The sequence below is a fragment of the Cryptomeria japonica genome, chromosome 3 (genome assembly GCF_030272615.1).
Source record: "Cryptomeria japonica chromosome 3, Sugi_1.0, whole genome shotgun sequence".
In the NCBI taxonomy this organism is placed as follows: domain Eukaryota; kingdom Viridiplantae; phylum Streptophyta; class Pinopsida; order Cupressales; family Cupressaceae; genus Cryptomeria; species Cryptomeria japonica.
This window is the reverse complement of record NC_081407.1, coordinates 14,773,954-14,918,132: the sequence shown is the minus strand read 5'-3', so window position 1 is coordinate 14,918,132 and position 144,179 is coordinate 14,773,954. Positions and strand designations below refer to the sequence as shown.

Here is a 144,179-nt window from a genome sequence, read left to right as displayed (position 1 = left end):
CGATCTATAAAAAAATTGCATTGCGCTCCTCTCAAGGTTAGTGTAGGAAGTTGTTTCGGTACTTAACTTCCTTACAAGTGGTATCAAATCTTGATCACCTTTGATTTCAATTGTGGGTTGTTAGGTTTTTTGAACTAATCTATAATTGAGTAGGAGCTTGTGCGGAAAATACTTTTGATCTCGTTGCAATAATTTCCAGATGGCAAGTTCATCGGGGAGAATTGAGGTGGAAAAAAAATTTGGAAGTAATTTTGACATGTGGAAGCTGAAGATGGAGAATCTGCTAATACATCAAGATCTGTGGGATATTGTTGATGTAAATGTCTTGAGAGCTTTAGATCCTACAGTGGTTGATCAGTATGATGTTATGTACCATAAATCTAATTGTCGAATTAGATTGTGTTTCACAAACTGTTTCAATTAATGTCCATGAAGAGACCTCTACAAAAAACCTATTGAATAGGCTTAGTGAGATGTATCAAGCCAAATTTTTATTTAATCAAATTTTCTTGAGGAAGAAATTATATTCCTTGAGAATGGAATAGGGTGGACAGATTAAAGACCACCTGAAAGCATTCAATATACTGGTGGATCAATTGCATCTACTGGTGTCAAGATGAATGAGGAAGAGAAATGTCAAATCTTGCTTTGTTCTTTACTTGATTTGTGGGATTCCCTTGTTATGGCTATCGGTAGTACTTTTATAGTGGAATCCTTGGTGAAGAGATGTAGAAGAATGTATCCATGTGTTCAACGGAAGCCCTAATTGTTCGTGGAAGACCTAAGAAAAAAGGCAAGAAGAATAAGAAACGTGGAAAATCCAAGTCTTAAGAGAGATCCAAATCTCCTGGAAAGTTCAAATTCATTTGCTAGAATTGTGATAAATTAAGACACTTCCATAAGGATTACAAAGAAGTAAAGAAGAAGAAAAAGAAGAGGTTTGATTCTGATTTTGAGCCCAAGAAGGAAGACGGTGATGTGTTTATTGCACTTCGATCACTCGTATAAATAATGATGCATGGTTAATTGACTCAGGTACATCTTTTCATATGACTCCCAATAGAGATTAGTTTTCATAATATGAAAAATTTAATGGAAGTAAGGTGTACAAGGGTGATGATTGTCATTTAGACATTATTGGCCATGGTAACGTTACAATCAATTTTCCTAATAGTAGAATTAAAGGGATTAGTGGTGTGTTGTGTATCCCTGGACTAGCTCAAAATCTATTATTTGTAAGCAAACTAATAGATGTGGGTGTGTAAGTAGTCTTTTCTTATGCAGCATGCAAAATCTCAGATTTGGCACATTATATAAGATAGATGCATACACTGTTGAGTATAATAGTACTTATGTGAAAAGTAAATCTGTAAATACTTCATTGGAAGAGGCGAAGGTTTTACCTTCAGCAGATGGTCATTGCTTTTGCGTACCTAAGGGTGGTTTTTTCTTCTAAATCAAAGGTACCTATAGACAAGACTATGTTGTGGCACCAAAGACATGGCCACATTGCAAAAAAGGGTCTAAGGACCTTTAAAAAGACAAACCTTGTTGAAGGTTTGAATGATTGTAATATTGATTTTGATTTTTGTGAGCATTGCATTTATAGAAAATAAAATCGCATTTAGTTTTACTTCAATTCTCATAATCTTGCGATGTGTTGGATCTTATTCATTTTGATGTGTTTGGTCTTGTAGATGTTCCTTCCATTGCAAAATACACATATTATATTTCATTTATTGATGATTATAGTAGAAGGATATGGAGATATTTTCTAAAGAGTAAATCCGAAGTTTTCAATTGATTTAAAGAATTTAAATCAATGGTTGAGTTGCAAACTGGGGAGAAATAAAATGTTTGAGGACTAATAATGGTGATGAATTTTTTTCTCATGATTTTGATAGATTATGCAACGATTGTGGCTTTCACTGGCAAAAAAAAAAACTTTGTATTCTCTACAACAAAATGGAGTTGTAGAAACAATGAATAGAACACTGATAGAGATGGATAGGAGTATTTTGACTAGTGTTGGTCTAGAACAAAAACTTTGGGTTGAAGTTGTTGCCACTACTTGCTATCTAATTAACAAGTCTCCTACATCAGCTTTTGTTGATAAAATGCCTATAGAGGAATGGTCGAGTCATAAACCTTTATCAAGCCATCTTAGAGTTTTTGGTTGCAAGACATGTGCACGTGTCAAAGGAAAAGCGAACAAAAATGGAGAACAAGGTTGTGAAAATTATCTTCATCGAATGTACAATTATTGTGTGAAAGGCTACAAGCTTTCGGACCTTGTTGAACAAAAGATAATAAATAGTATAAATGATATTTTTAAGAAACTAAGCCTTCTATTATATTGCAGCTAGAACATACTAAATAATATGTCATTCAATTTCCTTCTACTTTTGAAAGAGTTGAATTGTGGCCCCTAGATAGGCAAAAAGTTGAGCAAGAGCTCCTATAGCTCTAAATCTTCAAAAGAGGAGGAAGAACCTCCAACACAGCTTGTTTGAAAGTCTATAAGACATAGACAACCACCTCAAAGGTATTTGCCTAATGATTGAAGATGTATTTTTACTTTGAATACTAATGTTGATGAACCTCGATATGTAGAAGAGGCATTACGTATTAATGATGCAGAATCCTGAAAATTGCTATTGAAGAAATGCAGCTTTGAAAAAGAATGATACATGAGATCTTGTACCATTGCCTGAAGGATGCAAACTTGTTGATTGCAAATGGATGTTCAAGAAAAATATTGGTTCAGATTCAGGTATTGACAAATATAAAGCAAGATTAGTTGAGAAAGGCTACTCTTAGGTTGAGGGTGTTGATTATGGTGAAATATTCTCTCATGTTGCAAAAATGACATTCATTAAATTTTTATTGTTCATTGTTCTTGCTCATGATTTAAAGGTTGAGAAAATCGATCTGAAAATTGATTTGCTTCATGGTGATTTGGAGGAGGATATTTATATGACATAGCTAGAGAACTATGTGGTAAAAGGTGAAAATAATTTGGTTTGTAAATCGAGAAATCTTTCTATAACCTCAAACAAAATCCTAGAATGTGGTACCAAAAATTTAATACATATGTGTTGAGTTTGGGATTTGAGTGTTCTAAATCAGAGATTGTCGTTTATTAAAAATCAGATGGTGATCATTTCATGTACATTGCATTATATCTTGATGATATGTTATTATTGGGTAAAATGAAAGGTGTGATATCAGAACTAAAGTCCCAACTTGCTGCTAAATTTGAAATGAAAAATCTTGGTGTAGCGAAACTCATTATTGGGATGGAAATTAGAAGAGATAGAGTAGGCCAAAGTAAGTATGTGAATTCGGTTTTACAAAGGTTCAACATGTAGGATTGTAGACCATTATGTGTTCCTTTTACAGTTCGAACAAATATATATTTCAAATTGTTCTACATCCCCATCAGAAATGAAAGACAAGAAAAGTATTTTACCAAACTGCAATTGGAAGTTTGATGTATGTCATGGTCTACACTAGACTAGACATTTCCCAAGCAATGCAAGTTCTCTACAAATATATGTCTAATTCTGGTAAAATTCATTGAGATCCAATTAAAAAGGTCTTCAAATATTTGAAAGGTACCTCAACATATTTTTTGTGTTATCGTGGTAATTTGATAGGAAGCAAATTTTCCCTTGATATTCATGGTTATGTGGATTTAGACTAGCCATTTGCAGCAACAAGGTCAAGGGCAATTGTTGTGGCAGAAAGTGTAGAGGCGACAACACAGGAAGCACCGACCCCATGTAGGACATCCACAAGCGGAGGCAAAATGGACGTAGCAGAGGCTTGCATCCTATGTTGTTGTTATTATGCAATTAATATTCTCATGGTATTTTAATGTATAAAAATAGGATTCACAATTTCATGCATACAAACTAGGAACAAAACCTATTTCACAATGATTACATTAAAAAGAAAATGAACCCAATAGATTCAACCTCAATTCTATTAGGAAGAGGGTTGAATACGGATTGGATTCTATTCCTTTTGATTGAGTTAAAAAATGGACTATGAAAATGTACAACCTTCACAATTACCACCCTTTGAAAGGGTCACAACCCTTCATTATTGCTACCCCTTTGAAAGAGTCACTTCCTTATTTGCTTCCCATTCATGCTTCCTTTGATCCCTTCTTTCTTCTTTCATTTCTTTTCTCCCCAAATGAAGTTCTCTTCTCTCCCTTTTATATCTCATGTTTGAGGGATTCACAACTTTTCATTTCATGCCTTTTGACCATTCATTAAACTTAACTAAGTTTTAATTACACTAAATTTTATTTTTTATTCTTTTATATTTTAATTTATTATTATTTAGTAATAAATCCTATTTCAACAAGGGGGCATTACATAAACCTAGATTCTAGCCCTATTAATGACACATTAAATGCACAAAATCAAAAAAGGCACTAGACACATACTGGCTCGCCTACATCATCTAGCCTCGCATGTCAGCGTACTCACTCGAATTGGTGGTTGTGTGCAAGACCCTGCCATCTCTGTTGCTCCTTCCTCTTGTTCTCTCTACTCTACTCTAGGCGGCTCAAATCATTGAAAGTGATGGATGCAAATGAGTACAAATGACCCCCTAGCTCCTATATATAAGTGTTGGAACTATAATTGGTCATACTAATTTGTCATGCTCTCGCATAACCCTAATGACCTAATCTTGGTCTATTTTTTGCCAAAATAACTAGTGTTTTCTACTTCTTTTTACCTAACTAATCCTTCTCTTCATGTTGAGAGATTGTTTGAACTCCTTTTCTAGATCTTTTTCACCCAATCTCTCGAGGGGTCATACCACCTTCCAAACTTGGGCATGTATCAATTAATATTTATTCTTTGAAACAACCCCATAAATTGCATTGTCTCAAAGAGGGGCAAAATGTAGACACCTAAAATTGTTCTTTAATTAAATAAATATTTATTATTTATGTAATTATATTATCCTAATGTGTTATATTAATTAATTCATTAACTTCTTTCATTGTTGATTAAATAAATATTTTAATTTATTTAATTAATTCACTAAGCTTCTTCTTTCTAATTTAAATAAATATTTATTATTTAGATCCCTCTTTCTTAAATTAAATAAATATTTTTATTTATCTATTTAATCTAGCCACTTTTTCTCTATTAATCAAATAAACAATTTTATTTATTTAATTAATTCATTATCCTCTTCCTTTTAATACTGACCCTCCAACTTGTTCACATGGATCATAATCTAAAATTGTAAGCATGTGGCAATTGTCGACCTCCTCTTCATTCACTTTGTGCTTTCTCCAAAGTCAACTCACCTCTTAATCTCCTCCCTTCATCCTTACCTACCCTCAAATCTTATTGATTCTCGTTCATCTATTTGATCCTAGCCATTCACCTTTTCAAATCTTAATCTAAACCTTTCATTCTTAGGATGATCTCTATAAAAGAGGTTGTCTCCTCTCATTTTCCATAACACATAGTTTGAGCATACCTGCAGTCTACCAAAATCATTCTAGCATACCTCATCACAAGCATACATCATCACAACCACATCCATTCTTCATTGACCTCTTGTGTAAGTGCAACACAAATTTGAGAGTATGCATCATAATGCAAGATCATGGAGAATAGGACAATAGTGGAGACAAGCCTATTGGACATGTGAAATTATACTTTATTTGATTTCATGAGTTGTTGCATGTTTGATAAACTATTCATTGATCTTATGTTGAATTAGTTTGTACATCTAGGGTTTTTGGTTGGCTTTATTAGGGTTTACAAATAGGATCAAATTTAGCATAAACAAATGGAAATGAGAAACAACACAAAGTCCTGTTGGAATCAATGAACACTAAGAGGGCGGGTGAATCAGTGTTCTGCAATTTGTAATTTTATTAACTGATTCTTATACCACCAGATGCAAAAGAATGAAAGTAAAATGCATAAATTCAATACACACAAGCATAAAACCATAACACCGAAATTTTTATGTGGAAACCCAGAAGGAGAAAAACCACAGTGGGATTGAGACCCACAATATTATAATATTGTGATCAAGAGTATAATAATATTACAAGGGGAATGCAGATGCATTCAAGTACACTTCCTAGAGCTCACTATTCAATTACAAAGAAGAGGGCTCTAACCCCCAGAGGACTCATTGTCCTACAAATAATAATTGATTGTCTGAACTAATGCATAGCATCTACAAATGCCAAAATGCAATTTTGGTTAAGCACAAAGAGTCTTCTTCCACTGTCATGTCTCACTGCTCTATTCTACTCTATTCTATGCATACCACAACATAAATCTAAGGATAGCACACGTGAAATTGCGCACCAACACTCATACAATCGTCATACACTCACATCGATCCACAAAATGCTCATACACATTGGTCTAATATATCCACAACACTTGATTATGTCCCCAACATGTCGGCTACAAAAATATTGACAAAATATGAAACGTGTAACAATAAGTCGACTCAGAAACTATTTTTATTTAAACCTTAAAAAAAATGGCGAGTGCAGAGCGAAAAGGAGCGGGAATCCCAAATTTCAAATTGGGAAATGGCGGAATCCCTAGGAACAGCGGATTTCTTGGAGATTGCAGTTTTTCAGGGATTGGAACTGGAGATCAGGCAGGGGGTCAGGCACCTCAAGGGTCAGAAGAGGACAAGGAAAAAGCAAAACCGGGAGAGGACAAAGATTCGAACCCCAGGGACCCACACGACAGAGGTAAAGGAAAAAAATGGTCTTCGCTCTTCGGAGTGAAACCGCTGGTTAAATCTAGGCTCCCAGAAGTAACAAACATTTCAGACCCTGCCTCTGGACAGTTTGTTATTTTTGTTCCAGACAAAGTGGTCGATATGACTGTTTCTGGCGTTTCTATGACATTAGTAGGACGATTCTCTGGCTTTAGGCCTAACATTGATGATGTTAGGAATTTCATAAGGAGAAAATGGCTTGTTAAAGGACAAGTGGAAGTGGCAGCGCTGCCCAGAGGGTTTTTTACCTTCGCTTTCAACTCTGAAGAAGACATGAATAAATCTCTCTGCGAAGGCCCTTGGATGTTTGGCAAGTCATCCCTAGCTCTTCAAAAATGGGCCCTAAATCTCATCCTCGATGAATCCTTCTTTGTTTCTGCGCCAGTCTGGACGTGCCTCCTAGGTCTTCCGTTGGAACACTGGAATGAGGAAGTCTTCAAGGGTATTGTGAAATCCTTCAGAGAACTCTTATCAATCGACCCGATGACGGTGGCTAAATCAAGGTTAGTCTTTGCTCGCATCTGCGTAAATGTTAATCAAATGACAGATATGCCTCAATCCATAGACATCATTTCTAAACTTGGAAAATGGTCCCAAGCTATTGAATATGAATCTCTACCATTTGCTCATTTCCACTGCAAAAAATTGGGGCATTCGGCTAAATCATGTCCGCTCAAGAAAAACAAGGAAAACAAGATTGATAGCAACAACAAGAACAAAAAGACTTGGCAAATGATAAATAAAAAAAGAGACTCATCAACAACTGAGAGTAACCAAAATAAGGATATGATGGAACTTTTGAATGAAGCCAAGAGGAATGGGAGTAGTAGCAACGACCAACAAGATTGTGTTTGCTCCAATGACCAACTAGAGAGAATTAAAGAAGCAGAGCAAGGAACTGAGTTGAACAATAAAAAAAACCCAGAGGACCAAGAGACTGGATCTGTTAGTCAGGAGAAGGAAGACTCCATTCCGGACCAGGAGGCTAGATCAGTGAGTCAGGAGAAGGAAGAGACCATTCCAACCCTATCTCTATCAAAACCGGTTGAGGAAAACTTTTATGAAACTCAAGTCCCTTCTGATACTGACCCTTTATAGCTTTTAACCAATGGAAGCCCGAAGCCCAACCTCTATAAAACCCCTTCTCATAGTGTGGATTTGCTGGATGGGAATCTCTGGATATTCGGATCGAGAGAAGGAAAATCGAACAAGGAGGAATTCAATGGAGGAATCTCAACTAGAAGCAAGAACAAGAAAAAGGCAGATGTTGGAAGTCAGAACAAAAAGCAGGGTAGGCCATCCCTAAAACATCAAAGGGAACAGGAAAGCTGGAAGAACCGTGTTGATGGAACATAGTGTTCCATTGAGTCAGCCCTATCCCCAGTTAAAGTATGAAGATAATATCCTGGAATATTAGAGGGTTGAACGCCCCTCATAAGAAGGATGTGTTACGGAACATCATCAAAGATCATAAACCGGATGTAGTCCTTGTTCAGGAAACCAAGATGTCTAAAGAAAAAGTTGAAAAGATTAGAATTTTTAAAGAAAATGGAGTCATAGGATCAAACTCGGAGGGAGCTTCTGGAGGAACTGCGATTTTTTGGAACCAAAAAACCATTACTGAAAAGGAAATCATCTCTGCTACTAATAGGATCTATGTTCAGCTTGAGAATATTAAGGGCAACTTTGTCTGGGTGTTATCTAATGTCTATGCGCCTAATACCAAATCCAAGAGAGCTAAATATTGGAAAAGCCTTGCAGCTGACAGACTCTAGTTTGCTGATCAAAGCTGGATTATTATGGGAGACTTCAATACCCCACTCAAAGATGAAGAGAAGATGGGAGGTATCCCCTTACAACTTGATGGGAAACAAGACCTCATGGACTTCATTAACGACCAAGCTCTCATTGATGTGAATCTCCAGGGCATCAATTTCACCTGGACCAATAGAAGAACTGGAGTTGATCTGATTCAAGTCAAGCTTGATAGATGTTTAATTTCTCCTAGCTAGCTTTCTAAGTATAATTGTTCCCTTGCCTCTGTTATCAAAATTGGTTCAGACCATTGCCCCATCTCCTTTACTGCCAAATCTTTTTCGGCAAAGAGAAACTTCCCTTTCAGATTTGAAAAAGATTGGCTCTCCCATCCTTCTCTGGAAGCTTGCATTGCTGAATGGTGGAACTCTGAAGTGGAAGGCAAGGCTCTTTTTAGAATTGCCAAAAAGCTCAACATCATAAAAGCCAAAATTAAATCCTGGAACAAAGAGTTTTTTGGGGACATATTCAAGAACAAAATTCAAGTCAAAGCTGAAATAAAGTATGTTCAGGATAGAATCCAAGAGGTGGGGTTGACTGAAGATCTTAGGACGGTTGAAAACGATCTTTTATCTAAATACCAGTCCATCATTTCTAATGAAGAGACTTTCTGGAGACAAAGATCCAGAGCTTTGTTTCTGAAGGAAGGCGATAAAAATACCCGCTTCTTTCACTTAACTGCTCTTAAGCATAGGGCAACCAACAGAATATCCAGACTAAATTGCAATAAAGGCATCTTAACAGAGGACTGTGACATAAGGAAGGAAGCTCTCGAGCATTTCAGTACCCTGCTGGGTGATGTGGATATCCTAGATTTCAGCAAGCAAAACACCCTTTTACAAGCTATCCCTCCTATCCTGTCAGAAGCTGACAACCACCTTTTATCGCGTATCCCCTCTAATCTGGAAATCAAAAAGGTGGTGTTCTCCTTTCAGGGTGATAAATCCCCTGGTCCGGACGGCTTCCCCATGTTTTTCTTCCAAAATTTATGGCACATAGTGGAGGCTGACATATGCAATGGTGTTAAGGAATTCTTTGGCTCTAGAAGACTCCTAAAGGAACTGAACACCACCTTCCTTGTCCTAATCCCAAAGATCCTCGGAGCTAATTCTCTTAACAGGTTTAGACCCATCAGCTTGTGTAACTCTGTCTACAAGATCTTATCTAAGGTTCTAACTTCCAGGTTATTGGAAATTCTACCAAGGATTATATCTGTCCAGCAGAATGGCTTTGTCCCCGGAAGACAGATTTTGGACTCCATCATTTCCGTTCATGAAAACATCCACTCCCTGAAAGTGGCGAATAACCAAGGATTCTTCTTAAAGTTAGACATGGCTAAAGCTTTTGATAGAGTGAACTGGTAGTTTCTCCTTAGGATCATGAAAGTGTTTGGTTTTGGTGACAAAGTTATTCATCTATGCTCTCAACTAATGGAAACTTCCTCCTCTGTTGTTATTGTCAATGGCTCCCCGTCCAGTTTCTTCAAAAGCTCTAGAGTTCTCAGACAGGGGGACCCCATATCCCCTATCATGTTCACTATTCTTGCTGAATGCCTAGGAAGATTCATCCTTAAAAATGTGGAAGATGGCAATCTTAAGGGCCTGAAACCTTCTTCTTCCAATGTTGTCTGCTCTCATGAACAATTCGTTGATGACTCTATCACCATGGGGGAAGCCACCATCATGGAAGCTAAAAATATGAAGATTATTCTGAACACCTATGAATCTGCCTCTGGCCAAAAAATCAACTGGGATAAAAGCTCTCTATTTTTCATCAATACCCTGGTTCAAAGGCAAATAAGGATTGGCAGGATTCTTGGCTGCAACATCTCTGAGTTTCCCTCTACCTATTTGGGGCTTCCTCTGTGTCTCAAGCCTGAGGATTCCTTCTGGAACAAGCTAATTGGCAGAATTAACTTGAAACTTGTTGGCTGGAAAGGGGTTGTCCTAAGTCAAGCAGGAAAAATCACTCTGCTCAAAGCCACTCTCCAAAATCTTCCTGTGTATGCTCTTAGCTTGTTCAAAATCCCCTCAAAGTTTGCGGAAGCCATTGAAAAAATCCAAAAAAAATTCCTTTGGTCGGGAGTGGAAGCTAAAAACAGAATTCCCCTTATTGCCTGGAATAAAATTTGCTCCCCTAAGGCCTCTGGTGGGTTGGGCTTAAGGAACATTGGTTCTATGAATAAAGCTTTATTAGCCAAACAAATATGGAGATTCAAAGGGGAGGAAAGAGAATGGAACTCTATCTGGAAAAACAAATATCTCTATATGCAACCTTCTGAGGAAGAATTCTTTGACAACTCTTTTAATGTTGAAGGATCTGCCATATGGAATGTTGTGAAATCAGCTAAAAGTTGGGCTACTACTGGCAGAACTTGGAACCTTGGAGATGGGAGGAGAATAAGATTTTGGGAAAATAGATGGATCCTAGATAAACCTCTGGAGGAAATCCCAATCCTTAAAGATTGGAAAGATCGATTCAAAAGCAGGGATGGAGAAATGGTAAGAGATTACTGGAGAAATGGGAAATGGATTGACTTTAGCCAGCAGTGTCCGAGACTCAAGTTCCTTCAAATAGCTCTCTCTGCCAAAATCCCTAGAGACAACAAAGATGACAGATTGATATGGAGGGAAACTCTGGATGGAAAATACTCTATTTCCTCTGTTGTGGTTATTCACAATGTCCCAGTGGAAGAAATTCCCATATGGGCTAAAGTCTAGAACAAGAAGTTAGTTCCTAAGGTCAATATCTTCTTCTGGATTTTCATCCAAAATAAGGTATTAACCCTCGACAATCTTCACAAAACAGGTATTATTTTTCCTAACAGGTGTTCTCTTTGTTGTAGGGAAGAAGAGACAGCTTGTCATATTCTCAATCAATGCACCTTTAGCCAAGATATCTGGAAAATCATCCTTTCTAGGTGGAACCTGAGTTGGGTCTTCCCGAACTCTCTTGGTGACACTTGGCTTCAATGGTATTGCCCTAATTCTAATCCTAAAATTGTGGAGACCTGGAAACTTACTCTGCCGATTGTTATCTGGAATATCTGGAAAGAGCGCAACAACAGGATTTTTAGGGATAAAAGGGCTTCTCCTGAAGTGGTTGCAGATAAAAATTTTAGGAGTATCTTTGAAAGCCTCTACTGCACTGATCAAGGACATGCTGCTAAAGATGATTTTAAAGACAGGTGGAACCTTTCTACCACTACTACTAGAAAGGAGACTAGAAGAGAAGGTCTAGTCTGGTGTTTTCCCCCGCAAGGATGGATTAAGGCTAACTTTGATGGGGCCTCTAAAGGGAATCCGGGTAAAGCTGGATATGGGGGCATTGTCAGGAATTTTGCTGGAAGTTGTCTTAAGGCGGTGGCTGGTCCTCTGGGGAATCAAACTAGCCATTTTGTTGAAGCCTCTGCAGCCTTGAATACCTTAATTATAGCCAAAAATCTAAACTATGATAAAATATGGCTTGAGGGAGATTCACTCAATATTATAAAGTGCCTAAAGGGGGAATCGGAGCCTTCCTAGTCTATTGAAAATATCATCATGAAAGCCAGGGAGATCATTGCCAGTTTCAAAGAAATCATTATTCAACATGCCTTCAGAGAGCAAAACAGCATGGCAGATTGCTTAGCGAATACTGGAGTTAACTCTGACTCCCAAATGATTTGGCACGAGGAGGATCTCAATTTAAATATCAAAGAGTTCATTAGAAAGGACCGTTATACGGGGAGAGAAGGACAATTTAATCATGACAAGTAAAAAGCATCATTTATGCCTTGCTGGAAAGGCCATCATTACTTGGCGCCGCGGTAGATCTTCTATTATCTCTAATAAAGTGTTGCACGCTTTGTGGGTTACCCAATTCGAAAACTTGAGCAACATCGGAAAAGAAGGTGATATCTTGCAGAGAAACAGAGCAAACAGCCAGTATTTGAAGATGGGAGGAGACCTAAGGCGGGAAGAACCAGACAATACGTCGACCTGGAAAGCGATGTCAAAAGTCTAGGCGAAATTGGAGAAGGGCTCTCTTACCAGCTTCATGGAGAAACTTGAGGACTATGACAAAGGTAGGGTTAACTTAGCCGTTTCCAAGATTTTTGAAAACTAGTCTAATGGCTCTTTTAAACTTTATGGAGTTAAGTTTAAGCTGGACGCTGGGCTCATTTCCATTGTGACCAGAATGCCCCATTCTGGGCTTAATTTCTTTCGAGACCTTAAGGTCTCCAACAACGCAGTTAACCTGTTCCCGCGAAAAGAGAAAGAGAGAGCTAAAATTGGCAAGGCTACTGGGGGCTACTACGAAGATGCAAACATCAAGAAGTTGTGGGGCTGGGTTCTGAATGCAATTATGGAGTACATCACGGTTGAAGGTCGTTTTTCCAGGGCCCACACCTACCACTTCGTGCTCTTAAACCATTTCAGACACAACAAAAAGGTGTCCCTGCGCTACTACCTCTTTCGGTCCCTCTCCAAGTCCCTCAACAAACACAGGACTAACCCTTCCAGCCCGATTCTCCACTGCAGGCTTCTGCTGCTCATCTATGAGCATTGCAAAACCCTCGCCCTGCTGGAGAATAAGAGGATTTCTGCCTCTCCGGGCAAGAGAAAGATGGAAGAGGGAGAAACTAGCAAGGAGAAGGCGTCCTCCAGCAAAAAAAGGAAAAGTGTCCCTGGGTTGGAAACAGAGGACATTGTTAAGGAAAGCAGCGGAATGGAGACGGACGACTCCAACGGTGAAAATAGCTGGAAAGACGAGGAGCTGGGTAACGAGGAAGAAAGCGGCAACAATGAGCTTGGTCAAGAAAGCCCTACCCTCAGCGAATACCCTGGTAAAGACAACAGCCATCTGATGGAAGAAGCGGAACCTAAGGATAACGAGGAAACCGGAGTGAATTCTAAGAAGGAAATGAACAAAGACTCTGAGAAAGACCTGATTGAGGATAGGGATAGCGAGGACAAGGAAAGTGCTAGTAAAGGGCTTATCCTGGATAACCTCAAGAAGCTCTCTGAGGCCAGAATGGATTTCGATAGATGGACCTACGAGACCCTGAAAAACTTGGATAAGAAAGGGATTAAAACGGATGAAAAGAGGGAGGATGAAAACAGAGAGTAGATTAATTGGAAGCAGGAAATGGAGAATAAGGTAAAATCGCTGGAAGAGGGAAAAGAAGCGATGAAAAATCTGATCGGAGTTATCCCAAGTATCTTCTTTGCTGTCATTAAAAACCTGGAGGACATCGCCAAGGTCGTTGATCATACCTGCACTCCTAAACCGGTTGTGGATCTTGACCTGGAGGAAGAGACCATCCAGACTGGAAGTGGTGATGCTAATCCGGTGGGCGGTACTGCGAAGAGAACCAGGGCCAGTATCAAGAAAGTTGTGGCTGCTTCAGCAAAGGATCCCCCTAACTTCGAAGACAACATCAAAGAGTTGTATGATATCAGCAACACCCTGGCTAAAGCCCTGGAAAAAATCTGAATGTTGGAAGGCCTGCTGGCTTTTTGGGGTTTTCTTCGGTTTTCTGCTGGTTTTTTGTGGTTTCTGTTCTTTTATGTTTCTCGTAGCTTTGTTGTTTAAGTTCTGCTTGTAAAGGGTTTCGGGGCCCCTTCAAAACCTGCTTTTTCCTTAATCAAAAATAATAAGTTGACTCCATCTGATCACCAATTCTCATGTGGACCAAAAAATGCTTCAAATAGGTCATCACAACAACCTCGAACATGACACCAAACAACAAAATCATCCTGGAGATTCCACATAACACGCTACATCAAAATAACCTTTTTCTTCCTAAAATGTCAGTTACTGGATCATCAAACTTGCACAAGAGTCAACACTGAAAGCTAGGATTGGGGACAAAGCAATATCAACCAACAAATAAACTATCTCTTCCACCACAAACAAAAATGTGCACCCAAATCGAGTTCTGCTCAATGTACTCATACTCTGTCGAACACTGTGTTTCGCCTTCCAAACTTAAGCAAAACTAGCTTAGGACTTCTGGTAGAATGAATTTTCATATACCGGATAACACTTCTAATCTGAGTTGCAATCAATGACAACCCCTAAACAATTCTCAAGCACAAATTACTTTCGGGACAATGTCTCTCACCAACAAGTCCAAATATGTCAATCCAATGGGAGCTACAAGTGCAACGATGTTCATCTAAGATAAATCTCCAAGTGGGAGATTGTTGGCATATGGAGAATGATCAGGTTGCTACACTTAAATTTTGGTGACTTTTTCAATTGTGTTTTCCCACTATATCAATTAGTGTTGATACATGAGTGCGAGGGGTTGCAAGAGGGAGGGATACCCCTTGCAAGATCTAGTCCCCTAACTTGTTCGGATTCCAAGGAGCAACGCACCTATGTTGGGATTTTCAAAGACACCCCCCCCCAAAAAAAAAAATATATATATATATATAATTTATCATTGTAAATCTTGACCATTTATCATTAGGTCATAGATATAACAGTGGTTGTTTTGTGCACTTTTGTTTTCACTAGAAGGCAATCCTATTTTATGAGTGCACGGTATTACGGCTAGATATCATATTGTACTTTACTCTTTCTTTGATAATAGAAAATAAGTGGACAGTTGTTTCTCTAGAGGATGTAACCCAAATTGGGTGAGCCACGATATATCTTTGTGTTATTGTGTTTTGTTATTTTTGCCTCTTTTTTTGTGTATTATTTAATATTGTTTATTTCTCCAATCTACCTTAAACCCTAACAAAGGCACCAACATTAATGTGCAAGCACTAAGATACAATGTGTAGGCATCAATCCCATAGTGAAAGCGTTGATGAGCATTACATAAGTGTTGTTCCAAGACCTATAAATTACAATAACACACACTCAAAAATTATCAGTAACAAGGAAATGGGTCCCCCCAAACACAACAAAAAGAAGATGGAGAAATCCTAGAAGACACAAAACATTAAAATAATATATTAATTTGATTACCGTGAGTCACTTACCTTCTTATCCTTGAATTGAGCTTGAAGTGGTGCCACCCTTCTCCACTTGATTTGTTCTTCAAATGCCAGGTTTGAAACAACTTGGTTAGAATAAAGATTGCTCTAGCATAAACTGGGATAACCTTGGAAAATTGAATGGATTTTGGTGATCAATTTTGCAAAAGAATTCAACTCAATGAATTGGATGATTAATTAAGGATCCACTTTATATATTTTTTGTGGCCAAAATGAATAGTTCATATGGATTGAAAAATGGATGGCTAGGATTGCATGAGAAGGTGGAGAAATAGCATTATTACAAATGTCACAATGTGCAAGATTGAGTTAGTGGCATGTACGAGGAAGAGGGCTATGTGTTCTTACATGTGTGACCAAGGAAAAACATGAGGTTGACAATTCGAAAAGAAATGGAAAGTGTAAGAGGGGAGAAACCAATGAGCAACATGTGGATGGACGACAAAAGTGCGAGATGGTTATACATGTGTGTGAGGATCTTGTTCATATTAAGGTGTCTCAACCAATGCTAACATGATTATTTTATTTATTTTATTTTCCACCCACTTTGGAACTCCTAAAGTTTAGGGGACTAGTGTCATATGTTGCTATGTTGGGACAATGACAAAATTCCATTATGACTATGACGAATACTAGTTCAATCAAGGAGTCATGGAAAGTTATTTTTTGGCAACCGATATTTATAGTGGAGTTCACTTTTTAAAAGTGGTGTGAGGTAAGGAAGGCACCTATTCATATATGTTATACTTATATTGTATTTAGCAATATGATCGTTATGGATGAGATGGATGTTGTTGCTTTGGAAGTTGCTATGTGCAATGTGTCGTGGGATTAGCATGATGTTGTTTATGATGCAACTTACCTCTTAGGTATAGAAGATGGTTTTGGAAACCCATGAGTTTCTACCTCTTTGTGTTGAAATGTGTGTGTGTGTGTGTGTGTGTGTGTGTGTGTGTGTGTGTTGATTCCTTAGTTGATTTCATGAGACAAATTGATTATTTTCGAAGATGTTGTTATGTTGTTAGAATTGCTCGAGAATTATTTTGTTCTAGCTTCTCCTAAAGAGCATTAGCTCTAAGCATTGTATTCTAATTGTTGGTTGTTGATAATACAATTGAGTTTGGCTTTTGTAGTGTGGGTTTTTTCTTGAAAGGGTTTTCCCACGTCAATCCGATGTTATGAATTTATTTGTTAAATTTGAATTTGTATGTGTTTATCTAATCTGTAACAGTTAAAGGATTTGTAAAAAAAAATTGCATTCTCTCATGCTATATTTAGCATTTGGAAGCGTTAGTCCACACTTTTCTTCCTTTCAATTGGTATTAGAGCTTGGCTAGCTTTGTTATTGTTGTTCGGTGGAAGGGTTGTTTATGTTGATATAATTTCAGTGGGAGTTTTTGCAGAGGAATATTTTATAACCTTGTTACAACTTTGATATGGCAAGCACATTGAGCATAATAGAGATGGAGAAGTTTAATGGTGGCAATTTTGAGTTATGGAAACTCAAAATAGAGGATACGCTCATAGATAGGGATCTATGCACTGTGGTTTCTTCAATGAAACCCCAAACTACATCGCAGTATGTGTGGGATACAATGGATCAAAATGCCAACTGTATGATAACACTCGATTTGGTTGATTTTGTGCTCCTGAATGTCCATGAAGAGAAGACTACAGCTAAGCTTTGGAAGAACATTGGTGATATTTAGCAAGGAAAGTCCTTGGTAAAAAAATTATTCTTGAGAAAGAAGTTGCATTCTCTGATGATGTAGGAAGGAGGATCTGTTGCAAATTACATGAATGTGTTAAACATGTTAGTTGCCCAACTAGGTTTTGTAGGTATCAAGATTGATGAACAACAAAAATACATTTTCTTATTATGTTCATTGTCGGACTCGTCAAATCACCTTGTGATGGTTTTAGGAAGCACAACCACTTTCAAGATGGAGGATATGGTTGCTTCACTGTTATCCAAAGAGATGCGAAGGAAATATTTTGAGATGGCTAAGGAGCCCCTGGTTGCTCATGGTAGAACAATGGAGAAAGGCAAGAAGAAGGACGAGAAAGGTAAATCCAAGTGTCTACGGAGATCTAAGTCTCTTGGTAAAAATTCCAAGGCAAAATGTTGGAACTACAACAAATATAGTCATTTCCAAAAAAAGACGAAGAGAAGAAAAAGAAAGGTAAAAAGGATTTCTTTGATTCTGACTCAGAAAAATCTTCTCAAGATGAAGTAGATGGTTTTATCGTAGCCTTGGAAACACATGCATCAGAAGATGTCTGAATAATAGATTTAGGTGCCTCTTTCCACATGACTTCTCACAAAGGTGGGTTTTCGAAGTACGAAGAATTTGATGCTGGGAAGGTGTATCTGGATGATGACTCTCACCTAAAGGCTTTTGGTTGTGAAAAAGTCAAAATCTGATTCCTTGGTGGCAAAGTGAAGGGGATTAATGGTGTCCCAAAGATTATAATTATGTGATTCTAGATTGAATTGAAAAAATGATCTTGATTTTATAGATTTTCAAGTGAGATGAGGTGAGAATTGAACTGAAGTGTTGATTGATAGTTCATTGATTTTGATTGATCAGTTAAGTGATTGATTGTTATGTCAACAGGATAGATTGACTTGTTAACTCATTTGATTGAGTAGTCAACTAGATTGATTGGCTAGATGACTCAATTGATTATCCAGTTGATTGAGTTAATTGAATAGAAGACTGAATTGATTGATTAGAAGACTGATTAGATTGATTAGTCAGAAAAAGTGATTTGGAGTGAAAAGGGGAGATTGAAGAGTTAATTGATTTGATCAACCAATCATGATTTTCAACATGTGTTGTAGGAGATTGAATTGAAATTCATTTGAATTTGAATTTGAATTTTGATTTTCAAATGCTGAAATGCACATGAACTTTATTGAAATTTATTGAAATTCAAATTTGGTGAAATGTTAATTTGAGAAAATGACATGATAAATCAGACATTTCAAGTGTAATTAAATAATTAAAGAATTACTTAATTAATTAGGACAGATAATTAGTACATGATATATCAGACATTTCAGGTGTCTACATTTGCCCCTCTTTGATACGATACAATGTCGGGACGACGTTGTTTCAAATAAAACAAAAAAATTCTGCCAATTATTAAATTAATATTTGAGAGAGAATAATTGACCAATTCATTAAAGGATAGACATAGAATAATTAGTGTTGAAGGTGATGATTAAATTAGTTCAGAAGAATAATTTGCTTAATCAAATAATTACTTAATTAATTAGGACGAATAGTTAGTACATGATAAATGAGACAATTTCAAGTGTCTACATTTGCCCATCTTTGATACAATGTTGAAACAACGTTGTTTCAAAAAAAACAAAGAAAATTCTTCCCCAGTATGCCCCGGTGATGTTCATAGTGTAAACATGCCCCCTCGGAAAGAGAGGTCGAAAAATTCTGAAATTGAGACCATTTTTTCGATACCATGCTAGTGAGTAATCATGTCAAGTTTCATGCGATTCGAGTCAGTTTGAATAGCCTACAAGTGATTTGAAATTCAAGGGGACCACGGCCGTCGGAGTGGTAAAAACCCTAATTTTGAACTATAAATAGTGATTAGGCCCTTTAATTTAGCTCATTTGCATTCATTTGATTTTCTTGAATTCTTAGTGATTTCTCTGTTTTCCTACAAGTTCAGAGCGTCATGGCGGTTCATAGTGCGAGGCTACACCTTTCTGATCGGATGCGTTCATATCAGAGGCTAGCTAGGACAGGCGGCATGGTACGTTTTCCAAAAAAATTGTTCATTTTTGCCTGTTTTTGCTATTTTTTTCCAAATTGTAGTCAAAACAAAAAATCTAATGAAATGCGCAAATGTATTTCGATATATTCGCATTTTTTATTAATCATGCGCATTTGTCTTTAATAATTCGCAAATGTTCTTTTGATGTGCATTTGTCTTTATTGATATGCACATGTTAATGTTGATGCGCAACTGTGCTTATTAAATCACAAATGTCCAAACTGATTTGCATTTGTTTTAAATGGTTCACATATGTGCTAAATGGTTCACAATTGATTTTACTAGTTCGCATTTGACTGTGAGCATAATAATTGATTTGCATTTGTTGATTTTGAGATTTGTCCGAAGTACATGATGTGATTTTTGTCGTGTGAATAGGTTATCTGATTTTTTCTTGTGTTTCACTTGCAAGAGAAATTTCATGTTTTGATAGGCAGACAAACGAGGCCTGATGGTCTCCAATGCCAAGATGAGTTACTCGTTGAGGATGTGGCATTGGTCAGACATTTGGGATTACATCATATTTAGCATCTTCCAGAGGTTACGGCCAATGGGGTCATCATCACTGCTTTAGTTGAGCGGTGGCACTCAGAGACTTGTTCTTTTCATTTACCCATCAAAGAGGCATCAGTTGCTTTGGAGGATATCTGGCGTATTTTTCACATTCCCATCCATGGTGCCAGAGTGACGTTTGATCACAGAGATGGTATCAGAGGGTTATATGATATATTTGAGTGCTCTGAGTAGGATTTGCAGATACGGGGCCAATATGAGATCTCTTGGCATGTCATGGATTATGACGATCTTACTATTGTTTTATGTAGTATAGCTACCAGTCCTCTAATACCTGATAGGAGGACACATGGATTTTCAATTGGTTGGGGCAGGGTCATCCATGAATTGATCGTATATAGATGTGTTTTTTCTTGGGGTCCTTGCTTATTGGCCACCTTATATCATCATATGCATGGTATAGTATATCTAGGACAGAAATCCATTGGATGCGAGATCACATTACTCCATATAGGCTTGGGAGCACATAGCTATCTTTCGGCCGATTACTCATGTTGATCTTGTTGACGAGCAGCCATATGTATATAGATATATAGCAGAGACTAGGCATATGGGTTCAAGGAACACCCTCTATTGCAGACATCAGTTGGATATACTTCAGTATTTCTCATGGAGACCATATCTTGATTGCCCCAGTTGGGTCGATGATGCACAGCAATTCCCTTATTGTCAACAACAGAGGTATCTAATTGGTTGAGATGTGGGTAGTCGCAAGGTTATTAACATTCATCTTCCTTGTCGTGTACTTCGTCAGTTCGAGGAGGTACATGGAGTTCTCGATGTGACAGCTTATTTTGATCATAGATGTCGAGAGATTGGAGATTGGGGGGCTTGCATGCAGCCTCATGTTGCGATTGCAGAGTTTGACTCTTCGGCCATTACAGTGCGCTTGGTCAGTTGGGTTTGCATATCCTAGTGCTACTCCTTAGTATGATGCTTGGTGGGTGCATCATATACCAGTGTCATTGACTGATCCAATGATTCCTATTTCTCCTCAGCAGATTCGACACAGGAGGCCACAGAGAGAGAGAGGGAGAGGACGAGATGGAGGATGAGGGAGGGGGAGGACAGATTGTGTTGATCGTTGCAGCAGCGGAGGCGGAGGCTGAGCCAGAGGAGGAGGATAGTGAGGATGTAGACATCGACAGAGATACCGAGTCTCTTAGTAGTTCAGAGGAGGGTAGTGAGAATAATGATTATGAGTCAGGATCATCCAGTAGTGGAGGGAGTGATGATGATGATGAGGGTGGCAAGGACATACAGATGCCCGAGGTAGGAGGTGTGCCTGTTTCGGAGGGAGGCGGAGATGGTGGTGATGGAGATGATGATCCGCAGGTCCTGAGAGCACAGATTAGGAGTTTGGAGGATGCACTGTTCAGGCTTCAACAAAGGCGAGGGGAGCATAGGGAGCAGTTCTGGAGGGAGTATGTTTCCTTAGCCAGTGAGAGGGAACGGATTGCCAGGGAGAGAAACCGAGCCATCGCTGAGTGAGACTATGTTGTGCGGAGGGTGCAATTGACCATGGATGCTTCTGATTAGTTGTTTGGTCCAGGTACAGATGCACACACGCAGGCAGATAGATTTTTCGATGTTGTCCAAGAGGTTGTATACTATCGACGGGATTATGAGAGAGCCATTTTCGCAGGTCAGAGGGAGCCTAGCTATCGAGCCTATAGATCTCAGAGCAGATCCAATAGAGACACGAGTCGATGGACTAGCAGCGGAGGAGTGATGGGTCCTCCTAGGGAATCATCAACACATCCTGGAGCAGGATCCTCTTGGAGATAGAGGCGGTGTCGGTTGACACTTATTTGATGATATTACTCGAGCCATTGGGCCTTTTATTGTATATTATGACACATTATCATTTTTGAGTTATATGATATGCAGTTTTGGCGGCGATCTATATGTTTGTGCTCTATTGATGTTACATGTTTCTATTATGCAGTCTATATGATTTTATTTGTGCTTTCCTATGTGATGCATGATGCAGTTCTATGTGATGTAGTTTCTATGTGATGTAGTTTCTATCTGATGTTTTTATATGATGTTTATATGATGTGATTAAATGTAATGTATTTTAAGTGTGTGTGACTATCTTTAATGATTGAATGCAACTATAAAAGTGGTTAAAAAAATAACGCACTTAATATGAAATGCAACTAAAGAATGCAATTAAATGATAATGTAATGAACATGAGATTAAATGATAATGACCTAAATGAATGATATTAAATGAATTAACTAAAAGAGTCAGCTATATGACTGTAATTAATGTTTTTGTTTCAAATGTGCCAAAATATTATTATCTTTTCAACTCAATTATAGTAGAAGAAATGTTAGTTAGATGAAAAAATTGATGAGAGAGATAATGTGAAATGATGAAAAGATGAGAAAGACAAATGAAGTCAATCCACTAGAAATGATGATCTAATTAGCATGATGAAATGATATGATATGATTGATGATGAATAATCTTCTTGTCTTTATTCATAGTGCAACACGTTTTCATCACTGAGCCTTATTTTGGAACAATGGAGCTTTGTACATCAGGGTATAAAGAACCACGACATAAAGACATCTCATTGCAAGAAACAAACACTCAGCAGATAAGGAGTGAACCCTCCATTCTGGCGATTACACTAGGGGTCGAGGTATGTGTGGCATTCACAAGTTGAATGCTCTTATCACAAACACCCACTAGAGCTATTGCCCCAAAACTTCCTTGGTTCACACCACAAACATCAAACAAAGAAAAGGATCATGCTCATCATAGCTCCTCTAGTCACTTTTGGACATCCTTGAGCAGCATAGAAACATGATCTTCGCCAATTGATAAAACATAAAAACCAAATTAGACAAAACTCAACAGCTTTATTGAATGTGTCTTTCCTTTGATTTATTTGATGTGATGGTTGATAATGTCAAATCTCATAAAGTTGTGGACCATGTTTAAGACTGGCCTGTCTGATTTCGAGTGTATCCTCTTTTGTTTAAGACAAGATAATAATCACGTTGATATGGATATTGACGATTGATAAGACTTGATCAGTTTCGTTGCAGATGTTTGATAAGATAGTTATATCATTTGTTGAACTTCGTGCGAAGTGTTTGTTGGATATCTGCTAGGGTATTTGTTTCTCACGAGACATTTTATTGCAAGTTTTTGATTGATTTCGATTCTTTAGGATTTTGTGGATCATTTTCGAATGTTTTTGGTTGATTTTGTTGGGTTTTTGGATGTTTTGGGTTTTTTTTTCAGGACTATGATTTTTTAGGATTTTTTCATGACTTTTTACGATTTTTAGGATTTTTCATGACTTTTTACGATTTTTAGGATTTTTTTCATGACTTTTTACGATTTTTAGGATTTTTTCATGACTTTTTACGATTATTAGCATTTTTCATGACTTTTTACGATTTTTAGGATTTTTTCAATTATGCCCCCAATATGCAAACTTCTATGACATGATCTACAATATGTGCATGGAGACAATGAATTTTAAGCATGACCTTGTGCTAATGCAATGTGCAAAATGAACATGCAGATCCTAGTTTGAACAAGGATGATTGTGTTTGTTAAACATTTTGTAATACACCAATTGAATTGGAGGTGCAAAACATTTCATAGATAAGCGATCAATTGATCCCCAAGATCCCTTAGAACATACAAATTAACACACTTTGTGGCTATGATTTGTAGATGGAGACGCGGAAAACTTCCCCATTGATTCTCAAAACTTTGATCTTATTTTGCCTATGTGTATGAGTGAGTTAATTCCCGCTCTTGTTTTCACTAAAGATATTTGGCATCCTATATGACTAGCTACGTGGATTATTCTAACTTCAAAAGCATCTTGGATAGAGCCTCACTGCCAGCAAAAGCTTTAAGGGCTCCGACGAGGTTATACACTACTGCAATCTCTTGAATATTGCTCCATTGCCAACAAGTGTCCATAGCCCTGAGGGATTTATCCGCATGTTCTCATAGTCAATCTTTTTTATCGCACTTAGACTAGTGATATTTCAGTTATATATCATTGCTCTTTTTTCCTTGAGATGGATATTTGGCATAGCACGTTTTCTTTTTTATTTTCGTGCCTTGACTTGTAAATAATGAAACCTAGTTGGGTATGACAATTACAGTGGCACTAAAGCTGAATATTGGATTTTTTACTAGTCATATGATCAACTAGGTGTCTAGAATGAATGAGGTTTTGTTAATGTGTGAGATATAACAATTAATAAATTTTGGGTTAACAAGGCACAAATAGTGAAATCTCTACCCAACCATAGACAAAGCATCGTCACAGGGTCATGTTGAAAATGAATGACCTCAAAAACTTCATGTTCGAATATCTAAGAAAGCATATCACCTTTGTTTCTCTTGAATAAGAAACAAATGATAAATTTGGACAGTTGCCTTGTTTTATTGATGCAACTACATGAACAAGGAGCTATGATACGCAGCTATATGTTGTACAATGATTAATATGTGATGCAATGCGGTAAGGAAATATGCAAATGCAATGCTGAAAATTTAAAAATGAACTCGTCCCTTAGATGTAATATCTTCTTAAGTTCATACTATTCATGGGATCAGGGAGTGGATCTCCCTCCATTATTGTTAGATTATAAGCGTCATTTCCAATCAATCTTGTTATTGCAAAAGGACCTAACCAGTTAGGTTCGAACTTTCCTGGTTTTTCACATTCTACTAGGTTCTTTTCATTTTCCTTAAGAACGATATCCCCTACTTCAAAGCAACATGGTTTTACTCTTTTTTTATAACTTCGTCTAATTTTGTTTTGGTAACCTTGTAAATGATTCAGAGCGCTTTGTCATTTTTCGTCCAATAATTCAAGATCTTGCAATCATGACTTTGTAGTCTTCCTCTGATATGATGTGTTTCAGGGACTCTTAGGGATGGCAATTCTACCTCAATAGGAAAAATGGCTTTTGAACCATTTACTAAAGAGTATGGTGTAGCACCGATAGTTGTGCGTACACCGATTTGATAGGCCCAAAGAGTTGGATTTGGTTGCAGATGTCAATCTCGTCCAACTTCGTTGACAACTTTCTTTAAAAAGATTAATATGGTTTTATTTGTTGCCTCTCCTTTACCGTTGCTTTGGGGATAATAAGGAGTTGCAAAACGTTGTTGAATGTGGAACCGGTCGCAAAGTTTGCTCACTTCTTGATTTTTAAAAAGTCACCGGTTGTCAGTAACAATACACATGGGCACTCCATATCTACAGATGATATAATTCAAGAAGAATTTGGCTATCTGTTCTCCTGTTGTGTAGGTCATAGGGATTGCCTCGACCCATTTGGTAAAGTACTCAATAGCTATGATTATGAAGTTGTGTCTGTTGGAGGAGGTAGGGTTTATTTTCCCAACAAGATCTAATCCCCACTATGAGAATGACCATGGTGATGTAATCGATTGAAGATCTTGAGCGGGTACATGAATCAGGTCTCCATGTATTTGGAATTGATTGCACTTTTGGACATATTTTAAGTGTCATTTTCCATCGTTGGTTGATAGTATCTAGTTCTTAGTAGTTTTTTTGTTAATTCAGGACCAAAAGAGTGTACTTCGCATATCCCATCATGAACTTCTTGCAGGGCAGTCTATGCCTCCTCAGTATTGAGGCATCGAAGTAAAGTACCATCTAGGCCTTTTATGTACAAAGTATTAGCAATAATTGTGTGTCTTGCAGCTTGACGGATAAGTGTCTTTCTTTGATTGTGTGAGAGATCAAGAGATATATATTGATCATGCAGGTAGGCATATACATCATTGTACCAAGGAGATTCGGGTCCTACTATCATACAAACATATTCAAAAGATGATATTTCATATGCTGGTACCATAAGTTGTTCCACAATTAACTCAAAGTGAGTTCATTGTTAGGTATATCCAAGAGAGAGCCTATTGTTTCCATAGCATCAGCCACCTTGTTTTGTACTCTTGGGATTTGCTCCAATGTTATACTAGTGAAATGCTACTTCTATTCTTCCACCAACTATTTGTAAGGTGTCAACTTGTCATATTTTGTACTGTAATCATCATCAACTTGATTGACAATAAGTTGCGAGTCTCCATATACTTGTAACTCCATTATTTTCCACAGTATGGCAATACAAAGTCCTATTACTAGGGCTTCATATTCAGCTATGTTATTTGTAAAAAGGAAGTTGGTCTTAAATGATTTAGGAATGGAATCTCCTTGAGGAGTTATGAAGAGAATTTATGCTCCTGCTCCATGGTTGGTATAGGATCCATCAAAGTATAGTTTCCAACTGTTGGTTGTTGTAACTGCGAACACTAATTCATCTGGAAAATCTACCACCATTGGATGATTGTCTTGTAGGGGATCCTCTGCTAATTGATCTGCTATGATATGTCCTTTGATGGTCTTTCTGACGATATATTCTATGTCAAATTCACTTAGTATCATGACCCACTTGGTGAGTCTTCTAGTTAGTGTAACTTTGTTCAACAAGTACTTCAATGGATCACAATGTGCAATAAGTTGGACTTTATGACTCAACATATAGTGCATTAGCTTCTGAGTGGCAAAGATCACTGTGAGACATGCTCTTTCTATTGGTGTGTAGCTGATTTCATATCCTATGAGCATTCTACTAATGTAGTAGATAGCTCTCTCTTTTCCTTGCTCATCATGTTGTGCTAGGAGAGCACCTAAAGAGGAATTTGTTGCAGATATGTACAAGAGTAACGGTTTCCCATGTATTGGTGGAATCAAGACTAGTGTGGACAAAAGATATTCTTTCAATGTTTGAAATGCTTCTTGGCATTGTTCTGTCCATTTAAATGTCACACCTTTCTTCAAAAGATGTTGAAATGGTTGGCACTTGTCTGTCAATTATGCAATGAAACGTCTTATCGATTGTAGTCTTCCTTGTAGACTTCTTAGTTGCTTGAGTGTGGTAGGTGATTGCATGTCTAGTATAGCTTTTACCTTTTCAAGATCTATTTCAATGCCTCTGTTTGATACAATGAACCCCAAGAGTTTAACAGATGTAACTCCAAACACACACTTTTTGGGATTGAGATGGACATTGTATTGCTCAAGTCTGTCAAATATTTTAGCTAAGACATCAAGATGATCATCCCTTGTTTTGGATTTAGCTAGTAAATCATCTACATAGTCTTCCATGATTATGTGTATCATGTCATGAAACAAGGTGGTCATTGCCCTTTGATAAGTAGCACCGGCATTTTTAAGGCCAGATGGCATCACATTCCAACAATATGCTCCCCACAGATAGGTGAAAGTTGTTTTATGTTGGTCTTCTGGTGCAATTTTGATTTCATTATAGCCATAAAAACCATCCATGAGTGATAGCATTTCATTTCCAGTTGTCAAGTCCACTATCATGTCTATGTTAGGTAGTGGAAATCATCCTTTGGGCAAGCCTTGTTGAGGTCTCTGAACTCAGTGCGGATTCTGATACCTCTAGTATGTTTGGTTACTGGTACTAAATTTGAGATCCATTCTGCATTATATATGGGTTTGATGAAACCCACATCTAACAATTTTTGTAACTCAACTGTGAGGATGCATCCTCCTGACCTTCTATTTGTATGATTTTGCCCCTGGGAGCAATGGTAAATGATGCAAGACTAACTCTGGGTCTAAACCTCGCATATCAAAATAGGAACATGCAAAGTTGATTGGCCTTTGTGTAAATAGTTGAATAAACTTTTATTTTTTCATTGGATTAAGAGATTTTGCCAAGTGTTTCTTATGTATTGTTTCAGCATCTCTAATGTTAATCTCTTCGGTTTCTTCAACTAGTAATGTTGATTGTTCTTTGTCTATAGGAAGAATATCCAATTTGTTGTGGGTCATGCATTCTGCTTCATTCTCATCATCTGGATTGGAAGAGGAGCTTGCTTCTCCAAAGTATGTGGTTCTATCTAGCTCTATGACAAAACCAGCTTTATGATCATCGTAGGGAAGTTCATCCCTTGCACCAAAGAATTCAGCTATTGCTTCATCGTTTTAGAACCAATCTAATTGTGGTTGTCCTTCTTGCCCCTAGTCTATTAGGTGAGGATAAATGAGACAAAAATCTCTTTCTTCGGTGGGAGGAGATGTTGAGATCATGCAGATTCTATTGTTGAAAACACGCTTGACTGATTTGGGGTTGATTAGTATGCCTTTATATTCAATGTCATCATCCACAATTGGTTGGTTGTCATAAGCTCTAAATGTTGAATATGTGTTGCAACTATGTAGGGATAAAAACTCATAATCATGTGACTTCGTTATACTCTCTATATATGTTTCTCTATCTGATCCATCTTCATCAATTTCTTCAATTGGAGAAAGAGGAGTTTCAATTGTATTGATGATGAATGGGAGAGTGTCCTAAATTGTAGGCCATTTGTCTGTGATAGAGACCTCATTAAGTGCTTGAAAAAGAGATAGGGGTAATATTGAATTACCATCTCTTGTTGGTGCTATCCTTGTTTATGTTGATCTATTGGATGGTGATGATGGTGTAGACGCATCTGCTACTGGTACAACTCATGTTTCCGTCACTGTATTGACACGAGATGCTAGTTGAAAGACCGTAAGTAATGTGTCATTTGGTCTTGGTGATTCATGGTCATGATCTCCACTTGTTATTATTGGCAAGTTTTGGATAATTGGGGTATCTGGTCGAGTTGTTCTTCTTTTTCTTGCCATGTCATTGTATCCTAATCCCCAATCCTTTTGATTCTCTAAAGGTAATTTATGGGTTCTATGTTGCCTTGTGCATGTTCCCCCAAGCCTGTTGAACCATCATAACCATGGCGTTGTAACATCTTAAAACCATTGCCATATTTTTCTAAGGGGAGTTTGATATGTGGAGTGTCATTTTCTTCTTTATATAGCCATCAATTGACATCTTCATTTAGAGATTCTTCATTAAGTTCTCCCCATCTGATAAATGAAAAAGAATTGGAAAACCGGACAATTTCCTTCCCTTTATTTTTGTTTGTCAAATTTGGTAATGTTCACCCAAAAAACCTAGGAGACAATTGTCCTACTGGCAATGTTTTGGAACATGAATACTCGCCACACCCTTCATCTCTGATTTGAAGAGGAGGTGTTGTAGGTGTACAATATGATGATGTTGGTGTTTTCTGCAATCTTGAGAGATTCCATTTGTATGTGGAGTGGAGTTGCCTGATTGATAGGCACTTGATTATCTATGCTTGCTCTTAAGTAATTGCAGTGTTGAAAAGGGTCTGGATCACCATGTATGGTGATCTCAATGCCATTGTAAGGAAACTTAACACTGGTAAAAAGTTGATGGCACTTCCTGCATGGCATGTATCCATGGGTGTCCTAGTAGCATGTTGTACCCTAGTTCTCTATCTAAGACTTGGAATGTGATATTTGTGGTGACTGGTCCTATTTGCATCGGTAAGGTTACTACACCCTTGGAGGGGCGTTCCTCATCATCATAAGCTTTGATATTGATTCTCTTGGTGGGATCAATATGATGTTTAGAGTAACCTAGAGCTTTGATCATATGTAAAGTGCATATATTGAGCCTGGCTCCGCCATCTATGAGCACTCTTTGAACCTTCTTTCGATGAATAAGAGCTTCTAAATGTAGAGGATCATTGTGCATGGGTCTATCTGTTGGTACATCCTGCTCAGTGAATGCTACCTTGGAAGTTGCCAAGTTTCCAACCATGGAATGAAATGTATTCTCATGTATATCTCTAGCAACAACATATTTGTGTGGTGCTTTGTCTAGGACTACCTTGTGGGCTGGTGAGATGCGAAGCAACTCGAACAATGAAATTTGAGTTGTAGTCCTTTTTAGTTGGTCAACCATATTGTAATTGATTGCTGGTGGAGAGGGTTTTGATGGCACCGCTTGTAATGTGACCTCAGATCTTCGGGTGATAACAGCACAATCTTTGCTCCTTGGATTTACAATAATGGTGACCACTATGTCATCTCCTGCACTGATTGCATTCATTGCATAATCATATGCAACATTGGTATAATTTGCAGTGTTATTTTGTGCACCTAAACTAGAAGTTTTCCCTTTATCATGCTTAACAAAAGGGTCTTTGAATATGGTGTGGTCGGTATTAGTTGATCCCTTATTAGTATCGACAGTGATATCCCCCTGATCAATAAGGTCTTGTATCAGGTTCTTGAGTTCGTAACAGCTTGTTGTTTTGTGGCCTGTGGAATGATGGTATTCATAGAAATCATTGTCATTCCACCAAGCAGGCTTGAATGGACCAGCTTCGTAGGATCGAGCCTCTGGCAAAGTTATGGCATTAATTTGTATCAACTTCTTGAGAGTTGACTCAATTAGTTCCCCAACGGTGTGAGATTTCTTTTTGCTGCATTGATCCTTGGGGGTCTTGGATTGCTTGACTGAACCGTATTGGCATTTGCATTGTTGGTTTGAGTTTGATTCCTATTGAAAGAATCAACTGGTCCTTGAAAAGATATCATTGGTTGAGCTCTATGAACAACACGAGCATCTACAACCCCGTCATTTGTAACATTCTTGTTTTTAGACCAAAACTTTGGCTTTTCATTGCTTGTATTTATGGCTGGTCCATTATCCTTGTGAGAGTTGAGAAATACAACACCACAAGAGCCCAAATGATCTCTGCAAGCTGAATAAACATGTTACAAGGAGAAGCAAGGAAGAAATGGAGAAAATAATAAACACACGAAAAATGTTCAAGAATGTGAGAGCTCTGTATTCACAAAAATGTGTGATAGAATAATAATACAAAAGAAAATATTCAACCTCTAATAGGTCAAGAAATCCTAAAAGGGAAAACCCTAGGCTTGCACATAATAATTAATAAAAGAAGTAATTATTATGCACCTAATGTTAGCTTAAATGAAAAAGAGACAAAGGGGAGCTTAACTAATTAAACAAATATCATTTAATTAATCAAGTAAAGACCCGATTACTCTAACACCCCCCCTCAAGCTAGACTTAGGGAGAAGTTAAAACCTAGAACAGCTACTGAAAACAAGAAAGATGGGTCCCGGCAACAAGGCCTGATCAGGGACCCAAATACAATGAAATCTCAATGAAACGGAGAACCCAATGAGATAAAACTCTTCTCCAAAAAGAGATAAAAGAACATGCTGAAAGAAACAAGAAGGAACGAAGGCCTCATAAAGACCCCCCAAGGACAATTGTCTTCACCCCAAGCATAGAGTGCAACTGAAGATAGCGCAGCGATACAAAAGGTTTCGTGAAGATGTCTACAACTCGCTCGGAAATGGGAATGTACTCCAAAATGAGAGAACCATCTTGAATCAACTGGCGGATGAAATGCATGTGAAGCTCAATATGCTTCGTCTGCTAATGCTCTATCGGGTTGCGAGAAATGTGAATAGCACTCTGATTGTCACACCAAAGAATACTGGGACTATCAGGAGGAAAACCAAACTCAGTCATCAACTGTCGAGGCCGTAAGATCTCCTAACTTGCAAGCACAGCAACTCGATACTGAACCTCTGTAGATGATAATACATGAGTAGTCTGCTTCTTGCAAGACCATGTGATAGCACCAGAGCCAAGACAAAAAACAAACCCAGGAGTAGACTTTCGATCATTGACATCACCAGCCCAATCTGAGTCAGTGTAGCCAACAATGTGAGGTTCCCCTGATGTGTAGTGAATGTCATGAGAAATAGAGCCCTGAATGTACCGCAAAATACATTTGGCAGCTTGCCAATGACTCTCATGAAGATTATGCGAGAATCGAGAGACAAGGCCAATCCCAAAGGAAAGATCAAGACGAGTGTGTGTCAGGTACAACAAACTGCCTGTAAAGTGTAGAATCTATTGAAGGAGTGGACCCCTGACTGAAAAGGAGTGGGAGCAGGCTTGCAATCAAGCATGCCATAGCGCTGAAGCATGCCAAGAGCATACTTCTGCTGGTAAATGAAGATCCCATCAGAAGACTGAATCACTTGAAGACCGAGATTTGTCATCTCAAACTGGTCCATCAAAGCTCGTTGAACATGCTGAATCATAGAGGATGACCTACCTGTGATGAGGAGATCAACAACATATAGCACAAGAATCAAGATCTCACCCTCAAGAAGCTGAATGTACACTCTGTGATCGGAATGACAGCAGGTGAAACCAATGAAGAGCAAGAAAGAGTTGATCTTCTCATACCAAGCCCGAGGGGCCTGTTTAAGACCATACAATGAACGTCAAAGTCTGCAAACCAAAGCATTGTCCTGCACAAATCCCTGAGGCTGCTCCATATAAATTTTCTCATGTAGGTCTCCATGCAAGAAAGCACTCTTCACATCCATCTAAAAAACGGGCCATCCCCTAGAAACTGCAAGGGATAATACAAAGCGAATAGAGTTCATCTTGGCAACAGGAGAAAATATCTCGGAGTAATCAATACCCTCAACCTGCGAGAAACCCTTCGCAATAAGACGTGCTTTGTACTTATCAATCGAACCATCAGCAACATACTTAGTGCGAAACAACCAGCGGCACCCAACCATCTTTCTATCCTTAGGAAGAGGACAAAGATCCCAAGTATTATTCCTCATCAAAGAAGAATACTCCTCCATAGCACAATCCCACTCAAGGTGTCTTCTAGCCTCTAAAAACTTCTAAGGATCATCTCAAATGGCATGACTCAAAAGACTAGAACCCACAGTATGAGAACGGGTGCGTCGAGTATCGGAAGGATCACCGGCCATAGATCCTGTCGCCTCAACAGTAAAGCGAGCCCACTTGGGCATCTGAGGTAGAGCAGGTGGAGGTGGGAATGGTGGATCATCAGCAACATCATCAATCCTAAAGAGATGCAGTGGGAGGAGCAGGTAGAGGAGTAGACACCGGAGACAGGGTATCCACTGTGGGAAGGCACTCATCAAACTCAACATCCCGTCAAAAGAGGACCTCTCTAGAATCAGGATCAAACAACCTGTACGCCTTAACATCCTCACAATAGCCAACAAAAATGAGGGATCGGCTCTCCCGCTCCATTGCTTTCCCCTGAGCATCAAGAATAAATGCTCATGCCTCACTACCAAATACTCAGAAAAAAGAAACATCGGGCTTGTCATGAAACCAAGCCTCTTCAGGAGTCATATGTCGAATCGCCTTGTGAGGCATCCGATTCTGAATGTAGTTGGCACAACTGACTGCCTCAGCCCAAAAAGACAAATCCATGGACCTGGACTGAATCATACAATTTGCCATCTCCCGTAAAGTTTTGTTCTTTCTCTCAGCGACACCATTCTGTTGAGGGGTGTAGACAACAGTAAGTTGATGTTGTAAACCATGCTCAGTGCAAAAATCTTTGAATGCCTGATTCACATACTCCCCCCCATTTTTAGTATGTATCTGCCGAATAGAACAACGAGACAGCTTCTCTACAAATGTCTTAAAGATTCGAAATGAATCAAAGATATTGGACTTGTACTTAAGAAAGTACACCGATGTGCGTCTAGAGAAGTTATCAATAAAAGTGAGTACATAATTTGCCCCAACAAAAAGGAGCAGGGAATGACACGAGGTCACTGTGAATCAACTCCAAAGGTGCCAAAGTACGAGGGGCTCTTCCCTTCGGAAAGGGATCCTTGTGATGCTTGTCAAGCACATGACCATGACAAACACCATCAGTGCAGGAAATTTGTGGGAGCCCAAGAACAAGTGCCTGGGTACTCATCTGCTGAAGATATATATAATTGACATGGCCCAAGCGCTCATGTCAAATCTTACTCACTGAATCTGCATGTACTATAAGAGATGAACCTGCACCCGCAGAGGGCTCAAATCCATCAAATCTGTAAAGATGAGATGCAGTATCAACACTCCTTGTAGCCACAACCAAATCAGAGTCATGGAGGTCCCGCATAATCACATCATGTGATGAGAACTCAAGTGTCTTACCAGAGCCAGAATGGCAAATATGATAAATGGACGGGAGGTTCGTCGAGATGTCAGGAACAACCAGAACATCCTGCAGAGTACCCTCATCCAAAGAGACAGAACCTAAACCCAAGACTGAAAGTTGAACTGAGCCACCCACTGCAATTTGTCAAGTACCACAAAACGCAAGAGAAGTAACCAATTGTTGAGTGTGAGTCATATGGTGAGAAGCGTCAGAATCTAAAATCCAAGTGGACCCATAGGTCGAAGCTCCAGCAGTGAGAGCATGACCTTTCCCTGTGGAAGGAGAAGACGCCTGAGGTGAGGAGATGTGATGTTGTTGCATGGCTTCCTCTAAAGCCTCTAAGTGTTTCCAACACCTGAAAACTAGATGTCCTTCCTTGCCATGAAAACTGCAAGTATCTCCTGATTTCTTCTTAGTCTTGGAAGAAGACTCACCAGACTGTGAAGATGTCCCATATTTCGAAGGAAATGGTGGTTTAAAATCAGACTCAGGAGGTGGCTTGGAGGAATGCTCAGTGCCTGCAGAATTCTTCTTTGGCTTCGGTTTTTGCTTTTGCTTCTCCTTAGAGGACTGAGCAACCAATGCTTTGTTCTTGGACCTTAAGAGCATGTCTAGTTGAGAAAGGTGAGACTGCTCACAAGACAAACGCTCACAAAACACATCAAAGGTAGGCATGGTGAAATGAGCACCCAAGCCATCCATGGTGGAGTAGAAAACAGAGGCAAAAAACTCAAAGGGACCCCGAAGCTTCGAAAGGATCAAATGAATGCACTCTGGGTCTGTCTTGATCTTTCCACACCCCTGGAGAACAGATCTTGTAGTCTTGAATTTGTTCAAAAAATCCTCAATTGTGGGAAAGAAATCAGGTGACAAGGAAACCAACTCTGTCTCAATCTGTAATGCCTAGATCTCATTAACTCTCTCGAAGAGAGTCTCAAACTTCAACCACATATCTCGAGGAGTGAGCAAAGCATCAATATGAAACAGAAGACTGTCGAAAACATGTAATGAGAGCAAACCTATGGCCTCATCCATCTTGTTTCTATGCTGAAGAACCTCATAAGGACGCTGCAACAGAGGTTGAACCTCATCCAAACAAGACCACAACCCTCGGGCCCTGAGAAGCCTCGTGATGCAAGGCTTCCAGGTGTGATAGTTGTGTGATGTCAATAACTCAACTAAAGAATCTGCCATGAAACTCTGCACCTGTACATGCTTGTGTTTTTTTATTATGTGATCTTTCAAAATAGACAGAAGATGCAGAAGGGCTTGTTTGTTTTGAGAGTTTTGGTGTTCTAGATTTTTGATATAAATGACAGAAAGCGAGAAAAAAACACCACCCCACAAAAGATAAACCCAAACCCTAGTACATACTGATCAAAAGGAAGTAGTGCATAAGCAAAAAGACTTCAAACTGAAATATCATGTACCTGATGAAATATCTAAGAAACAAGATCACATATCTGAATAGAGCATGCTGAGAGCTTTCCAACGCCTATTCGTTTTCGAAAAATGGAGTCTGTTTGCCCATTCTACGACCCCGTAAGTGCAGAAAAGAGACCCTACTTTGAATGGAAAAAAAATATAATCAAACAGCAAAGTTGAAAAAAAATTCCAACACCACGAGGTCCGGCTCGGAACCAACTTTCCAACGCCTATTCGTTTTCAAAAAAAAGACTCTATATGCTCAAGATATGGCAAAAAAACCAACCCCCCCTAAAAGAGGCAAGAGGGAGGTTGTCTGGTGGCAGGGTCGAGTGTAGGTGGCCCGTGAGTGACGCTCCAGTGGTGGAGTGGCGGGGCTGGGCGGCGGCAGGGCCGTGATGGCGAGCGGGTGGCACAGCAGCGGCACCAGGGGTGGAGGTCGGCGGGCGGGCGCTGGCGGCGACCAGAGGCCGATGGGCAGGGGTCGACGAGAGCCGGAGGCCGGCAAGCGGGGACCAACAACGGCGGGGCCCGATGTGTCAGGGTCAGCGGCGGCGGCGCCTGCTGCAGGCCAGGGGCCCATGGTACCCTGCGTACCGTGGGGTAAACTCCTAAAAAATTAATTTTTTTTTTGTTTTGAAAAACTTTTTGCCAAAAAACTTTGAAGATTGATTTTTTGATTTTTTTGTTTTTGATATTTTTGTTTTTGATTTTTTTCGAAAAATCAAATTTCGGCCTGCACGCCGTAAAAAAGCAAAAAAGAAAAATCTCAAACTGCATGTCAGGGTCGTACGGCCTAGTACAGAACAAAAAATACCCCTAGAGGCTCAGATATCAAAAATGATCTAGTTTTATATGACCAAAGGGGTTTTTAGGCCTTCTGAGCACAATGGTGAGGTTTGTTTAGGCCCAAAGTGCTCAGAAAAATTTAAAGAAATAAATAAATAAATAAATTTTAAAAAAAGGGCCTATCCTTAGGTGCACAAAAAACTTTTGAAAAAACTCAGATCTACTTCCAATGCAAAATACTCAAAACAAGAACAGGTAGCTGCAAATATGAAGCTTTAATACCATGTGAGAGTTGAGAAATACAACACCACAAGAGCCCAACAATGTAGATAAATGTGAACTTTTGTCTGCACAAATGCGGATTGATGTCTGCACAAATGCGGACTGATGTCTGCACAAATACGAATTTTATAAACAGAATTTTTTAAGAGGCATAAGTTTGATCCATTATTATGTTGCCCATGATCTCAATGTCATCAAATATGTCAAATCTCTGCAAGTACTTCTGCACAATATGATAGTATCGAGATAGGGTAGCCAATTCTTCGAGATCTTGGAGTCTCTTATCTCCTCTTATCGGCCTTTGATGAGTTTTCTTATGTCTTTTGTCTTCTTTTCTCTTCCTGACACCTGAAAATTTCAAGGATACTCTTCGTGCAATGGGGTTAGAGACATTTTATGCTTAAAAATGAAGCTTTCCATAATTGAAAGAAATTTATGGGTTATCAGCGCAAATGAACGAAACGAAAAAGCGACAATCAAAATTGAAATTTTGAACTTTCCCTACAAATGTGAATTAGTTAAAACAAATGCAAATCAATCTAACTACAAATGCGAATTTGTGTCAACAATTGTGCATTAGATAGAACAAATGTGAATTTATCTGCATACAAATGCGTAGCATATTTTTCTAGTTTCGTACATCTGCAAATCACGAGAAAATGACATCAGAATGTTAGTTCACGTCGGGTTCACCATTGTTTCTTAGGGGTAAATTAATCATCAAGATAATCAGATGTAAAAAAGTGAATCACAACTCTAAATCCAATTACAATTAACTCCTAAATGATAATGAAATAATGCTAAATCAATCGAATAATGAATGAAATTTAATTAAACTCCCTCAATTGATGTAACAAGGCTTCCATTGCTCTTCTCCGAACTGTAGATGTAGGATGGCTCTCAGGTGTTGCACTGAAATCCCTACATAAGATAGACCAATTGCTTTGAAGATTATAATTCTGTGATTGTAGATTGAATTGAGAAAATGATCTTGCTTTTATAGATTTTCAGGTGAGATGAGGTGAGAAATTGAACTAAAGTGTTGATTGATAGTTCACTAATTTTGATTGATCGGCTAAGTGAATTAATTGATCTGTTAACAGGATAGATTGATTTGTTAACTCATTTGATTGAGTAGTCAGCTAGACTGATTAGCTAGATGACTCAATTGATTAGCTAGTTGACTAAGTTGATTGAATAGAAGACTGAATTGATTGATTGAAAGACTGATTAGATTGATTACTCGAAAAAAAGTGATTTGGAGTGAAAGGGGAGATTGAAGAGTTAGCTGATTTGATCAACCAGTCATGATTTTCAATATGTGTTGTAGTAGATTGAATTGAAATTCATTTTCATTTCAATTTGAATTTGAATTTTGATTTTCAAATGTTGAAATGCACATGAAATTTATTGAAATTCAGATTTGGTGAAATGTTAATTTGAGAAAATGTAATTAGTTGAAATTTGAATTTGGGGAATTGGAGAAATTAATTCATTAATTAAATAATTTAAATGAAATTATTTAATCTTTAGATATAGAATTAATTAAATAATAAAGATTATTTAATTAGGGGAATTAATCGTAATTAATTAAATAATTAATATTTGAGACAGAATAATTGATGAGTTGATTAAAGGATAGACATAGAATAATTAGTGTTGAAGGTGATGATTAAATTAGTTCAGAAGAATAATTAGCTTAATTAAACAATTAAAGCATTACTTAATTAATTAGGACAAATAATTAATACATGATAAATGAGACATTTTCAGGTGTCTACACCCCTAGTTTGATACAAAACCTAATTTCAATTAGCAAGTTGAGTGATGCTGAGTGGTGGATGTGAGATGACAAGAGGCTCTATGGTGCTTGCTAAGGGTGTTCAGATTAGCATCTTGTATAAGTTAGATGCATGCACGGTTGAGTGCAATAGTGTTTTTGTGAAGATTAAGAAAAGGGCTTGGATTCTTCATCCTCGCCATTAGATCAAGTAGAAAAGATGTTTCTACATTTGTTGGTCATGCTTTCTAGGTACCCAAAGGTGCAAATGCTTTGGAGATGAAGTTCCCAATTGAGAAGAAAATGTTATGGCATCAAAGACTTGGTCACATTGGTGAGAAGGTTCTTAAGAGGTTTAAAATATAAGTGCCTTGTTCAAGGCCTTGATGACTACAATCTTCAATTCGACTTTTCTGAACATTGTGTTTCTTTTTATTTCAGTTCTCATAAATCTTCTCTAGTTTTAGATTATATTCATTTAGATGTGTTTGGTCCTATTAATGCTCCTTCGATATCTAGATCTATGTATTTTGTCTCTTTCATAGATGACTGGTACGACATTTGTATATTTCCTCATAAGTGAATTTGAAGTTTTTAGTTGATTTAAAGAATTCAAATCCTTGGTTGAAAGCCAAACTGATAGAAAAATTAAGTGTTTGAGAACTGACAATGGCGGTGAGTTTTGTTCAACAAAATTTGACACATTATATAAAGACCATGGGATTGAGAGATACAAGACAACCCCATACACCCCACAGCAAAATGGAGTTGTGGAGAGAATGAACAAAACGATGATGGAGAGGGCTAGAAGTATGTTGAGTGGTGTTGGGTTTGAAACAAAAAATTTGGGCTAATGTTGTAGGCACTACAAGATCTACTACGGCATTAGTTGAATAGACACCCATGAAAGCCTGATCTAGTAAGAAGCCCTCGTTGAGACATCTCAGTGTCTCTAGTTGTGAGTCATATGCACATGGGTCAAGTGAGAAAAGATCAAAATTGAATAACAATGCATTTAAGTGTATCTTCATCGTCTATGGTGTCAATGTGAATGGTTACAAGCTTTGAATTCAGTTGTAGAGAAGGAGCTCTACGGTAGACAACCAGTGAAGGAAGAGAAACAAAAAAAATGAGGTAGTTCAAGTACCACCTACTTTAATGAAAGATGAATTGTGCACACCTTTTAGACCTACTGATGAGGAGAGCTCAAGCAATTCTAAAAGTTCTAAAGAAGAACAAGAACACAAACCTCAATTGAGGAGGTCCACTCATGATAAACGACAACCTGAAAGATATGGTTATTCACCAAAGAGGTTTGGATATTCTTTGTTGGATTCAAGTATCATATTTGTTTTGCTTGCTAACATTGATGAGCCTAGGACTATTTGAGAGGCTATGGATATGCATGATGCAGATTCTTATATAAAAGTCATGAATGAAGAGATGGTTACATTAAAGAAGAATGCTACATGGGATCTCTTACCTTTGTCTGAAGGACGGAAACTTGTTGGATGTAAATGGGTGTTCAAGAAGAAACTAGGTCCATATGGTAGTGTTGAGAAGCATAAAGCACAGTTGGTCACAAAAGTGTATTCTCAAGTGAAGGGAATTGATTATGGTGGAATACTATCTCTTGTAGCTAAGTTGAAATCCATTCAATTCTTGTTATCACTTACAATAGCATATGACTTGGAAATCAAGCAAACGGATGTGAAGACAGTGTTCCTTCACGATGATTTGCAAGAAATTTAAATGTCTCAGCCAAAGCATTTCGTTGGAAAAGGTAAAGAGAACCTTGTTTATAAATTGAAGAAATATTTGTATGGTTTGAAACAATCTCCTCGACTGTAATATCAAAAATTTTACACCTGTGTTATCTGTGGGATTTCTGAGATCTAAATATGATCATTGTGTATTATAAATCTGAAAATAGTCACATTCTTATCATAGACATGCATGTGGATGATATGTTGTTTATTTGGAATGGTAAAAGAATGATTTCAGATTGAAGTCTCAACGATCGACACAGTTTGAAATGCAATATCTAGGTGCAACGAGATATATTCTTGGGATTGAGATCATTAGAGATAGAGCTAGCAGAAAGTTTTGGATGAGCCAAAGTAAGTATGTTAACTCTGTGCAGGAGAGATTCAGCATGACAACTTGCAGGTAGTTAGTTGTTCTAGTGTTATAGGGGACAAAGTTTTCTATGGAGGATTGTCCAAAATCTCCTACTGAGATAGAGGGCATGTCTAAAGTACCTTATGCAAGTGTTGTTGGCAAGTTGATGTACACTATGGTCTATGTTAGGCTAGACATTGCCCAAGAAATATGAGTCCTTAATTGGTTGATTGCTAATGCCAGTAGGGTGCATTGGAATGCAATTAGGAGTGTTCAAGTATTTGAGGGGTACATTTGAGTATTCCTTGTCTTTTTATGGCTATCCTACTAGACGCATTCGTGGATATGTAGATTCAAATTGGGCAACTGACATAGACAGTAGAAGATCCACTTGAGGATATGTTTTCACGATGTTTGGTGTTGCTATGAGTTGGCTGAGTAATAGACAAGTTATCGTTTCAATGTCCACTACAAAAGCAGAGTACATGGCAACTATTCTTGCTTGTAAGGAAACCATTTGGCATAAGATATTGTGTTTTGATATTGTTTTTTATTCAGGTCAGATCACTATTTGTTATAGTAGCTAGAGTGTTATTTATTTAGGAGAGAATCCTACTTTCCATGCTAGAACAAAGCACATTGTTGTACAGTTTCACTTTGTTCGTGATATGGTGAAAGATGGAAAGGTGAAGACGAAAAAAAATTATATTTGGGCGAATGTTGCAAACACACTGACAAAGTCAATGAGCACTAAGAAGTTTAGATAGTGTGTCAATTCTATGAGCCTTAGGACCTTGAGCAAATGATAGAGTTTTGAGTCTTGCCAACTCTCCAACAAGTGGGAGAATGTTAGGATTAAGGTGTCTCAACCTTAGATAACTAACATGTTGGTTATTTTATTTATTTTAATTTGCACTAACTTTGGAAGTCCTAAAATTTAGAGAACTAGTGTCCTAGGTTTCTATGTAGGGACTATGACAAATTTCCATTGTGATTATGACGGTTACTAGTTCGATGAAAAATTCATGGAGAGTTATTTTTTGGCAACTAGTATTTATGGTGGAGTTCACTTTTTACAAGTGGTGTCAGGTAAGGAAGTTGTCTATTCTTGGTCATGGTAATATCTATGTTGTAAAGTTTTCATTGTATTTGGCAAGATGGGCGTTATGGATGAGATAAGTGTTGTTGCTTTGGAAGTTGTTATGTGCAACATGTCATGGAATTAACAAGATGATTATGACAACCTCTTAAGCGTTGAAGATAGTTTAATGTGTGTGTGTGTGTGTGTGTGTGTGTGTGTTTGTGTTGATACCTTACTTAATTTCATGAGAGGTTGATTATTTTTTAAGATGTCGTTATGTTGTCAAAATTTCCCTAGAATTCTCTATTGTTGTAGCTACTCCTAAAGAACATTGACTCTGAGCATTTTATAGTAACTTTTGGTTGTTGATAATACAATTGAGTTTGGCTTTTGGAATGTGGAATTTTTTCGAATGGGTTTTCTTACGTAAATCTGGTGTTATGAGTTTATTTGTTTTAAATCCAAATTTGTATGCATTTATCTAATCTACAACAATTAAAAAGTTTGTAAGAAATGTTTGCATTCACTCTCATGCTAGATTTAGCATTTTGAAGCATTATTCCATGCTTTGCTTCCTTTCTAATCTCACACATGTGAGCAACCAACGAGATGAATGATCAATGGATCACGTGGAAGGAGATGGTGATCCATGCATGCTCAAACATGTCTAAGCACTAAACAAGGGAAGGGATACTCGACACATGATGGCAAGTACGGGTATTTGAAAGAATTTTTAATTGGAGAAAATGTTAATGGTGATTAAGGTGCATTAAATAACGAAACACACCAAATTTCACGTGGAAAACCCTTTCGGATAAAAAATTGTGGCAGATCAGTAGCTTTCATTTAACGAATGGGCACCAACCCAAATTAGATAAGTGAGCACCAACTCACAGAGAGCGCCAATTCTCCTTGAAACACCAACTCCGTTCAGCTGAAGCACCAACTTCAATTTGAGCACCAATAACACTTTTCAGAACATACTCAGCACTCCAAATACCATGCAAGAATTACTCGATACCCATTAATTAGAAATATACAGCCACAGCACATTATTCTTCAATAATAGAAGGAATTCGACCCCAAAGTCAAGATTCAACAACAATAAACGTATCAACCCACGTGAAGCTCTGAAAGTATCTAAATGCCCATGAATAGAGTTCTCAAAACCCGCGCACAACTTACATGCTTGATTCCACCACCTCATGCATATTCAACTCCATAACATACTTGACTCGGCATCTTTTGAAAATGTAAACAAGCCTCAAAAAAATAACTTTGTCTAATGGAAAGATAGTGATATAGAAATGCACAGATGCAGACAACAAGCTTCAGCTCTCACCATAAAAAGAACTATGTTCCGAAAACCTCACAGCTGAAAGAGATACTTAATGGCCAATATTTTTCTACAACCTCTAACGCTATACCCAACAATATTTCAATACTCAAAACAATACACACAACATGCATTGATACTCTAGAATATTGTTCGCTCAACAATTGCCAACACAGATTCAAAATCCACAGCAACCCAGTGTGCTATATATAACCACAGTCATAAGTAAATCGCCCTCGATATATATGAAATAATCCCGATAAGCCAATACTATTATCTCTCACTAATAATATTTGTCTTTTTCTACAAGTACTATCGAGCCAGAAATGTCGTTAAAAAACTTTGAACCGAAATGCAATAAAAAAACATTACAAACAAAACTAAAGCTACCGCACTTAAAAATGGTGAATAAATTAAGAAATTATGTTTCAACCAAAACCTCCAAGCTTTAATTTCTAACGTTGTCTAGAAAACGTTGAGAATATATGGGATGAAAACATATTAGCGCCATTTGCCAAAGACTATCACAGCCCATAAATAAGGTAATCGTGCCTCTTTTCATGTTAGCTTGTCTTGAAGAATCAACCTTCAAACAGTGACATGGCAGATAATCTGACTTGGCACAAAGAAGTAGACAAGCAAGCAAGTGAAGTGGACAAACAAGCAACCCAAGCAAACGACCAAGCAACTCAAGCACACAACCAAGTAGCTCGAGCAGACAACCAAGCAGCTCAAGCACGCAACCAAGTAGCTCAAATAGGTAACCAAGCAGCTCAAGAAAGTAAGCAACCAGCTAAAGCAAGTAGCCAAGTAGTTGATGAAAAACCGATGAATAATCAACAGCTTGATAAGCATTACATTCCTTTTGTGCCATACTTCCTTGTTACTTTGAGTAATCCTCCAAAATTTATATGACCTCGATCATCAACCTTTGACATCAATGACAAAATATTCAACAGATATAACCTTGAAATCATTATTCACCATCATATTTGTTCTATGAAAAGCACTACACAAAAGGGCATAATGAACTGCACCTTCATACCCAGAAAATAAATTATTTGACACATGGTTTTAACTATTTGAGGGCAGCTCCACCCAGTGTCATAACAAACCGTAACACATAGTTTTCATTTGTGACTTATTAGGCCTGCCAATCTTGGCATTGAAAGAAAGCACAATTGTACTCAAATCGAGCAAAATTACAAACCTATTCTAAGGAGTGAACTTCTGACGCAACTACCAAAAAGCACATATTGCATTGATGCTAAGCTAAGTGGCAATCAATGAAACTGAATTGGAGAGAGGTAGATAACGAAGGCCCACAACATACATAAAATCATCCAAGCTCGTGAGAATACCTATTCCAATCAAGGCAAAGGAAACCCTAGGAGTAACATGCAAGTTATCTGGATATCTAAACAAGCAGCCCATGAGAAGCACTATTCCCATAAAAGCAAGGAAAAGCCTGTGAATAGAATGCAGGTTCTCTAGGAAACCTTGTATTTTGTTATAGATGATCATATCCAAATTATTACACAATGGCAATTGGCTACCCTACAGTTTCTAGGAAGGTAGCAAGCCATATACAATTTTTGTGCTTGTAATGAAATTTTAAAAGCATTAGTTCTATGGTCTCTATTAGGACTCAATTTCATAGTGTCAAATTTTATTGAAGTCCCTTCCCCTTTGTTGCCCTTCCTCTATTTTGTTCATCATTAATTACCAATTGGAGAAATTCCCAATGGTTCCCCTCATGTTGGAAGTTGTAAGAATGCAAGAAAATGTATAAGCATTGATTGCTTGTGTTCAAGTTTCCATCTGTTTTGAGTTGTCAGAGTTTCCTTTCATCGTGTAGCATTTCCCTATCACTATTGACCCACAAAACCCCAACCTTTTGCCTTAAATTCCTTCTTGTGGCAAATTTTGTATGTTTCCTTCCCCGAGTACCATTTCCTTCATCCCTCAATCTTTGAAACCCTAACTTATTCCGCTTCCCCTTGGCATCAAAGTTTCAGGCTTACCCTTACCCCAATACACAATACGCCTTTCAAACGATCTTTGATTCCTCTAATGCCCCAATCCACAATTCCTTTTCTACCCCATACCCTGTTATTTTCTCTTGTCCTTGTCAATGTATTGGCCTTTTGGTTCACTGGGTGCCTACATGAGGTACCCACAAGCCTTGATCCCTAATACCTTTTTCAATATTTTATCCCTTTGAGATTGTGTGTTCAAGGACGCTCCTATTTGATACCTGGCATGCGATACACCTGATCCTTGACCCCAAATAAGTGGTAAAGAGTTATGAGTCATCGCCAACCCCCAACCCCCAAAACTTCGAAACTCTTGCCAAATGACCAATTTTGACTCAAAAAACCCTCGAGATTCATTCTCACCTACCCCAATAATTTCTAGATTGTCATCAAGGTCGCAATTCATCCTTTGCAATGTTCCAAAGTTGTTTTCCTCCCAAAAAACACAATTCAATCTCTTGGGCATCCTTCCAAATGCATTTTTCAAACAACGGATGATGTTCCCTCGCGCAGGTTGGCATCAATGCAATAGATATTTTTGAATGTCTAAATCTGTAACTGATTTTTATGAGCGGCCAAAGAATAGTTTTCTCATTGCTATAAATATTGGTTCATTTTATTTTCAAACAGTTGGTCACTAAGCCAATTTTCTAATCTGTTGTGCTCTAAACATATTCTATAGTATCAAATGTAGCAAATCTAAACTGCAAAAGTAGGGGTTCATTCTATAAAATATATAGGGAAGGCTTGTAAAGCACATGTGCATGTAATGTTATGTCTTCATGGTTGTTTGTAGCGATTTAAGGGTATATTATATAATCATAGTAATGTGTTTCCGCTTGCCACATTCGCTGGTAGGAATGTAACAAGGGTTTGACATATGTTTGGCAGCATCTAATATATCACAAAGATTTTGTAATGATCGTTCCTTTGTTCCATGTGAGTCATTGTAGTTCTAGTTATGGATTATAAGTATGTCTACTGCATGAAATGTAATCTTTGACTATAGGTAAAAGCAATCTAAATCTGTTGACATTTATTGAATGTATCTCCTCCCTCTCTCCTCCCTCTTTGTTGTTCATGACTCTGATGTCCAATGGAGTAGGCACCAGTCCATATTGATCAAGGACCAAACAACTTCTCACTAAAACAACCTCCATCTTGGTTAACCATAGAAGTAGGTTAGGATTTATACATCATGTTCATCTAATCATGTCATACATATCTACACAATGTCACTATGTATGTAATGTAAAATGAAAGCATCCATGTAGATTATAATAATGTTGATATTTATGGGTGCATGTGTATTGTGTTGTAATAAGCTATATTAGAGGTCTCATGCAGCTAATTAACCCTAACCTAGAGACAAAATATAAGGGTAAACTGTACATTTGGCTATAGCTGTTGATTGGGACATTCATGTTACATTTTTATTGGCTTAAAATATTAAAAAGAATACCTTTGGGAATACCCTTCCAAATTTAAGCTTAGCTAGAAGTATAGGAGAGATTATCCACTCTCGTCAATTGGTCTTTAACCCTCCCCAATCAATTGATGAACCCCTATTTTAACTCCTTGATGACACCCATGGCCTTGAAGGTGAAACAAGAAGTAATGTCTCCAAATTGGGATAGACCTGTTTTGCCCAAAATTAACAATTCCAACAATATAATTGATTTTACCAATAGCATTCTAGGGTTAATTCATTTAAATGTTTTCTATGTCGAGGGTTTTGGGAACTGTCTTTTTGTTTCATAATCTTGTCCGTTTGTGTGACTTAAAACTGAATGGACAAGGGTGTGACAGTCTTGTGTTAGATTAGTCGTGTATTAGAAATATTGGCATTGATATCAAAGATACAAAAATACAGTTTGCTATCATTAATGTCAAGGGTAGACGTTTGAAAATCATCATTGATGTCAAAGATATATGGAATGCAAAAAGTGAATGGTCATTCAGTGGCACAATTAAGACAAATTGGATCAATTGTTTGAAAGATCATCTTAAGAGTATAAGAACGCTCATTTATGTAAGACATTTCTAAGGTGATGGATTTTAAAGTTTAATTTGAAGATTTAAACTTTGATAGGACAGATTTGTTTAAGTGACCGATAATGGTGTGATATGGCCAACTAACAGACATGGAGTAAGGCCGACAAATAGACAATCATTTAATGGTTATTAATGGTTTGATACTGTAGATGCAATGTCTGAGAAGTGAGAAGTCATGTGTTGAAAAGCAATAAAGAGCAACTTTATAAGGCATCATTGTAAGGCAACAATTTAAGACACAGAATAAGCTGCAAGTTTATTAAGAAGACTCATATCGAGGAGCAGCAAATATATATTAATAGGAGCAGATTACATTATGTTGAGTGTCAACAATCAAAGCAGTGATCATGTTAAATGAAAATTAGTGACTAAATTTGTTTGAGATCAGCGATCATCAAGAAGATTACTGATTAAAAAATTGTCTTATTTATAAGACATCACAATTTTCTCATATCTAACCAACCTCCTTGAGTTTGATGAAAAAATAAGTAAAATGTTGCCCACCTTCCATATTTTGAAGCCCTTGTTTATAATACACATTCCTGGCTGACCAAATCATGAATAATAAAATACAGTTATATATGATAAATGGCCAATCCACTTATAAGCTCATAAGGCCGACCCCTCATTATTACAAATAGAGGGCAGCAGACATAATTAGAGGAGATAAACTGAGGCCGACTTTGAGGTAATTAAATCAAACAAAGCATGGGCCGACCCTTCCTTCGGCAGCACCTCTTTTGAGAGGGTTAAAGAATAAATTACTTATGTTTAATTTAGGCCTAACCTTCTTGAAGTGTCACCTCTTTTGTAAAGAGGCATACTCAGTAATATAAAAGGACAATGCAAGAAGAATAAAGAGAACAGGGGAAGAAAAAGGGAATATCCTAGGAGGATAAAAGCAGAGGTCATAAAGTTCTGCAAGCAGAACAATACTAACTTATAAGCAGACTTGGGGCATCAGCATGAATAAGGACCTATGTTACCCCAAGTTTCCGGGATGGGGATGGCAGGGGACAGGGGTACGTGTTTCCGGGACGCTGATTTTTTTTGCCAATTTTGGGGACGGCAAAAGGGACGGCTATATAAAAATAGGGAAAATTAAAATATATAGGGAAATTTAAAATATTCATATGAAAACATGGATAAAACATGCACATATACATTATAGAACCTTAACATATAAGAACTAGCAGAGTTCTTATGGCAAATTTGTATCAAATTGAAAGTCAAAATCAAACTGTCTATAAGCAGAAATTATGGGGACATCCCCTAGGAGTCCCCTGTCCCCGGGACAGGGACGCCTGAAAAAAATACAGGGGACGCATCCCCGAGTAACGTAGATAAGGACAGGGCATCGTGAAGGAAACATCATACAGAATTAAGGCAGATCTTGAGCAAGATTTATTATAGCAAATCATGTTGCAAGAAGTGTAGGCAGATCTAAAGGAAGAGAAATGGATCAAGTAGGAATCTGAATAAATGAGCAATAACCAGCGTACAGTCCCTGTGCATTATATGAGTGTTTGGATCTGATGCATAATGCATGGACCATGATCTTACTGATTAGCTATTTTGTCATCCATATAGAAATGGATGTAATTAACATATTATTGTTCATATACATAATTACATATTTCTATCATTACTATGTGTGTGTGTAAAAAAAATTAATTATAATAAAGCAGAGTTGCCGGAAACTCCTTTGCCCCTCCCCGGGAACACGTTCCCCGTATCCGTTACCGTTTCTGAAACAGATACGTATCCGATACAACCCAGATACACGTCGAATATTGTACCCACGCATGCCCAAAAATACTTGATTTCCAACCATGCTAAATACTAATGTGATTTGATTTTTAAACAAAATTGACGTAAATCTTCCTAAATTTAATTTTTAAAAACTTCAATTAATGCATTTTAAAAAAAAAATGGTATTAACAAAACCTACACCAAATGAGAAAGACAAATGAAATGTTTTTCTATTTCAGTGACCCATTTTTTAGGTTATCTTCCAATGCAACTCTTCTATTTTTGCATATTGTAAAATGTTAAATCTACTTATCATTATTTATGTAGCAATTATGTGTCTATATTGCTTTTGAAGTAATGAAAATCTCCTCGAATAACTTAGAAAATTGTGTTAAATATGTGTATGTGTTTTTTTATGAATGACGTGTCCAGCCGTATCCATACTGGGGGTCTTAAAAAATAGCCGTATCCGTATCCGATACCGTATCGGTATCGGATACCGTATCCGTGTCCATGCAACTTTTTAATTAAGGTTCTTTTAAAGCTTTCATCCAATCTGACTTCCCATTATGGAGGCGAGAATGTGCATATGAGGAATGCAAGTAGCTAGGAAGCCATTCAGGTAGAGACACCCTAAGTGGGGCTGGGGCTGGGAGGCCAAATGACAGGTGTCATTCTATGCTCCTGGGCTTGATTGAATGGCTCAAGGGACCTTGTATGATCTCCCATGGTGATTCATAATGTGGATGAGTTGTTAGGAAAGGCCTTACGGGAATCCACATGCACATTATATAAACTACAATGATGATTAAGATAATGTTCCTAACCCCGGTAGGAAATATCGATCTTATATCTAACATGATTGAGGGGTCTCAATCAGGATCTAATTGGTAAAGTTATACCTCTAGACTCTAACCATCTTACATTTCTTATTTGAATGGAATTTGTGATTTTAGGGCCAAAACTAGAGCATTGGAAAAGGGGACATTACAATCCTATCAGAAGGTGAATTAAGATTAGCAACAAAATATCATTCAGCAGCATGTTAGGCGGCAATTAGGCTAATACTTATAGTTTTTCTAGGTTGTGTTTTTGTGCAATAAGACAGCCATTAGTTCCCGTAGGGGTTAGTTGGCAGTTGTGACGGTTGGCATCTCCGCCAACCACTGGGTGTCTTATATAGTGCAATGTAAGGGAACCATGGCAATGTTATTGTTGATGTACTAGCTTTTGGAATGCAATAAAAGGAAACATCTTTCTGCCATATTGTTGTGACTGTTACTTTAATTAATGTTCTGAATAAAGTTGTAGTTGTTGGTTATATGTTCCATGTGCATTTACTGTTTATTCCGTGAACTTGAACAACTCATCGTAGGGAGTAAACATTTTGGCGCCGTTGCCATTTCGAATTCCAGAGATCAATATGGCGGCAGGCGGTAGGCACTAATGGGCCGACCATTCGATCAGTAGTTGATCATTATTGATAGTGATACACATGAAGAAGTGTCTGAGGCGGAAGCTCGGGAGAATCAATTGACAGAGGACTTGGTAGACCTGTGGAAGGTTTCTGTCATGCAATACGTGCAGAGGGAGGCTCGGGAGAGAGCCATTCCTAAAGGCATGGTACGTGGTGATCTCACGGTCAACACACCTGTCTTTGATCTGCTCGGGAGCCTTCTAAGGTTGTTGGCACGAAACTTAATTGAACTCCAAGGCCGCCAGGAAGAAACCAACCGTGAACGTCGTCGGCAGCAAATCCTACGGCGGTACGAAGAACGGATCAGTAGGGAAGAGGAAGAGAGGGATACAAGAAGACGTCGTACCCCCCCCCCCCCGCAATTAATGCCCCTACGACCCAACAAAGATCGATGGCGTACTGGTACCAACGGAGAGGTAGGTGAGGGGTCAGTACGGAGATCCCTACATATCAGAGAACAAAATGAACAGAGACGTCGGCTGCGAGAGATTGTTGAAGGCCCGGAGAATCCGAAAAGGTGAAACAAGAGTCGAAGTGTCAGTTGGAGCCGTAGTCGAGAGAGACAAAAACCATGTACGTGGAACAAGTTGGTAGAGGTTGCTAGGAACCTGCCACTGCCGGACATAGCGAAGGATCTCACCGACCAAGCATCTCACTCGACAAAAGGTGAAACAAGAGTCGGAGTGTCAATCGGAGCCGTAGTCGAGAGAGACAAAAACCGTGTACGTGGAACAAGTTGGTAGGGGTTGCTAGGAACCTGCCACTGTCGGACGTAGCGGAGGATCTCACCGACCAAGCATCTCACTCAACGTCGAGTGAAAAATTCGGAACTCGGTCCATCGGAGCAATCCGACCATGACGAAAAGGTTGTATGGGACCTGCAGGGTGAGGTCACCAAACTTTTTGAGAATAACCTGTACCAAATTGGAAATTTGTCTCTTGTGGAACAATCAAAAATAGGAGGGCCAGTTCGATCCGATCAAACGAGTACGGTACCTCTCACACATCATATAATACCTTCCAGGCGGCACATAAAACCCTCCAGGCGAAGGCAATGGCATACAACCAGAGTACCCCAGAAAAACAAAAGCTTCCAAGGTTCATGGGAGATAGGTCAAAGGACCCCATACAACACTACAAGACATGCATAACCATCTGGGAGGCAAACGGCCAAGACGACCAGGATTACTGGTTGAAGGCGTTCCCGGCCACCCTCCAGGGGATTACAATTGACTGGTATACGGACCTTGATGCCCAGCATAAAACATCATGGAATAATTTGAAGAGGGCCTTCTAGGAGGACAAACTCCTACATGATTGAAATTGTGGCTGAGATTTACAATACCAAACAAGGAAAAAGTGAAAGTGTATGAGCTTATAACCGAAGGTTGAAGGAACTATTGAACAAAATAGAGAACCAATCGAAAGAATGGCCTGAAGAAAAGATGGTTTGTCGAGGGGCTGGTACCGTCCCTCAAGCGGAAGATAAAGGTGGTCCCTCCGCCATCATATGATGAAGCTTATAACCGAGCGACGGATATTGAAAGCGAGACTAAAACATCAAAGGGGAAACGAAGGGAAAGTGATGATGATAGTATAGACGGAAGTAGCAATGGCGAGTCCAAAACCGTACAAGCTCTCCGGAAGGACATGTTGCGAATGATGGAGTGAGTTGAAGGCTAATAAGGAGAGTGGTGAAGATGGAAAAGAACTTTGGTGCTGCAAGGCAAAAGGGCATACGAAGGGAACATGTTCAACGAAAGCTTTTTGTGACATCTGTCAGGTACTAGGCCATTCCACTAAGGAATGCCCGTACAATTTAAAAACACGAAGCACACAAGTGCTCTACACTCAAGGCGAGCAACCTACTCCACCAGCCACACCACCTAAACAATCAGCAAACTCGGAGGCTTCACTAGGAGGATAACGCAATAATCGGCGCGAGAACAACCGTTCCAATAATAACATGCCAATGAGCAAAATTCAATATGATGCAAAGGGGCGGCCCATGATCCGATGTCGGAAATGTAATGAGTGGGGCCACTTTGCTCAGGAATGTCAAAGCGAGAACAATGGTGGAGATTTGTTGTGCAAATGGTGTGGTCTTGGAAACCTTGAGGGCACTAACTGCCCGAAACAAAAGGGAGTAAATATGTTGGACGTGAAGAAGCCAGACGAAGAGGTACTGGCAATCACGAGATTGCAGAGTAAGAAGGCGGTGTACCCCGATCACCGTACGGAGAAGGAGAGACTCCCAGAAGCTAAGGCTAATGTGGAACGGGCGATGGCGAAAGAACAAAGGGCCTCACACAATACTACCAGTACCCCACTCCGGTCAGAGTCCGAGAAAACTATCATCAAACAAATGTTGCAAACCACTGTACCCGTACGGGTGTCTGACCTTCTGCAGACAATGCCACAGTTGAAGATGGCTCTAACAAACATAGTCGGTGACAACAATGCCAACCGGGAAAACCGTCAGATGGCAACAAAACCATCTGGCACAAACCCCATGGTGGCAACAGAATTACCTGGTACTTCTGCTACGGACCCCATGCTACTCACCGTAAGCATTGGTCGGATGTCAATCGTGGTCGTGGTCGGGAGTGAACGTGTTACCAGAGGAGACATGGAGGGGTCTGGGCGAGCCAACTCTTTGGCCACCAACATTCCATCTGGTCGATGCCGACCAAAATGGAATCAAGCCCTTGGGGACACTGATAGCACAAAAAGTTGTTGTCGATACCCAACACTTATTCCTTGACTTCGTGGTCATACCGTTGGAGAAAAAGGGATATGATGCCCTTCTAGGGAGGGATTGACCGATTATGACAAAGGCGAACCATAACTGGAAGAAAAACACTCTCCATCGAGAGTGAAAACCAGAAGTACGTGATCGATCGACCTAAGGAATCAAGCCGTAAGTGAGGAATTGGTGTCGTCCAATTCAAACTGAAATGACTCGCATAACTCACAATGGGGCTCACAGAATGGCAGGAAAAGGATGGAACCTGATGACGAAGGGGTTTTGGAACTGGAGGGATGCTCAGAGGATGAAATAACTTCCCTCGTCGGGCTCTTCCATTGGCAGAAGGAAGACTATGAAGTACTTTACCCCAATTGCCACATGTTGCAGATCTGCGAGATCAGGGAATCAAGTGCAAGTACAGAAGATGCAACTTTTCCCCCAAAGGATGGGGAGTACCGTGAGGGTGTAGCACGGGTGGATGATCCACCCACGCACCGGTTTGAACGGGACAAAGTCATCAAGTATGAGGAGTCCAACGTGAAGAAAGTGAATTTGGGGAAACATGTCAATCCGAAGGTAATCCTGGTCGGGGACGATAGGAACCCTGTGCTGAAAGCGACAATATTTAAAATTTTCTTGGAATACAAGGATGTATTCGCGTGGACGTACAAGGACTTGAAAGGGATACCCCGGAACTATGCGTACATAGAATACCTCTCGTACCGGTTGCCCAACCCGTACGGAGGAGGTCGTACAAAATGAATAAGAACTATGCAGCAAAGGTGAATGAAGAAATTGAAAAGATGTTGGAGGCCGGAATCATCTTTAAGGTAGAAACAAGCGACTGGGTATCGCCAATTGTCATCTCTCTAAAGAAGGAAGCAAATCAGATCAAGATATGTGTGAGCTTCCGATGCTTGAATGCTATGACTATCAAGGACCCGTTCCCAATTCCATTCACTGACAGCATTTTGGAGGAGGTAGCGAGCCACGAGATTTACTCGTTCCTAGATGGATTTTCTGGATATAACCAGATCAGCATTGTCGAAGAAGATAAGCTGAAAACAACATTTATAGTGAAGGATGGAGTATATGCATACAATCGCATGTCATTCGGACTATGTAATGCCTCGGCCACCTTCTAGCAGATTATACTGCACATCTTTGACGGGATGTAGGTTGGAAGCTTCAAGGCATTCTTGGATGATTGGTCTATCTACAGCAAGCAGGAAACCCATTTGAACACACTCAAGGAATGCATGGAGAGATGTAGGTGGGCCCGGCTAGCCCTCAACCCCAAGAAGTGTTGATTCATGGTACCGCAGGGTAAGCTATTGGGGCACATTGTGTGCAAGGAAGGGTTGAAGACGGACCCCGACAAGGTAGGGGTGATTGTGAACATGGAGAGTCTGGTGGATGTCACAGGGCTGCAGTCCTTTCTCAGGCATGTTGGCTACTACATGAGGTTTATCAAGAGCTTTGTGCAAGTATCCTATCCACTAGACAAGCTGACAAGGAAAGGAGAATCGTTCAAGTGGGGAACGAAGCAGGAAGAAGCCTTCAAGGAGTTAAAATCACGACTAGTAAGTGCACCAATCCTTGCGTAACCCGACTAGGACAAGGAGTTCCACGTTCACGTCGACACCTACAATTATGCCATCAGTGCCACTCTAGCACAGGTGGGCGTACAGGGACTGGATCAACCAATTTTTTTTGGCCAGCCGACTACTCTCCAAGGCCAAGAGGAACTACAGCACGACGAAGAGGGAGGCACTGGGAATGGTGTACTCCGTGCAAAAGTTTTGTCACTACCTCCTTGCGACACCATTCACTTTTTACGTGGACCATCAAGCTTTGATGTATTTGGTAAATAAGCCAACAATCCAGGGACGGGTAAGTCTATGGTTGAAACTGCTCCAAGAATTCACCTTTACCAATGTGGTACGACCCGGAAAGAGTCATGTCATTGCCGACCAACTGTCAAGGATCAAATCCGGAGAATCGACGAAAGGAGTAAATGAGGATTTTCCAGACGCTCACTTGTTCCAAATCACCACACTACCTCCTTGGTACGAGAGCATTGGCAAGTATCTGTCTACCTCGGCATTCCCTCCAGACATGCCACCGGGGGAACGGCATAAGTTGGCACTGAGAAGTAAAACATTCCAATTGATCAACAGCCTACTCTACAAGATGGGACCTGACCAAATCCTTCGGCGATGTGTCATGGAAGAGGAAATTCCTGGGGTGCTGAAGGAGGCACACAATGCGCTTGCTGGAGGTCACATGGGACCTAATGCCACAGCACGGAAGATACTACTAGCAGGACTGTGGTGGCCAACTCTGCACACCGATGCCCGTGAATGGGTTGTTGGGTGTGATACATGCCAACGTGCAAGAAAACCCCTCAAGTGGGATTGTATGCCCCTGTTTCCTTCCCAACCACAAGAATTGTTCGAAAGATGGGGGTTGGACTTTGTGCGACCCTTGAAAGTGAGTAACATGCATAGGTGTCGGTATATAGTAGTTGCCACGGAATACTTGACCAAATGGGCAGAAGCCAGAGCTCTTCCCGACAACACTGCCATCCTTACGGCGAGGTTCTTGTATGAACAGATCGTAACCAGATTTGGGATCCCTATCCAGAGTGATCGAGGAGTCCTCCATTTTGTCAATCAAGTGATCTGTATGATTACAGTGGAATTCAAAATCTTTTACAACCTTTCAAGTCCATACTACCCCCGAGCGAATGGTCAGGCGGAAGCCACAAATAAAGTGTTGGTGTCCATTATTTATTAATCATGTGGAGTGGAATAGGAAGATTGGGAGGAGCATCTGCCAGCGCTGCTATGGGCATACCGTACCACATACAATGTGATCACGGGTCATACACTATTACAGCTCATAGGTGGTGATACCAGCAGAATATACTGTGTCGAGTCTACGAATTGCTATGGATAACCGACTTGGAGACGAAGAGAGTCTGAATGCTTGTCTCATGAACCTCACCAAGCTAGATGAAGGTCGAATGATGGCACAATGGGCGACAGAAGTGGCACAATGGGCGAAAAAAGTGGCCCAACGTCGACGGAAGTACTGGCACGACAAACACCTCCGACGGACAAACTTTTGTCCCAGACAGTTGGTCCTCAAGTATAACGACCGCAACGAACGTCATCCTGGGAAGTTCAAAGTTCGTTGGTTGGGGCCCTATAAGATCAGGGAAGTGGGGAAGAATGGAGCAGTAAAACTTTCCACCCTGGATGATAATCCAATATGCGACCCTGTAAACGGCTCGAAGTTGAAACTGTATCGAGAACGTGATAAACCAATCCTATCAATCAACATGTTGGGATATGCCACAAAGGGAGACTGGACCATTGGAAGAAGTAAGGAAGTAGAGGAAGCTCCTATGGTCACTGCGGAACCTTACAAACATGACGAAGATTGGGCTAAGCCACTCACATTCATAGAAGAAAGACTCATGCCCAAACAAGTTGAAGGCATCACGGTACCTAGAATTCACAAGCATCTTACAAATGCCTACTTCGGTGATCTGGGGGTATGGATAAGGATCACGGGGCACTGGAGGAAGAGACCTCCATACGAAGGATTCCACGAAGGCTTATTGCGTACGACATTGATGAAGAAGCAGAGGCTAAACGAAAGGCGTAACTCGCCGAGAAGGAAGAGGAGCCAGTCAACTTGGAGGAGGTAGACTTGGAGGAGTCTGATGCAACCTTAGGACCGTGTTTGGAAATGGTACTAAAAGCTAAAGACTTGTTTGTGATAGCATCATGACTTGGCGAGCAGGAAGCAGGCCCCAATACACTCTACCGAGTGATCCCTAACCCCGCGAGCCCACCGCGGGTAGATGGCGAGAAAGTGGCATGGTACCAACAGTATGGAGGTCAGTACATAGATGGAAGTTATAAAGGGGTGGGACCAGCACTATTGGTGGACAAAGTATGGGACCTGGAATATGTCGGCACATGTTGCCCCGAGGAGTGTTATAGGAGATCACCGCACGTATGTGCATGGTTGCATGACTCGAAGATCAAAGTAAGACCTCAGGAAGATCCCACTGGGGTGAAAAGGAAAATGCAAGACCTGGATAATGAGAGTGATGTCGATGAAGGACCAACCAAGAAGATAAGGGAGGAAGGAATGTGCAATAGAGTAACACTGGGAAAAAGGGGGAAACGTTGTTTGCAAAAAGCCAAGTTGCGTAAACACAAGCAGACAGTACGAGCTCTGGAAGAACGGGTGGTACAAGGAGGCGACAGAAAAAAGAACCAGAAGAAGCAAATTGACAAGCTCCACGGTAAATTAAAGGTACGAAGGCTACATTTTAAGAAGTCTTGCCAAGTAAAAATATTAAAAAAAAATTTCAAAAGAGGAATATTGAAGACAGAAAAAGCAAGGCAAGTATTAAAAATTAAAAGGCAAGGTTTTAAAATTAGGGAAAAATTAGAAGAAAGGGGAGAAATATTAAAGTTGAAGAAAGGAAAATTGATTAAGGCAAAACAAAGTTATTCTATAAAAAATTAATAAAATATGTTTTAGCAACCCTAATTTTGAAGGAGAAAACACTTTATAAATCAGCCCTATCGTCTAGTCTAAACCAACTAAGCAATGAAGGAGAGGAGGAAGTGTGAATTCCAAAAAGCCAAAGGCAATCGTACGATACTGTACCATCATCCCAGGGATTGCCGTACGGAATCACACAGACGGTGCAGGCTGAACGACATTATCAGCAAAGGTGGTCGTACGGCCTAGTACGAGGTACATTGAAGTGCAGGCAATTGTCGTACGGGTCCGTACGAAGGAGGTCAGTGAAGGAGGAAATAATCGTATGGACAGCATCCACGGCAAAGTACAAGCCCGTACACACAGCAAACAATCCGTATGGCCAGCCCATACACACAATAAACAATTTGTACGACCAAGTACGGTCGGAGGGTGATAGAGGAGTGTTGTACGTATTACCTCGACAGCCAGAAAACTCAGAATCGTATGGGCCAGACGAGACCACGTACGGTTCCGTACAAGGTGACCAGCTTGGCAGGGTTGCATATTAGTCGTACGAGTCCGTACACAACATCCAACTTGGGGGACGACCTGTTGTGACCTTTTTCACACATCGCCCCATTGCAAATGGGGACCCCCTCTTTTCCTGCTTTCTAGGATTTTGTTAGTATCCTGTGACCTTTTGCTGCAGTTTCACCAAGCCTTGTCCACTTCAGAGCATTTCAGGCCCTGACGATTGAAAGTTAGTTTTTGCAAGTTATGTGATTCTGAAGTGTGAACACCACCAGAGTGCTTAGAGAGGCCAAAGGACGAAGATCGCAATTGATTTGGATGAATTTGGACTTTGCTTTTTTGCTTTTTCCTATTTTTTAGGAAGTTTCGTTTTTGGCCTTTTTAGCCCAATCCCCGGTATGGCTATTTTTAGAAAGTTTTCCCTATTTTTTAGGGATGTCTGCTTTTTGCTTTTTCCGGATGCAAACTTAGGGTTCACACTTGCACCATTGACCAGCTCCGACCAGATCTCGAAAATTCCAAGTTTTGACCTAGAAAAAGCTGAATCACTAGATTTTAGGCTTTTTTCTTTTTCCGGGATGCAAACCTAGGGTTTACACTTGCGCCACTGACCTGCTTCGACCGGAACTTGAAAATTCCAAGTTTGACCTAAAAAAGCTGAATCCCTAGATTTTAGGCTTTTTGTTTTTTCTGGGATGCAAACCTAGGGTTTACACTTGTACTACTGACCTGCTTCGACCAGAACCCGAAAATTCCAATTTTTGACCTAAAAAGGCTGAATCCCTAGATTTTAGGCTTTTTGCTGCTGCAAATGATCCACCTAAGCATGGATTTCAAATTTCAAGTTAATCCGGTTAAATTAGATTAAATTGTAAAATTTTGAAATTTCTTTGAAAATTCTTCTAAGTCTGGCTAACAAGGGTTTTGAAGTGTTTTTGCAAGTTCAAACCCCATCACGAAGGCTGAAGAGGCCATGAAGGAGCCATGCATGAAGTCCGCCATGCCTTAGGGGTCCATGTGGGCGCCTTGCCTAAAGTCCGCCATGAGTTTGGAGGTCACATGGGTGCCCACTCTAAAGTCCGCCCCACCTGAAGAGGCCATGGAGGAGCAAGGGTTGAAGTCCGCCCAAGTCTATAGAGGTCACATGGGTGCTAAAGTGAAAGTCCACCCAAGGAGGAAGAAGACCATGAAGGCGCAAAGCTTGAAGTCCACCCTAGGAGGTGTCTTCAAAGTCCGCCAAGGGTTGAAGGGGCCATGAAGAGGCCAAGCCAAAGTCCGCCAAAGCTTGAGAAGCCATGAAGGAGGCCAAGCCAAAGTCCGCCAAAGCTTGAGAAGCCAGGAAGGGGCTAAGGTTGAAGTCCGCCCAAGAGGAGGGATGCCTAAAGTCTGCCCTAGGAGGTGTCTCCAAAGTCCGCTCAAGGAAGGAGCTAACAACAAAGTCCGCCCAAGCTTGCCAAGTGTTGGGAGCAACCTCCAAAGTCCACCATAGGCTAGAAGGGTCCATGGGTGTCATAGCCAAAGTCCGCCAGGATGATGGAGACCTTGAGGGTGCCTACTCCAAAGTCCGCCCCACCTAAAAGAGGCCATGGAGGAGTCAACACCAAAGTCCGCCAAGGTAAAGGAGGCCATGGAGGAGTCAACATCAAAGTCCACCCCAATGCCTTAGTCAAATTTTCACGTTAAGAGAGGCCATGAAGGAGTTCTAGCCAAAGTCCGCCATCCCTTGGAGAGGTTGGCAAAGTTCGCCAAAATTTGAAAAGATGGGAGGTAAAATACGAAAAATCAACCTACACATGGAAGGTCAAACAAAGTCAACAAAATCCACAGAGATTTCAAATTAAATCCAAAATGAAAAAATATCTAAATAAAAAAAAAAAAATCCTCAAAATAAATCCAAAATGGAAAGTTTTTTTTGAGAATATTGAGGGAATATTAAAAATTTATTGAGATATTAATTCAAAATGGAAAGTTTTTTTTTTTAAAGGGAATATTGGAGGATTAATGAATATCTTCAAACTTAAATCAAAATGGAAAGTTTTTTTAGAATTAGAAGTATGAGTTGGATGGTTTTAGGGGTTTTGCTTAAAACTTGTCTACAAATACTTCATTATCAAATTCATTATTACATCAAGAAGTTCAAAATTACTAAGGAGAGCTTAGTAAAGTATGTCAGTTTGAAGATCATCTAGAGGAAATTCTAGATATTGCTGGAAGTGGGATAATATTTTTTTTTGGCAGAAGGCTTACAGATTTCTGGAGAAAGGAATCTTTTCTGAATTTTCTCAATATTTTGGAGAAAAGTCTAGCCTTATTCCTATCCAAGTCAGAGGTAAAACTAAAACTGTGAATTTTTTGAATATTTTCCGGAATTTAATACATGATTTTTTTCAAAAATTTTGGAGAAAGAAAATTATTTTTTTTGGTTAAGTATGAAAGTTTTTGAAAATTTTAACACTTGATGGTAACTTCAACCGGCCTCAAGGCTGAGGGTCTGGAGGTGAAAATTCAATTTTTTTGGTTAAGTATGAAAGTTTTTGAAAATTTTAACACTTGATGGTAACTTCAACCGACCTCAAGGATGAGGGTCTGGAGGTGAAAATTCAATTTTTGTGGCTAAGTATGAAAGTTTTCGAAAGTTTTAACACTTGATGGTGACTTCAACCAGCTTCAAGGCTGAGGGTCTGGAGGTGAAAATTCAACTTTTGTGGCTAAGTATGAGAGTGAAAAAATGGAAAATTTTCCAACACTTAGCCATTTCGCGGCCCCGGTATTTTTTTCGAAATTCTGCAGAATTTTTCTAAAAGTTTTTATCATTCATCTGCAGGTCTTAAGCACCATGAAGTTCCAGGTAGATAAAGATGCTCCTCCAGAGTCAAGGATGACTTCCAAGTGGAAGAACATCAGCGACACCAACCTCGGACACATGAATCTGAGCGAGCTTAAGAAGCGAATGTTTGGTCTGGACAACCTTGTGCCTACCACCATTGCGCGGAAAATGATGAAGAGTGGTATCGTGCACAATGTCGGCTTCCTCCCCACCATGCAGTGCAATGAACTAGTAGTTGAATGTGCCAAACACTACAACCCCATCAGTAAGGATATTGTTGCACCTGATGGAAGAGTGTTGGCGAATGTCAACGATGAGGCCATCAGAGAGGCCTTCAGAATCCCTGAGTACCACAACACAGTATATATGACCAAGGATGAAGCTGACAGTCTGTACCATGATCACCTGGAAGAATATGATGCCATAGTTAATCATTCCTGGCTAGACAAGCCGAGGAAGGGCGCCTCTAAACTCCAGAGAAAAAGCCTAGTGCGAGCATACTTCAAGGAGGACATTGGGGACATGATTGTCTTGCTCAATAGAATAATAGGAAATCCTCAGGGAGCTCCATTCGAACCCTGGATGTATTATTTCATTAATGAAATAATCAATGGAGTAAAAATGATAGACTAGGCCCGTATGATCAGCGACAGTTTAGACAGCCAGCTAAGGAATCTGGAGGCAAATAGGACTTTCTTCATGAGTTCTTACTTGTTCTATTCTTTAGCCAAGACCTACAGGTACAAAGGTCTCACTTGTAGAGGAGAAGTTGGGAACAAGGAGAACCAATTTCCGGTATATGATTGCTATCCCCAGCTCCATATGGAGGAGAAGTTCCATTTCAAAAGGGTGAATGATGCCTTCCTGATGCACATTACCCGGACCCTTCAAGGTGGCCTACACCAGAGGCTCTCTCAAGAGTCTATGGACTTCATCGGTCGGTTCGGGTGTTGGTACATCCAATATCCAAAGTTCACTTACCTCCGAATTCAGGGATTCTCTGGTCCTCCATACAAGCTTCCAGCTTACCCTACCAACCGAGTGGTGTTGCTCGAGGTTGTGAGACAATTGGAGGAGTATATAGTGATTCAAAGGGATAAGCAGAAGAAGGCAGGCACATCCTCACTTACAATTGGTAATGGGCTGGAAACATGTCCATCATCACAAGTTGCAGCTACTGCTGAGAAAGAATTGGCCTGGTATCCCTTTTACCAATACAAGGCAAGAAAAGATTTCGATCCATTCCATAGGATAAAGAAGATCGAAGGGACAACGTTTGAGCACAAACTGGATCTGGAAGACTACTGGGCTAATGCAGCCAATAGTTTCAAGATCCGGAAGAGGTTATGGTCAAGAATTCCTTTTAAGTATGGTTAGAGCAACGGAAGTATTCAAAGTTGCCGATCAGGTAGAAAAAAGCCTAGAACTTCAGCAGCCGGGTTTTGAGAAGATGAAGAATGAACCTTTAGTCTTGATAGATTGGATAGAGGGAGAAAAATCAGATCTAGCAGACCTCATGAGGTCAGTGGTTGAGTACTCAAGGTGGTGGGCATCTGAAAAGACAAAACAGTTGAAGGCCAAAGGTATGGTTCTAACTTATGAATTAATGGGAGTGGATGATACTCTGTCCGTCCACCCTTGTACCTCAGCCGGTGATGCTCGGAATCCGGAAAGCATTAGATCTCGAAAGAGAAAGGAGTTGGGTGGAAGCTCCACAAAGTGCACAGGGAAAAGGGTTGTAGTTGAGAGAAGAGAATCCAGCGAAAGTCAATCCATCCTAAGTGCTGCTTCCATTGCACCTGATTAGAGTACAATTGGGGAACAAGAGATGAACATCTATGTGAGTGATGATGAAGTAAGAGTGCTTTCCCAGCCAGTTGAGGAGGTGGTGGAGAAGGTCTTCTGAACTCTAGACAGGGGGCAGGATGAAGCCCCTATAATTTCTTGGATGGCATACCAGTGAACCCAGGAGAAGCAGACGATGAGTTTGATCGGAACACTGTAGAACAATCAACCATTCCTGATTGGCTCAGAGCAAGGATAAAGGCCAAGGTTCCCAAGGATGTCCACTCAACCGAGGAGGCTACCGCAGCATTCCTGGAGAAGGTGAATGAACCCGCCACAGCTAAACCGCCCAAACCAGCCAGGAAGTTCTCCCTGATTCAAAGAGACAGTGCCAGATTCAGGACAGTCCAGATAGCAGTGCCCAAAGAAGGGAAGACTAGGGACAATGTCACCGCAGATGACTACAAGATCACCACCATAGAGATGGGTAAGCCTACCCAGGACCAGGAGATCCAATATTTTGACGACTCCTGTAATGTTCTAAAGACAAGGCTAGCTCATGAGAAAGAAAAGAGGAAGAAAGTGGAAGAAGAGAACCAGCAGTGGAGGAAGTATGTTCTCCATCTTACCAGCCCGCTCAACCATGAAGTCCCAGCTACTCCACCACAGCCTCTTCAACAGGGATCAATAAGGACTATGATGAGATGAAGGGATCATACACTCAAGAAAAGGAGTGGATTTCAGATGTTGTGATACGTGCTGACACCCTAGTATAAAACTTAGTATCAGCGCATGAGGCAACTTCTTTGTTGATTGATCGTATCCAGGATCTATCATCCAATTGGGAAGAAGTGGATGAAATTCAGAATGAAATACTCCCTCACCTAAAGGTTATCCGAGGCATGTCAAAGAAGAGCTTAGTGGATGCAAGCATCATACAGACAGGAGACAAGTATGACTTCAGCACGTGGTACTATGCTCTAGTCACTCGGATTGAGGTTCTGAAGAAATCCGAGACCAAGTGTTTTGAGACAGAGGCAAGGGTTAGAGAGATCCTAGGCAAGGTATTCCGGGTGGCGTCAGAGATCTGGCAGAAGGAAAGCCTAAGGGAGAAGCATTTACAAGCAGAGAACCTGAGAGCCAGGATTCAGACAAGCTTCTTCCGAGATTCAGGGATGATTGACAAAGGCGATCTTTCTAAGATTGCAAACTTCCTCTCCATCGATGACAACTTCCTCACCCAAGCAGTGGAGTGGGAAGGCATACTTGCTACATGCGCCGACGATGTGGATCTCGTTGACTTCCAAATTGGCAGTTTGCCAAGTGTCACCATGGAGGAGGTCAAGCTCGTGGTGTCCAGATACGTTGAATCTCTGAAAGAGGAAAGTGGCCACTCACCTCAGTAAAATTAGCAGTTGCGCCACTTGTCACTCTTTCATTTGCTTGAACTGATAGTATTTCGGGAAACCCTAATTAGGGTTTAGGACTTTCAATCTTGGCCCTTGATCACTGTTTGATCTCGGCCATTCATTTATTTTTGAGAAACTATATAAGGTTGCCTCCTCTCATTTGAAAAGGGTGAGGTTTTTGATGTATTGTTGCTTAAGGTCATTTCCAGATAATAGATTGCATGTGCGCTGCTTTGTAATCTCTATTATTTGAATGATTTGCATGGTTTCAATTGCCTCAACACTTAGTTAAAATTAATTTAGATTTGCTTTCATTGTTGTTAATTTGAATGAAGGATTTGATAAGTATCAATTGATGGTGTATTTCCGCTCATACTTTTGGTAAATGGATGATTTCCATTCTACCGTGCAAAGTTAGTCTGAGCCCATCCCCTGTGCGTCCCAACATCTCGATCATAAGCACAACCCATTGAAGATTGCACCGGCCCTGTGTAGTTGTCCCTAGTGTGGTGAAGCAAGGTTTGGTTTCTTGAAAGCACCCAGTTGATACCGTCTCCAGAATTCATAGGATTAGATTAGCCTTCCTGAACCCTATCTCCCTTTTTCCATTTCTTTTGAAAGTCTAAATCCCAGAAAATCCCCCCCCAAAAAAAGAGGAGCCTAAATTGCTAAATCCATCTAAGTTCAGCAGTTCAAAAGAATACTTGTCAAACGTAAGTCCCCCTTGAAAATTTCAGCATACACTACCCAAGAAGCTATTCCACTAAAGTTGCTTGTTCGCACATATAGACCTTGGAATCAGTAGTGATTTTTCAGGAGAGGATAGAATACCTTCGGGTATCCTATCCTAATGTTTGGTAGATGATAAAACAGATACCAACACGACCAAAAGAAGACCGTACGGTAGTGATAAGATACCATTCAAGGCATGAAGACATCAAGAAAAAAATTTCGAGTATTTGTGTAGAGTTGGAAGGAGTCCGTACTGCATTAGCTGAGCGAATTGGAGAAGAATTTGTTGGCAGCCATATAGTCCATACCAAAGGAAGGAGTCTGTATGATGAAGGAGTAGTTGGCAGCCCGTAAGGTAAAGGAGGATTTGGTGGCTCCAGTATGGTGACGACAAGTTGGGGTGACCCCAGCCAAACAAAAAATTTAGACCATTATACTAACGCCCGAAGGCAAGAAAAAGACGAGAAAAACACAGAATTCTAAGCACACAACAATGACGACAACAGGACAACCAAGCAGCAGTAGTACTAAGAAGGCCAAAGTACGACCAAGAATTCAGCGAGACCAATAGGAGAAAGTGACGGTAGAAACCTTGGCATTTGAAAGTGTCACAAGGAGTGAATGTCACAGCTGGTGGGATGAAACCCCTCCGGACCATGCACTGAAGAACTCTCTCAGGAAGGCCGAGGTAGACCATGCCATTCAAATGCCAACCTTCAACATAAAATATTTTGAGCCAATTCTCCGAGCCATGGTGACTGACTATGACTCTCGCAAACAAAAATCTATAATAGAGTACCAAGACTACACTATCACGGTTTCCTTCAAGCCTGGCGACTTTCAAAAGGTATTTGGAATACCAGACAGGGGGGAGTCTGATGCAAAACCAACCACCAAAATGACCAAAGAACGAAAAGATTTCCTACTGAACTTGGTGTGTCGTAGCAATTTGACTTCTGCAAAATGGAAGAGTTTGTGGGAAAGCAGCAACAACCGAGAACTAAAACATTCCTTCATTGCCACTCGTGACTGGCGAATGCTGATGGATCTGGTGAAGAGCAAGTTGACAGGGGCAAGCAGGGCTTCAGACATAGCCATTTGGATGATAAGCCTCATGAATGGATTCAAACTGGGTCAAGTGTATAATTGGGCGCAGCTACTCTCGGATAGGATTAATGACTTTCTTGCCTTGGAATATAAAACGTTCTACATGTGCCACCACGCCATCAACTTGTTCCTGGAAGTTTTTCGTATGCAAGTACCCTCCGAGAAGTGGGGGAGGTTTCAGCCACGGGGAAGAGTAGAACCGAATAAACCTGCTGTGTACTACTGGGTGCATTTGGACACACTCGACAGCAGTGACGCCACCCAACCAGCTAGGAAGAAGAGGAAACAAGAAGTAGAAGAGGAAAGTTCCAATGATGATACCGAAGGTGAAGAGGAAGAAACGGAAGATTTGGAGAGTCAGAGCGATGAAGAGGGGTACTGGATGGCACCGCACAATGTAGACTCAAATGAAGTTGAAGAAGTAGAAGGGGTGGAGGTACGACGACGAGGGGAAGAGGTAGAACGTCCCACGGCGCAAGAGAAAACTATGTCACAGGTAAATTTTGCAGCCCCAAAGCTACCCCCCTTCAGCTCACCTGGTACCCCCGCATGCATTGACAGTGGCTATGCCGATGGCAAACATCACCCCAGTTGGTGTATTATTTCAAAAAGTTCCCAAAGGATCCCCACGGGCACCAGTCCGAGTGTCCTTGCCCCAAGTTGGGTTGGCTATCGGGGGAGTAGTTCAGCCAAGGAACAAAGTCGCACAAACACCTACAGCTAGGGCGGTGTTGGTTCCCAAAACCATAGATTGGAAATCCTAGAGCTTTGCCAATTCTCCTATTGATTTTCTCAATCAGCCTTGGCCAACGAACAGGAATGTTGAAAGACCAAATTCCTCTGCATTTTAGGCTCCACTAGACCTAGGTGGGTATACCTCAATCTCCAAAGCACAAAGAGATTTCTTTATAGTGAATTTAAACTTAACAGATTAGCTGTTTACAAGAATGGCAAAATATTTCCTGCAACTATGCATTATTATGTTCTTTTAACTTGGTTCAATCTGAAAAACTTGAATATAATTGATAATGAATAAAAGCTTATAAAAGAATGTTGTTGGAACCTTGAGTGATTATGAAAAAACAATGCTAGTAGAAACTAGTAATATGTTTCTTCAGTGAGGACTTTGTGCACAACAAATTTACTCACAGAAAACTAATAACAGACTAGTGCCTTATCTGACAATTTACATGTTACTTAATGGACAAATGTTTGTGATCCTTTAAGACAGTTTGAGAAAACTCACAGGTACGCAAGACTATCACTGCAATGACTTCAATGTATATTATAAGAGCAACAAAAACAATTATGTTATCTGTATAACAAGAAGTGATAAAACACTGCAACAAACCTTATTCAGATTTATCCAAGGGATTTTAACTCATCAACATCATATAACATGAAACGATCTGAAGATAAAAAGCAACAAATCTTGTATATTAATTTCTTGGAACAATGGATGTACAAAAATTACAGACTCACAGATACTTCATGATACATTTGCTTGCACAAAATGGATTTTCATTTCTACAGACCTGCTTTACATAACACTGCTGGTTCCAACAAACCATTCTGAAAAATAGTATTTCTTCCTTTTTGTTATGTCCTATCTAGAATATAAAATGACTCTCTCTATATATATGACTCAAAAGATATGAATAAAAGGACACACCCTTTCATTAGTACAAACTAAGACTAGCAAAATCCTAACTATCCCTCTTAACTGCTATAACTAAAACACATTACAATAACATAGCTAATGCTTCCCGTTCAACATTTGACCACATTTCTGGATATGTCGAAGATATCCTTCATCTTTATACGTGCAAGCATTGAAAATGATGTCTCTGACCGCTATCTCCGTTGTAACAAAACTCTCAACCTATTCCCCTGTTTCATTCATATCCACAGTATCCGCACGGGCAACGCTAAGGGCTGAATTGAATAGGGATCTGCATTCGGTAATCCACTGGTTTTTGTCCTTTATTACCCCTGTATCATCGACCACACTTGGGAATCCATGATTGACAATACCCTTACACTCCTCATATTCAATTTTCAACTCTATTGTGAATCCTTCATGAGTGTCAATCTGTTTTTTAACCTTATTTATCCTTTTGTCATTCAATATCTCATCCTGCAGTAACATGTTTAACCGATCCAAAATCCTCTAGTGCGACACTGTGTTATCCATGTTTCTTTGGTAGACAGTAGGACACATGTTGTGTCTGTCCTTATGCTCTGTATTCTTTCCTTCAATTTTTTGTTTTCTTTGTGCAGTTCTTCGCACTCCTTTTTCAATTAGGACTCATCTACTATCTGGGGTATAGGCTAGCCCTTGCTTCTTAAGAGTTCCTCATATAATGATTTATATTTTTCTGCTTCTTTTACCAGCATCTTCATTTGTGCTTTATTTAACTTTGAATTATCAACTCCCATATCTGCTATGATCATGGGATCCACTTCACCGACCTTTAATTTCATCATGTGTCCAAAACCTTTGTCCACATCTATGATCTTCAGCCTCTTATTTGGGGGATAAAGGGCCCACAAACGCATAGCCTCATCATCTGGATCATATCCTGATCCAATGAAGATGTCATTCACGCCCTAAATGTCTAACTTGAACACCTCCTTATCTGAATGCAATAGGCTATCAAAAATAAAGGATGCACTAAGATCCCAGCCTGGAAAGAGGATAATTCATGCCTCTACAAGAAACTGCCATCCCCTTTGAGGGGTCATGCCTTCTACTTTGCATCGATATCTGCCTTCAGTTTTCGAAGCATCTCTGCCTCATTTTCTGGTGTTACATCAGGCATGGCTTCTCTTAGCCTCTTTCCTTTGAAGTGATATAAGAAGGATTTAAACTCCTTCGTTTTGATGAATTCATCATCAGACACAAAAGAAGTGTGCTCTTCTAACCTAACATCAACATTAGTATTTATCCTCGCAATAGTTAAGTCTTGTGCTTCAGGCTCCTCCTCCCTTTCAGGCCTCCTAAATCTTGAGACAGCCTCATTCTCTCCTAACTCACTCTCAGCGTCTTCTTCTTCCATCTCCTGCAGTCTTTGTCTTTTTTCTTCCAGTCTCTGGTTCAAGTCCTGAAAGATCTGCATGAAAATTTCTAGTAGACTTCCTAGAAAATTTCTGGCCAGTTTTTGCGGTTTATGTGAGCTTCCCTATGATGAGTGTCAATGTTTGAAATATTTAGAGAGATCGTTTTGTCTCAATTCAAGCTTTCTGAAAGCATTTCAACATCATTCCATTTCTATGTACTTCAGGGATGTGCCCCCTATATATTTTGGCCCTGTCTTCTAGAGGGAACATTTCAAGGATGTGGGGATGGCTCAAACAAGTAGGAAGGCCAATTTGAAACAAGTAACACCAAGGGACACCAAACAGCTGCTAGCCATCCCTAGGAAGGCCAGGGGATGTATTGTGACCTTTTTCACACATCCCCCCATTGCAAATGGGGACCCCCTATTTTTGCTTTTCAGGGTTTTGTCAGAGCATCGCAATTTCAAGCCACCAAACCTTTCATCAATAAGAGAGTCAAAGTCTTTGGGAGTTTTTCAAGACGTCATCAAGTTAATTAGGAGATCATGATTGGAACAGTGTTCAGATAGCATCCAAGTGCTTAGAGAGCCTGAAGGACGAAGAATGCAATTGCTGAGTCAAATTGGACAACTTTCTATTTTTAGAAAATTTTCTTTTTCTGCTTTTTCCTATTTTTTAGGAAGTTTTGTTTTTGGCACTTTGGGACCAATACTTGAATCGGCTATTTTTAGAAAGTTTTTGCTATTTTCTAGGGATTCTCGCTTTGTCTATTTTTGGAAAGGGGACCAGGTGTTAGGGCAGTCAGCTCAGGGTCATGGAGTTTTTGGTTTCCAAAGCAAATTTTGCGCCTCCAAGATGAAGGCAAAGGGAAAATCTCGTCCATATTCAAAATTTATTCAGAAAAGCATTGATCTTCAAAATTTGTTTAAGTCACGAAGGAAATTTCTTGAGAAGTTGAGAAAATTTTGTATCAAGATCAAGGAACTTCATGTTGAAATCATGGAAATGTCATGAACTGCTCAAAGTCCTATCTAAAATAATCAAGTTCAAGTCATGAAATGCTCAAAATCCGACCTGAATTTGGTTGCAAATTGTCCAAAGTCCGCCCAAAGGGAGAAAGCTTGATCATGGAATTCATGAAATCCAATCAAAAATGTGGTGAAGTCCGCCTTGAGTTGTCACAAAATGTGCAAAGTCCAATCTCGAAGCATGGAAGCATGTCATAAAATGTGCTAAGTCTGATCCAAGCAAGTCATAAAGTATGCAAAGTCCAACCTGCCTAAGGAGAGCTGTTAAGAAATGGATAAAGTCTGATTTGGGAAACAAAATGGCAAAGCCGGATTCAAGCAAATCACAAAGCCTTCTAAGTCTGATTTGAGATGAGGAAAGAAAATCTTGAAGTCCGATTTGAGACTTTCAAGGAAAGAATAAAGTCCGATTTGGAAAAGATATGATGAGGTCCGATTTGAGATTGTCCAAGAAAGATTCATGAAGTTCAACTTAAGAGAAGATACAAACTTGCTAAAATGATGAAAGAAGATTGAACTTAGAAAAGGAAAAAGGCATTTGATCCTTTTAAAAAGTGTCCAAGTTTGACAAATGTGAGAAGAAGGGAAACAAATCGAAACTGAATTAGAAAGACAAAATTAAACTTCTAAATGCAAATCGACCTCCTTTTGGAAATTATGCTTATAATGAATGAGTTAGCCATTCATTCATTCATTCAAACACTCCACATTCTACAGAGCAAGGCGTAGAAATTAGATTAAAGGCATTAGCAGATTAAAGTTTTCCAGTCCCAATCAGAGAGTTTCTATCCATTTCTTGTCTCATTTCTAAGGTGACGGGTGTTTTCGTTAGATTTCTACCTTTTTGATGAAAGTTCAAGGCATTTGTCTAAGGATTTTGATCTGCTTTTTGTGTTTTGGAGACAGTTTTCAGGGACTTAGTCTGAATTTTATCCAAATTTTCAGAAGTTGAGTCTGATTTTCAAGTTAATTTTCAGATTTTCAGACTGAGTTTTTGTCCAAATTCAGGTTTTTAAAGACCATTCTCAGTTCAAACTTTCAAATCAGACCAAGTTTTACTAAATTTCACTAAGTCCTAATCAATTTCACAGTGCTTTTTCACACTTGCAGCCTGTTATTAATCTGAAAGCTTAAATGGCTAAAGTGGGAAAGAAGCCAAAATCAGAGTGCTTTTTCACACTTGCAGCCTGTTATTAATCTGAAAGCTTAAATGGCTAAAGTGGGAAAGAAGCCAAAATCAGAACTCATAATAAGATTTGCACCCAAAGTGAGGATTCTAACTTAATGTTTTGATTTTTCAGATTATAGATGACAGCTGAAGCAGGATCATCAAAGAAAGCACAAATGAAGTTTCAAGCAAATAAAGCTGCCCAGCCTGAATCGAAGATGTCTTTGAAATGGATGAAGGTTGGTGATACCAACCTTGGACACACCGATCTCAAAGAGCTCAAAAGGAGGATGCATGGACTCAACGGACAGTTGCCTATGCCTATTGCCAGGAGGATGATGAGAAACGGAATCATTCAAGCAGCTGGATTTCTTCCAGCAGTCCAGTGCCATGAATTAATCGTCAAATGTGCTAAGCATTACAACACTTTGGAAAGGGAGATTGTGGCACTAGACAGGAGAGTACTTGCAAATCTGGGAGAGGTTGCCATCAGGGAAGCCTTTGGCATTCCAGAGTATCATGGAACCGTTTACAAAACTAAAGAAGAGGCCACACAAATATGAGGACCAAACTGAAGATTGTGAAATAAACATCAACAAATTGTGGTTAGAAAAGCCAAGACAACACCATGGCAAGATGCCCAAAAAGCTTCTCCAATCGTACTTCAAGGAGGATTTCAGGGATCTTATTTTGTTATTGAACACGGTTATGGGCTGCCAGCGGGATTCACCATTTGAACCTTGGATGTACTATTTTATTAACGAAGTCACAACTGGCGTCAAAATGATAAACTGGGCTAAAATTATAAGTGACAATATTGATGAACAATTAAGGAATTTAGAAAGAACAAAGGCTTTCCATATGAGTTCATACATCATTTATTCGCTCACAAGGACTTATAGGTACAAGGGCTTGGTTTGCAAGGGAATGGTAGGAAATAAGGAGAATCAGTTCAGTGTGTACGATTGCTATCCGCAACTACACTGAGAAGAAAAATATAGTTTCAAGCGAGCCAATGATGCCCGTCTCATGTATATCACAAGAACCTTACAAGGGGGCACGCACCAGAGGCTATCTTAAGAATCCAAGAACTTGATCAGCCAATATGGATATTGGTATATTCAATATCCAAGGGTTACATATTTGTGAATTCAAGGATTCACTAGATGCCCTTACAAACTCCCAATGTATCCTACCAATAGGATGGTGTTGTTGGAAGTCTTGAGGCAGCTTGAGACATTTACTAGCGTCCAGAGAGCCAAGCAAAAGGCTGGAATTCCTTTCCCTTTCTCCGTTGGAAAAATGTCCATCAGCCCAAGCTGCAGCCAATGCGGACAAGGAAATACAATGCTACCCATTCTCTCTCTACCAATCAAGAGCCTACATTGATCCTTTTCACCGTATGGGGTTTGTAAATGGAAGAAGATATGAACATAGGCCTGAACTTGAAGACCATTGGACCAATCTTGCAGACAATTTTGAAATAAGAAAGAGGGTGTGGTCAAGAATACCACTAAGTCTGATCGGGACATCTGAAATTTTCCCGGTAGCTGATCAAGTAGAGGATGATGATGAACGTGAACCTCTTCCTCTAGTAGATTGGTCAGATACTGAGATGGCGAACTTGGGTGATTTAATGAGACCGGTGGTCGAATACTCCAAATGGCAGGCTACCCAAAAGAATAATGAGTTAAAGGCAAGAAATACACTTCTCACATATGATTTGATGGGAGTTGATGAGTCATTTTCCTCAAACCATGATGAAATGTCTCATAATCCCAAGAGTCCTGAGATTGTAGGTTCCAAAAAGAGAAAAGAGACAACTGGAAGTTCATCCAAGGCAAGGGGAAAGAAAATTGCAAATGAGGAGATTACCAACAAGTGGCAAAAGCCAAATCAAGCCCATTCTACCATCAATGCCTCATCCATGGCCCCAAACAAGCCTTCAATGGATGAAAATGAACCTGAAGATGAAATAGATATTCCTTCTCCTATTTGTAAGGAACGGAATTTGGAACTCGTTCAGCCAGAGGTTGTAGAGCTAGATAATACTGAGCCCGAAGAGAAGTTTCTAGATGGTATGATTTCAGCACTTAAAGGAATTAATGATGATCCAGAGGATGAAGGCATGGAATAGTCAACAATCCATGATTGGTTGAGGGAAAGGATGAACATTAAGGCACATGTGGAAATACAACGGGAGAATGACACAGCAGGGCTCTTGGCTGGATTAAACAAAACAACAAAAAGAAAAGGAGTCAAAAAGTTTTCCTTGATTCAAAAAGATATAGGATTCAAATATGTTCAGGTGGCAGTGCCAAAGGTCAACAAAGCACAGGAAGATATTACTCCTGAAGAATACGAGATAACAACCATCGACTTAGGCCCAACCACTAAAGTGCAGGAGGTCCAAGAATTGGACGATTCTATCAAGACAATCAAGGAAAGATTGAGAAAGGAGATTGAAAAGAAAGAAAGACTAAAGATGGAGAATGAGCAGTTGAAGAGATAACTCCAGCACCTAATTAATCCCATTGCCCGAGAGGAGACAGCAGTTGCTCCACCTTTAGCCCTTCCGCGGGATTCTATCAAAGATTCCGAAGAGATGAAGAATACAGTTGGAGAGGCTAAAGGGTGGATTTCAAATATAATAGATCAAGCCGCCATATTGGTAGAAAAGTTGGTGTCAACATATGAGTCTATATGTTCCTTTTTGTATAGAATCTGAGATATGTCCGAAATGTGGGAGGACCTCTAGAACATTCAAAGTAAACTAATCTCATGCTTGAAGGCAATGAGGGGACTCCCCAAGCAGGATTTGATCGATGGAGGTGTGATTGAAGCAAGAGATGTCTATGACTTCAGTACCTGGTTGATTGTGCTAAGGTGGAGAAGGTGGTCAGAGAAATTCAAGATAAGATTTTCCTTGTAGCAGAAAAAGTGCTTGAACAAGACATGGTGCGAGAAACTAATATGAAGGCAGAAAATTTGAAAATTAAAATTAAAGAGAATTTCTTCAGTTTCACAAGGCCAATTCTTGTTAGAATAATAATTCTATGTACTGTTAATGGTCAAATTAGTGTTGTTAGACATCTTAAATGTCTACAGTAGTAGTTAGTTAGTTTAATTAATAACTACAGTATTTTTCATTTTTATAAATGTAATCTTTCCTTCAATTAATAGATAACTAAGTTTTTTACCAGTTCACTTCCTGAATATGGTATCAGAGCTAGGGTAAAGGAATTTTTTTGAAAATTCTGTGTTTTATAATATTTTCGAATTTTCTCCAAAACCTGTCTAGGGTTTTATGTGTCTGGGTCCCGTGCTAAGGTTTTGACCCTCTGTTTCAAGGCGAAATTTTTTTCCAATCACAGATTCTTAGTGGGTTTTTCGAAACCTCAATTGGGTCACTGTCAAGTTTTTCTAGGTCTACAGATTTTTTCGCCTAAGGTTTCTGCACATTCGACTAGGGTTTTGACCCTTCAGTTCAAATCGAAATTTTATTCTAATTGCAGATTCTTGGTGGGCTTTTCTAAACCTCAACTGGGTCACCATCAGAGTTTTTTGGGTCTGCAAATTTTTTTTCGCCTAGGGTTTTGACCCTCTGTTTCAAGGCAAAAAAAATTCCGGTTGCAGAATCGTTGTGGGTTTTCGAGATCTGATTTATGTTACCTTCGGATTTTTTTGGGTGCATTGTTTTTCATGCCTTGGTTTTTGAACCCGTGGATTTGACCCTTCAATCGAAAAATTATTCTAATTACAAATTCCATGTGGGTTTTTCGAGAGCTTTTATGAGTCTTCATCAGATTTTTCTGGGTCTTCCAAAAAAAAATTGCCTCGAAAACCATGCTAGGGTTTCAGTTTTTGCCTTTGAAACCGACTTGCAGAATTTTAAAAAAACCCTTTGTTTTCATCTGTTGGTTTTTGTGCCTTGGAATTCCTACCTTCACCAGTTTGACCTCGGGGTACGTGATGGCATCTCTGACGAATATAATGCTTGAAAGCAACCGAAAATTCAACGACCGCAACAACACATGAAAGCAGTGTATTTTAACAATTTTTGAGTACCGATGTCTTGATGCAGTTGTTCTAGGCACGTCTCAATTTCCAACCACTGCCGAAAAAGATCAAGACAAATGGGATGAGCGCAACCACGAAGCTGTCATGCTCATTAAACTCTTTGTCACCGATGAGCAGCTACCTAAGGAGATATGGGATCATCTGAAGAGTCTTCATAAAACCTCTGACAAGAGCCGAGCATTCTTTTTGAAGAACGTGCTCTTTTTTATTACGATGGACGAGAGGACACCTCTGCAGGATCACTTGACCAAGATCAAGGACGTCCATGACCAACTTGAGGCGATTGATCGTACAATGGAGGAAGAGGACATGGTCTTCATCACACTAAAAAGTTTGCCCAAACCTTACGAGCATTTCATTGAAACGTTGAATATCAATTCCACTGACGTCGATTTGAAGTTTTCCGATCTTTGTAACAAGCTTTTACAGCAAGATCGGTGGCGCCAGCAGTTTGGAAGCAGTACCAGTTCCACCTCCACAAAGCAAGTGTTCTCTGCCAAATCTTTTGCGAAGAACAAAGGGAAGGCTCAATCTTCTCAACCGAAAGGCTCTAGTTCCTCTCAGGACCAAGAAGAAGAACGTTCAGTGCAATTATTGTCATAAGTTTGGTCACATGAAGGCCGAGTGTCGAATTCGTTTGGCTTTTGAACAAAAGAAGCAGGGAGGGTCTCAACAGAAGGCAAATGTCGCAGAGCACTCTGAGCAAGAGAATTTGCATTTTATGCTTTTATGGCCAAGAGAATAGCAGATCCAGTCCACTCTTCTGCCTGGTATATTGATTCAGGGGCTTCGAAGGCATTTTACTCATCGTCGTGATTGGTTCACGAAATTTGAACCATTCTCAAGTTCAGTAATCTTCGGAGGAGGAGAAGAGTACACAATTGCTAGTAAGGGCACTATCCAAATTCACTCAGGATGTAGTAATTTATTTTTTCTTGATGTCTACTATGTTCTATGCATGGAACATAATCTCCTCTTTGTCAGTCAGATCATGAGGCATTCTCCTAAATTAGATGTTATCTTCAGTTCGTCCATCTACAGCATTGTTGATAGGGAGACTCGTACTACAATTGCTATGGGACTTGAGGATCATGGTTTGTATAGACTTGCTGATTCTGGCGATTCTCAAGAGCACGCTTTGGCTGCTAGGAGTACATCCATCAAAAACACTTTGGCATCAGCGTTATGGGCACTTAAACGTGCACTATCTCTCTCAATTATATAGAGAGGGTTTGGTTGCTGATCTACCTGAGATCCAACATCAAAATCATGAAGTTTGTGGAGCCTGTCAAGCTGGGAAGCAGCATCGGACACCATTCTCGGATGGTGATTCTTGGCAAGCCTCCAAGGTCCTTCAATTGGTTCACGTTGATGTATGTGGGCCAATGAACACTCCATTTGTTACTGGTTGCAGGTACTTCTTGTTATTTGTTGACGATTTCAGTCGTAAAATGTGGGTGTACTTTTTGAAAAATAAATCAGATGTGTTCAGTACATTTCAGCAGTTTAAGGCCTTAGTTGAGAAAGAGTTTGGTTCTCAAATTGTCACTCTAAGGTTAGATAATGGGGGGGAGTTTTGTTCCAATGACCTCTACATTTTGTGCTACACATGGCATTAAACGCCAACTCACCATACCATACACCCCTCAGCAAAATGGTGTCGTTGAATGTAGGAATCGCACCACTACTGAAATGGCTCGTTCTATGATAGAGCATCGCAATGTTCCTAAGAAATATTGGGCTGAAGCAGTTTACACTACAGTCTATCTTTTGAATCGGTCACCTACACATGTCGTCAAGAAAATGAATCCTAAAGAAACCTGGTCAGGACGCAAGCCTAAAGTGGGCCATTTGAAAGTCTTTGATTCTATCGCTCATGTATGGATTCCAGACGCCAAACGTGCCAAGATGGACTCAAAGAGCCAAACACTTATGTTTACTGGTTACAGCGACAACCACAAGGCCTACAGGTTGATTGATGTGGACACAGATCGTCTCATTTTTAGTCGTGATGTTGTGGTTGATGAGACTATTGGTCCATTTATGTCTTCTACTACTCCTAGTCCTGCGACTTCTGATGTTGGTGTTCGTCTTCCTCTTGGTTCCCACGATGGGAGGGCTTCAAAGCATTCTGACTCTAAAGATGAGGAATCTACCGATCCAGCCCTGTTGTGACCATTTCACACATCGCCCCATTTGAAATGGGGACCCCCTCTTTTTGCTCGTTTTTTTTTTTTTTTTTTTTTCGCTTGCCTTTCGCTTCGTTTTTTAGGGTTTTGTTAGTCAGTCAATTGTCTGGATTTAGGGTCAAGCCTTAGGGTTTTAATTGCCGTCTTTTCAGGCCAGAATCCAGTCAGTTTTGAGAGCTTTTTGAGCTTCCTTCCGTAGGATGCAATTTTGAATGCAATGAATTCGCCAAAATGGTCTATTTTCAATTGGAATTTTTGAGTGCAGAGCTTAAATTTGTCTAAGTGTTGAGGATGAAATGTGAATTTTTGTCCAATTGAGGAATTTTGACCAAATTTTGACTTTTTTGATTTTTGATCCCGGGCATTTGAAATGATTTGTTTTCGCCTTGTGAAGTGATTAAATTTGTGAAATCTTGATATTTTGGCCTGTAGGAGCAAAATCGCTCCTGTCCCTCAGTGAAGGACCAGAGCTCGTTTTCAAATATCTTACTGTCCCTGCAGAGTCGAGATAAATTTCGAAATGGAAGTGATAGAGAAAGGCGTGATCTTTCCGTTGAATATAAATTGAAGAATTTCACGAACACGGAGATGCCTCAGGGATGCAAAATCGCTCCTGTCCCTCAGTGAAGGACCGGAGCTTAAAATCAAAAATTGCTTTGTCCTTGCAGGATTTTAACGACTTGATGATTTGAAGAGGTCCAAGGAGATGTGTTTTATCAAATGAATATAACTTGAAGTGCCGTCGTGAAGAAGAATGACCCAAAATGCAAAAATCGCTCCTGTCCCTCTCCCAGGGACCAGAGCGAAGTTCTTCATAAGGCATGTTTTTGGCGAAAATCAAGCAAGTTTTACGTTTGAAGGCAAGAAAGGAGGTGAGTTGAACCCGTTGAAGACAAATTGAAGATTATGAAACGTCAACAAGGGACCTAAATGCCCAAGTTCACTCCTGTCCCTCAGGCAGGGACCAGAGCGATTTTTGTCTTAGACAAATTTCTTGCCAAGTTACAATGGATTCCAAGGCATGGATGAGTGGAAAGGTACATTACGAATCCGTTGAAGATAATTTTTGAAGGTGATAAAGTGAGATGAAGCCCACAAGAGCAAGATCGCTCCTGTCCCTCTCCAAGGGACCAAGGCGATATTTGCTAAAGCACTTATCATCCTTCGAAGATCACGACAAAACAAACTTGCAAAGGGTTCAGAACGTTGTTTGAAGGATAATGAACGAGGAATTGATATCAAGAACGAAGAATCTCACGTAAAAGAATGGGGATCGCTCCTGTCCCTCTCCAAGGGACCAGGGCGATAATGGTCATGAGATGCATTTATTCACACATGCAAGACACTCAAGCTCAAGGGACCCAACAAAAATATCGATTTGAACGTAAGGATGGAGACTTTGGACGTCGAAATTGCAAGAATCAAGACCCAGTTGATGGATCGCTCCTGTCCCTCAGTCAGGGACCAGGGCGATGAGGTTTGTATATTTCATTTTCAAATTTTGGCGCTCAAACACATTTTTTAAATTTATTTAAATGCTAGAAAATTCGATAAGTTTGAAAATCCAATTAAAATGGCATTTAATATTTGCGCTTGGTATTAATTAATTATTTTGCCTTGTAAAAATTCGAAATTTATTTATTTAAATAATAAAGGCAATTAATTAATTATTTTTTAATTAAAAAAAAAAAATCAAAGGGAGCGCTTGGTTTATGAGAGTCGGCCTTGTTATTTATTAAAAATCATTTAAATTGCCTTATTTAATTACCAAGTCGGCCTCAAGGAGAATATGAGGTGAGCGCTATAAAAGGGAGGTGAGAATCGTCATTTTCACATTATCATTTTCATCTCTTACATGCGATTTGACGAAGACAAAGGAGAAATGCGATTTGGAGTATACAAAGCAAGGTGGTGCGAATTTATATCCAAGGTGGTGCGAAGTATCATCCAAGGAGTGCGAACATTAATTTTCCCTTTGAGTGAATTGATAAAGGTTTGATCATTTAGAGGAAATCACGTCAAGGACATACCAAAGGTGGCGAAATTGCTATTTTGAAGAAGAGATCACGTTGAAGGCCATCTAACGTCAATTTTGCCTAGGCGATTTTATTCATTTGCATTCTAGAGTTAGCTCTAAAATAAGGTATGGCGATTTGGTTTTATTGTTTTAAGTTTTAGATCGTCATAGCTTAAATTTTGAATTTTGAATTCCTAGCTCAATCGTTTTGTAGGAAATGATAACTCTAAGACTTATCATGAAGTTTCCTAAAATATTCTCTAAACTATGTTATTTATTGCAAAATCTAGTTTCTCATTATGAAATGTTGTGTAGGTATGGCGACCCCGAAGGCGGGAGCATCCACCAGTCGTTCAGCTCTCATGAAAGAAGATCAGAAGACCGAAGAAGTGGAGACGAAGATCGTGTCGAACTGGAGCAACATTGGAGATACTAACATGGCAGCTTCAGCACGAAGAAGTTTCGAGAGGTCCCTTATATTGGCAAACCATCACCTGCCGCCCGGAGAATAATCGAGAGTGGCATCATTAAGGCGGCCGGCTTTCCTCCAGCTATTCAGTGCCATGAGTTGATGATCGAGTGTGCTCGTCACTATGATCCACAGTCCAGAACGATCATGTCCAATGAGGGAAACACTTTGGCGTACCTTTCAGAGGAAGCTATAAGTGAAGCTTTCCATCTTCCAAAGCACAGGGACATGATATACAAGAGCATAGAAGGAGCCAGATCAATGTACGAAGATGATCCAGATGCTTGCCTAAGCATAATCAATAAGAACTGGCTACTCAAGAGTCGTCCCCGTCTGAGCAAGATCCCGAAAACACCGCACAGGATTGATTTCCAGGAGGAGTACAGAGATTTGATTACCATGCTCAACCGAGTTACAGGAGCCCCTCACGCCTTCTATTTTGAGAAGTGGATGTTCTACTTCATCCAGGTGATCGTTCAAGGGAAAGGTACGATACATTGGGCTAGGATGATTACCCATTGCTTGGACGTACAGTTGAGGAGACTCAAGGCTACTAAGTCCTTCCACATGAGTTCATACGTCATCTATGCCTTGATCAGGAGTTTTGAGTACGCAGGACTACCTCACAGAGGAGTGATTGGAAGAGGACCCGGCGAGGTCAGAGCTTGTGATTCCTATGCCTACTTGCATCATCCGCCAGGAAGTAACTACAAGTTAGTTAATGATACCTTCACGATGAACATCACAAGGACGTTGCAAGGTGGGATTCACAACAGATTATCTCAAGATGCCCAAGAATTAATCAAGAGGTACGGTGCTTGGTTCATTCAGTTTCCGAAGTTCACTTATATTAGAGTGCATGGATGTCCTTTACCCCCATACATGTTGCCGAGATATCCGACAGACAGAATTGTGTTACTTGAAGTAACAAGACAGTTAGCAGCATATGCGAAGGCATTCAAACACAGACATCAGAATGGAGTTCCAGTACCTATCATTTTGGGCAATTCAGTTGAGGTATGTCCTAATGCTTTAGCTATGGATAACGCAGAGAAGGAGTTAGCCTTGTATTCTTTTTCATCTTTTGCTTTGAGAGAAAGCTTTGATCCACATGGACATTTAGAGGAGACAGTCGGCAGGAAGTTTAAGCATGAATACCTAATAGAAGATTTTATGATGAATCTCTTAGATGATCTTGAAGTGAAACGAAAAATGCATTCTAGATTGCCTTTGGATTTCATCAGGAAATGCAGGATTTACAGAGTGGCCGACCAAGCACAGGACAGTGGCAGACATATCCAGTCATCCTATGATCGAGAAAGTAAAACAATAAGGTTGGATTGGAATGAGCCCGAGGTCGTGGATTTAGATGCTTTAATGGCTCCAGTTTTGTCTTGTACTCGCAGATGGGTTGACGTACAACATCAGAAGTTGAGAGAACAAGGTATAGCTATGACTTTCACTTTAGAAGAGAAACCAGTCGAAGGTGGAGCTAGTGTGAGTGAAGGCAATCCTAATCCTAGAAATTCAGGTGAAGGTAACCTTCGATGTGCCAGTGAGGGCAATCTCCATCCAAGAGGTTCGAAGAGGAAAGAGAGACCTGGAAAGAGAGAATCTTCCAAGAAGAAACAAGAGGCCAACCGAGATCGTTCATCCGGCACATCTTCTCAACAGGAGAAAAGGACACTTCAAGTGGAAGAATCCATGGAGTCTATGGTACAGAACGACAGGCAGGAGGAAGGACAGGCACAACAAGGATCACCAGATGGATCTCTCCAAGATTATGAGTTAGATGAAGATAAAGAAGACAATGAAATAACATCTCCTCCCAGACAAGAAGAAATAGTGCATAAAGAAATACAAGTTCAAGAGACAAGATCAGCTATCCCAGATTGGTTGAAGGAAAGATTAACCAAGGTGATCGTAGTGGAGGACGAGGACAATGCAATTGATTTAGAGAGCCTTGTTGGACGTTCACACGAAGTAACAGAAAAGAAGAAGGCTACCAAGATGTCCAAGATGATTCGAGATGAGACTGGATCCAGAAAACTGGAGATAGCTACACCGGCAGTAGACAAATATGAGGGAGAGATCTTAGCAGAGGAATATGATATACAGACATTTGAGCTAGGACCATCCACAGCAGAGCAGACATTGGATGATGCCACCGATTCATTTGAAGCACTGAAAGACAAGCTTAGAGAAGAAATGGAGAAGAATAGAAAGCTTGAGAAAGAGGTCGGTGCATGGAGGACATATTTCAGTCACATCAATGAACCTTTGGGACGTCAGGATCCAGCTAGATCACCAGTGCAAGCACTTCCACTTCAATCAATCAATGAAGCAGAAAGATTCAGGAACATGGTCCAACGTACAAGTAATTGGATGGATAAATCTCATACAGTGGCCATAGAATTTGTAACAAGGATGATGAAGATTATTCATCAGGCTATCCAGGTTCTTGAGATAATCCACAATTTGATGATAACAGTAGCCGCATTTGCCCATACCAAAGATGTTATCATCCCTGTCTTGAAAGTAATCAGACACACATCGAGGAAGGTCTTAGCGCAAGAGAAGATCTTGGATGGAGGATCTCACAGTTTGTTTCAGTGGTCAACCTTACTCCATATGAAGAGTGTTTTCTTTGAGGACATTAGTACAAGATGTAGCCAAGTTGAGGAGGTGATCAATCCGATCCAGGACAGAGTATTTGAGGTACTTCGTACCATTCTTGGCAGAAGGATCGGGGTCGAGACAGATGTGGATATGCAGGAATTAGAGGATAGAATCAAGGTCATCTTTTGCAAGGACGCAAATGTTATAGACGAGCAATATGATCAAATGTTTGCCACCATGCTCCTGATTGAAAGAACAAAGGAACTTGAATCTACTTGGGACGCAGCTCTTCTAGATGCATTCGATCAGGTCATCCACTTGGAAGAGAGTATGAAGAATCTTCCCGAGATTCCAATTGCAGAAATCGAAGGAATCGTGACAAGATTCATTGCATATGCCAAAAAAGAACATTGGAAAGGGAATAAGATTCTAGATGAAAGGTTGTTATAGATGACATGGCATCTTATTTGTCATTGGTTTATGTCTCCTAGGTTTTTGTGCCAAATTTAATATTTGGCTATGTATTTAATATTGTTCAGTAAAAAGGAGGCCATTTGTAACAAACCCTAATTAGGGTTTAGGTGTCATGATCTTGACCGTTGATCTACTTTCAATCTGGACCTTTCATTGTAATTGAGGATGCTATTTATACCCTCATTTTTCATTTCATTTGTAATGGTTAGATATCAAAGAGTTTGTTGTATTAGAGAGATTAGAGCTAGAAGCAATTTTATTTTGTAGCAAGATTGAGTTTTGAGGAAAGGAATTCAAGCAATTGTTGTATATGATGACTTGGAAATCAATGAAATATTGAAGTTATGGTGTTTTGTTGCAACTTTCCTTGTTATCTTCATGGTTGTTTAATCTACTTGAATCATGCTCAATCAAAGTAGTGTGTTAGTTTGAAGGACATAGTGTGAGACTTGATCTTTGGTAGGATTCGTAATCCAAACCACTAGCTTCTTGCTGATTGTAGGAACGCCTTGCGTGGTCGACTGGAGAATACCTTGAATCCCTTAATCTTCAATCATTATTGTATCTTAGATATGTACCTTCGTGGTAGTATCTTTGATCTTTGATGTATTGAATATCATTTTGTTACCTTAGAAGATCGCACTAATTTCAATTGAGTTGTTATCTTATGGCAAAATTGAAGTTGGTTGAATCTTGCCAAGTCTTGTCCATACGAAGTCATTCTTAGGGTTAGGCTAGATTAGACTTCTTTCAAACCCTACTCTTTTGTTATTTTTGAATAGTTTCTTAGTTTAGCAAATCTTTAGCTTTCGGAATACGTAAGACCCCTTGAAGGAAACAGCAAATCACATCATACCGCTGGAAGCTTGTCCACACGTAGAGACCCTACTAACCAGAACCTTGGAGTCTTCCTAACTGATCCTTTATGCGAATCTTCAGCAGTTAGAGGCTTTTTCTCAAGAGAGGATAAGATGCCTAATGGTATTTTATTCTGTGTATGATGGTGTATAAAATACACGTCAACAAGCCCCACCTGATTTTCCACAGGATTCGCATCCAGATGACTTTGTTCCGTAAAACCCAGGGGATGTTGTTTCTCCAATGCCAGATGTTGATACTTCTACTCTCCAGCCTAAATGGTGGGCCAAGACAATAGGAGATCTTCGTGATGATGAGCTTCTTGAGGATAGATCAGTTCGACGCAAGAGAAAGCAGCAGAATACAGTCAACTTTGCACTTATGGCCAACCTCCACAGCGTTCATGAGCCCAAGACATATTCTGAGGCTAAAGGCATTCCTGAGTGGGAACAAGCTATGGAGAGAGAATACCATAGTCTTCTAAAGAATAACAATTGGGTTCTTTCTGATTTGCCTCCTAGGAAGAAAAACCTATCAGCTGTAAATGGGTTTACAAAGTCAAGTATCATGCATATGGTACTTTGGATAAGTACAAGACTAGATTGGTTGCTCGAGGTTTTACACAATGGAAGGGCATTGATTACGAGGAGACTTTTGCTCCTGTTGCCAAGATGAGCACAATTCGTCTTCTCGCCATTGCAGCTCAGTTTGGATGGAAAGTTCACCAAATGGATGTTAAGAGTGCATTCCTCAACGGTGAGTTGCAAGAAGTTTATATGACTCAACCTCCTAGCTTCAAGGTTCCTGGTAAGGAACATCAAGTTTGCAGATTGGTAAAAGCCCTCTATGGCCTAAAGCAAGCCCCTCGGGTTTTATACTTCAAGATTGATCAATATTTGGTTGAACATGATTTTCAGCACAGTCCCTCTGACACTAATCTGTATGCCAAACGTTTTGGTGATGATATCCTTTTCCTTTTTGTCTACGTGGATGACATGATCATTACTGGCAATTCGGCACATTCGATTACAGCCATCAAACAGGACTTGTGCTAAGCTTTTGACATGACAGATTTGGGGCTTCTTCATTATTGCTTAGGTGTCGAAGTATGGCAGACTGATGACAGTATATTTATCTCCCGCAATTTGCTTGACAAGTTTCGAATGTAGAATTGTAAACTTGCTTCGACACCTATGGAGAAAGGGTTGAAGTTATCAGCCAAGTCTGATTCACCTGCAGTAGACGAAACTGAATTCGGGCAACTAGTAGACAGGCTCATCTACCTCACTGCCACTAGACATGATATCTGTTTTGTTGTCAACTACATCTCTCGCTTCATGACAGCCCCAAAAGTTGATCATTGGATTGCAGCGAAGCGAGTGTTGTGATATGTGAAAGGCACTTCAGACTATGGCATTCTGTATGGCAGGTGCAACGATCCAAAGCTGATTGGTTATACTAACTCAGATTGGGCAGGATCAGTGGATGACAGAAAATCCACTTCTAGGTACGTATTCAGTTTGGGTACCGGTGCCGTCACTTGGAGCAGCAAGAAGCAACAAGTCGTGGCTCTTTCCTCAACCGAAGCTGAATACTAGGGAACAGTCAAGGTCGCATGTGAGGCAGTTTGGCTTCGAAGGATGCTTTCTAACATGCAGATGCCGCAAGCAGCTCCTTCTCCCTTGTATACTGATAATCAAGGGGTGCTCAAACTGGCCAAAAATCCAGTCTTCCATGAACGTACCAAGCATGTCGAGCTTAATTGTCATTACATCCGCAAGCTAGTAGAAGACGGATCAATTTAGTTGCAGTATGTTCCGACAACGGATCAGACTGCGGATATTCTCACCAAGTCTCTGAGCCGGATGAATTTGTAAAATTCAGGGGGCAACTTGGTGTTTTTGACAGATTGACCATTAAGGGAGGGTGTTAGAATAATAATTCTATGTACTGTTAATGGTCAAATTAGTGTTGTTAGACATCTTAAATGTCTACAGTAGTAGTTAGTTAGTTTAATTAATAGCTACAGTATTTTTCATTTCTATAAATGTAATCGTTCCTTCAATTAATAGATAACTAAGTTTTTTACCAATTCACTTCCTGAACAATTCTCAAACAAAATTTGACTAAGGCATCAACCCTCTTGTTCGTTGATGGCAACTTTTGAACACAGGTTGCTAACTGGGAAAGCACTTTTGCCACATGTACAGATGAGTTGGACATGATCGAATACAGGATAGGCAGCTTGCCACATATCACCATGGGAGACGTTAATCCTCTTGTGTCCAGATTCATTGAATATGCTACCATAGAAAAGGAAAGTGGGCGCATTCTCCTCGAAAATAGCATCGAATGACACATGTTTTTCTTTCATTTGTTTAAGTTTTGGAAACCCTAATTAGGCCTTTGTTGTTTTGATCGGGGCCATTGATCTCAGTTTGATCTCAATCGTTCATTCCAAAGTGCCTATTGTTGAAAATATTCAGGACTAACCAAGTTACTGAGAGGGGAGGGGTGAATCAGTAACTCTTAAAACTTTTAATTCATTTCTGCACTTGCATATATTAAACCATTCATTCATTTAATCTACTGCATGCATGAAAATATAATCATTCACAACACATAACACAACGATTTGGTGACCCAGAAACCTTCCAAATAGAAAGTAAAACTGGGGTGGGGATGGTACCCACAAAACTTTGGTACTGCAGTAAAAGTTGGCCGGTTAAGGCTTACAATGATCACTTCTGATGATCTGCCCTGTTAGAAGCAAATTTGGACTGCTAGGTCCACCTTGTTAGAGGATTTACAAACATACAATGAAGTATGCACTCGGTTAAGAGATTTACAAAAGACTGTTAAGTCTACCCGGTAAAAGGATTTACAAACTGATTCAACTGTTGGGATGAAACAGTAGATCTTGACTTACAACTTTATTGCTGATAAGATCCTTTGAGTATTGATCTCCTTCTGAGATAGATATGTCGATTCTGCTCCTTTTCTGACTCTGCGAAAATGTTCTGGTCTGCTGCCTTAATGCAGTTTCTGCTCTGCTCTTTCTAATTTCGCATATCCATACATCTTACATTTTTCATACATACATACATACTACAGATGGTATAATACATCACATATATATACCGTCCATAATTACATTTACATTTCATAAAGTTGGCCTCATACAAATTAATAACATAAACTCATTCTTAAGTCGGCCTTACATAGGTGAACAAAATATTACTGAGTCGGTAGATACTCGGTTCCTCAAGCTGGCTCAGTGATCTTCTGATACACGGCGTCCACTACAGTACTCGGCATCGTCATGCTCTCGGTAAGAGTAGAAGCTCGGTCCATACTAGTCCCGAAGTGTAGCTTGGAACTCGGTAGCTGTGGTGACTCGGTAGATATAGTGTCACTCGGTAACCACTGGTGACTCGGTGAGAACTGACTTCTCGGTAACTGTTGTTTGTCTCATATGCTCGGTGACAGTCTTACTGCTCGGTTTGAACTGTTTAATCGGTGAGCTTTACTGAATGCTCGGTATAGGCTGTAGACTGAGTGATGAGCTCGGTAACCATTCAAAATCGAATAAGTGTTTTCACTAAGTGTATTCACTAATGACAAATATATCATTATTCCAACACCTATATAAGACTTCCTCCTCTCATTTGAGAGTGTGAGGTTTTTGTGAAATTGTTGCAATAGATTGCTCTAATTATTAGCTTCGTATGCGCTTATTGGCTTTGAAATCTATATTGTCTAAGTAGTTTGCATGGTTTCCAGATTCTTCAACAAATAGAATAGAATTTGCTTTAAGTTATTAGATGAATGCAAGATCTGGTAAGTGTTGATTATGGTGAAATCCATTTTCTCATTTTTTTGATAAATAGATGATTTCTATTTACTGTGCAAAGTTACTCTGAGCCCCTTTTTTTGTGGATGCTTAAGTTCAATCTAGATAAATATTGTTCGAATTGATGGTACTTATTCTGGATATGAAAATCATAAGCACAAACCTTTGAAGATTGCACCCGCTTTGTTAAGTTGTTTAAGTTGGCAAGCCAAAGTGTGGTTCATTTCACTTTGTTTGATATTGTCTCTTGAATTTCCTAGGTTAGAATAGAACTTCTCAACCCTTACCCCCCTTTTCAGTTTTTTTTTTCGAAATCCAAGATTGAAAACCCCCCCCAAAAAAAAAGATGAAATTTATTGTCAAATCTATCCAAGTCATCATTTGTGAATCACATGAGTTAAGCGTAAGTCCCCTTGCAGTTTTAGTAAACATCACCAAGGAAGCTATATCCAACATAAAGCCGCTTGTTCGCACATATAAACCTTGGAGTTGTCGTATGATCTTCATGCAATCTTAGCATACGTAGTGATTTTGATCGAGAGAGGATAGAGTGTCCTTGGACATTTTATTCTGTGTTCAATGGGTGATAAAACGCACACCAACAAGATGTCAAGGCCATCATGGGACGGCTAACAATCCTCTACAGTTCTATCAACATAAAATGCAATTTAAAAAAAAATCACAAAGCTTGAAGAAAAAAAGGAATGGAGGGCCAACAAATACACCTTTACACCAAACCTAAACAAAAATAGCCACTCCTACAACAACTAAAAACAAAAAACAAACTCAATTTCTCATTTTCCATATTGTGAAAAATAAGACAGAAGGAGAAGAAGAGAACAAAATGGCAGTGAGAAGGCAAGAAAGCATCAAAACTACATTTACTTAAATCTGATAAAATTATTAAACATGGCTGCTTCTAGACCCTCACAAGGGTTGTTGCCTCACAACCCCACTAGGGGCACTACCCCTCAACCCCACTTTCAATTTCATATGGTTAATCAAGCAAAAATCTCAACAATTGAAGTTGGTGGTTGTACATAAAGCCTTGCAACTTCAAGATCAATGAAACCTTGACTATTGTCAAACTCTAACCACATGTTGGAATGTTGATCCTAAAGATGTAATGTCCCTATATTGGGATATTCCTTAATTTTGCTCTAAAACCACAATTCCAATCAAAAGTAAGAAATGTAATACATTTAAAAGTATAAATTTACCCATTGCAATGCCCTTTATAAGAAAAATCTCGATCTCAGTCTTGCACATAATATTACTCACCAGAAATTGACTTTAAATCATAACCAATGATTACATATATCTTACTAATCAGTAGAAAACACCATGTTATCCATAAATATCATTCATATCAGAATCTAAGTAACAAGGTTATCAGGAGACGGGGGGGTACTTGGAGAATGGTACCGATACAGTTATTTCAAAAATAAGAGACAAGGATACTTGGAGACACTAATTTTTTTAAATATAATTTAATAGTTTCCAAAAAATATCATGACATGGAAGTTTAGAACTTTGAAAACAAGAACTGTGATAAAGTTTAATATTGGAATACATTTATTATTTTTATTTTGTAATGCTTAAAAATAAAAACGTTTTATTCTTTCCCCGGTCGAGATATGCCCTAGCTGTAGTGGGAGATGGATGACATGAAACTTAACAGCGAGTGTGCAAACGTTTCTGGGTGACTCCAGAAACATTTTCGGTTCCAATACCCAAGACACGTCTCCCGATAACTATGCTAAATAAACAATAGTCATTCCCATGTGGATTCCCATAATAATCTCATTAACAAATTGTTGAAACATTTGCAAACTGCAGTATCAAGGAATTGTGAGAGCATGGAAGGTGGGCCGCCCTTCCATCCCTCAGTTTACCTCGGAGGCTGGTTGTCCTCCTTGTTCAAGTCTAAGAGCATGGAAGGCCAATGTTCCATTCCACCTCTTGGTCCAAAGCATAACACTCATCTCGAGGTGGCGTGCTTGGGTCTCCTATACTCTGAAGGCTGGTCGTCCTTCCTATTTGCTATCTATTTCTCTAAATTCAAAATAGACTATTAAACGAGTCCCTTATCACATATTTATAATAAAGATAAACATTTATATTACTTGCGAAGGTCAGTAATTTCTGCAAGTATCCCTATTGCATGAACACATGTATATCTATAATTCTGTTTATTTATCAGATTTATCTCTTATTTAGAATTGCTTCTATATCAATTTTAGTTCTGATTTTAATCTTTTTCTACTTATTTTCCTTGATGATTCGATGTCTTCCTCGAATCAATTATTCTTTCCTTTATATCTCCCATTTGGAGGGAGTCATACCTCTTCATGAAACCATGTTCCTTTGACAAGAGTCGCACCTTGTTGAAAAATATAGCTAGAATCGGATTCTAACCTGATTAAATTTTAATGCTGCCTTTGGCAATTAAAATTTAAAATATATATTGTGATAATTAGAGCGATCAATTATGTAATTGGGCTGGGCCCAAACTCATGTAACTTGTAAATGGGGTAGGCCCAATTTGGGCGATAAAACACATGTATTTGAATATATAAGTATTGTTTTTGGCGGCAAGATACAAGGCCGACTTGGGAGATAAGAAGACTTGTGTCTTGTATATAACAAAGGCATATTGATGCCTTACAAAATAATCACAATCAATGAATGATCTCTGCATATATGCGATCTGCCATCAGCGAATTTGTAACATTGACTGGTGAGCATAACGAACTTGTTATCCGCAACTTAACATCAGCAATCACTGGCGAATATACTTTGCACTTCAGCGAACATCATTGGAGATTGCCGAATTGTTACTTGTCATTATTCGATCAGCATATACTTCAGTTCCAGTTGGATCGTTGTATTGTGGATTACATATGTGCTGAGTGTGGATATTGAATAAGTCTGCCCCTACATTGATCACCTAAAAGTTCCAGATCAGATAAGTTTATTTTCTATGCTCTAAGCGAGCTGAATTGTACATGTAACACTGCTGATTATAATTATTTTGATCTGGATCTTTGTTGCTGGGTTTTTCCTCCAAGAGGGAGGTTTTCCTAGGGTAACTTTGTGTTCGTATGTGAGTGCATTTGTCTATTTCTGAGTTTTGTTAATTCTGTTGAAATAATAGCTAGTTCAGATCAAATATAAGTATTACTTGTACTGGGCATTTGATCTGGCCCTATAATGGGCGATGTAACTTGTGAATAGGGCTAACCCTATAATGACTAATGTAACTTGTAAATGAGTCCAACCCTATAATGGGCATTGTAACTTGTAAATGGAAATAGGGCAGACCCTATCACATGTAACTCAGAATTTATATTGGTCTGACCTGTTGTGACCATTTCACACATCGCCCCATTGCAAATGGGGACCCCCTCTTTTTGCTCGTTTTTCGCTCGCTTTTCGCTTCGCTTTTAGGGTTTTGTTAGTCGGTCAGTTGTCTGGATTTAGGGTTAACCCTTAGGGTTTTAATTAACATCTTTTCAAGCCAGAATCCAGTCAGTTTTGAGAGCTTTTGAGCTTCCTTTCGAAGGATGCAAATTTTGAATGCAATGTTTTCGCCAAATTGGTCTATTTTCAATTGGAATGTTGAATGCAGAGCTTAAATTTGTCTAAGTATTGAAGATGAAATGTGAATTTTTGTCCAATTGAATATTTTTGACCAAATTTTGAGTTTTTTGATTTTTGATCCCGGGCATTTGAAATGATTTGTTTTCGCCTTGTGGAGTGATAAAATGTATAAAATCATGTTATTTTGGCCTGTAGGAGCAAAATCGCTCCTGTCCCTCAGTGAAGGACCGGAGCTCGTTTTCAAATATCTTACTATTCCTGCAGGGTCAAGATGAATTTCGAGTTGGAAATGATAGAGAAAGGCGTGATCTTTCCATTGAATATAAATTGAATATTTTCGCAAACACAGAAATGCCTCCAGGGGTCAAGTTCGCTCCTGTCCCTCAGTGAAGGACCGGAGCTACAAATCAAATTTTGCTTTGTCCTTGCAAGATTTCAACGACTCGACAATTTGAAGAGGTCCAAGCGAAGATGTTTTATCAAATGAATATAACTTGAAGAGCAAACATGAAGAAAAATGGTCCAGAATGCCAAAATCGCTCCTGTCCCTCTCCAAGGGACCAGGGCGAAATACATTATAGCTCCCGTCCCTCTCCAAGGGACCAGAGCGATATTTTTCATAAGGCGAGATTCAGGCAAAGATCAAGTCAAGTTTGTGTTTGAAGGCAAGAAAGACGGTGAAATGAATTCATTGAATACAAATTGAAGATTTTGAAACGTCAACAAGGGTCCCAAAATGCCTAGTTCGCTCCTGTCCCTCTCCAAGGGACCAGAGCGATTTTTGTTATAGATGATTTTCTTGCTAAATTGCAACCGGCCTCAAGGCATAGATGAATGGAATGGAACATGACGAATCCGTTGAATATAAATTTTGAAGATGGCGAAGTGAAATAAGGCCTACAGAGCTAGAATCGCTCCTGTCCCTCTCCAAGGGACCAGGGCGATATGATGGTTATATTGCTTCTTATTCAAGTTCAAGACATTCCAAGACGAGGAACAAGGTGGCAATGGCATTTCAAGGCATTTCAATCAAGCACAAGGTTACAAAGGTCGCCACATTGAGGGAATTTGCACTAAGACTCCCAGTTCGCTCCTGTCCCTCAGGAAGGGACCAGAGCGATATTTCTATAAAGGCATAGATTTCAAAAGTTAAGCAAGTTTCAGGCGACCAAGGGGAATCAAAGGACTTTATTTCACGCGTTGAAGATAATTGCAAGTTGATCAAAACAAGAACAAGCTCAAAATATTGAACTTCGCTCCTGTCCCTCTCCAAGGGACCAGAGCGATGTTGAAGGTATTGACCGATTCATGCAAAAATCACGTTAAGACAAGGCTTCACAAGGTCATACAAGGTTCAAGGCGTCTTTTGAAAGTGATATATCAAAGTTTGGAACGTCCAAATGTTATCAATTAAGCTAAGGAGTCTATATCGCTCCTGTCCTTTGGACAGGGACCAAAGCGATTTCATTAAAAACACTCATGCTCCTTCAAAATCAAGACAATGCCAGGATTGGTGAAGTTAAAGACGACCTTTGGAAGACAATGAACGAGGAACGAAGATCAAATGTTTACAAATTTGAGCCAGGACATGGAGATCGCTCCTGTCCCTCTCCAAGGGACCAGGGCGATATGTGCCAAAACGCATGATATTCTTTGAAGATCAGGTTAAGATAAAGTCGCACATGGTTTTAAACATCATTTGGAAGGCGATGCAAAGGGAAATGGACGTTAAATATCACCGATTTGAGTTTAAAATGGAGAAAAGACAAGGATCGCTCCTGTCCCTCTCCAAGGGACAAGGGCGATGATCCTTCAAACATCGAAATGTCTTGTGAAAAGCAAGTGGGACGAGCATGGAATGAACAAGCAAAATTATTATTCACCATACAAGGAAAAGTTGATGTCAAAATGGAGAATTTCAAGTGAAAACATTAGGATCGCTCCTGTCCCTCTCCAAGGGACCAAGGCGATATTACATCCAAGGGCATCCCTTCACACATGCAAGTCAATCAAACTTGAAGGACCCGACAAAAATAATGATTTGAACGTAGAAATGCAAAGGTTGAACGTCAAAAATGCAAAAATCGAGATCAACATGATGGATCGCTCCTGTCCCTCTCCAAGGGACCAGGGCGATGAGGTACGTATACTTCATTTTCAAAATATTTTGGCACTCAAATAAACATTTTTGAATTTATTTAAATGCTAGCAAAATCGATATTTTAATTAAAAATGGCATTTAAATATTGCGCTTGGTATTTATTAATTGTTTTTTGCCTTGTAAAAAAAAATCGAAGTTTATTAATTAAAAACGATGGCATTTAATAATTGATTATTAAATTAATTAAAAAATTTAAAAGAGCGCTTGGTTTGGAGAGTCGGCCTTGTTATTTTATTTAAAATCGTTTTAATTGCTATATTTTTTATAAAAGTCGGCCTTGGGGGTGAATGGAGAGGTGAGCGCTATAAAGGGAGAGTGAAATCTTCATTTTCACATCATCATTTTACCTATCTTACATGCGATTTTGAGGAAGAAGGTGCGAAATTGTGTTTGAAAGTGCGATTTGGAGTTTATTAATCAAAGGTGGTGCGAACTATCAATCCAAGGTGGCGCTAGTAACTTCCAAGGTGGTGCGAATCTATATTGAGCGAATTTGCCAGGGCTTGAAGATCACGTTAAAGGGGGAATTTGAAGATCACGTCAAGGACACAAAAGGTGGCGAAATTATTATCTTGAGGAGATCACGTTGAAGATCATCTATACCTCAATTTTGCCTAGGCGAATTTTGTTCTTTTTTGCATTCTAGAGTTAGCTCTCTATTGAGGTATGGCGATTTGATTTTATTGTTTTATTTATTCATCGTCATATTTTAAATTTTGAATTATTTTGAATTTTGAATTCCTAGCTCAATCGTTTTTTTTTTAGGAAATGATAACTCTAAAGACTTATCATGAAGTTTCCTAAAATTTATCCTCTAATCTATGTTATTTATTGCAAAATCTAGTTCTCATTATGAAATGTTGTGTAGGTATGGCGACCCCGAAGGCGGGAGCATCCACCAGTCGCTCAGCTCTCGTGAAAGAAGATCAGAAGACCGAAGAAGTGGAGACCAAGATCGTGTCGAAGTGGAACAACATTGGAGATACCAACTTGGGGAACTTCAGTACGAAGAAGTTTCGAGAGGTCCCTTACATTGGCAAGCCATCACCTGTCGCCCGGAGAATAATAGAGAGTGGCATCATTAAGGCGGCCGGCTTTCCTCCAGCTGTTCAGTGCCATGAGTTGATGATCGAGTGTGCTCGTCACTATGATCCACAGTCCAAGACGATCGTGTCCAAAGAGGGAAACACTTTGGCGTACCTTTCAGAGGAAGCTATAAGTGAAGCTTTCCATCTTCCAGAGCACAGGGACATGATATACAAGAGCATAGAAGGAGCCAGATCAATGTACGAAGATGATCCAGATGCTTGTCTAAGCATTATCAATAAGAACTGGCTACTTAAGAGCCGTCCCCGTCTGAGCAAGGTCCCGAACACACCGCACAGGATTGATTTCCAGGAGGAGTAAAGAGATTTAATTACCATGCTCAACCGAGTTACAGGAGCCCCTCATGCCTTCTATTTTGAGAAGTGGATGTTTTACTTCATCCAGGTGATTGTTCAAGGGAAAGGTACGATACATTGGGCTAGGATGATTAGCCATTGCCTGGACGTACAGTTGAGGAGACTCAAGGCTACTAAGTCCTTCCACATGAGTTCATATGTCATTTATGCCTTGATTAGGAGTGTTGAATACGCAGGACTACCTCACAGAGGAGTGATTGGAAGAGGACCCGGCGAGGTCAGAGCTTGTGATTCCTATGCCTACTTGCATCATCCGCCAGGGAGCAACTATAAGTTGGTTAACGATACTTTCACGATGAACATCACCAGGACGTTGCAAGGTGGAATTCACAACAGATTATCTCAGGATGCCCAGGAATTCATAAAGAGGTACGGTGCTTGGTTCATTCAGTTTCCGAAGTTCACTTATATTAGAGTGCATGGATGTCCTTTACCTCCATACATGTTGCCGAGATACCCGACAGACAGAATTGTGTTACTTGAAGTAACAAGACAGTTGGCAGCATATGTGAAGGCATTCAGACACAGACATCAGAATGGAGTTCCAGTGCCTATCATTTTGGGTAATTCAGTTGAGGTATGTCCTAATGCTTTAGCTATGGATGACGCAGAGAAGGAGTTAGCCTTGTATTCTTTTCCATCTTTTGCTTTGAGAGAAAGCTTTGATCCACGTGGACATTTAGAGGAAACAGTTGGCATGAAGTTTAGACATGAGTATCAGATTGAAGATTTTATGATGAATCTCTTAGATGATCTTGAAGTGAAACGAAAAATGCATTCTAGATTACCTTTGGATTTCATCAGGAAATGCAAGATTTATAGAGTGGCCGACCAAGCTCAGGACAGTGGCAGACATATCCAGTCTTCCTATGATAGAGAAAGCAAATCAATAAGGTTGGATTGGAATGAGCCCGAGGTCGTGGATTTAGATACTTTGATGGCACCAGTCTTGTCTTGTACTCGCAGATGGGTTGACATTCAGCATCAGAAGTTGAGAGAACAAGGCATAGCCATGTCTTTCACTTTGGAAGAGAAACCTGCCGAAGGTGGAGCTAGTGTGAGTGAAGGCAATCCTAATCCTAGAAATTCAGGTGAAGGAAACCTTCGATGTGCCAGTGAGGGCAATCTCCATTCAAGAGGTTCGAAGAAGAAAGAGAGACCTGGAAAGAAAGAGTCTTCCAAGAAGAAACAAGAGGCTAACAGAGATCGATCATCCGGTACTTCTTCTAGACCTGAGAAGAGAACAATTCAAGTGGAAGAATCCATGGAGTCGATGGTACAGAACGATAGGCAGGACGAAGGACAGGCACAGCATGGTTCACCCGATGGATCTCTCCAAGACTATGAGTTAGATGAAGACAAAGAAGATAATGAAATGACATCTCCTCCCAGACAGGAAGAAATAGTGCATAAAGAGATTCAAGTTCAAGAAACCAGATCGATTATCCCAGATTGGTTGAAGGAAAGATTAACCAAGGTGATCGTAGTAGAGGACGAGGACAATGCAATTGATTTAGAGAGCCTTGTTGGACGTTCACATGAAGTAACAGAAAAGAAGAAGGCTACCAAGATGTCCAAGATGATTCGAGATGAGACTGGATCCAGGAAACTGCAGATAGCTACACCGGCAGCAGACAAATATGAAGGTGAGATCCTAGCAGAAGAATATGATATACAGACTTTTGAGTTAGGACCATCCACAGCAGAGCAGACTTTAGATGATGCTACCGATTCATTTGAAGTGTTGAAAGACAAGCTTAGAGAAGAAATGGAGAAGAATAGAAAGCTTGAGAGAGAGGTCGGTGCATGGAGGACATATTTCAGTCACATCAATGAACCTTTGGGACGTCAGGATCCAGTTAGATCACCAGTACAAGCATTGCCGCTTCAATCAATCAATGAAGCAGAAAGATTCAGGAACATGGTCCAACGTACAAGTAATTGGATGGATAGATCTCATACAGTGGCCATAGAGTTTGTAACAAGGATGATGAAGATTATTCATCAAGCTATCCAGGTTCTTGAGATGATCCACAATTTGATGATAACAGTAGCTGCATTCGCCCATACCAAGGACGTTATCATTCCTGTCTTGAAAGTTATTAGACACACATCAAGGAAGATTTTAGCGCAGGAGAAGATCTTGGATGGAGAACCTCACAGTTTGTTTCATTGGTCAACCTTACTCCATACGAAGAGTGTTTTCTTCGAAGACATCAGTACTAGATGTGGCCAAGTTGAAGAGGTGATCAATCCGATCCAGGACAGAGTATTTGAGGTACTTCGTACCATTCTTAGCAGAAGGATCGAGGTCGAGACAGATGTGGATATGCAGGAACTAGAGGATAGAATCAAGATCATCTTTTGCAAGGACGCAAATGTTACAGATGAGCAGTATGATCAGATGTTTGCCACCATGCTCCTGATTGAAAGGACGAAGGAACTTGAACCTTCATGGGATGCAGCTCTTCTAGATGCATTCGATCAGGTCATCCACTTAGAAGAGAGTATGAAGAATCTTCCCGAGATTCCAATCGCAGAAATCGAAGGAATCGTTTCAAGATTCATTGCATATGCTAAGAAAGAGAATTGGAAAGGGAATAAGATTCTAGATGAAAGGTTGTTACAGATGACATGACATCTTATTTCTCATTGGTTTATGTCTCCTAGGTTTTTGTGCCAAAATTTAATATTTGGCTATGCATTTAATATTGTTCCGTAAAAAGGAGGCCATTTGTAACAAACCCTAATTAGGGTTTAGGTGTCATGATCTTGTCCGTTGATCTACTTTCAATCTGGACCTTTCATTGTAACTGGGGATGCTATTTATACCCCCATTTTTCATTTCATTTAGTAATAGTTAATAGTGTAATAGTCAATAGTTGATGTAATAGAGAAGAGAGATTAGAGTTAGAAGCAATTTTATTTTGTAGCAAGATTGAGTTTGAAGAGAGAAATTCAAGCAATTGTTGTACATGATGATTTGGAAATCAATGAAATATTGAAGTTATGGTGTTTCGTTGCAACTTTCTTAAGTTATCTTCATGGTTGTTTAACTTACTTGAATCATGCTCAATCAAAGTAGTGTGTTAATTTGAAGGACATAGTGTGAGACTTGATCTTTGGTAGGATTCGTAATCCAAACCACTAGCCTCTTGCTGATTGTAGGAACGCCTTGCGTGGTCGACTGGAGAATACCTTGAATCCCTTAACCTTCAATCATTATTGTATCTTGGATATGTACCTTCGTGGTAGTGTCTTTGATCTTTGATGCATTGAATATCATTTTATTACCTTAGAAGATCGCACTAATTTCAATTGAGTTGTTATCTTATGGCAAAATTGAAGTTGGTTGAATCTTGCCAAGTCTTGTCCATACTAAGTCATTCATAGGGTTAGATTAGATTAGACCTCTTTCAAACCCTACTCTTTTGTTATTTTTGAAAAGTTTCTTAAGTTTAGTAAAATCTTGAACTTTCGGAATACGTAAGGCCCCTTGGAGGAAACAGCAAATCACATCATACCGCTGGAAGCTTGTCCACACGTAGAGACCCTACTAAAAGAACCTTGGAGTCTACCTAACTGATCCTTTACGCGAATCTTCAGCAGTTAGAGACTATTTTCTCAAGAGAGGATAAGATGCCTATTGGTATTTTATTCTGTGTATGATGGTGTACAAAATACACGTCAACATGACCCTATAGTTGTAACTTGTAATTAAACCCTATGTTTTGGCGCCAAGTTGAAAGGGCCAACCTAAGGTATCTAGGTGAATTGGACACATATATATTTGAAGTAAAGAAACGGGACTCGAACTTGGCTCGGACTCGGCAAGGCCGAATCGGACTCGAACTCGGGAAAGTGAAAAACTCAAGAAATTTAGAGAATTTTAAATATTTAAAACTTGTTTCAGGCACCCTTTATTGAATACACCTTAAAGACACATAAGCATAAACGCAAATTGTACATCAATCACATAAGCATAAACGCAAATTGTAGCTGAAGGAAATAACAAACTGAAACATAGATATATAAATATTGTCAAATGTATACAATATTACAAAACTCATGGAATAAAAAATCCATGTCATCATATGATCATCATCAAATGTTTCATATAAATACCAAAGGTAAATACAACTACAAGCCTATGGCTCAGAGGAGCCTACACCCTCCGGCCCCGGCCCCCTGCGAAGGCATCTAAGGTAGGTCCTGGATGATTCGACAGCCATAGCCACTCCCCGTGACACCATGCCATGCTCACCAACATCAGGAACATCTGTGTCACTATTTTCCTTGAAATCTCCTGTTTGTGCTCGTGCTCTCTACTCCTCCTTTGCCATGGCTACAGTCTCAACCTCTATATCTACCTGGTCGATCCAATCAGTGTCAGACTCGGAGGTTAAATTTTCTCTACTTCTATCGACGCAGTTTCCCCCCATATTTTTCGACAGGGGTTTGGGGGCAGCGCCCCCAAGGTGGGGTCAAGGGGCATCGCCCCTTGCGGGGTCAAGGGGCAGTGCCGGGTGTTATTTTTCTATTGGCTGACATGTTGTAACCCTATTTTTTCTCATTCTCAGGCGGAGGTTGTAGTGAACAAAGACGAGACTATTCATTCTAAAAAAACTTTTTAAAATGTTTTTTTTTTGTCATTTTACTTAACCCAACCAGTAGCCGAGTTTCAGGCTCGGGACTCGCCGAGTTTGGCGAGTTTTTGCCAAACTCGCCAACTCGGCGTTTGCTCGCCAGACTTGGACGAGTCCGAGTCCCAGAGACTTGGCGAGCATGTCTCGGACTCGGACTCGCCAAGTCTGGCGATTTTCGTTTCTCTAATTTGAAGTCTTTTGCAAGTATCAAATACATCTGTTAAACAATCAGCGACTACTATCTTGTAATCAGCAAATTGGTTCCTCTGCATCAGCGACTTCATTCAAGATTGAAGACTGCATTATCTAGGGCAACAAATGCATGTATAGGGGCAGCGAACTTCTCCTTGAGGCTGTGATTGATCAGCTTCATTGATCAGCAAACCTGGAGCAGCATTCTTGGTTAGCGAATTCTTTCTGCAAGCAGTGATCTTATACCTTCAACAAGTGACCTGATCCAAGGACATCGAACTCTCTCTCAGGGATAGCAAAGGTGTCTTTTGATGCAATAAATCATCTTCATGTCTAGCGAATCACCATAGCAATCTGTCCTCCTGCCAAGCGAATGATCTGCACTTCTGTGTCTGATCAGCAATCACCTACAGCAGGAATCCTTCCGATAAGTCTGAGTGTTGTTCATCTCACTGTGTGCTCTAATTCAGATTATTATCTGTTGATTATATTGCTTTAAGTATGTAGCAAAGTTGTAAGACTTCTACTGATTTTGACATAATACAAACTGAGAATTTGTTGCTGGGTTTTTCACCTCCAAGAGGGAGGTTTTCCCAGGGTACCCTTCTTTTCTGTGTGTTCTTTGTGTTGATTTTCTGTCATTGCTATCTAAATTTAACAGTCTGATCCTAAAATTAACATATTCTGATGACTAAAAGTTTAACAAAATTAACACACCTTTCCAAAGTTGGGTCTTGTCTTAACAAGTCTCAGTTGGCCCTTAAAGAAATCAATATTATTTAAATATTGCTTATAATTTAATCTAGTCAGGTCCCCTCAATCACGGTTCAGTTTATCCTAGTTGGCCCTCTTTTAAATAATTAATTTCTCCCTAATATTAGTCGGTCCTCCTCTATTTGTTTGCTTCCGCCCAGGTTTAATTTTTATATAAGGCTGTCTTTATTTTTGTTAAGGCTGCGATTCAGGTGGGGCATGATAATTCACTGTCCCAAGATTGCTTGTCCTCAACCATTTTAAAATTGGGGGAATCATGAAGGGAGTGTCCAAGACAACTCTAAATAGAAAAAAGGTTTGGTCTATGCAACTTCTAACTTTGTCTTTATGAGGATCTATTTCTGAATTTACTTCCGCTGCACTACTCTGATATTATATCACGTTATATGTTTTTACCTTAAATTCAAAATTGAGTTATCCGAATAATCAAGAGTTGGAAATTTGCGAGGTCCATAATTTCAGATAAGTTTTCCCTCATCCTTTGAGAGAAGGTCAAAAAGTCATCAATCTGAAAATCAATTTCCCCTTTGGTATCACTTGTATTTGAAAGGACAGATATGGTTGACCCAAGGTTTGCACAATATTGTGGATATCCCTTTATGTTAAAGCAAGGGCGAGCTTAACACATAATAAAATGAGGATTAGAAGCATGACACACATCTATGGTCTTAAATGCAATGAATTTATATCTTTATGGTTCATTTTCATTATTCTCACATTTGGTAACTAGTCCAATCATACTATTTCCAAAATTCTTCTCTTTCATATGTATGATATTAGATTTTGGCCTCGAAATAGAAGAGGAAAGATTGTCTTCATGTTTTTGAGACCACGACAGAAGAGTTTATGTCACATTTGTTCCTATTGAAAGTGAATGTATCTAAGTTCTAAATTTTACAAGTATAATATTTGCTTTGAGATCCCTCTTTGATTCATTACCCTGCAAACACCAATAAGTTATGATGATCCATGCAAGAGACTTAAGGGAGAATTAATTTATTAGAACCTAACCAATCTGGTTGATGAACTGGGTATTACCAGTAGTTTGCAATTTAGAAGGTTTTATATTACTTAGCTTTTATTTTGATAACACACATGTTGCGATAGCATCTGAGGTGTAAATTTTCTCATGGGCCATTGTTCATGGTAGCACATATATGTATTGGGACTAGACAGTAATCTTCAAATGGAGCCAACCTGTTTTAAAAAAAAGAAAGATTGGCAGGCATATCATGAACACCAATAAGTACTAAGGACAGCAGAAATGGGTTTTGCAGGTCAATCGTCTAAAAGTGCATTTCATTGTGCAGGAGCCTTAGTCTGTTCATTAGTAAATAAATAGAGAGGAGATGTATGTGACCAAAATTAGATGCCAATCAGCAAACTGCATTATTTAAGATTTACCAATCAACAAGGATGAAAGCATTAGTAGCTTCAGCCAATCCTTTTATTGAAACCATATAAATAAGGAAGGTTATGCCCATGGCTAGATCCTCCGATTTCACATCCAATTGAAACAACCAAGAAGTGACTTTATCAGAATCTTATTCACTTGAAACTGTTACAAGGGAATTGTTTCAGAAAATTCCATAGGAAATAAGACAGTCAAAGGTTAAATACATGTTATTATGTTGGATGACAAAGGTAGGATAAGCCCTTCGTCAAAATTTTACATTACAAAGCTTATCAGTACATACAACAATGGTATATGCTCATTTAAAATGAGTGCCTGGTATTTTCTTTGATGGATCAAACGAGCAGAACAATATCATTGCAAATGTGTTGATGTGTTTTTTGTACACGACCAAACACAGAATAAAATACCCAGAGGTATCTTATCCTCTCTTGATTAAAGTCTCTGAATGCTGAAGATGTCGCGAAAAGGATCAATCGGGATGACTTCAAGGTTCTTTGTTGTAGGATCTCTACGTGTGGATAAGCTCTTCGCGGTATGATGTGATTTTGCTGGAATCACAAGGGGACTTACACTCAATGACCTAAACGTCTGATTTGCTGGAATCACAAGATTTCACTAGCCTAGATTTTGGAAAAAAAAAAAAAGAAAAAGATGAGGGCGAGGAAAGGATCTAATTCTGACACTAAGAATGTAGAAGCAATGATTGATCTTTGATGAAATTCTAAGTAAGTCTTGTTTTGACATTGCAGGACCATCTCCACAAGGTTAGTGCGATCTTCGGAGGAAAGCTTTATGATGTTCAGATCATTGCTACAGGCATAGACACCATCAAGCTGATGCATATCAATGAAGAAGCGACAATTGAAGTTGAGCTTAAGCTTAATGATTCCAATTGACTACACAAGGCAAGTCTGCAATCAACAAACTGCTAGTAGTATGGAAATACAAATTTCACCATCAATCAAACACATTTCTTCCACTCATCTAATAACAAGAAATCAAATCTGAGAAGTATAGAGACCATGCAAATTGTTGAATCGACCCATAGATTTCACCATTTCTTCAATGAAGTCTTACAAGTCTTTTACAACATCTTGGCAACAATATTTGCCTTCTCTCTCTATTCTATTCTAAGTGCTATTCTATCAACTGACTATCCACTATTAGCTAACTATTCACCTTCTAACTACTAACTAACTATTGTTGACTCCTATTCACTAACTATTAGCTTTCTATTATCCTTTACAAATGAAGAGTCGGGGCTTATATAGTGCCCTCAATACCATTCAATGGCTTGGATCAATTTGAGATCAATGGCCAAGATTTTACAATGAAACCCTAATTAAGGTTTGTTACAACAAACATAATTCTGACCAATGAAATAATTGCATTATTTGGACACATGTCTTCTTTGGAATATTCGACCAATGGATAGTCGGGGTAGGTACATCGAAGTTTGTGCCATCTCCCATGAGTCAGGTACATTGAATCTGGACATGTTGAGGTGGACCAACCCGACTAGAGGAGTGATGACTAGGATGCTACCTTGTCTAACACTTGGTTGATGCTCAATTTGGTGATGCTTTCCTTCAAATGCTGGACTGGAAGATAGATGGAGAAGGTCGTCCTTGTTGATGCTGGACTGGAGGAGGTCGTCCTTGTCCTGGCTTGATCTTCTTTGATGAGGGTCCGCCAAGTAATTGATCCTCCGACTCCGGGCCGCCATTTGATGCCTACACAAAAGATTAAAGTTAGTCTTTGAGCATCAAACCTTAAAGCATAGAATTTAGGACCTTTCAAGAGAATGATTTAAGATATTAATTTGGAAATGACATGATAAATCCAGAATTCTAATTTTTCAAATTGATTATGAATGAAATCAAATTCTCAAGACTTAGACCCTTTTTTTTTTTTTTAAATGCTATGAAAATCAAAACAAGCCTTGAATAAGAACTTCAAAATGATTCTTCATACCTTCCCTTGAATGCTTAACTATAAAACCTTGGAAAATGAAGAAAGAAGACCAGATTTTGCTGGACAAGGGTTGAATTGTGGTCTTCCTTTGGATGAATTACGCCTCCATTAGCCTTCAAAAGAGCTTCACCTTCTTTAGCCTCCAACACTTAGCAAAAGTTCGCCTCCAATCTGCTGGATTTCGCTCCTCAATCTGCTCCTCAAAAATCGTACTTAGAAGGAATGAATGAATGATTTGAAATTTGAAACAACACTCCTTTATATAGGGCGCTCACCCTAATTTCCCTCAAGGCCGACTTGGCAAATAGGGCAAAAAATAAAATAAAATACCTCTCAAAAGATGGCCGACTTGTTTGTAAAGGTACAATAATGATTTTGAGCGCTCACTTTGTATTTTTTAAATTTTAAAATTAATTTTGATGCCTTCAAGGTGGATTTTCAATTATTTCAAGGCCTAAAAATTAATTAATTAAATTGCCAATGCCTTAATAAATGCGAATTTAATTCAACCTCCCAAATGTCTTGAATTTGGGTGATTTAGTGCAAATTGGGGAATATCAAGGTTTGATTGAGGCTTAATGAAGCTTCCTGATGATTTCGCCCTGGACCCTCTAAAAGGGTCAGGAGTGATTTTCCCTCTCTGACCTAGAATCATCAACTTTTGAAACAAACAATTACTCATCAATGGTCTTAAAGGTCATTTCCACCTTGGTGTATCCTTGCCTTAGCACAAACTTAAAAGGAATATGTTGATTTTATGATTTTTGCCCTGGACCCTCTGGAAGGGTCAGGAGCGAATTTTGAGTTTTAGGCCTATTCCTTCATGCTTTTTAACTTCAAATCACTTCTAAGGCATAGAACATCATGCCTCTCTCCCATCCAAGTCCCGAAAACCAAAATTTTATCTTGAAATGCAAGGAAAATAGGAGGAATTGGAAATTTCGCTCTGGACCCTCTGGAAGGGTCAGGAGCGATTTTTTGTCTTGGCATCGAAATTCTCATCCTTAGCAATCCAATTCGACTTTAAGGCAATTCAAACGTCTTCTTATACCCATGCCTAAGCTTAGCTTTGCCCAAACTTTGGAAGAAAAGACAGGTTTTAGGATTTTCGCCCTGGACCCTCTAGAAGGGTCAGGAGCGAAAATCCTTTTCTAGGCTTGGTTGCTTCCTCTTGACCATCTCAATTATCTTCAAAGGACAAAACATACTTCCTCACATTCATTCAAACCATTAAAACCCTTCCTAGGCAAAATCCTTCATTTTCTTCATTTCCAAACATGCCTAAGGGTTTCAACATGCTCTTTCCACCTTTCATCATGCCTTTGATACTCCAATCCGACCAAACTAAGCAAGAAATGTCTCCCATAAAGATTTTCGCCTTGGAAGGGTCAGGAGCGAAAATTAGGTTTTAAGCAAAATCCTTCATTCTTTTAAGTTGAAACTTCTTCAGGAGGCAAATGGGAGTTGTCCTTGTTTCATTCATGCCCAAAACTTGACCTTTTTCATTGCAAGATGAGAGCTATTCAAAATTTCGCTCTGGACCCTCTGGAAGGGTCAGGAGCGAAATTGCCTTCCTTGTCCAAAATTCTTTATTTTGCATGCTTCCAAATCTTCAAATGTATCAAATGATGTCCAATCTTCATTCCAAGAGACCCTGCACATAAAAAGTTAGCCAAAATTAGTGAAAAATAAGCTCAAATAAGTTTTTCGCTCTGGACCCTTTGGAAGGGTCAGGAGCGAAATCTTCATTCCAGGCCAAATTGCTTAGTGTTCAAGTTTCAAACCACTTCACAAGACAAAGTTAGACCATTTTCCAAGTTAGGAACAAGGTTTCAAGCTCAAACAAGGTGGCAAATGAAGTTTATGATGAATTTCGCTCTGGACCCTTTGGAAGGGTCAGGAGCGAAATTCTTCTTCCAAGCTAGAATCCATCATTTTTTCAAGGTTTTCAAACATTTCCAAAGTCCAAACATGTCCGCTTTTCCCTTCAAAATGCCTTGCAAATCAAAATTTGGTCAAATAAGGCAAGAAATGAATCCTAGGTTGATTTTCGCTCTGGACCCTCTGGAAGGGTCAGGAGTGAAAATCACTTTTTAAGCAAAATCTTGATCTTTTGAAATCATCCAACTCCCTCTCAAGGCAAGAACATTCAAAAACACCTCCACACGTGCCTTGGAAACTAGGAACTTGGTCTTGATAAGTGATAAATTGAGGTGTATAAGGATTTTCGCTCTGGACCCTTTGGAAGGGTCAAGAGCGAAATTCCTAATCTTGGCCAAAATCCTGACTTCATTTTCACATTTTTCCATCCAAACAAGTGTTTTGCCCTCAAAGATGCCTGGGAATGAGTTGGTTCTAAGTTTGGGTCAAACTAAAATGTCTTATGGAGAATTTCGCTCTGGACCCTTTGGAAGGGTCAGGAACGAAATTCGCTTTGGACCCTTTGGAAGGGTCAGGAGCGAAATTTGACATTTTAGACTCTCCATCAGGATCATTTTATGGAATATAACATTTAAGTATAAGAAATACTTTAAGTTATATTCCATATATACTTTCAGGATGTTTGAGAGTGGTTTCAAACCTCCAGGAGTTATATTGCAAAATCTAATTTTTGGAGGATTCTTCAGTTTTCCAGACTTAGCCAAATTTCAGGATCAAGACATTCCAGACTTAGACAAATTTCAGGATCAGGACATTCCAGACTTAGCCAAATTTCAGGGCATTTGAAGGTCAGGATGACATTTCAGACTTCATCACTCACCAACTCGACCTAGCTCGGACCTTCAAGAATGATACCCACTCACAAAGCAAGACACAATTAGCAACGAGAGCAAAACCAAGCCCTAAGGAAGACTCTCAAAGAAACCCTAATTCTGGGGCCCTGTGGACTCACCCTGGCTCAAGCAAAGCCTGTAATCCAACGATCCCCTCGACAGCACTCATCCTGCAAAGGCTAACAGACAAAACCCTAAAAGACCTAGAAAACAAACCCTAGAAAGCAAAAAGCAGGGGTCCCCATTTGCAATGGGGCGATGTGTGAATACGTCACAACAAAATGCTGATTAGTAATTGAAGATAAGACCAAACAATGGTATGACTGAGAGGAATAATGAAGTATTTACTCATAGATTCTCATTGTGAAAGAATCAAATAGAAAGTCTTGTCAACTATAGTCAGTTAAAGGTTATTGAAGTAGTAAAGAAGGGGTTTTAACTTTTATGCAAGGTCTTTGTGCATCTTTCATGCCAGGAATCCATATGAGAGCCTAAAACATGCGATTTCTTTTGATCATCATAGACTTACTGTGCTAACAAGGAGTATTAAGCTTGATTTGATACCTTATATTGCAATGATCTACACCAAATGAGCTAGATTTTAGCCTATATTATTGTCCAAGGAGTTCATATGATTCCTACTATAGTAATACCTTCTAATGCAATTGTTTATTCATTTGGATCGAGATAAGCCAGTTGTGTTAATGGAAGATCTGTAACTTTAGATGGCTTGGTCTTTGGCAATGAGTACTTAACTTCCTGTTGGCTCTCGGCTGTTATAGTAATGTTGATATCATGGAAGTGAAAGTTTTGAAATTTATTGTTTGATGTTTAAAATTGAGTTTTGGAATTGCTTTGATTAATATCATCATTAAGACATTGGGAGTTTTATAACTCATTTACCTCCCGAAGAACACATCAAATCCTTGTGAGACTTAAATGATGGTCAAACATTTGTATGGTTCATCTATATATTGTAAGTGATGGAAGCTATATGAATTCAACGCATCTGTGAGATCGGCTATGAACAGTTACTTGAATTGTTAATCTGCTACAACTATCAGCAGTTGGACCAACCACAACAGCAAGGATAAAGTAGTGGTAAATAGCTAAATCAACAATCTAGATGTGAGCTTCTTGCTCGGAGGTAAAAATACGTTACCATGATAGTTGTTTCAGTGCAAAGGGTTTTGTTAATCCTTAATTTTAGCCCGATTGTAATGATAACAGTTGTAAGAACTTCAAGGTCAAGCAGAGAAGCTGTTTGATTTAAGATGCAATGCCCTCACAGTCTAGTAACTAACCACCCAGCCAAAGCCACATTGCTCTTATGACTTTAGTAGGCAGTACCAGTATTTGTAAGGATCATACTGTCGAATACTATTGTTAAGACGGGTCTTTTATTATAAAGTATTAACAGGCTCGAACACGATTTTCCCTAGGATTCATTGCATTCTATGTAAGGTCCCTGGTGTTGATGCAAAGAAGTGCTTTACCATTTACATAACAATGGCATGGAAGCAATTCTGTAAGTGTATTGTGAGATTGTGTTGTTCTGGTTTTGCATTGAAGAGACACAATGGGTCAGGCCATATCTTTGGATCAAAGCACAGATACCAATTATAATGTCCCTTATTGGGATATTCCTAAATTTTGCCCTAAAACCACAATTCCAATCAAAAGTAAGCAATGTAATACATTTAAAAGTGTAAATTTACCAATTGTAATGCCCTTTAGAAGAGAAATCCCAATCTAGATCCTGCACATGATATTAGTCACTCGAAAATGACTTTAAATCATGAGCCATGATAACATATATCTTACTAATCATTAGTAAACACCATGTTATCCATAAACATCATTCATATTGGAATCTAAATAAGCAATAGCCATTCTCATGTGGATTCCCATAATAATCTGATTAGGAATTTGTTGAAACGTTTGCAAACTGTAGTCTCAAGGATGGTTGCCCTTGTATTGCGAGAGAATGGAAGGTGGGCCTGTGATAACACTCTACTGTATCACATGATGTATATCTTACCTCGGTATCATAGAAATCTACTCTTTATTTTTGCATCCATTACTGAGTTCAGTACAAATATATAAAATGAAGAAATCAATTATTAAAATAATGTTAATATATTAAATGAGGAAATAAATTATTAAATAATGTTAATATATTAAAGAAGGTTAATATAAGAAATAAATTATTAAATAATGTTAATATATTTAATATATTACATGATGAAGAAATGAATTATTAATAATTAAATAATGTTAATTATTAAATGGTATTGACATATTCTATAAGCTAAAGTTCATTTTTTTTTAAATGAAAGAGTTAATAAAGCCACGGGTATTACCCCCCCGCGGGAAGTGATGGGACGGGAGTCGCAGCCCTGGGCTGCGACCACCGTCAAACCCCTTCCCACGGAAGGGATCCCGTGGTGGGACGCAACCCCTCCCTCCACGGGTATTAAGAAAGACAAACCGCAGATCAAAGGGAGGCACGGGGAGTAGGAGGAAAACGAGAAGGCTGCACCAACAGACTGTGGAAAAGGTAAGCGGTCAGTTTGTAGGCCACAGAGAAATATATGTGTGTGGACGTGTGTGCCACACACACACATATATGTGTATAAATAGCTCTGTCATATATGATAGCTCACAAATCACGTTGATAGAGTTATAGTCTTATAATTATATTGTCTCATGTATATGTACCAATATACATATGTATGTATGCAGGATAGATGTATGTTTGTAGGAGCAATAATAGTAATTAAGAAATATGTAGAGGCAGGCTTAAATTATAGATTAAAATGATAATGAAATATAAAATGTTATATGAATAATAATAATTTGGCTATGTGATGGAGGCTATGGGGAGAAAATACCCTTAGCCTAATTCGGGATTATGATAATCCCTGGTAGGCAGTATATACTGAGTATTCATATGCATATATGTTAAAGGCTTGGGTGTCAAAGCTCACCCAAGAAGAGACGGATCTTGCCGGTCCTCTCTAGTAGACTTGGATGATAAAATGTATCATCCAATCCAAGGCAAGGAATTGATCATATATGACGATCTTCCTTGGTAAGCTTGGTTGTACGATGCTACATCCAAGATGGGGATCAACTTATCCATCGATTTCCCTGGTAAGGCTTGGAACCATGATGGGTTCCAAGAAGGCCGGCATTACAACCGCCTAAGGACATATCCCAATACTGCATTCGTATCCTTTTTACTAAATAAGAATTGAGATTAGTTTTAATTAAGTAATTGAAGTTTAATTGCAAATTAGATTAGTAATATATATATATATATATTTTTTGTTGCATTCTAACAGTCTGTTTTGCAGGACAATGATCTCTAACTAGTAGGGACATTACAGGGCCGCACTTCCATTCCTCAGTTCACCTTGGAGGCTGGCCATCCTCCTTGTTGAAGCCCAAGAGCATGGAAGGCCGATCTTCCATTCCACCTCCTGGCCCATGAGCATGGAAGGCTGGTCATCCATTCCATCCCAAGGTAGTGTTGATGGTGTTTTTACGCACTATGCAACACAGAATAAAATGCTAAGTATTCTATCCTCTCTTGAACAAAGACTCCCAAATGCTAAAAAACATGATCAAGTGGGACGACTCCAAGGTTCTTGAATGTCAGGTCTTGACGTGCTCTTGGATAGACTCAGTTGTATATGATGTGATATTGCTGGAATCACAAGGTGGACTTACGTTGAATGCTTGAATGCTTTGAATATCGTTGGAACGTGAGATTTCACTTGATTTTAGAAAAAAAGGAAAAAAGGATAGGGTTGAGGAAGCTAATCTAACTCTAGGAATGTAAGAGCGATGAACAATCTTTGATGAAATCCAACTAAGTCTTGCTTCAACATACAGCGAACATCTCCACAAGGCTAGTGCAATCTCCTATGGATAGCTTTATGATTTTCAAATCACCACCACAAGCATAGACACCATCAAGTTGATGCATATCATGTTAAATTTGGATCAGATTTGATATGTGAGTAGTTTTAATTTTCTTTCTATTACTTAGTTCACAACTAAGGTATATGACTATGAACTCTATGTGCAGGTTGCTGCAAATATGAGGAGAACACAAATTAATTCACAAAGTATTTGCTGGACTGCAAATGAAGGAGATCGATGTCTTATTGGCTTGCACTTTCGATTTATGTACTAACCTTTAGAATCGAAATCGATCATGATATATATGACATGGTTAGAGCATGTCAATGAATAGACATGCCTCCATGTACGTGGAGACATGTCTCTTCATCGAGATGCCTCTCTAAACAGCAATTCACATAATCGTTTGTTATTATTAACAGTAAGGTAACAATTCACATAATCGTGTTTGATATTGATGATCGACCATAGTCGATTCAAACAGCAATTAATAATATCGAACTGTTTAATGTGGAAGATCGATTATTATATTGATCATTCCATTTGATCAATATAATCGATACTTACGTATGTATAGATATTCATATATATAATAATAATAACACTTATTATTATTACATATATTAATATGTATACATACATATTAACAAATCATTAATCATGTTGATGGTATAATCAGCATTACTTATACATATGATTTGATGGGATTACTCCGACCGAAGCTATAAATCATCAACATATCAATGAAAAACCGATAATTGAAGTTAAGCCTGGCTAAAATGGATCCAGTTGACTACTCAGGGCACTTTACCATTGGCATAGTGTTAGTAGTATGGATATACGAATTTCACCATTGATCATGCACAAAGTTCTTCCATTCATATAAATAATATGAAAATCAAATGAGAAGTAGAGACCATGCAAATTGTTGAATCAACACATAGAATTCACCATATCTTCAATGAAGTTTACATGCTTCTTGCAACAATATCTTGGCAACAATCTTTGCCTTCTCTTTCTACTCTACTCTAACTATTTGCTTGCTACTTCCTATTGATCAACTACTATTAATTGTATATTCACTCTCTATTCGATATTAACTCTTACAAATGAAGAAGTGGAGCCTTATATAGTGCTCTCATTACAATTGAATGGCTCAGATTGATTCACAATCAATGGCCAAGATTGAAAGATAGAAACCCTAATTACGGTTTGTTACACCCATTGCAAAGCATTTAATGCTTGACCAATGATAAATTTACAATTGATGGGACACGTGTCCTTTGAATAATTGACCAATAGATGACGATGGTAGGTATATCGAACTCTGTGTCCACATGTGGTAATTATCTTCTTTGTAGGATGAGTCAGGTTCATTGAATCTGGACACCTTACATTAAAATGATATGATTGGATAAGTGATGACTAGGCACCACCTTAGCTTGTTCTTTGTAACTAATCACAAGTTGTAGATGAATGAGGCATATCTCTTGATACTCAGCATTATCAAGCTCCTGATGTGATGATGACTTTGCTCATGTCGATCACTTGCATTTTGGAGCTTCCGTATGGCTATACTGACAATGATTCTTGGATTTGCGAAGGAAATTCAAGATTGTGAAAATTTCCATCCATGAGTGCTTGATGTTGATGCTATCCTTTGCCTTGATGTTGCTTTTCCATTACTCCTCATGCTGATTGCTTGCATCAAACGTTGTCATTGCCTTGGACGAACCTTGTCATTGCCTTGGACAGATCTCGTTATTGTCTAGAATGCCTTGTTCTTGTCTAGGACAACTTGGAGTGCAATGTCTTCCTTGACGAGCGTTTGTCGTGCTCTAGCCAGTGCTCTGGCCAACCTTAACCTGTAAGAGTTGTCTAGGTTAGTTTTGTAAAATGATAATTAATTTGCAAACAAAACTTAATTGCCTAGACTAGGACTCATAACCCTTGATTAAAACATGCTCATCTATCCCTTAACGTGAAACACAATGATCACCATTACTAATGATGAACCCTTGTCAATGCTCAAAGATGGTCAAAATATACTAAATAAACACCTCTAAGGCGGAACTGGATAAATGACAAGGTATAGCAGCACTGAAATAAGGTCTGATTTCAGTAGAAATGATCAAATATTAGTCAATTCAGACTTGCAAATAGATTCAATTCTAGCTGGAAACTTCAATTTGATTGACGACTGGGCAAAATTGCCCCTTATCAAGGTAATGCCGAAGTAGAATTGATGATTTCCCTTTGCTTGTTGATCAATGATAAGATCACTGTCGCTGATAAATATAATATCATTCTTTTTTATGACAGGTTCGCTGTCTGGAAAGGTTAGTTCACTGTGGAAGATGAAAAAATTTGATACCTAAACAATCTCACCTTTTGTTTTAATGAAACATCACTGATCAACATGGATGAATTCGCCTCCTATCAATGACAAACTCGACTGATATGTATGATTAAATTGGTGCCCTAAATCAGATTTGCTGATCAAAATGAAGTTAATTCGCTGTGAACAAGATGAGTTCTCTGTAGCTAGGGATGTTTAGCGTAACCTGGATCACACGCCAATGATAGGATTGCTGATCAACTCGCTTATGTAAAATGTAATCGCTGATCAACTCGCTTATGTAAAATGTAATCGCTGTTCCAACTTAAGGAGTCACTTCAGCCAAGGGATATAATGATGCTCACAGCTACCAATTTGCTGTCTCTAAATGAAGTCGCTGTGTGTGGAGATGAATTCGCTGCCAAATGATGATCCCAAATTTCTGGAAAATGAAGACAAATCAGAATCGCTTCACATAGTCCCTAAAATCGCATTGAGATGGCCTCAATATCTGTTTGCATTAATAATCGCTGCCAAGAATAAGTTCACTCATTAGGACAGAATCGTTGTATACGAAGATCATCGATTTTGTGTGTTGATCAAATACAATGAAAAACACATTCATTTAATTGCCTTTTTATGAAACTCGGTACTCCATCACAGGCCCTCGGTAACTTTCATTGGATGCGTTGTAATTAAAACAATGGGGCAAGTTGAGTGCATTAATTTGATGATTTGTGATCTTCACTTTCAGATTGTAAATGAAAGCACCTCATTCAAAATCGTGGTATCTTGGAAAAACAAATTCATTTTATTTTACCTCTCACATTAAACGCTTCTCAACCGATCCATAAAGGCAAATTATCATTCATAAAATGTGTTGCAATCGATTTCAATAAAGGACTTCGAGTTCTGCAATTTAAATCATTGAATGAAATAACCTTGCAACCATTTGTAAAGGCAGATAGCATATATTGAATGCATCGTAATTATCATTTATAGCCTGCGCTTAGAATTTTAAAATTTGCTTTAAATACAATCAACTGGCTATATCAAATTAAATGCTTTGCATTGATCAACTTAAGTCACAGTTACCAGATTTAAATGTTCTCCTCCTGTATGACAATTTTCATTTAATGGATTGCATTGATTCTTTGAGATCATCCTTGAGTTTGAAACTCACATTGAATGTGCCTTGTACGGACAGCATAGTGGCGTGATGATTCAACCTTGAGATGGCGCCATCTATTCATGCTTCGCATTAGGTAATCTCACCAAATCAATGCTATGCCTTGCATGCATTGGGCAGACTATTATCTCCTTGTTCATCGTACCTCATCAAATGAATTGCATCGTTTTAAAGTTCAAGGCGACATCATCTCTCCTCATCTCAAAGCAGACTTAGCTTGTCAGGAAAAATCGCTCCACTCATAGATCATCACAGTCAAAGGACGACACGTACTTGGTCAAAGGACAAGGCGTTCTAGCCTAGAACAAGAAGCTTTCTAGCCTAGAACGGTTTGATCATGCAATTGTATAAATGCTCTAAGTCAAAGGACAAAATGATTCTAGCCTAGAACGACAAGGTTTCTTTCATGCCTTAGCCAAATTTTGGATTTCATTTCCATTAGAGCGAGCAAAGATGTGAACCATTCACTTCCTGAACCTTGAAAACTGACTGACCTCACTAGAGAGACTTAACTTGATCGGCTCTTGACCAACTGCACTTCTTCAAATGAAAGGCAAATAGCTAAAAGACTCCAAAACTAGCCTAGAAAGCAGAAAAAAGTGGGGGTCCCCATTTGCAATGGGGCGATGTGTGAAAACGTCACAACAGGTAGCATACTTGATGGGACCTCATAGGGCACTCAATGTCCCCTGGCCCACAAGCATAACATTCATCTCAGATTGGCGTGCTTGGGTCTTGTGAACTCGGAAGGCTGGCCATCCTTCCTATTTGTAATTTATTTCTCTAAATTTAAAATAGATTATTAATCAAATCCCTTAGCACATATTTATAATAAAGATAAACATTTATATTACTTGCAAAGGTCAGTAATTTCTGCAAGCATCCCTATTGCATGATCACATGTGCATAAATCTATAATTCTGTTTATTTATCAGATTTATCTCTTATTTAGAATTGCTGCTAGTATCTTCCGGTTTTAATTCTTTTTCTGCTTATTTTCCTTGATCATTCGATGTCTTCCTTGGATGAATTATTCTTTCCTTTATATCTCCATCTGGAGGGAGTCATACCTCTTTATGAAACCCCATGCCTTTGGCAGGAGTCACACCTTTCCAAAGCTGGGTGCTGTCTTAACAAGTCTCAGTCAGCCCTTAAAGAAATCAATATTATTTAAATATTGCTTATAATTTTATCTAGCCGGCACCCTCGATCATGGTTCAGTTAATCCTCGTCAGCCCTCTTTTAAATAATTAATTTCTCCCTAATATTAGTCGGCCCTCCTCCATTTGTTTGCTGCCGCCCAGGTTTAATTGTTATAAGGCTACATTTATTTTTGTTAAGGCTGCGATTTAGGTGAGGCATGACAAAAGATGCCACACTAGTTGATGTGGAGGAGATACAAGAGTGATTAGTGATTGGTTGGAGTTCTATTCGATGAGGCAGACTCTCATAATGGTAGTGACTTAAATTCCAATTTTGATGCAATGTTAGCAGATGCTGATTAGGAACAGCAGAATATTTTTAATGCTTGTCATTTTATAGTTGAAACTAGCAGCCTTTAAACATTTGTTAGAGTTTTATCAATACATATGTAGAGTAACAATGAAAACAATTGACTTTTGTTAATTCATTTGCCAACTCTCATTGAAATCCCAGTTGAACTTTAATGTTATGTATTAAGTTCTATAATTTATATAATGAATGCCTTACTAATGTTATCATATGAATCTTCAAATTTTCCTTTTTTAAAAAATTTTATCTACTTTTTTTAATAATCATCCCCTAAAAATGACCTCCCAAAAACATCCGTCCTCCTGAAAACTTAATAAAACATAAAATCATTTTCTTCATAAGACTATATTCTCATGTTATCTAACAAAAACATAAAACTTAAAGCTGTAAGAAACATATCCTTAGAATAAGATTTATTAATGAGTTTCAAAGATTTGTTTAGAGCATGATTTATAATTCCCTAGGGTTTGTTATACCCAGCAAATGTAAGGAAAACACATTGCCAGTAGAAACAGAAATACCTGAAAGTGAAGAAATTTTTCATACAACTCATTTAAAGATATAAAATACTCAAAATAATAATATATTTCATATATTAATGCATGTTATTGTAATGTCATATTTCATTTTTTGTGGGGATCAATGTGGGTTTTATGATGGGGCCCACGCCAGCCACAGAGTTCAAACCCTTACTACACTCGTATTTGTCAAGGATTGTAGCTTCGTTATTCCGAAAGGTAAATGGATTGACTCCCTCTAATTAAACAATAACAAAAACTTTAAATAAACCTAACATCGTTGTCATACCCTACAAAACTGCATTCCAATATGCCCCTTTGTAAAAGATTTGCAAACTTCTTGTATACTTCTATATTTCCGTCGGGGGAGGGAAGAACTCAAGAGGCCAGCCAATTGTATCGAGTATTCTCTTGATGATTGAGTCAAACTCGTCCCTTTTTAGATGGGCAATTGCTTCAATCTCCTTTTGTCAATTGAGTCTCTCAATTCTCTAGAGACTGTGAATCTATAGGTGAAGTGTTATATCGGCTAAAATACTTCACCACTGACTTGAAATGGACATAAAATATTTTTAGCGGATCATATTATTGTAAAAGCAATAAGCAATATCGTGGAAAGGGAATATACAATGATATGATACATCGATTTCATATAGATAGAAGCCATAGATAAAACTCTCGGACTAAGCTAGCCTTTCTCGTACAAAAATTGTTTCCAAAAGATATATATGCATTTTGTAAAATTAAGTACTCCTTAATCCTGAACGACGTTAAGTTCAAAATAGTATTTTTAAATGTTTCCTTTGCTTGAAACCAATAATGCTTGAAAACTAAGCAATTACGACACAGTGAATGGCTGCTATCGAAAGCAACTGACTAAGTTAAAAATTTCAGCATACCGTACTTAAAGGGGTTCATTTTGGTTCAGAGAGGAAACTTTAGTTGGCAGCCACCACTGCGAAGCCAGTCTTGTTTCTCCTTTACCTGTACTCCAGTACTGTAAAACCAATCTTTTCCTCCTATCGTCCCTGCAAGGAACCAAATCCAGCTGTACTGCCACCTGTGTGGTACAGTCTTCTTTCTCTTAAGAATTGCAAACACAATTGTAGTTCACTGTAAATCAATGGACGATTCATATCAATTTGGTCTGATTCCAAGCCATTCTTGGAATAGCAACAACCCATACCTGTGTGAAAGTTAAAGTGCCCTGAGTCTTACGCTCTAAATCAAAAGATCAAATGCTCAAGACTAATAGGCCTTCATTGAGATCTTTCTGCCACCTGTGACCTTTTCGTCAATTGAGATTTAGCTATGGCCTTTTCATAAAGTGCCATATGCTCAGTATTCCCTTTAACAATCTTGCAAAGAAACCTTTCCTCTGGCATCCTTAAAATGGTACAAAGCCGTTTGGGATCATAAGGCCCAAGCCCATTAATGGATTTGATCGCTTGCAAAACTAGAAACCTAGGCTTAATGACACTTCCCAAGTTCTTTTTTAATAGCAAAGGATGCCTTAACACAGAATTTGCTGGGAGTTCCATGTCATTGATTAGAAACTGCATTGTCTGCCTGACCTTTTCTGTGGAGTAAGTAAAGATGTGGGGAGAAACCCTAAACAATTCCATAATTTCCTCAGTGGAGAACCCACACAATTGAAGATTTCGCATTCTAAGCTCTAATGTATTAGTGCGGTGAGTCATCACGACCAACAAAACATATTTATACGTTGTGCTTCCCTTGGGGGCACCGATCGCATGAATAAGATCAGCATGAGCAGGCGTCAAAGAAAAGTTTAGCAGATGGTATGGGTTCAGATATAAAAACTTGGCGAGATTCATCCCACTAATACCACATCCCTCCCAAAAGGCAAGAGATTTCGCCAAAATCTCCTGCCTTATTGTAAGAACTTTGGGGGATCTTAACACGGCCTTGATGAATAAATCGTGAGACTGAAATGCACTTTTAAGAAGCTTGATCCTGGGAATAAGCTCGTGCTCGAGGCCTCTAGTTAACACGGAAGACGCCAACGTCAAAACCTTTGCCATATCTGCCTCCTCAATCCCCGACTCTCTCAATAGTTGGAGTTTGGGTTGTAACACATTTTCTACGCTAGTCGTTATATTGTTTGGATTGCATACCATTATTTTTGCAATTTGATTTGGTTTGCAGCCGATATTTTCCAGCATGCAAACAAATTGCTCCACCTTTTCCAGGGTTTTGAGCCTCTTCAAAGTAGGGCATAATTTGCACATTTGATCGATTTTGGCGGGAGAGAGATTAAATTTAGAGGCAGCGAACTGAGCAAAGGGGTTTTGCAAATGCACAATGCCCTCGGGATTGATAATTTTAATTTCGATCTGGCTTGAGAATGTCATCGGGAAAACGGGCGTAAGCGTTCCTAACCTGGCTGTAAAATCCAATGCGCGCAGGCAGTGTAAGGGCCGGAAGAGCCGCTTCATCATCATCCTGGCCGTTAATATTCCTGTTCAACCGAACATAGATGGAGAATTCAGTTGCCCTTAAGATCTCTTCACATAATACACTGCATATGTATTCCAGTAGAAAAAGGTATTAATCGCACTAGTTTCTGTCTTAGCCAAGCATATTCTTTAGAGAGCCATCACACCTTAAGAAACGATATTGTAAAGGAGGTGTAATGGTTATACAGGTTGTCATTTACATTATAAAAAAAGTGCAATGGTTATACAGAACGTCATTTATATCATACAAAAGAAAGTGTAATGGTTATACAATTACAGATTATCATCATTTATATTACAAAGATGAATGTCAGTTCTATTTGCATGTTGAAAATAATTTGTTTTATTAAGTATATCATTCAAATTTTTCAATTGTAATGGAAGGTCAAATTTATAATACATTGGATTGATATGTTTAATTTATCGTTTGAAAATGATAGTAATTTGAATTTTACAATGATAATGATAGTAATTTGAATTTTACAATGATAATATTATGAAAAAATGGTAAAATATTCATATATTGAAGAGAGTGGTGGAGAAGGGGGCGGTTATCAAAGTTTTTTCAGAAAGTTCTAGCTTTTTACTTTTAAATCCATGTTTGCCCTGTATTTCTCAATTTTATGATATATGGGTTAATGAAAAAATATAGCTACACAAAATAATTGACAACACCAAAAACCAGCCTTGTTTCACAAATCAATATTGTATTAAACATAAGCAAAAACAACTATCACAAAAAAGCCTTATTTTACATTTTTTTTAATTGATAAAATATAGTATATTTAATTAATAGTATTAAAAATTACACCCTTTAGTCATCTATACAAACCAAAACACCATAACCCATATTACAACATTGAAGCACAATTTGGGAGTCAAAAAATATCCCATCTACCACATCCCCAACCACCCAAAACACAACCAATGGATATACAAAATTTACAATCAATCGCAACAACCAGCCTACAGCCTCCAATAAATGACCAAGAAATCATTAAAGATCCAATTAAAAAACTATGGATTCCCCCCATGCAGAACAAACACTTACACGAACAAAAAGAGTGTCCACCCATTTCCTACCCTTGGTTGGACAACGTACAAGACTCGACTACGATCCTCTACATCCTGCAGTGGAGTGTCTCCTTGAACACAACCTCTACCCTTGGCCTCTTAGAGTTCATTGACCTTGCGAGACACCCTCTCTTGCGCTTCGACTCCTCCTTTCGTCCTAGAGCAGTCACCAGTTAGGAGGGACCTCAAAGAGATCAATCTAGACCGGTCAGCAAAAGTAACACAAAGATATGATGCAGGCAATGCAGAACAGATTGTATTATAACATGAAAACTGATTACAACCAACCGGTAACAACCGAGTTACAAGAATCGGCTCACACGCTGCTAAAACATGCTCAAAGTACATAATAGGTCACAACCGGGACCTTCAATCTTAAGATCTATCTTGTACACTCAATCTAGCTACTTGATTCCTCAATCATTATATTCTAATGCGCAATTATAATTATATATACAATCCAAGGGGACCCGGTTAGCCCAAAAAGGGACCAAAACCCAAAGAACAAGACCTAACGTGTAAAACCAACAAGGTCGGCCTCCGCCAAGAGATTCCTCCAAAAAATCCAAAGGGTGAAGTGTAGGTCACGAGAAAAGGTTGGCCACACACCGAGGAACATCAAAATCAATGCCCAAGGCTCTGCAAGCTTCGGAAGGGGTTTCGGTAGATCACCAAAATAGGTCCAGGCAACCGGTAACAAGAAACTCTCAACCAGTAACAGGAAATTGTCATGGAAACCGATAGCGATAACTTGTCGGGAAATGATCCAAATGTGATGTGGTCTGGAAACAAGAAATATGATCAAGTCTTCAAGTAGAATCCAACTCCACATGATCCGGTGAGCCAAAATTGAGACACATAGAAAAGAATGTTGAAATGGCAAACAGAAAGGAAAACAAAAAAAAGGAAAATATTTTTGGTTGATGGAAGATTGCTATGAACCAGGGATGCTCCTGCATTAGACATCCAGGGTTATTGAAAAAGTGAGCCTCTCACTTTGCTGGGGTCAGAGGAAAACCAAGGCGGTCTACCTCTGCCTAAGAAATCCAAGATGAATCTTCAACTGGTTTGTCTTTCCACTTCACAAGATACCCCTCATACTGACTACTCTGGGTACTACGCCCAATCCTACTGTCCAATATTTCTTCAATTTGATCCAGTTCCTTCCGGGGCAACTGTTTGTCCAAGTCTGCAATACTATCCTCACTGAATTCTGGTTCATGATATTCATGAAGATCTACAATGTTAAACATAGGTGAAATACTCAGACTGTCCGGTAACTCCACTTCATATGCATTCCCAGATCTGAACTTCCTCAAAATCTTGCAAGGTCCAAACTTTTTCATCTGCAATTTGTTATAAGTTCCAACCAGGAATCTTTATTTTCTCAGATATACCATCACTTCATCGCCAACTTCAAATTCCTTATGTCTCCTCTTCTCATATGCCTTCTTCTTCTACTTGTTGTTCATGTCCTCCAAATGTTGCTTAACCTGAATACGCAAGCCTGCCATGTGATCTGCAAAATCTTTTGCTTCTAAATTTCTCCAGTCTTCACTGCTAATATCTCTTAATTCTGATATACCTCTAGGATGCACTCCGGTAACAATCTCAAAAGGTATTCTTCTGGTACTCCTATTTACTAAATTGTTGTAGGAAAACTCTGGTTGTGCAAGGATCAAATCCCAACTTCCAGTTTTATCTCCAACTAAACATCTCAACAAATTTCCCAAGCTCCGGTTAACTACTTATGTCTGTCCATCAGTCTGTGGATGAAAAGTGAACTTCAAATCTGTCTTCATCTTCTTCCAAAGTGTTCTCCAAAATTAGCCAACAAACTTGGTGTCTCTGTCTAAAACTATGCTCTTAGGTAACCCCTACAATATCACTACTTCCTTGAAAAATAGGTCTGCTACATGTAATGTATTTGATGTCTTCTTACAAGGTATGAAATGAACCATCTTCGAAAATCTATCCACTACCACAAATATAGAATCATTCTCTCTCGGTGTTTTAGGTAATCGAAGTACAAAATCCATGCTTATATCCTCCCAAGGTCTTACTGGTACTGTCAAAGGTTTATACAATCCCACATTCTGACTACTACCCTTTGCAAATTGACAAACACTACCACTTTGCACATATTTCTTAACATCCTTATGAATCTGGGGCCAAAAGTACTGCTCACTCACCAATGCTACTGTTTTGTCAATACCAAAATATCCAGCTAATCCTCCACTATGTTTCTCCTTTATCAGATTCTCGCTCATAGAAGTCTTAGGTATGCACAACTAAACTCCTCTTAATAAAATCTCATCCCGAATGAAGTAATCCAACCACTTACTTCTGTCTACCATAACTGGTTCTCTACATGCTTTCTAGCGTTCTGCAAAATCCGGGTCATCATCATACAAGGTCTTCAATTCTTCAAATCCTAATACTATCACTCTCATCTCTATCAAAAAATTCCTTCTCCTACTCAACGCATCAGTAACTTTGTTAGATTTCCCACTTCTATGCTTCAACACAAAGGTGTAACTCTGCAAGAATTCTACCCACCTCATATGTCTCTAATTCAACTTACTCTTATTGTTCAAATACTGCAAAGCTTGATGATCTGTATACAACACAAACTCCTTCAACAATAGGTAATGTCTCCACTTCTCCAAGGCTTGAACTAAGACATAAAACTCCTAATCATACACTGAATATCTCCTTCGACATCATTCAATTTCTCACTGAAATAAGCTACTACTCTCCCTTCCTGACTCAAGACTGCTCCTATTGTTGTTCTAGTTGAAATACTTTATTGAAATCCAGTAAAGCTAACACGGGCTACTCTGTCACTTTCTGCTTCAACAGTTCAAAACTTTTGTTTGCTCTGGTGGTTCACTTGAATTCCTTCTGATCTCCCCTCATGATCTCAATCACAGGGTTACAAATTGAACTGAAATTTCTGATGAACTTCCGGTAAAAACTAGCCAATCCATGAAACGATCTTACCTCTCCGACGCTTTTCGGTGTAGGCCACTCAATAATTTCTTTTACTTTCTCAGGGTCCATCTTCAAACCATCCTCAAATATCACAAATCCCAAATAGACTAACTCGTCGTTCATGAAAGTACACTTCTTAATATTTATCAGCAACTTTTTGTATCTCAACCTCTGCAAAACTTGTCTCAATTGCAACAAATGTTCCTCTTTTATCTTACTAAAATCAGAATGTCATCCAAATATACAATAACAAACTTACCCAAGAATTTCTTCAATACCTCATTCATTAGCTTCATGAAAGTACTCAGTGCATTAGTTAACCCAAAAGGCATCATAGACCATTCATACGATCCTTCATTTGTCTTAAATGTTGTCTTCCACTCATCTCCTTCTCTGATCCTGATCCGATGACATCCACTCTTCAAATCTATCCTGGTAAAGTATTTTTCTCCACTCAAACAGTCCATTATGTCATCCATCCTAAGCAAAGGAAACCAATATTTCACTGTGATCTTGTTTATTGCTCTAGAATCAATACACATTCTACACTCTCCATTCTTCTTAGGTGTTAATATTGTTGGTACTGCACAAGGGCTTAGACTCTCCCTGATCAAACCTTTCTTCAACAGCTCTTGCACTTGTCTATTTAGTTCCTCATTCTCTGTTGGTGTCATCCGGTGTGCAGATTTGTTAGGAAAACTAGCTTCAGAAACCAAGTCCATGCAATGACTGATACTTCTCAAAGGTGGCAATTCATCATGCACGTTATCTGAAATGATGTCTTCATATTCTGTCAGCAAATATTTTATCTCTTCCGGTTGTTCTTCTTCGTGCTTTGGATTCTTAGCCTTCTTAGGAATTAAGGCAAAACACACATTCTCATGTCTCAATCCATCCAGGAATTTCCTTCCATCTACCAAATAGATTCTAGCATTCGTACAGACTTCATTCTTCAAAGGTTCCTACAAGGGCAACAAGGTTTGCTTCATCCCATTGGCCACAATAGTGTTTTTTTTCTTTCTCCCATCATGTAATGCCTGTCTATCAAACTGTCAAGGTCTACCCAACAAAAGATGACAAATATCCATAGGCATAATATCACACAAGACTTCATCATGATAATTCCCAATTTTTAATTTCACCAAACAGTGCTCACTTGCTAACAACTTATGTTCATCACAAATCCATGCTATCTGATAAAGATTAGGGTGTTTCAATATTTTCAAAGTCAACTTATTCACTATCTCTTCTAAAACAAGATTATCTAAACTACCACTATCAATAACAACTTTACAACACTTACTGGATACCTTACATCTGGTCTTGAACAAATTCTTCCTCTGCAAGGGCTCTTCATCTCTTCTGGTATGACACAAAGCTCTCCTCATCATCAACAGTTCTCCATCTTCTAGTTTATTGTCTGATCCAATGGGGTTTTCTTCCACCACTGTTTCTCTTCCGGTATTCTTTGTCTTCTTACACTCAAAAACACAATGTCCTTCTCCTCCACACTTAATAGCAATTTCCTTTTAATGTTCTCTCGTCTTGTCTCCTAAAATTCTCATTTTGGTAGTCATCTGGTAGAAATTTTTATCATCCTTCTGGTATGAATTACCTTCTTTGTTAACTCCCTTGTCCTTGTTCTGATCTCTACAGGTTCCTCTACCTCCTGTATATCCTCTTCCTCCTTGAATATTCCTCCAGTAAACCTTCCACCTCTGCCTCTCTGCCTCTGCTTGTGTCTTTTGTTTAGCTTCTCTTATGCCTTTAGGGCATACTGGTAAGCCTCTTCAACACTCTCTAATTTGATCAAACTAATTTCATCTTGTATAGACATCCATGATCCATTCAAATATCTTGCAACTTGTTCAACTTCATCATCAACATGTTCGGATCTAATATTCAACTTGCAAAATGCTTCGGTGTATTCCTTCACACTAGATTCCTTTTGTCTCAACTTCAAGAACAAATTCACTTGATAATCAGCTAGCATAAACTTTGACTTAATCTTAGCAATTAGTTGATCTCGTGTCTTAATCTTCTATTTGCCTCTTCTTTGTCTATCAACTTGCAAATGCTCCCACCAAAGAGATGCACGACCTTTCAACCGAGTACATGCATATTTCACCTTCCTTTCTTCTACAATGTTTTCAAAATCAAAATATTTATCCATCTCCGAGATCCAATCCATCAATTCATCTAAATCCAACTTCCCATCATATTTCGGTGGGGTAAAATGAGGTTTAGTATTCACCCTACTCAAAACCCTCAAAAATATTTCTTCATAAGGATCAACCGTAGGTGGGTTTACTTGTTCTATCGGGGCTTCTTCTCCTTCATCTTCACTTATATCTTCAATATGTCGGCCTCTTCTCTGGGTTGTCTCCACGACTTCCAACCGAGGTGCTATCCCTCGCAACATTTCCATCACAACAGGGTTTGCATTCCCACGTGCTCCATCATTCCTAGCTCCTCTTCGTGCCATCGTTCGTGTTGGTCCTCTGCAGTTGCAGGTCAAATCCACAATCTACCACCCTTCAACAAAAATCTCAGGACACGCAACTGTAATACCCTAAAAATGGTCATCTAAACGACCTAATCTTGACAACATCACCAAGGTCCTAACCAAAGGCAATTAAATAAATCTTGAGCACACAATTAATTTCTAAAATCATCAAATGTCACATGGCAAAATTAATCAATCAATATTAATTAAATATTTATTTAATTAATTAAATCATTCCAAGTAAATCATTTAAAACAATTATCTTATTTATTTTATTGAATATCCTAGCATATTTAATTAAATAAATCAATTTGTCATAAATCTTCAAAAAAGGAAACAAATCAAGAAAGAGGAATTGGAAATTATGAGCACAAATATTCAAAAAAGGAATTAATTGACCAATAAAGAATCAAAAAATTGAGAAAATAAATCAATTTGAGATCATCTTGAAAAACAAATTAAAAATTGATAAATAATCTCAAAGAAAGCAATTAAAACAATTAAATCTCAAAATTGAATGAAATAGAGAATAAATCAGTTTTTTCCTGATTTTATCTCAATATTAGTTCAATTTCCTTTAAAACTGGGAAAAGCATCCAATCACATCAATTCACCTGGATTGTGCTTCCTCTTGTAAAATCTTGACCGCTCATCATCATTTAATCTCATCGGTTGGTTTCTTTCTGAATTTTCTATAAATTCAGGCTCTCATCTCTCATTCAAAAATCCATGAGAATATATTGTTATTATACTATTTTTTCTCTAGGTTCATTGAGAATATTGCATACATATTTAGATCATTTATCTCATTTATTGCTTAAGTCTTGTTAGATTAATCTTACATCCATCTAGCATTAATATCGTGCTCATATAGATTAAAATCCTTCATCTTGGTGTTGTCTAGTCACTGGATTGCTTATACAAATCTGAGAGCAATCTTATACTCGCATCTTTTAGAAGGTAATGGGTCGATTTGTTATGGTTTTCATATTCATGCTTATATCTGTCTAACCATACATGTAATGACTTAATTGAAATATTGTGTCTTACAAATACATATTCTTATTCCACTTTTCACACACACATTTATGGCGCCCAGCGTGGGGCAAAAAACTACTTTTTCAGTCTCAAAATCACTTTTTATCCTGCAGGTTTCATCTGTACAATCTCTGTGAAATATTGTACGACATTATATTGAAACCTATGATTTATCATAAGACATAATATTAAATCCTGTCATTTGTCGTACGAATCAAAAGATGGACTCGTACGACATACTGTTTCTGGTTATTTGATTTTATCTTTTGTCGTCCTATGCTCATTTCTAACTCGTACGATAAAAGTTTTTTGTCGTTCCATTCTATGAGAATTGTCGTACGATTCTATTTTCTGTTAGATTAAAAGCAAGTTTCACTTTTTGGGGTTTTTCTTGAATTAAATTTTGACTACGTTAACGCTGACCCTAAATTGTCTTCTGTCTGCCTGGTATTTTCACAGCCTAACCAATTTCTTGCAGGACGTTTGTCAAAGAATTTATCAATCAAACATACGTCTGTCAAAGAATAAAAACAACATGACTACTGATGCATTGTTTTTGTAGGTTGCCTAAAGAGAAATCAATCAAACATCGTGTATTCTTTCAATTTTTTTAGGCACCTAACTTGCTATTTGGTTAGTGAACAAATCTGTCTTTTGTGTTTTTAGAAAATTCTAAAAGGTAGGAGAGTATGCTCTTGTCTTTTTTTAGACAATCAGAAATCTAGACCCTTGAGGCATTTTCTTTGTTTGAGATTTGTACATCTTTAGCAGGCCTGCCCTCCCGAGGGGTTGAAAAACTCTTAAAGCCGTTACGGCCGGTGTGAGGGGAACGACCTAAGTGGGAACGACTAAACGCTAAGTACTCCAACCCATTATAAAATAAACGTGATTTGATGAAAATCAAGTCAACGGCAGTGCTCGGGAATAGCTCTCCTCAGTACCTTCGAGTATATTGAACCTTGGTTTTCAAGGCTCGGAGACCTCTTAATTGAGTTTATACCTCGGCGCGTCAAACAGAACCCTTACTAGATCCAATTAAAATTAGAAGCTACCCGATTCACCTCCGAAATGTTGATAATCTTTGTGCAAGAGAGATAGTAACTCTCCCAAGACAGTTGCCATATCATGCCCCCATTAGCGTTTGGAGTCAACTAATACGGCGTTGATAATCCATTGCATGAGACTCAGCGGTCATATTTTGATTAGCTATTGGGTGTGTACCTAAGTCAACAAGAAAAGGTTTTCCTCTCTAAGCCAACTTCCATAGGGTTTGCATGTTGTGATTGGAGTTACTATTTATACTGCGTGTTTTCTGTGTTTTCATCCCTGAAACTAAGACTGGAATACCATTTTGTAGAAAACTAATCAAATAAATCAAACAAATCAACAACTCAGTGAAAAAACTCTATCTATGTTGAAGCTAGTCTATCCTGGTCAAAAATCAATCCACCTCAGAATTGGTCATACTCAGCAATCGAAGGAAAAAAAAACCCAAAATTCTTGTCTTTGTTTTGTTAACAGTCGTACGAGCCTGATCATTTGTCGTCCTGCACCATATCTTGTGTCATACGAGTATTCTAAATTATCGTCTAAGATAAATCCTCTATCGTACAAGACCCAGCATTTTGTCATTTAAGCTAAATCTTGTGTCGTATGAAATAGAACTGCACTAAATCTTTTGTCGTTCGGGACCTACCCATTTGTCGTACGATACTAGGCAGCAACTCGTAGGAAACAGAACTATGGTCATCCTAAAGCTATTATATTGTCGTACAATCTCATAAATTTTGTCATATGAATCTCTAATTTTTCCAGTCCAGAACAGTCAAACCTACCTAAAACAGTCTATAGCAAGCCTAAAATTGGTTATCATCCTCTGGAGCATAAACAACCTTGATAGTGTACCTCTGTCGTTGCGTTGCACGATTTTGTCGATAATCTCTCAGCTAGTTCAAACAAGCATCTTATCAAACCTAAGTTTACTTAGATAACATCTTACACTCGATAGATCATTCCTGAAACCAGACCAGATCTTAGTTACTTCTCTAAATCACTACGTTAAATGAACTACTAGCTACAATTTGATCTTGACTTCTGCAAAACATTTGGCTCTCGGTCCTGTCGGTTACAAAATGCCTGTTCAAACCAGAAATTCCCACAACAAAAGAGACAAAGAAAAAGAAACGCCCTTTTCATCAAAAGACAATCCATTCTTTGTCAAAAACCCCTTTTACAATAAATCGTCCTCGTCACAGATACTAGTTTACGATCTACCAATCTTTGATCAGCCCCTATCTCCCACCATGTTTGGGGAAAGACAAGAAAGAGAAGCTAGTAAAAGAGACACTCACGACGACTTTAGCAATCATGCCACTGACAGTGATTCCTCATCGACTGAATTTGAGCTTCCTGAACCTCCTGAAGCCGAAGTACATAGATGTCAGAATGATAAAGAGTTTCGAAAAATAATGAAAGTCATCATGGCTAGGGAAAAAGAAGACTATTTCCTAGAATTAGCAAAGCAAGGCACCAAACTCCCTACTAGTTATAATGTGGAGGCCCTCATCGCTAAAGAGGAAGAGACACCATGGGGAAAAATAAGCAAACAAAAACATTACAAACCGCGGTCACAAAACTACAAAACAAAGATAAAACACCAAAACAATATTCTCTGGACACAATATGCCCATTCCCATTTGACAAAAGCCTTTACATGCCTCCATTTCCTTCACGAGTTGAGATCCCAAAATTTGACAAATATGATGGTACCTCAAATCCTTAAGATCATGTCAGAGATTTTTGTGCTGCCTGTATGGAGTTCATGCATGATCAAACGTACCTCATGTGCCTTTTCCCAAGGAGTTTAGGGGGTCAAGCAATGGAATGGTTCTCAAGTCTACCCAAAGGAATAAAAACGTTCGAAGAACTAATCCAACTATTTTTACAACAATACTCATACAACATTCGACATCTTGTGACTATGATAGAGCTTTGCAATACCAAACAAAAGATAGGAGAACCCTTTCTCACTTTTCCCCAATGATGGAGAAAGATGTTCTCTAGATATTCACGGACTATCCCAGATCTTGATAAAATGGATATCTTTGTCAACAATCTAATCCTTGAATTGAAGTACAGTATCCAGATGCAAGTACACCCTTCATTAAACAAAATGGTAGATAACGCCCTCAGAATGGAAGATGTGCTTATAAAAAAAGGAGATAAATCGCTTTGGAAAGAAACATCGCAAGGTTCTAGCTCTAAAGAAAAGAGTAAATACTGGAAATATGGCAAAGATAATAACAAGAACTTTGTTAGTGATGGAGTGGTAGATACTGCCCAAGCAAAAACAAAATCCACAATATTTAACTTGGCCAGTGGCACGCAAGCACTCAAGACAGCTGAAACTGCGGCAGAAAATCCTCCAAAGAAAACAAGAGAATGGTTTAAAGAAAAGCCTTGACTTTCAAAGCCTAAGCGTGATTTTACTCCTCTAGATGAGTCATATGAATCAGCCTTCAAAACCTTATTGGCAAATAATCTGATAACATTGCCAGACAATTATAGACCATATGACCTAGAAATTAGACCCAAATGGTGGAGAGAAAATGAATACTGTGACTACCATCGGAACAAGGGACATAACATAAACAACTGCATGAAACTCCGACATGAAATCCAAGGTCTCATTGACGTAGGCAAGATCGTTGTTGGAAATCACGCGACAAATTCTGATCACAAGGCCTTTAAAGATCCCTTACCAACTTATGAATAAGGAGATTCATCAAAATCCAAGGGAGGAGCTAGAGTCAATTATACCTACACTAACAATGATAATGTGGTCAACATGATTGAATCTTCTCAACCTGAATATTGCAATGTGATCATAGTCTAGGATCACCAAAGTCAAGCACAAACTACTAATGCCATGACTCGCACTCAAAGGAAGATTACTCTCCCAGGAGCTAGTTCCTCAACTTTCGATCAAACAACATCAAATCTACCAAATAGACAAACAGACACAATCATGGCCAAATCAAAACAATTGGCTTCATCATCTTCTCCTGGTTATAGTATTGTTGAACAATTGAAGAGAACCAATGCTCAAATCTCCATTTTGGAATTGCTTAAGATCTCTTCTACTCATAAAGAGGTCCCAGACAAGGCTCTACTTATCACCAGTGTCCCTAAAGATTTAGACATAGATTGGTTTCAATCTATGGTAGGTCACCTGACCTCACCTCATTATCTCACTTTCTCTGAAGAAGATGATAACTCACCGAGTCACCCACATAACCAACCATTACACATTGAAGCCATGATCCATAAACACCACGTCAAACATGTTTTGATAGATGGAGGTGCTGGGTTGAATATTTGTACCTACAATCTACTGACACAGCTGGGATTTTCTGAAAAATGTTATTGACCCAACAAAGAAAATAACAATCAAGGCTTGTGATGAAGAAGAAAGAACTTCTAAGGGTCTGGTACTATTACCAATTAGAGTTGGATCTGTAGAAAGAGATGCCATTTTTTAGGTCCTGGATCTTCATCTTTCATACAACATCTTACTGGGCAGGCCATGGATTCATGAAATGAAAGTAGTACCATCTACATATCATTAGTGCTTGAAGTTTCCTTATAATGGAGTTGAAGTCATTATTCCTGCCGATACAAGCTATACCTGCAATGCATTAACGCAAGGTGCTGATACTTTTGTTCCTCATAATAGAGCAGCCTCTACAGCTGAAAGTTTGAAATCTTTACTGAAAGATTTAGAAAAGAAATTGAAAATCACAAACACTAGCATAGATGGCTACAAGATAGAGCCTATACTCTCACTAATGTCTCTTCCTCCATCACCAAGATAGCCAGGAAAACCATAAGAGGTTATGAAGCCAAAAAACTTCAACTCCAAAAGTCATGTATGATGGTCTCTTTATACAGTCATCTACTTCTCTTGCAGATAAAATAAAAGAGGATGATGTTCTCAAATCACTTTTCAAAGAAGACAGTTCAAACAAAGAAATACGACATTGTGAGATTTCTCTGACACAATATGGTCCAGGCTATAAGATGCTTCAACGCATGGGATATTCAGGTACTAGTCCTCTAAGCAAACGTCAAAAAGGTATTGTTGAACCTATTCAGTTACAAACTAAGTCTGCCAATGATAAAGCTGGACTGGGAATGATCCAAGAAAGACATCAGATCAGAAGCACACGTCCCACCATCAACGTAAGTGGAAGAAAAAGGTACTACCTTTAACAACACAAGAAATTAATACTCAACAAACTCAAGAAGAGTGTGATGATGAACAAAAAGAATTGCCCACCCAGAGAGAGGAAACAAATGGTAATCAAGTTCTAGTTATATCAGTTATAATACCACAGGAAGTAGAAGTCCCAAAGGATATGAGAGACGAAGTATACAGAATCAGAGAATTGTTTGCACCGCTGAACATTCCAATCACATATACTGGCAGACAACAAATAGATGATTCAAAAACTAATTCAAATGAGTATGAATGGGGTCCTGACCATCTCTCAGATACATCTACTACAGAAACCCCTAAAGAATCCAGTGATATAACAGATGATGCTCAAGAGCTGATACGCTTAAGAATGCAAAGGGGAATGGAAGAAATTAAACTAAAAAGATAGGAAGACTATGAACAACAGTTGGAGGGAGAAAGGACACAAGCAATTTCTTCACCTACTAACTCCCCCTCTAACGAGATAGGACAAATCGGGTACGGAACTAAAAAAGAAGAATTAGAAGCTATAGAAACAAAACTAGTCATCAGTTCAGAGGAAGCTGAATGGAACAGGCGATAGGGATTAACAAAACCATCAAGGTTATGTCCACAAGTGTGTCAAATACAAGTAATCAATGAACAAAATAATGAAGGAACTCGCAGCATCGAATATGTGGGTGTTAATACTATATATACTTTTACTAAGCCACTTGAAGACGAGTTAGAAACTTCATTTTATGACTCTGATAACTCAGACAGGAGCTCTATTCATAACAACGATTATTCAACAACACATTATGACTACTTTGTCATGAATGTTGAGATGTTGTTCGTTGACCTTGTTACTGTCACACCATGGTATGTAGTATAGCCTGAAGTAGGTGACGACACTAGAAGTAGGTCGGTTGGGTTAGGTCCAATAAATACTAACATGAATTTTGATAATCGCGTCGTAACTCTTCCTGGTTTCAAGACACATACGCAAGGTAGTCTTCTGGAACTTGACTGGTCGGTCCAAAGCCATGATGATAGTACCATGAACTCCCTTGAGCCTATTCCAACCTTATCCTTAATACATCCCGAACTAATTGATTGTACTCTATATAACCGACCCTTGAATGTACCTACTTTTGCCAATGACTATACATTAGCCTACTATCTCAATGCAGTTGAACCCATGTACTCTTCCACCAGCGAAAAAAGTGAAAACATGACTGAAAAAGATATCAAGTATCTTAGTCGCAAAAACAAGAAAAATAAAAATAAAAGACCTGATGGCGAAAACCACATTATGGCGGTATCAGAATCAAAAAAAGAAAAAATAAAGGACGTACCTAAGGGTGAAAACCTCTTTGAGGCACCTGAAGGTGAGATACTTGATATGCTACCAAGCCATTTCCGAGAGAGGTCTTCTATATTGATTGAGCCAACTCAGCCAGTGAACATTGGGAGTCCAAAAATGCCACATATCATTCATTTAGCTCAATCACTATCAGCAGAAGAGTTAAAAGATTTCAACAATATTTTTTTAGAAAAGAAGATCAACTTTGCATGGACATACTCAGATATGCCAGGACTAGATCCTGATCTCATCATGCATCATCTCTCTATTACACCAGGAGTTAAACCAGTCAAGCAAAAACTCTGTAAGATGCATCCTCATGTGGCACTGCTAGTCAAAGCTGAATTAGAAAAATTGCTAAAAGTTGGATTTATCAAAGCTATAGACTACGCAAAATGGATATCAAACATAGTACCTATATCAAAGGCAAACAAATCTATTAGAGTTAGCACAGACTTCAAGGATCTCAACAAAGCATGTCCGAAAGATGATTTTCCATTGCCCAACATTGACATGATAGTAAATATGACTACTGGATATGAGATGTATTCATTAATGGATGGATTCGCTAGTTACAATCAGATCAAGATAGCACCCGAAGATCAAGAAAAGATAGTTTTCACGTGTGCATGGGGAACCTTCTCTTGGAATGTTATGTCGTTTGGGCTAAAGAACGCAGGAGCTAATTACCAAAGAGCAGTAACCACTATCTTCCACTATATGATGCATAAAAACATGGAAGATTATGTTGATGACACCCTGGTAAAAACCATGAAGAGATCTACGCATATTCAAGAACTAGGCCTCATACTAGATAGAATGGAAAGATTCAAGCTTCAATTAAACCCTAAAAAGTGTGTATTTGGAGTAACATTAGGAAAATTGCTTGGTTACATAATTTCAAAAAAAGGAATTAAGGTTGACCCTAAAAAGGTCCAAGCTATAATGGAAATGCCTCCGCCCAAGAATATCAGTCAAATGAAAAGTTTACAGGGTCGTCTTCAATCAATAGGGCATTTTATATCCCAGCTAGCAGACAAAGCTCAACCCTTCACGAAGGTATTAAGGAAAGGAGTTCAATACAACTGGGATAAAGATTGTGAACAACATTTAGAACTAATCAAAGAATATCTTTCTAATCCACCCATATTAATGCCACTGATTCAAGGTAAGCCACTAATCCTATACATATCAGCTACATATACTTCACTGGGGGCACTTCTGGCACAACAAGATGCCAATAAAAAGGAACGAGCTATCGGTTACATCAATAGAACATTGATGTCGTATGAAATGAACTACACTATAATAGAAAAAGCATGCTTGGCATTGGTCTTTGTATCACAAAAATTAAGGCACTATATGTTAGCACACCCTATTAGGTTGGTAGCCAAGATTGATCCGCTCAAATATCTTCTCAGTAAAGCAACACTTACAGGGAGAATGGCCAAATGGGTCATGGTTCTTACAGAATTTGATATTGAATATGTGGAACGTAAAGCCATCAAAGGACAGGCTATTGCAGACCAACTTGTTGATGCTCCACTTGAAGATAGTCAACCTCTGCATATAGAATTCCCAGATGAATCAATCATGCACCTTACTGAACAATCATGGAAGATGTTCTTTGATGGGTCTTTCACTCAACATGGTTCTGGTGCCGGAATACTTTTTATTACTCCTAAAAAATATTCAATTCTGAAAGCTTACAAGATTCTCTTCCCTTGCACAAACAACATTGCAGAATATGAAGCTTTGGTAAACGAGATCAAGTTGGCCATCGAGTGGAAGATTGTTGAATTACACATTTATGGAGATTCTCAACTCATCATCAACCAAATCAATGACCTATATCAAACAAGAGATGAGAAACTGATGCCTTATAAGAGAATGGTGGATAATCTCAAGAAATACTTTACCTTTATATCATTTCAGTAGATCCCCAGAACAGCAAATAGAGCAACGAATGCAATGGCCACTTTGGCATCTATACCATAGCTACAAGAATCTAATTTTTGCTTTGAATTCCTGGTGGAAGAGTTACATTATCCTACCTATGATTCTCCCGAGTCCCAGATGGTCTGTTCTATTATTGGACATGACTCATCTCATTATAGCCACATTTACTCTTACCTGTGTGACCAAGTTGTCCCTGCTAATCTTTTCCAAAATGAAAAAAGGAACCTAATCTAAAATGCGTCACGATACGTCATCATTTCTAACGACCTATTCAGGCGAGGTTTAGATAATACTTTGCTTAGATGTCTAGAAACCGAGGAGTCCCAACGTGCATTATCTGAGGTTCATGAAGGTGTGTGTGGATTCCATTCGAATGGTCTAACTTTAGCACGAAAAATACTAAGGACTGGCTACTACTGGCCAGACATGGAGAAAGAAGCTATAAAATTTGCTAAAACCTATGAAAAGTGTCAACTGCATGGGCACCTTATACACGCTCTAGCAAGGGATCTCATACCCTTTGTGACACACTGGCCCTTCCAATAGTGGCCATTTGATCTAATTGGCCAAATATATCCTGCATCATCTAACAGACACAAATTTATTATCACTGCCACTGGGTACTTCACTAAGTGGGTAGAAGTAGTTCCGCTCATCAAGGCAACCGACAAACAAGTAGCTCTCTTTATTCTTAATTATATCATCTTCAGGTATTGTATACTTTCATCCATTATAACAGACAACAGAGGACAATTCAAGAACAAAGATCTAGATGAACTCTATGAGAAATTCAGAATAAAACAACACTGGTCATCAATATATTACCCTCAAGGTAATGGACAAGCAGAGGCATCCAACAAAAACCTACTAACTATCTTGCACAGAACAGTGAACAAATCCAGGAAGGATTGGCATCTACAACTCAATCCTGCATTATGGGCTTATAGAACAAGTATCAGAACACCTACTTGGGCTACACCTTTTTCTTCGGTGTATGGGTTCGAAGCAGTATTACCTATTGAAGTAGAAATACCATCTCTAAGAGTTTCTTTGCAAGGTCTTGTTACTGATGAAGACTAGAGAATATCTAGATTGCAAGAGCTCGAATTGCTAGATGAGCGTCGACAAGTGGCGTTTGATCATCTCAGAGTGTATCAAAAGAGAATGTCCAGAGGATATAACAAAAAGGTTTGACATCGAGAATTTTAGGTTGGTGACCTAGTTCTAAGAGAAAATCCTAAAAATCAACAGTTTTGAGACAACAAAGGGAAGTTTGAACCCAACTGGTTGGGTCCATATATCGTTACTACAACTTTTGGCTTTGGTGCCTATCAACATCGGAAGGAGAACAGCTCCGCGAACCGATAAACACTATCCATCTGAAGAAATTATTCACTTAAATATTCTCTGCTCTAGCAACTTATGTAGCTAAAAAGTCCCGAAGAAATCCTAAAAATCTGAAAAAAGTCCTGAAAAAATCCTAAAAATCTGAAAAAGTCCTGAAAAAAAAATCCTAAAAATTAGAAAAAGTCCTGAAGAAATCATAAAAATCAGAAAAAGTCTTGAAGAAATTCAAAAAAAGAAGAAAAGAAAAAGAAAAACAGAAGAAAAAAGGAAAAAAGAGAGAAAATGCCTTGGTGAAAACCTGGTAAATAGACACCTTGGTAAAAAAAAAAAATATCTGCCAAGCAAGTGAAAACTTGGCAAATAGGCGCCTCTTGTACTCGAGCACTCCATCTATCAATGCAACGTTGTCATTCCCGCTTTCATGCATGTTTACTTTCGCTTGTACATATTTCAGTCACTTTTGTGACATCCTGGTTCGTTGGAAACCTCATGGCTTGAAACCGATCAATGTCCTAGTCTTAGGTAATCGACAAGAGCACATTACATGTCCTAAGCAATATCAACCAAGTCGACCTTACGTCAGTGAAACCTGGTCGTCCACTCTGAGTCAGTTACCTGTCTCCTGACTACTGAAGAGTTTTATCACTGAGTACACAATCAAAACATTACTGAAAACAATCACTAAACAGATTTAGATATGCATGGAAATTTTCTTTGTGTGTTGTCTTTTATTGAATTTTGATTATTATCTCTCTGAGTAACTCGAGGAAGTCTTATCTTGACTAAGAGGAGCAAGGATTGGGGGCATAATATTTTCTTTATTGTCTGCTTGTAGGAATGATTTCAATGATTTTAAAACATCTAATCAGTTGGGTGTCTGTGATAAGAGCCTTCACATTAAGGTGAAATCCTCACACATACCTCGACTCCGCTTATTTGAATTCTACAGGGAGGTTCCCATCATTTCTTTGTCTGTTTTGAGGGAATTTCTTTATTGTGCAATCTGGGTCCATGCGTAATCTGTCCAAGGATATGAACAAAAAAAAAGGGTCATTGCGGACAAGATAATTAATATTGCACATGCAAAGAAAGGAACTCTACTCTGCCTGCTATAATTGTAAAACGCTAAGTGATGAAAATTAAACTTTTCAAATTCAGTGACTAGGTTTCGGTTCCATCTCATTTTGCATCTCATCTTGCATTTCATTCTGCATCTCATGAATTTCGAGAGATTTCGGTATATAACAATGCTCTCTTTATCTTCTGAATGAGATTTGGAAGCTTCATCATTTCTCAGCTAAGTGGTTTCTTTTTCATCATCATTTCTTTGATTGATTACTTGTGTATTGAGATGTTAGCTGCATACATGAGCATCTTCTATAGATTCATACATTCATTATCACTTATTTGCATTCATATTATTGCATGAAGAAAAATAAACATTTGCATTACTAGTTACTCATTCTCCTCATTTATTTGCATAAAAAGAAACAAAAATAAACACCCATATTCCATTTGCATTCATTCATCTATACTGAAAAGAAATGCATACATATAGAATAAAGCATATAGAACAACATCTCATAATCAATCAACACAAGTATGATGAAATCAAATCACGAGCTTGTAAATCGGCTGTCCTGAGTCCATTTTCGGGATCGAAATCGAAATCTGATGTCAACTCTCTCATCGAAATTTCACAAAATTTGGACCACTTAGCGCTTTTCATCAACTGCTCATTCTCTTCTTCAATTTGCACTCAATCTCTTGTCAATCAACACTGAGTCTCAATTTTATTCCTCTGAATCACTTTTGTGCTCAAATCATCATCATCGCAAAAGTAATTGTCTATCATCATGTACCCTCTCTATCTTTCGATTTCGCTCCCGAGGGGGCATACTCGTGATCTTATGACCTCACATCTTCAATGTCGAGAAAATTTTCAAATCTTCATCAAAAGTCGAGAAAAAAACAAACAAATCTTTTTCAACTAAAGAAAATCAATCAAATCCTTATTGCTAAGGGGCATCTCATCTTCATCGCTTTATATCAAGTTGAGATCTCTCGATCATCTGAATCAAATCAATCGCTAGGGGCATATCAGTTTCATCGCTTCAAATCAAGTTGATATTTCTCTTTTATCTGAATCAATCTCTTAACGTTAATCAATTTCATCACTTCTCATCAAGCTGATTATTCATTTAAACTCAAGCAAGGGTTTAAAGAGTATCTTTGATCACACTCAATTTAAGCAGGTGTTCAGTTTCGTCGCTTTGGATCAAGCTGGACAGTTTATTTTTCGCTCATTGTATCTTGATCAATCAAGTTCAAGATCGATTTTATCTTCACTCACTGTGTCTAGATCAATCAAGTTTTAGATCAGTAAGATCCGTTTCTTGATCAATCAAGTTCAAGATCGATTTTATCTTCACTCACTGTGTCTAGATCAATCAAGTTTTAGATCAGTAAGATCTGTTTCTTGATCAATCAAGTTCAAGTTTGGTATCTTTTGTTTTCTATCATTCCTAAGTTCAATCAAGTTCAGATCGGTATCGCTTTAATCAGACTTCATTCAGCTTTGTCGCTTCGAAACAAGCTAAACACCTCGCTTTCATCTAGTTCGTGATCAATCAAGTTCAGAACTGGTATCTCCTAGACATCAAATTTTCTTTGAACCAACGCGCTGCTCGCACATTAATTCAAAGAGGGGCAAATGTAATACCCTAAAAATGGTCATCTAAACCATGAGCCCCTAATCTCAACAACATCACCAAGGTCCTAACCAAAGGCAATTAAATAAATCTTGAGCACACAATTAATTTCTAAAATCATCAAATGTCACATGGCAAAATTAATCAATCAATATTAATTAAATATTTATTTAATTAATTAAATCATTCCAAGTAAATCATTTTAAATAACTATCTTATTTATTTTATCGAATATCCTAGCATATTTAATTAAATAAATCAATTTGTCATAAATCTTCAAAAAAGGAAACAAATCAAGAAAGAGGAATTGGAAATTATGAGCACAAATCTTAAAAAAAGGAAAAAAAAAAAAAAAAAAAAAAGGAAGTAATTGACCAATAAAGAATCAAAAAATTGAGAAAAGAAATCAATTGGAGATAATCTTGAAAAACAAATTAAAAATTGATAAATAATCTCAAAGAAAGCAATTAAAACAATTAAATGTCAAAATTGAATGAAATAGAGAATAAATCAATATTTTTCCTGATTTTATCTTAATATTAGTTCAATTTCCTTTAAAATTGAGAAAAGCATCCAATCACATCAATTCACCTGGATTGTGCTTCCTCTTGTAAAATCTTGACCGCTCATCATCATTTGATCTCAGCGGTTGGTTTCTTTCTGAATTTTCTATAAATTCAGGCTCTCATCTCTCATTCAAAAATCCATGAGAATATATTGTTATTATACTATTTTTGCTCTAGGTTCATTGAGAATATTGCATACATATTTAAATCATTTATCTCATTTATTTCTTAAGTCTTATTAGATTAATCTTGCATCCATCTAGCATTAATATCATGCTCATATAGATTAAAATCCTTCGTCTTGGTGTTGTCTAGTCACTGGATTGCTTATACAAATCTGAGAGCAATCTTATACTCGCATCTTTTAGAAGGCAATGGGTCGATTTGTTATGGTTTTCATATTCATGCTTATATCTGTCTAACCATACATGTAATGACTTAATTGAAGTGTTGTCTCTTGCAGATACAGATTCTTAATCCATTTTTCACACACACAACAACCTCTAGAATGAAACTCGCTCTGATACCACTTGGAGTAGTCACCGATTAGGAGGGACCTCAAAGAGATCAATCCAGACTAGTCAGCAAGAGTAACAGAACGGAAACACAAAGATATGATGGAGGCAATGCAAAATAGATTGTATTATAACATGAAAATTGATTACAACCAACCAGTAACAACCAAGTTACAAAAATTGGCTCACAAGCTTGCTAAAACATGCTCAAAGTAAAAAATAGTTCACAACCGGGACCTTCAATCTTAAGATCTATCTTCTACGCTCAGTCTAGCTACTTGATCCTTCGATTGTTACATTCTAATGCGCAATTACAATTATATATATGATCCAAGGGGATTAGGTCGGCCCAAAAAGGGATCAAAACCCGAAGAACAAGACCTAATGTGTAAAACCATCAAGGTTAGCCTCCACCAAGAGATTCCTCCGAAAAATCCAAAGGATGATGTGTAGATCACAGGAAAAGGTCAGCTACATGCAAAGGAATATCATAATCAATGCCCAATGCTCTACAAGCTTCAAAAGGGGTTATGGTAGATCACCAAAATAGGTCCAGGCAACCGGTAGCAAGAAACTGTCAACCGGTAATAGGAAATTGTCATGGAAACTGATAGCAATAACTTATTGAAAAAATGATCCAAATGCAATGTGGTCTGGAAACAAGAAAGATGATCAAGTCTTCAAGTAGAATCCAACTCCATAGGATCCGGTGAGCCAAAACTGGGACACACAGAAAGAATGTTGAAACTGCAAAAAAAAAAAGAAAAACATAAAGGAAAATATTTTTGGTTGATGCAAGATTGCTATGAACCAGGGATGCCCCTGCATCACATCCTTTGCTCTTCAACTCTATCTCTACCTCCCCATAATGAACCCTTCCTTCCCTTACTCTAAGGAAGTCCTTAATTTTGCTTAGCCCAATCTAAGCTACACCCCCATGCACTTCCTTATCTTTCATGGCATTCAAAATGAAAAATGGTCATAGGGGAGGAACGAGTTTCCCTATGTGAAGCCAATCGCCACTTGGGCCAACAAAGCCTTCCCTTGGCCTAGTGATGGAGATGAAGGATTCCAGGCCCAAACACCATTCTTCCCACACACACACTGGTTCACCATTTAGTGGGCATTTTCTTTGGTACCCAACTCAAGGCACCAAGCCAGAAACATGGAGCCAATGTTTGCATTCGTTTTGTACCTATACTCAACATTTGAAAACCCATCTCCTGAAATGATAACCACCTAAATAAGGAATTTTGAATCTACAAAGTTTAAAACATGCTTGAGCCTTTCTTCTTAAACCTTCCCAAAAAAAGTTACCATTAACTTAAGTGTTTGTAGGGAAAATTTAGTCAACATCTTCTTTGACACCCAACTCCACTGAGATTTCTAGTTCATTTGGGTTCTTCTTCGGTTAGTTATCGCTTCCAGTTGGTTGTTTCTGGGTTCCCAGGATAGTTCTTGTGCTTACCGGTTGGTTTTCTTTCATAATTGGTGTGATTCTTGGCATGTGGATCCATCTTGGGTCTTGTTCGATGCTCTTTGGCGTGTGGTCGACCTTCTTGCTAAACCGCATCACTTGGTTTTTATTTTCTGGAAATATTTCTTAAAACTTAGGGCCGACCTAATTACACATTTCATTTTCCTGCATTGGTGAATGTAATCTTTTGAGGTTGACCCAAATATGTTCCGATGGGTATAAATATGATGTTATGTAATCATTTGTAGGAGCAGAGGAAGTAGAAATGAGAATAAGGGTTGAGATTTGCATGTTGTGATCCGGTTGATTCTTAGAGTCTCGGTTGGATTGTATATGGCTTGAAGCTTGCATGTAACCGGTTAGCTACTGGATGTTATTTGATGAATAATATGAAGATTGTCAGATGATTTTGTGAAGTTCTAAGGTTGTAACCTGATCTGTTTATGTGAATTTGTTATGTTTTCTCATTGCTTTCGTTGTGTCTCTCTTGTTGCATAAGTCGATTGACTCTTTTGAGGGTTTTTACCGGTTATGGTTGCATCAATTGGTATCAGAGCTAGTTATGGATCGGATGGTGGAAGAATCATTTGCGAACATTGAGACATTCCTTGAGGTGGACAGATCGCCAATTGGAGGTAGGTTGTGTGTGTGTTCAATAGATTGCTGAGGGGAGGCAATTGAAACCAGTAGTCAGATCATCGAGTTGAGGCAGTTCGCCAAAGTGAAAGGAGAGATGTCACCGAGGAGAACAAACCCCTAGAGGGTAGAACAGATGATGGAAGACTTCAAGAATGAAGTGAGGAATGAAATTTGGAATGCTTTGGCCGGTTTGCAAAAAAACCCTGATTCTGAGGACGAATATGAGGAAGTCAGTGAAGAGCTTGAGGAAGTTGAAGGACCAAAAGATGAGAGAGAGAAAATATATCCAAGAGAAGTGGTGCAAGAAAGTAAAATGCATAAAGTTGAGGTTTTTAACTTTTCTGGAACGCTGAGCCCGGAGGATCTGATCGATTGGATCAGAGAGTTGGAGGACTACTTTGAGTTTGAGGATTTCAAGGATCTGTAGAGAGTCCGATTACCACAAACCAAGTTAAAAGGGCATGTTGTCTTATGGTGGAAAGAGTTGTAGAAAGACAAAGTGGAGAATGGTGAATTGAAGATCACCCAATGGAGACAAATGGTTTTAAGGTTGAAGGCCAAGTTCATACCGGGAGACTATGAACTGGAGTTGTTCAAGAAGTTGCAGAACCTGAAACAGAGAAACATGACTATGAAGGAATATACTGAGGAATTCTACAAGGTGGTAATCAGATCTGAACATAGAGTGATTGACAAAGAAAAAGTGGTGAGGTACATCAATGGACTTACTTTTAACATTCAAGATGAGATGAGTATGTTGAAGCTTTCAATACTTGAAGAAGCTTACCAATATGCTTCGAAGGTTGAGGAGAAGGTGAGAAGAAGACAACTGAATAAGGGAAAGGAGAAACTTAAGATGAATGATAGTATGAAGAAACTGGTTGAAGAAGAGGAGGCAAAACCTAAGTGGAGTAAAGAACCAGAGCATAAGACACCGAGGAAAGGTAGCAGTAGTACCGATAGAGAATTTCTTGGCAAATTTTTTAAGTGTGGAGAAACCAGACAGATCCTATGAATGTAAGAAAGGAATGGCAAGAAGTTGTGTGGCAAGTGAAGAACTGGATGGTACCAGATCTGACTGTGCACCAGAGCAAGGAGAATCCCTTATGTTCAGAAGAAAGGATACCAGATCTACTAAGAGGAGGAGTCTTTTTTGGACAATATGCAAATCAGATGGTAAGTGTTGCAAGGTCATTGTAGATAGTGGAAATTGATAGTTTAGTATCTGAGGAGATGGTTGAGAATCTTGGGTTGAAGAGGCGCTTGAGCATCCTTGTCCTTATGAGGTAAGTTGGTTACAAGATGATAAGAAGATAGAGATAAAGGAGCAGTGTTGGGTGAGTTTCAATATTGGACCTTTTAGAGTTGAAGTTTTATGTGATATTGTGTCAATGAATGTTTGTCATGTCTTGTTGGGAAAACCTTGGCAGTATGATGGAGGAGCTATTTATGACTACAGAAGAAACCTGGTTACTATTGAAAAGGATGGGTACAAGTTCACATTGATTTATTTGAAGGAGAAAGAGAAGGAGGTGAAGAATCTAAGTCATGAGAAAAGTTGCAGGAAACTGGTGGCAAAGCTTATATCAGAAGGTTTGAAGGAATCAGTGGTAGAGGTTATACCAGAAGGTTTGACAAAACCGGTTGTAGAGGTTATACTGGAGGTTTTGAAGAAAGATCTAATAGAACCAGTTGCAGAGATTATACCAGAGGGTAACATGAGTTGGCTGAATGATCTGGCAGATGAGACAGATGGAACTGGCTGACAAGGAGCTGATGGTAACAAATCAGATAAGGTCTTGTGGCAGAACCAAATTAGAATTGCAAAAACAAAGGCAATGTGCAAATCTGAAGAAAAGAAAGAGAAACAAAGAGAGTCATAGGTTAGAGAAGTCGGTTGAAGCATCGGGAGAGATAGAGCAAAGTTTGGCAAATAAAGAAGATTTTTGGATCAGAAATAAGCATGAGATCTTCATTCTGAATCCTTTTAGATGTTCATGAGTTGCCTCTCATGCAATATCTTTTTCTACCTAGGTTGTCTGATGCAAGAGCATCCCCAGTCGATGAGTAATCTTGCATAAACCAAAAACATTTTCTTTCAGTTTTGTTCTTGTTTATTTCTTTGTGCAGTTTCAATATTCTTACCGGTATGTATCGATAGTTACTTGTTCTTCATGGAAGATCTTGTTTGCATTTTCTTGGCAGTTTCATGTGGTTGATTATAGATTTCTAGTTCATTTGGGTTC

At 38.8% G+C, this 144,179-nt stretch overlaps 1 protein-coding gene across 3 annotated transcripts; it reads right to left on the bottom strand.

Annotated features, from left to right (window-relative positions):
• Positions 1 to 36,553: 36,553 nt before the first annotated feature.
• Positions 36,554 to 118,681, bottom strand: LOC131049115 (uncharacterized). Of its 3 annotated transcripts, none has more exons than XR_009106663.2 (2): positions 116,925 to 118,681; positions 36,554 to 36,777 (listed from the first exon to the last, which is right to left on the bottom strand). XR_009106663.2 is itself a non-coding variant. In XM_057983138.2 (1 exon), exon 1 carries the CDS (start codon positions 118,488 to 118,490, stop codon positions 117,285 to 117,287), a length of 1,206 nt encoding a protein of 401 aa, XP_057839121.2. In that variant the 5' UTR covers positions 118,491 to 118,681; the 3' UTR covers positions 116,075 to 117,284. The 3 variants fall into 3 exon arrangements, 1 of the variants encoding a protein (XP_057839121.2); XR_009106662.2 differs by lacking the exon at positions 36,554 to 36,777 and adding an exon at positions 102,914 to 103,523; XM_057983138.2 differs by lacking the exon at positions 36,554 to 36,777 and having other exon boundaries at positions 116,075 to 118,681.
• Between the last annotated feature and the right edge of the window lie 25,498 nt (positions 118,682 to 144,179).

What these genes read in the sequence shown, in the direction of transcription:
- LOC131049115 (XM_057983138.2), bottom strand. Translation starts at nt 118,490, where the DNA reads ATGATGATGAAGCGGCTCTTCCGGCCCTTACACTGCCTGCGCGCATTG.